Genomic DNA, 140,302 nt, shown 5'->3' with positions numbered 1-140,302 from the left:
ACTGTGTACGGCTGCCATTACTAGAAAGAGTCTTCTGCAAGAAACTAAAATTCTGCTGGACGCCAACCAAGGCCTCGGTGAGGGTTTTAGCCAGCTGATTGCATTCTGGAGAAACGAGGAAAAACTTGGGGTTGTTCAGGTATCCCTCATGGGAGATCACCACCATTCGCCCTTGCTCATATTGAGATGCAGCGATCAAGACTTGGTTTCTGGGGTTCACCAGCACTGGGAATGATTTATCTCCAGTCAGCAGCAGCTCACAAGGAACACAACTTCCACGGAAGTCCAACTCATCAATGCCTTCCACCAAAACTTTATATGCATCCAAGGATCTCATTTTACGTGCCTTTTTGCTCCTAGGGAAAGGTGAAAACACAGTTTCAGAACTCTATTTGCTATGATGCAAGTATATCATTTTTTTTAAAAATATCAAATGGGCTCCAAATTGAAGGCTGCATAAATTGGAGGACCTAACTCTAGACTGGACGAACTGGTGAAACTGGTCCTGGCATGGACGCATGCCCGGTGTAAAATTTACTCACTTGTACAGTTCACACCCAACTTTACGCAGTTGTGTGCAGACACTTGCAAAATCAGGAAAACGCCTACATGCCTTTTTGAAACTTACTGCCTCTAAATTGTTTTACACATGTAAATACACCTTACCAATGTAAATGAGCTTTTGAAAATTGCTGCAATAAATGCCATTGGGTTATTCATGTATAAGTGCACTTTACACAATTAAATGTCTTTTTAAAATTGCTACAATAGTATGTTAGATTTATACATGTAACTCCTTTTAAAATTACCTCCCATGAGAGAGGATATGCTAGAGAATCCTGAAAAATACATACATCAGAACTGAAAAAGTAGACCAACAAAATGCAGAATATATTAAGGCCATGGGTTTTCACCTATCATAATCTTACCAGTACTGAACAATCAGTAAACCATTAATCTTTAGCATCCCACCCAGATTATATATAAATGATCTTAATTAACAAGCTGAAATTGTCTCAGTCTCAGCATATTCCTTAACATACCCCTAGTACCATTTTTTTAATGATTATTTATTTATTTATTTAGCATTTTTTTTTTTTTTTTTTTTATATACCGAAGTTCTAGTAACAATGTTACTAATCACTTCGGTTTACATATAACATTGGAATGACTTAACAAGTGAGTCTTGATTAGACCTTCTTTCTTCTGATCTCAATGCAAGACTCCTCATTTCATCTACACTCCTTGATAGAACAGGTTTCCTGCTGAACCTAGAGAAGGCCTCCAATATCCCTGCACAGGCTGATTGGATCTTTCCCACTCACCCCTAGATTCATCAAAAACTGTTAATAACGCATGCCACACCACTTGGTAACTTACTGCTTTGCATCGGTAGTTTCACATGGTGCAGTAAACTTAGCGCACCCTGAGATAATCCCTATTTTTCAGAGAGAGAGAGAGAGAGAGAGAGAGAGAAGAAAGAGAGAGAGAGAGAGAGAGAAAGAGCGACACTATCCACTAGAGATGTGCATTTGTTTTTGCCGAACTGGAAAATTTCAATGAAATTGTCCTATTCGGCATGTTTCGAGGAGCCCGAAAAACAATGGGGATTCTTCCGTTTTTTCGCAAAAATTCATTTTTCGGATTAGTGCACTCTAACTCCCGTTAGTGCGCGCTAACAAAAAGTAACAAAATCTAACAGTTTTTGTTAGCGCGCACTAACGGGAGTTAGAGTGCACTAACTCAAAAAACCATTTTTCGAGAACAAAAACCGGATCCTCAAAAAACGACATTTCCCGCGGCAGCCAAAAAACAATGACACGAACACAAAAAGTGATTCACATCTCTACTATCCACAAGGCCCAGAGTAGGGAAGTATTTATATCACTATAGGAGGGCCATCTAATAGGTTGAGGTGAGTTGGTGGTAATGGTTTAGGGTTTAAGGGTCAGTTTCACATGTAGAGTGAGATGTACGAACAGCACGGTACACCTTGGTGAAGATATAACAGTGGAGTGAGGAAAGTCTCACAAAGATGACATTTTGAACTTTCAAGTTAACATAGTAGAAATGTCATCTTTGTGAGACTTTCCTCACCAAGGTGTACCGCGTAAATCCCCCAACAAAGGTAGGGGGGGGGTTTAGACAGGGCCGGGGGGGTGGGTTAGGTAGAGGAAGGGAGGGGAAGGTGAGGGGAGGGTGAAAGAGAGTTCCCTCCGATTTCGGAGCGGCCTCGGAGGGAATGGAGGTAGGCTGCGCGGAGGTAGGCTGCGCGTGCCAATCCAGGATTTTAGCGGATATGCGCGTATCTACTAAAATCCAGCGTACTTTTGTTTGCGCCTGATGCGCCTACAAAAGTATGCGAGGGCGCCCTATTTGAAAATCTACCCCTTATCTTATAAAATCCAGCGTACTTTTGTTTGCGACTGGTGCGCCAACAAAAGTACGCGAATGCGCATTTTTTAAAAATCTACCCCGCAAAGTCCATTTTAGAAGAAATGCCTGTGGATACTAAGGGGTAGATTTTGAAAAACTGTGCGATCGCAGGCGCAAACAAAAGTACGCGTAGCCGCGCGTATCTTCTAAAATCCTGGATCGGCACACGCAAGGCTGCCGATTTTGGGCAGCCAGCGCGCGCCGAGCCGCGCAGCCTGCCTCCATTCCCTCAGTTCGGAGCGGCCTCGGAGGGAACTCTCTTTCACCCTCCCCTCACCTTCCCCTCCCTTCCTCTCCCTAACCCCCCCCCCCCACCTTATCCATGGATTTACACCTCCCGGAGGAGACCCGACCCGGGGGCGGTTCCAGAGGGCGTGGCCACGCCCCCGGAACGCCCCCGAGCCGGCGCCACACCCAGGCCCGCCCCCAAACGCCATGCCACGCCCTCAAATGCGGCGTCACTCGGCGATGCCCCTGACACGCCCCTTTTCAGAAACCCCGGGACTTACGCGAGTCCCGGGGTTCTGCGCGCGCCGGCAGCCTATGGAAAATAGGCCGCCGGCGCGCAAGGCCCTGCTCGCGTAAATCCGGGCGGATTTACGCGAGCAGGGCTTTTAAAATCCGCCCGCTAGTGTATTACAGAAGGGGAGGTGCCGGATTTACACAGAGATTCACACACTCCAGACTTCACTCTCATAACCGTACTGAAGAACTGGCTGAATGAGGAGAGCAAAGAATTGTAATCCTAGTTTTACCGGGAAGATAAAACTGATCAGCTTTGCTTTTTTTGTTTTTCTTAAATAGATTAGAGTGAAGGGGTCTGAACGCTTCAACCTGACAAAGGACTTCATGTACCAGAATTCCCTGCTTCATGACGGGTTTACTTACAGTCTGCAATACAGCTGTAATTAGGACATTGAGAAACTCTCTGTCAGCACATTGCACATTTTCATTTTTTGGCTTCGCTGTTCTTATTCTCTGATAAGCTTTCACTGCTGTAACCTAGATTAGAACAATGGATGTATTATGTGATGGGCTGTATTACTGCAGACTCGCGAATTCCTTTCCAGAACTGCAAGTCCCAGCAGCCTCTCCTGCAGAACATGGGAGAAGTTTCACGAAAGTTCCAGGGTGTCTAGGGAGGGGGTCAGTAGCCCCTTCAGCCGGAATATGCTCGCTCAGCAATGCTTAGAACGCATGTGTAAAAGATAAGAACTGTAAAGTGCATAAGAGTCTGCTCCTGGAGGGGAGGGGCATGCAGTTGTACTGAGCCTTTGTCTTAGCTGCATCTTGCTGGCAATAAAAGTCTATCTTTACGGATCAGTTGTCTGGACCTCCTTACTGACTAAAAAGAGACGGTTACATTTGGCGAGCCTCAGCCAGGAGGTACCGGGGACGCTATTTTAGCCCCCCAGTTGGTCCAGGGGATTTTGTGGCGGAGTGATCCCCCAGACTTGCCTGGTGAGTGGCCACCGCTGAGTTCAGTGATCAGGTATCTGAGGGGGTCATTCCACGGAGATCCTCTGAGACCTTTGGGCTGGTGATCTGGGAAGAAGGCTTTCATGACGTTCGGAAGAACCCTGCAGGCGAGTATTATGGGAATGATGGGAAAAGTGAAGAATAGCTAAAAGAGTAGCAAATAACCGGTCCATCCGTGAGGGGACCGAGGGGGCTTTGATCACACCCCAAGCGGTGGTTTGGTAGGAATTGCATTCCGAAAGCCACGCGCATAAAAAGAGGAAAAAGAAGTAACGCATACGATAGTGGGAATAGGTTTCTTGTTGTGTGAAAGTGACCCTTTTGTGTCTGACGGATACGGACCCCTTACCTATCCGTCTTCCCTTCCCTCCTTTGTCTGTGAATTCTATCCTGATGGGAGGGGGCGGTTCGACTCCATTAAAAGTCATGACGGAACACTATAGTGAAGTGTTCGATAGACATAAATGTACTAAACCCGGAATGATTCAACGATGCACCCATAGGTGGCCCAGTTTGTGTGTAAATTGGCCTCCGGTAGGAACTTTCGATTTCCAAACGGCCACGAGGGTCCAGAAAATAGTTAGTGAAGAAGGGAATCCGGGTTGCCCTGAGGATATACCGTACATAACTGCTTGGATTGCAGTTATTGAGAATCCTCCGTCGTGGGCAAAGAAGTTAGTGGAGGGAGCCGCCCTCGTAATGGTGGCTCAGGCGCACAAAATGGGGAACTGGAAGTCCCCATTATTAATTAAGGATTGTAATGTATGTAACTGCTATCTGTGAATTGCAAGCACATGTACCAGGGATTTTTTGTTTTTAATTGTTTTAAACCCTAATAAGAAGAGATTTTGGTTTACAGATGCTGCACAAGACTACTATACAACAAATTAATGTACAGTGTTAAGTTAAAATACTGATTTGATTACTGAGAATGCATTTACTGGTGTTGAAGTTTAGAACTTGATGGCAGTTAAGGGTTAACGGCAGAGATAATTACAGGAGAGAGGAGGGAATCGAGCCAGAGGAAAAAAAAAAAAAAAGACGTTGAGCCAGTGCGTAGTGCATTCAATATGGCTGTGCGTTTCAATGCTTGTCTCCTATATATTATCTGTTATTTAAAAGTTACATTGGAACGCATGATAAAGTATGAACTCTCTTTTGCTGACACAGTTTATTTTGAAGCTGTCTCTGGGAAATTTAGAGAAATGATTAAGAATGGGTTCTTTGTTAAAGTTTTTCTTGTTGCTTCTTTGGCTAGCAGTAGTTAAATATGCAGAGCTACTCCCTGTTTTAAGGAACTGGCAAGATAAGACAGCCAAGCATGTGCAGTGCTGACTGTGAGAATTACAGGATGCCGTTTGTAAAAAAAAACAAAAAAAAAAAACGGAGAAAACAAAGACTTAATATTAAAAATTTTGATTCAGTGGCAGGCGCAAGATAAGGATTATTGGAAGTTGTGGGCAAGAGAAGGGGCCACTATGCAAGATTAGGAACAAGAGCAAATATGAGTCGGCCCAAATGATAAAGTAGTAGCCCCCCCACACACACATATATATATATATATATATTGCAATTATGTTCTTTGACCACTGGTGGGGGCTGGGCTCTGGCTATTACCATATGTTCTTAGTGTTTGCAATGTAATTGATACAAGGCTTCCAAGGGTTTGATCATCACTCCTGCACACCTAAAGCGCCCCCCCTGGATCCTTGCCTGCAGATCCAGGTTGACTTTATTGAATTAACCCAATGCCAAACTTACAAGTATGAAGGAAGCAATGTTTTGCAGCTTCTCAGCCTCGTCAGAACTGATTTGCCTCCAGGCGCAGGTCACCTATTCAATTTCCAGATGGACTGTGATCTTTTCATCGTATTTTGAGATGTATGGGAACAGGGATCAGGAAGAGAAGAAAAGGGCCCGTCCCTGCAACCAGGAACTTAATAATAGAGACCCGACATCCGAAAGAAGCTGCAGAAGGCCGAAGGCTTTGAGGGCATGAGCCTCAGCCAGTTAAAAGCTATAGCAGACCAGGTATGTGGAAATAGAGAAGTGGAAGAGAAAAGAGAGAAGCAAGTAGAGACATGAAGGAGAAAGTGACTGTTAGCCGCCGCTCTCGAGGACACGCGGACGGGAAGGAGCCAAGACAATGGCAGACCGCGAAGAGGAGGGGGAACAAGACCCCCCCTTTGGGAAAGAATCAGTGTGCGTACTGCAAAAATGAAGGCCATTGGAAGAGAGACTGTGAAGAATGGCAAAAGAAATACGGGAGCCCTGCAGTGAATACTAACGACAAAAATGGACCTGCACCGACACAAAAGGGCCGAGGAGGAAGGAGATCGGACAACCCCCATGGCAGATGGCGGGGGAGGCGACAAGGAGCATACAGCCTGAAGAGACCGGGAGGGAAGAATCCCCACTGACCCTCTGGTGGAGATCCACGAGGTAACACAACAAAAATCAGGGGCCTGTTGGACTCAGAGGCCAACGATCTGTCATGACTGCACCAATCGGCCCCCCCGACGAAAGAGACTGTTTCTATAGTGGGTGCCTCAGGTCAGGTACTCACTGCCCCTCTGCAGAAAGAATGAACTATACAAGTAGGCGGGACCATGGTATCCCTTATCGGATGGAACCTGCTGTGTAAGCCTCAGACCACATTGAGATTTCAACCAACAGGGGAAGTTAAAGCCTCCTTCGGGGACCATCCAGTGATACTCATCTGTCCCCTCCAAGAAGAATGGAGACTACATCTTCCCATAGTCGAACGAACCATCGAACATCGATATGAAAACAACACCCCCCTCAACAAAAACGAAGACAACTGATGGATAGTGTACCCCAAGTATGGTTCGAACAGAACCCGGGAGGAATAGCTATCGACGCTACCCCCATATGGATAGAGATGAAACAGAATGCACAGGTGATTAATCAACCTCAATACCCCATTCCATATATGGCCAGACAAGGAATCCAGATACACCTGCAAAGACTGTATGATTTGGGCATTCTTCGGCGAATCCGATCTGCTTGGAACACCCCTTTGTTGCCAGTAAAGAAGCCTGGATCTAATGACTATCGACCAGTACAAGACTTAAGAAAAGTGAATAGTCAAGTAGCAGATCTAGTAGCCCTCGTCCCAAATCCGTATTCAATCTTGGCTCAAGTCTCTCCTGCATCAAAGTGGTACAGTGTCATTGATCTCAAAGATGCCTTCTTCTCCGTCCCGGTGGCGGAGGAATGTCAGAAGATTTTTGCTTTCACATGGGAAGATGCAGATACTGGAGTAAAGCAGCAGTACACATGGACTCTGTTGCCTCAAGGGTTTAGGCACTCACCTACGCTGTTCGGTGAGCAACTGGCAAAAGACTTAAAGATGTATCAAGTAAAGTATGGGCCAGTCATACAATACGTGGATGACCTTCTGTTGTTTCGAGAGACGTACCTCGAATGTGCGGTATCCACTCTTCAGCTGCTAAAGACGTTGTACTCAAAAGGGTATCGTGCAAGTAAAAAGAAAGCGCAAATCTGTGAATTGGAAGTAGAGTATTTAGGCTTCCAAATACGTGGAGGAACCCGATGTCTGGGGATTTCTCGCACCAGTTCTATAAGAGATCAACCTGTACCCACTTGCAAGAAAGAGCTCCGGGTGTTCCTTGGAGCTGCAGGATACTGTAGGCTGTGGATTGCTAACTATGCAGTTATTGCCCAACCCCTGTACGACAAGCTGCGGGGTAAAGAGGCAGAATCTCAACCCTTCCAATGGGAAGGAAACGAACTGGCAAGCTTACGTCAATTAAAAGAAGCCTTAATTGAACCACCTGCCTTAGGATTGCCAGATGTGATGAAACCATTCCATCTATTCGTCGACGAGAAAAAAGGCATGGCCATAGGGGTATTGACTCAAACCTTAGGCTCATGGGAGCGACCTGTTGCATATCTCTCAAAAGGAATGGACAATGTTGCAAAAGGATGGCCTGGTTGCCTTCAAAGCATTGCGGCTGCATGCTTACTAATTCCAGAAGCAGTCAAATTAACTTTTGGTCAAACTCTGAACGTAACAACTCCCCACACCATTCAAGGACTGCTAGAGACCCATGGACCAAAATGGATGACTAATTCACGTCTCGTCAAGTATTAAGCCTTACTGTGTGAAACACCTGAAATTCAAATACAAGACAGCAAAAACTTGAACCCGGCCACTCTTATGCCGGCACCTGAACCAGTTGCCCATGATTGTGAAGAAGTCATGACTACAATACATTCCAGTAGACCAGACCTGAGGGATCAACCCTGGCAAGGAGCTTGGACTTTATTAACTGATGGGAGCAGCCAAATCATTCATGAGATACGTTCTGCTGGATATGCTGTTGTATCCGAAGATGAAATCGTTGAGGCTCAACCTCTTCCCCCAGGAACGTCTGCACAAAAAGCTGAACTAATTGCCCTTACTCGAGCACTGCAGTTGGCAGAAGGAAAACTGTAAATATCTATACAGACTCTTAATATGCCTTTCTTACAATTCAAGTGCATGGAGCATTATAGAGGGAAAACAATTGAACAATGCATCAGAAGTACGTGAATTACTAGACGCAGTTTGGCTACCTCGCAAGGTGGCTGTAATGCATTGCAAAGCACACACCAGGAAATCAAACCCTGTTGTCAAGGAAATCAGAGAGCAGATGAAGCAGCAAAAAGGGGCAACTCGGGAACCCTTCCAAGCAGTATTAATTGCATCGAATCATCAGGCTTCAGGCAGTCCTGGAGCTCATCACCAACGACTGCTTTCGCTCTTAAACTCTGGGCAAAACAAAATACCAAAATTATGACTGCAGTGTACCAGAATAGATTGGTTTTAGATTATCCTCTGGCCCAGGAAGGTTTGTGGAACATTTAACCTCTCCAATTGTTGTTTACAGGTAGATGACCAAAACAAGGTTATCCAAGACATCACTGATCGCATGGTCAAGATGGCACACGTCCCTGTCCAGCAATGGAATAGTGCTTGGGACTGGACCAATGGATTCCGTGGTTGGTTTTCCATGATCGGTGGATTTAAGAGCTTGTTTGTTATCCCAGCCAGTTTAATTCTGTTTTGTTTTTTAGGACCCTGAATTATTCCTTTCTTGCTCAAACCGCCTTCGTCAGGTGATGAAGGACATTGCTGAATGCAAAACCGCCACGCAGCTTCTGTCACTGTACATGTATTCCCCTGAGCCTATAGAACCTGTTTAACCATCCTCATGTTTTATCCTGGGCCATCTTCCCATACATGACAAGTTCGGGCTACAAAGGGGGGTGGAGCCATTAGGGCCCATCCGTCTCAAACCCGTGAAGAAACCATCGGACTGTTTGGGAAATTAGGGCCCCCTGAGAACTCAAATTGCTAATTTTTCTTGTTTCTGTTTCTTTCAGCTCCACAGTTGCGTTGTGATGGTGTGATACTTTTCATAAATAATGATAAGTATCAAAGGGGGAATGAAGGGGTCTGAACGCTTCAACCTGACAAAGGACTTCATGTACCAGAATTCCCTGCTTCATGACGGGTTTACTTACAGTCTGCAATACAGCTGTAATTAGGACATTGAGAAACTCTCTGTCAGCACATTGCACATTTTCATTTTTTGGCTTCGCTGTTCTTATTCTCTGATAAGCTTTCACTGCTGTAACCTAGATTAGAACAATGGATGTATTATGTGATGGGCTGTATTACTGCAGACTCGCGAATTCCTTTCCAGAACTGCAAGTCCCAGCAGCCTCTCCTGCAGAACATGGGAGAAGTTTCACGAAAGTTCCAGGGTGTCTAGGGAGGGGGTCAGTAGCCCCTTCAGCCGGAATATGCTCGCTCAGCAATGCTTAGAACGCATGTGTAAAAGATAAGAACTGTAAAGTGCATAAGAGTCTGCTCCTGGAGGGGAGGGGCATGCAGTTGTACTGAGCCTTTGTCTTAGCTGCATCTTGCTGGCAATAAAAGTCTATCTTTACGGATCAGTTGTCTGGACCTCCTTACTGACTAAAAAGAGATGGTTACAAGAGGGCCTTGGGGCTTTTTCTTATTGTCTTTTATGGTGGTTGGTGGAAAGGTCACTTTGTCTTGCCGCCCCACCCCCTCTATGCTTAGCTTGCCCCCGTCCAAATAATTCTGCCTCAGTGCCCCTGCCACTGCCAACCTACCTGAGGGCTTGCAGCACTCGGCTCTCTGAGAAGCTCCTGAAAGCAGGATCCTGGCTCCCAAGCCGTTCCTCCTCCGTCCTGCAGCTCCAGCTTTCACTTTCGGTTTCCCCCTGCTCACTTCCTATTAATCGGGCTGAGGGAGCCGAGTGCTGATGCAGGGAATAAATCCCAATAGCTGCAGCAAACGCTCCCTTGCAGAATCTCATGCAATGTTTGCTGTGGGAACTTTCTGCTGTTTCACCGGCGTTATATGTTTTACAGTTGCATGCACAATCTACCTTTAAAAGTGCTTAGAAAGGCAACTTAAAAAAAATCTCTGCCCCCTAATCGTTTCCTTTTTAAATTAAAAAAAATAGTTTCTTTTACCATGGGAAGTGAACTAAAGTAATCTTTTTTTCCATTTATTACCACCCACATTTCAGAGATATTTCTGGGTTCAGGATTATATTTTATTTAAAAAGAGAAAAAATAAAGTGAGAAGAATACATTTCACTTGATTTTAATAAAATGAGAATACAAATTCCGATTAATTACTTCAGCATTCTTGTTTTCTCCAGGCATGTCGCACATCTTGTTGTCTTTATGAAGCTGATATTTAAAAAATGTATCTGTAATTCCAGGGGTACAATATGTCCCCGTCCCCCCCCCTCAAAAAATATACAACACTATACTAGGATTGTTAAGCAGAGCCTGCCCATAAATGCAGTATTTTCTGCTGGGAGGCAGTAAGGCGCCCCCAGTCCTAGCCTGGTGGTTGGAATATTGCACTGGGAAGCAGGAGAGAGGGTTTCAGCTTCTGCCACCCACACTTACCGTGACTTTCAGCAGCGCCCTCTGTTTCTCATTCCTAGGTGCCTGCATTTTCAGTTTTTATTTTACCTGAAAATTTCAATGTTTTAATAAAACTTTATAAAATAGCAGGAAAATATTTTATTATAATGTACAGGAGAAAAATCAGTGGAAAATCCATTGCTCTGATGATATTTTGTTATAACATTGACATTCCCAGATAATAACAGAAAATAAAGGTCTACACCCATTGCCTTACATATCTATTTTGCTTTTTTTTTTGTTATACATAAATGAAAGGTTAATGGTGGGTGGTGTTCCAGGGGAGAATGACTCAAAGGTGAATTTTAAAAGCCCTGGGTAGCCCAAAGCCGGGAAATATGCAAATATCTCGGGCCAGCACGCGCTGCGTGGATTTTAAGAAATGCAGAGAAGGGAAAGGCAAAAACAGCGCCGCTCATAGGCAGGGGATGGGTGGAAGATGGGGACACGGATGTAACATTAAATGTGCGCGCAAGTATTTATGCACAGAAATGTGCGCCAGGGTCCCCTAATGCATAACTTTATGTAAATAATGAAACAAAAAAAGAAACCAGGCAAGATAGCAGGGTTTTAAGGGCTGGGGCTAAAAGGGAGGCAATGTAACAGGGTAATTAGGAAGTTCAATCCTTTATCTGGGCAACCTGGGAAGGGATGGGGGAAACTGGGAACCCCCCACTTACGCGCTGGAACCAGCAGTTGCACGCACACGCGCATGTCCATATAGAATTGCATGCACGTTAGGGCGCATGTCCATATAGAATTGCATGCACGCACACGCGCATGTCCATATAGAATTGCAAGCACGTTAGGGCGCATATCCATATAGAATTGCATGCACGCACACGTGCATGTCCATATAGAATTGCATGCACGCACACGCGCATGCCCATATAGAATTGCATGCACGCACACGCGCATGTCCATATAGAATTGCAAGCACGTTAGGGCGCATTTTCAAAGGCCCGGCCACGCACGTGTAAGTTCCGGGGCTGCGGGAAGGAGCGGGGGGGGGGGGGGGCCATGTCTAGAGGCCCCCGGCACAGCAGCCATTTGCTACTGTGCTGGGGGATCGGGTGCTGGCAGGGTGCTGGGGGAATCGGGTGCTGGGGGAATCGGGTGCTGGCAGGGTGCCAGAGGATCGGGTGCTGAGGGAATCGGGTGCTGGCAGGGTGCCGGGGGATCGGGTGCTGGCAGGGTGCCGGAGGATCGGGTGCTGAGGGAATCGGGTGCTGGCAGGGTGCTGGGGGATCGTGTGCTGGGGGATCGTGTGCTGGGGGAATCGGGTGCTGGCAGGGTGCCGGGGGATCGGGTGCTGGCAGGGTGCTGGGGGATCGCGCAATCTGTACCTGCCTTGGGTAAGATAAAGTTTAGGGGGGGGGGCTAGGTTAGAGGTAGGGGGGCGGGTAGCTTAGGGGAAATTGGAGCGGACTGGGAGGAAACTGTGGAAGGCTGCGGGCGTCAGTGTCCACAGAATACACGTGTGCACCCCCCTTGCACATGCCGACCCCGAATTTTATAACATGCACACACCTGCACGCACAGGTTATAAAATCGGGCATCCATGTGTGCGTGCAGGGTAGCACAGGCATTCTTGTATGCACTTACAGCCGATTTTATATCATACATGCACATACACACGTATGTTAGAAACTGGGCATGTCTCTGGGTGAAAGCCGGCATCTGCGCATACATGTACGCCCATGCGGCTGACAGTTACCGTCCCGGTCTGCAGATGCATTACCTACAAATTCTGAATTTTCAATAGAGCTGTTCACAGACTGAATATGTTGCTTGCAAATAAAAATGAAATAAAAATTAAAAATGAGAATAAGAAATTAAGGACAATGTTTAAAGGTCATCATTTTGACTATTGGGCTATGTGCCTTCGTTTGCAAATATCAAGGGTCTTTATAGTCTCTTTATTCTGTATTTGGTGATGGTCTGCGTGTGACTGAGATGAGGTATTCGGATATCTTTTTGGTCTGAATCCTTTAGAGGTGGGCCTGGACCGAATGGCCAGAGCCCCCCCATAACCGATGCACCGCCCCCACCCACCAGGGATGGCGTTCCCTCAAAGGGGGGAGGAGAGGTGCGCGCCGATGAGGCAGCACCGGCGCGCGATCGGGCCATCACCCGCTCCCCCTGCGCATGAAAAAGAGTGGGGCTAGGCCACGCCCCCGGGGCCGGCGCACAGGGGAAGATTAGACGGCGCGGGCTGATGACGTCAACGGCCCTTTAAAGGGCCGCGATGGAGGACAGGACCCCCCTTTCAGCCCCAGCGTGTACCCACCCACCCTAAGAAAATTATTTTGCTGAAATGGAGATTGTAAAGAGTGAGCATACGATGAAAAGAATAACACCGTAGCATGTTCAGCTTGCAATATTATAAGTGTACATTCTATAACTGTGTAACTATGGTCAGGCCCCCTTGCTGGCGGGGGGCCCAGGGAGCAGACTGTTAAATAAAAGCTGTGTTGTTAATGCTTGTGAAGAGAGAGAAGAAGCAGCACTGAAAAGTGGGAAGCTTTTGCTGAATATTTTAAAAGTGCACAGAGCATTGACTCTGTTTCAGCCAGCAGAAGTGCATTAGTAACGGAGTCTTCTGAAGTGGAAGAGATTCCCAGTTTAAAAAGGAAAATGAAATAGAACAATCTTCTACTGTGTTAGATAATTACTTTTAAGATTTATTAACTGAACAAATCCCTCACTTACCCCCCTGTGCACACTCAAACCTCTCACTCACCCCAGTTCACCCCTCCCCACACAAAACCCTGTTATCCAAACCGCCCCTCCCACAAACTCCTCACTTACCCAACTGCCCAACCCCAGTGTACTCCTCTCCACGCCCCATAAAATCCTCACTTACCCCAGCCACCCCCATGAAACCCTCACTCGCCCGTTCACTCCCTCCTCCACTCCACAAAGCCCCCACTTTCCACACTTCACTCACTATCCCCCCTCCCATGATCCTCATTCTGTGCATTCACTACCCCTCAACCCCCAACAATCCCAAAGTTGTCTCCTTCCCTGCCCCTCCCATATTCCCTTGCTCACTGGCTCTGACGAGAGTGGGGGATCCTTGTAGCACCTCTGGTGTGCCTGGCATTGCTCCAGGTGTCTGCTCAGTATCGGACATACAGATTAAACCTGACTAAAGTGAAAATGATATATATTGTTTTACTTAAGTAAATTATCAAAGGACAGAGAAACTATAATCTCCCTTGACAATATATTAGACATCTGCCATTGCTTGGAGATCCTAGCATATAATAATGTTTTATTTATTATGAGGTAACTACCTTGACAATATATTAGACATCTCTCATTGCTTGGAGATCCTAGCGTATACTAATGTTTTATTTATTATGAGGTAACTACCTTGACAATATATTAGACATCTGCCATTGCTTGGAGATCCTAGCGTATACTAATGTTTTATTTATTATGAGTTAACTACCTTGACAATATATTAGACATCTGCCATTGCTTGGAGATCCTAGCATATACTAATGTTTTATTTATTATGAGTTAACTACCTTGACAATATATTAGACATCTGCCATTTCTCGGAGATCCTAGCATATACTAATGTTTTATTTATTATGAGACAACTACCTTGACAATATATTAGACATCTGCCATTTCTCGGAGATCCTAGCATATACTGTTTTATTTATTATGAGACAACTACCTTGACAATATATTAGACATCTGCCATTTCTCGGAGATCCTAGCATATACTAATGTTCTATTTATTATGAGTTAACTACCTTGACAATATATTAGACATCTGCCATTGCTTGGAGATCCTAGCGTATACTAATGTTCTATTTATTATGAGTTAACTACCTTGACAATATATTAGACATCTGCCATTGCTTGGAGAGCCTAGCGTATAATAATGTTTTATTTATTATGAGTTAACTACCTTGACAATATATTAGACATCTGCCATTGCTTGGAGAGCCTAGCATATACTAATGTTTTATTTATTATGAGTTAACTACCTTGACAATATATTAGACATCTCTCATTGCTTGGAGATCCTAGCGTATAATAATGTTTTATTTATTATGAGTTAACTACCTTGACAATATATTAGACATCTGCCATTGCTTGGAGATCCTAGCATATACTAATGTTCTATTTATTATGAGTTAACTACCTTGACAATATATTAGACATCTGCCATTGCTTGGAGAGCCTAGCGTATACTAATGTTTTATTTATTATGAGTTAACTACCTTGACAATATATTAGACATCTCTCATTGCTTGGAGATCCTAGCGTATAATAATGTTTTATTTATTATGAGTTAACTACCTTGACAATATATTAGACATCTGCCATTGCTTGGAGATCCTAGTGTATACTAATGTTTTATTTATTATGAGTTAGGGGAGATTCTCTAGAGGGGTCTGCTTTATGACAGGTTTTATTGGATAATTTTTGTGTCATGTATCTTCTATAGGAGATATATAAAAGGCCTGTCACATTTTTCTGGCGCTTTGTGGCCACCTGGGAGCACTTGGAACATTTGAAGGTACAGTGTGGAAAGACGTCATGATTTGTATGCAAAAGCACAGGCGGGCAGATACACACGGGCACATCCACAGCCTCTAGAGAATCCCCCATCTAATATTCCCTAAACGTTTTTCTTTATGCATTCTTCATGCTGCAATTCTTGACAGGTTTCATAACAACTTTCTCAATGAATAAATTGTCAAAATATGAAAAATAGAAAGAGAAAAATGACTCATAGCACCATAAACAAAAATACCCCAAATCGTATGGCTTAGAACAGCAGTTTACAACCGCCCCCCCCCCCCCCTCTTTCTATCTGGTTATTGCTGTGAGTGTGTGGGTTTTTTTTGGGGGGGGTGGCTTTTTCCCCAACTGCTACCATCACTGCCTATGCTAATTGGCAGAAGAGACAATATAAAACAGACCTAACGCGTAATAAATAAAACATTAGTATATGCTAGGATCTCCAAGCCTGGATTACGACGAGTGAGGTTATCTAATTTGCGGATGTTACAAAATTATTCAGAGTAGTTAAATCACAAGCGGATTGTGATACATTACAGGAGGACCTTGCAAGACTGGAAGATTGGGCATCGAAATGGCAGATGAAATTTAATGTGGACAAGTGCAAGGTGTTGCATATAGGGAAAAATAACCCTTGCTGTAGTTACACGATGTTAGGTTCCATATTAGGAGCTACCACCCAGGAAAAAGATCTGGGCATCATCCTGGATAATACTTTAAAATCGTCGGTTCAGTGTGCTGCGGCAGTCAAAAAAGCAAATAGAATGTTAGGAATTATTAGGAAGGGAATGGTTAATAAAATGGAAAATGTCATAATGCCTCTGTTCGCTCCATGGTGAGACCACACCTTGAATACTGTATACAATTCTGGTCGCCGCATCTCAAAAAAGATATAGTTGCGATGGAGAAGGTACAGAGAAGGGCAACCAAAATGATAAAGGGGATGGAACAGCTCCCCTATGAGGAAAGACTAAAGAGGTTAGGACTGTTCAGCTTGGAGAAGAGACGGCTGAGGGGGGATATGATAGAGGTCTTTAAGATCATGAGAGGTCTTGAACGAGTAGATGTGAATCGGTTATTTACACTTTCAAATAACAGAAGGACTAGGGGGCATTCCATGAAGTTAGCAAGTAGCACATTTAAGACTAATGAGAGAAAATTCTTTTTCACTCAACGCACAATAAAGCTCTGGAATTTGTTGCCAGAGGATGTGGTTAGTGCAGTTAGTGTAGCTGGGTTCTAAAAAGGTTTGGATAAGTTCTTGGAGGAGAAGTCCATTAACGGCTATTAATCAAGTTTACTTAGGGAATAGCCACTGCTATTAATTGCATCAGTAGCATGGGATGTTCTTAGTGTTTGGGTAATTGTCAGGTTCTTATGGCCTGGTTTTTGGCCTCTGTTGGAAACAGGATGCTGGGCTTGATGGACCCTTGGTCTGACCCACCATGGCAATTTCTTATGTTCTTAGTCCATGCACAGGATTTAGTACCTCAGAGGTTGAAGGCCAGATCTGGTTAGGATCTGAATAGCCTAAAAGGAGAAAAACTACAAAAGGCAGCACTAGAGAAGTACATTTCCCACTAGCCCTTGCTCACTAGCTTTGAGAGTCTCAGCTGGGAGGAGTAGGCGTTGGGTGGAGTCACAGATCCCACATGGATTGGCTATTGGCTGTATGAAGGCCAAGGCTTTTAGCAGAGAGGAGGCAGGTTGTGATCAGCTCTGAAAAGGAGCAGATTGGAATAGTGAAGATGAGGCAGAACCAGAAACAGGGATTACTGGAGAACGCAAACATTGAGTTAAGTGGGGGGGTTTTTTGTTTATGATTGTGAAGGAACCCTGAAAGATTTCACTGCTAGCTTGAGAGAAAATTTATTTTTTTTTAATTGTGACTGCTCTGAGACACAGAAAGGAGGGCGTGGCATTGCAGCTGTGCTGCTGAATTACATAAACATAGTAGAAACCGTCAGTCTCACTCTGTCTTAGGCCTCCTTCCCTACCAAAAAAAGCCATGATCCCTCAGGCAATCTAAACTTTTAAAATTGATACCTCCCACCCGAACCTCAAAATTGGACAGGAGTCATCCAGTAACCGGTACATAAAAATGGTAGCGGCTGTTGTGCAGAAATGCATGCACTGCTATAGTGCCACTTAGTAAACCCATATGGTATTAGGCCTAGTGTAACACGTTGGCTGTGGGTTTGGTCCTCAGAAATCCTTGAGTAAAACAAATCACAATAATGATATAGTAAACTTCCCATTCTAAAACAGTACTGCCTGCCAGCACTCAAACAGGAAAAAACTATCTATGAAAAGGCACCAGGTTTTATACATCCAGGACATTACCTACACAGAATCCTGCAATAAGGGATTTTCATCTATTCAGGATTCCAATATGCCTCATACTATAATAATTCAGAAAAAATTATTCTGCTACCTTTTGGTTGATACGCCTGTCGGTCGCAGTCTGCTGCGACCGCTGTTGCTCACCTCATGCCTCACTGCTGTCTCTCCATGGGGTAGACTCGCGGCTACCGCCAACCATCTCCACCCCTTTCCCTCCATTCCTGGGCCTCCCAGGGCGGCGAGGACGCCGCTGACTGCCATGTTTTCCTCGGAGCTTCTTAGGCACGCGCGCATGCTCCCGGGTCAGTCTTAAGCACGTCAGGGCGGGAACCTTGGGGGCGTCCCCTCCAGATGACATCACTAACCCTGGACTCTTAAGCTGGCTGGCCCAGGCTCTCAACGACTTGGTAATGTGTTCCCTCCTTGCTGAATCCCACTACGCTTCAGACGCTGTTCTGGTTCCTGCTGCAGCAGATGCGAGACATCCTTGGGTTGCACAAAAGACTGACCTTCCTGAATGTGGTTTGCCTCTACCCACCTGTGGAATACAGTCTCTTGGCTAGCTCTTATCCTAGAGGGGTCTGCCATTCTGTATTAATATAGAATTTTTATTATAAGTAATATCACTTTTAAAAATTCCTATTTTTTATTTTTCCCTAGATATTACTTATCTTTCTAAAGGGGTCCCATCTGGGGTGCCATGTCAGTGAGAGTCAGGATATGCTCTGCTCCTTTCCTACCTTTTCATAAGACCCTCCAGCTCTAAGAACATAAGAACATAAGAAAATGCCATACTGGGTCAGACCAAGGCTCCATCAAGCCCAGCATCCTGTTTCCAACAGTGGCCAATCCAGGCCATAAGAACCTTGCAAGTACCCAAAAACTAAGTCTATTCCATGTAACCATTGCTAATGGCAGTGGCTATTCTCTAAGTGAACTTAATAGCAGGTAATGGACTTCTCCTCCAAGAACTTATCCAATCCTTTTTTAAACACAGCTACACTAACTGCACTAACCACATCCTCTGGTAACAAATTTCAGAGTTTAATTGTGCATTGAGTAAAAAAGAACTTTCTCTGATTAGTTTTAAATGTGCCCCTTGCTAACTTCATGGAGTGCCCCCTAGTCTTTCCACTATCCGAAAGAGTAAATAACCGATTCACATCTACCCGTTCTAGACCTCTCATGATTTTAAACATCTCTATCATATCCCCCCTCAGCCGTCTCTTCTCCAAGCTGAAAAGTCCTAACCTCTTTAGTCTTTCCTCATAGGGGAGTTGTTCCATTCCCCTTATCATTTTGGTAGCCCTTCTCTGTACCTTCTCCATCGCATTATATCTTTTTTGAGATGCGGCGACCAGAATTGTACACAGTATTCAAGGTGCGGTCTCACCATGGAGCGATACAGAGGCATTATGACATTCTCCGTTTTATTCACCATTCCTTTTCTAATAATTCCCAACATTCTGTTTGCTTTTTTGACTGCCGCAGCACACTGAACCGACGATTTCAATGTGTTATCCACTATGACACCTAGATCTCTTTCTTGGGTTGTAGCACCTAATATGGAACCCAACATTGTGTAATTATAGCATGGGTTATTTTTCCCTATATGCATCACCTTGCACTTATCCACATTAAATTTCATCTGCCATTTGGATGCCCAATTTTCCACTCACAAGGTCTTCCTGCAATTTATCACAATCTGCTTGTGATTTAACTACTCTGAACAATTTTGTGTCATCAGCAAATTTGATTATCTCACTCGTCGTATTTCTTTCCAGATCATTTATAAATATATTGAACAGTAAGGGTCCCAATACAGATCCCTGAGGCACTCCACTGTCCACTCCCTTCCACTGAGAAAATTGCCCATTCAATCCTACTCTCTGTTTCCTTTCTTTTAGCCAGTTTGCAATCCACGAAAGGACATCGCCACCTATCCTATGACTTTTTACTTTTCCTAGAAGCCTCTCATGAGGAACTTTGTCAAACGCCTTCTGAAAATCCAAGTATACTATATCTACCGGTTCACCTTTATCCACATGTTTATTAACTCCTTCAAAAAAGTGAAGCAGATTTGTGAGGCAAGACTTGCCCTGGGTAAAGCCATGCTGACTTTGTTCCATTAAACCACGTCTTTCTATATGTTCTGTGATTTTGATGTTTAGAACACTTTCCACTATTTTTCCTGGCACTGAAGTCAGGCTAACCGGTCTGTAGTTTCCCGGATTGGGGTTACATTTGCTATCCTCCAGTCTTCAGGTACAATGGATGATTTTAATGATAAGTTACAAATTTTTACTAATAGGTCTGAAATTTCATTTTTTAGTTCCTTCAGAACTCTTGGGTGTATACCATCCGGTCCAGGTGATTTACTACTCTTCAGTTTGTCAATCAGGCCTACCACATCTTCTAGGTTCACCGTGATTTGATTCAGTCCATCTGAATCATTACCCATGAAAACCTTCTCCATTACGGGTACCTCCCCAACATCCTCTTCAGTAAACACCGAAGCAAAGAAATCATTTAATCTTTCCGCGATGGCCTTATCTTCTCTAAGTGCCCCTTTAACCCCTCGATCATCTAACGGTCCAACTGACTCCCTCACAGGCTTTCTGCTTCGGATATATTTAAAAAAGTTTTTACTGTGAGTTTTTGCCTCTACAACCAACTTCTTTTCAAATTCTCTCTTAGCCTGTCTTATCAATGTCTTACTTTTAACTTGCCAATGTTTATGCTTTATCCTATTTTCTTCTGTTGGATCCTTCTTCCAATTTTTGAATGAAGATCTTTTGGCTAAAATAGCTTCTTTCACCTCCCCTTTTAACCATGCCGGTAATCGTTTTGCCTTCTTTCCACCTTTCTTAATGTGTGGAATACATCTGGACTGTGCTTCTAGAATGGTATTTTTTAACAATGACCACGCCTCTTGGACATTTTTTACTTTTGTAGCTGCTCCTTTCAGTTTTTTTCTAACAATTTTTCTCATTTTATCAAAGTTTCCCTTTTGAAAGTTTAGCACGAGAGCCTTGGATTTGCACACTGTTCCTTTTCCAGTCATTAAATCAAATTTGATCATATTATGATCACTATTGCCAAGCTGCCCCACCACCATTACCTCTCTCACCAAGTCCTGTGCTCCACTGAGAATTAGATCTAAAATTGCTCCCTCTCTCGTCGGTTCCTGAACCAATTGCTCCATAAAGCTATCATTTATTCCATCCAGGAACGTTATCTCTCTAGTGTGACCCGATGATACATTTACCCAGTCTATATTGGGGTAATTGAAGTCTCCCATTATTACTGCACTACCAATTTGGTTAGCTTCCCTAATTTCTCTTAGCATTTCACTGTCCATCTCACCGTCTTGACCAGGTCGACGGTAGTATACCCCTATCACTGTTGTCTTCCCTGACACACAAGGGATTTCTACCCATAAAGATTCAATTTTGTATTTAGTCTCATGCAGGATGGTTATCCTGTTGGACTCTATGCCATCCCGGACATAAAGCGCCACACCTCCTCCCGACTGCTCCTCTCTGTCATTGCGATATAATTTGTACCCTGGTATAGCACTGTCCCATTGGTTATCCTCTTTCCACCATGTCTCTGAGATGCCAATTAAGTCTATGTCATCATTTACTGCTATACATTCTAATTCTCCCATCTTACTTCTTAGACTTCTGGCATTAGCATACAAACATTTCAAAGTTTGTTTTTTGTTTGTATTTTTATTCTGTTTTTTAATTGATAGGGATAAATTAGAATTTTTTAGCTCAGGTGAGTTTTTAGTTACAGGCACTTGGACTACTTTTCTAATTATTGGAACCTCACTGTCGGGATGCCCTAATTCTAATGCATCATTAGTATCCTTTAAAGATACCTGTCTCCGAACCATGCGCTGCTGAGCGACTGTCGGCTTTCCCCTTTGTTCTAGTTTAAAAGCTGCTCTATCTCCTTTTTAAAGGTTAGCGCCAGCAGTCTGGTTCCACCCTGGTTAAGGTGGAGCCCATCCCTTCGGAAGAGACTCCCCCTTCCCCAAAAGGTTCCCCAGTTCCCCAGGAGTTTATTTATTTATTTATTTATTTATTTAGAGATGAAGATTCCCCAATGGAGTTGCTTAGAGAAGTAAACCAGTCTATATATATATATATGAAAATACCAGTTTCTTTATTCTGATAACAGTTATAATCTTTTGAGGCATGTGATTAGCTTATGAGGCATTATATTTTTTAAATCTTATCTTAATCAAACAAAACAGAGCTATAAGCATGAGTATGGTAATAATAGTGACTGCAACTATAGCAATTAGATAAATATCTACTAAAGACATTTTTCTTGTAAAAGTAAATTCTTTCTAGTACATGTTTAGCTAATACTAGCTAGGGTTCTCTTATGCAGAAAATAACTAATTAAGAAACTTACCAATATCATGAAGCAATTAGCCCATTTGCTGTCTCTCTCGTGCGGTCAGTCAGAGTTTATCTTGCTCCACTACCGCTCCTCTCCCCGTACTGTTCTTAACAGGGCTGTAAATAGAACAGCCTGGCCGGTGGGGGCTCAGATTTTGAAGCCCCCCCAAGGACAAAGATAAGAAAGTTGGAAGGGATCCCAATTGAGGAAAGTTAACTCCCCCCCCCCCCCCCGACAAGGGTAGCCAGGTGGGGGCTCTTATTTTCTAACTCCCCACGAACAAAAATATGAAGTAAAGTTTCTTATACTTTATTTTAAGCCTCCAAGGACACAGGTGTCTTAAGTTGGAAGGAATCTCAAAAGAGGCCCTCATCTAAGTAATAGTAAAAATTGCATTTCATATACTTCAATATAAACTTGATTTAACTGACTACACCGTACATGCATGATTACAAAGAAACACATTTTCAATTTTCTAACACATTTTCTGACAACTTGAATCTGCAGAACTGGAGAAGTTTAAGGAATTGGATAGAAGGAGGAATTTGGTGTAAATATACAGCTTCCAGTACAAGTGGAGACTTTACCAAGACATGGAGTCACAACTTTATTCTATCTGCTATTTATTATTTTTTGCTGCTAAACACATGAAGGAGAGAAGCGTTAATATTATTAACTCATCTGAACTATCAGTAAAGAAGTTGGAGACCCCGAGGTTTATTGGATTCTGAGAGTGAATAATTATTTATGCTGTGAAGTAAGGGATGGAAACAGATTGGAACTCGTGGCCTCCGCTAGGGAGAAGGAGTTGATGAATAGAGACTGTAGGGAGTTGTGCAGAAAGGGCATATCTCTCCATTTTCTGTCTACGTGCTCCTGGGTGCCAAGTAAAAGGATCCGTCCTGCCCAGGGGTTACATGCGCTCCCTGGGAGGGGAGGGGCTACACCAGGAATTCCTGCAAATTTTACTGTATCGGCTTATTAGTAATTGTCAGCTAAGTTTCATGGACAAGCAATGGAGGAAATCTGGGAGGGGCAGGACAGACTCTACCATTAGGTGAGCTAGCTGGTCAAAACTTGGGGAGGGGGGGGCAGAAAAATTGTTACAGAAAGGGTCACAGGAGCAGCTGGCAGGCCGAGCAGTGTCTGGCAGGGATCCCCAGGAGATTCCCCCACCAGCCAAAGCGCTGTGCAATGAAACTGCTCCACCAGGCAGAGAGATGAAGATCTGCCAATAGCTAGAATAACTAGAGCCTTTGCTGCTATTCCCTGCCGCTCTGTGCCACACTGCGAGAATATTTGTGCAACGCCAGATCAGCAGCAGGAATCGCCTGTAGAGAGCCCTGAGGAGCAGCAGCCAAGGCGTCCACCACTAAGCTGACCTGAGGCCGGAGGTGCACGGGGGCAAGTGCTCAGAGCAGGAGAGGTAGGAGGCAGATTCTGGGGAAGGGGGAGAGGATGGATACTGAGAAAGCGGGTGGAAGAAGGATAAATGATGGGAAAGAGAGCAGATACTGGGGAAGGGAGAGAAGGATGGCAGGTGCTGTGAAGTGGTGGAAGAAAGGGGGGTAATGCTGTGCAAAGGCCACGTCCACCAGAGGATGGAGCACTGTAAGAAAGCCACTGCTGGTAAGGTGGGATCAGGGTGGAGGGAGCCTGGGGAGGAGCAAGCAACACTGAAGGATTATTAGGGCTCTTACTTGAATATCTAAAAGCTCCATTATTAGTCTAGGATGCACCAAATCTGCTCCCCGCTGTCATATCCACAATAATCGTGCTGGAGCCCATTTCTTTTATGTTTATACTCCTATTATTTTATTTATTTATTACCATTTGTCTGCGATCTCTTTCTTCAGTAACTGCTATACTAATGTAGTTTAGTATTCTTTTTCCCAATCCCATTCCACAATATTAGAAAGTTGCTGTCTTCCACAGACAAGCATTCTTTTGATTAATCATTCTGCCATAACATTCCATGATGTCCATTATACTGAGAATTAATTCCTTGCACCATATAATTGTAAATTTTTTTATGGAATAGGAACATGTGTGCCTGTCTTAGTGCAAATGCACCAATGTGCCTCTGTGTGTGTGTGATCACGCGTTTGTGTGTCTGCATATGTTTTGGTGCATCTACATTTTCATGTGTGTGTGTGTGTGTGTGAGCACGCGTTTGTGTGTCTGCATATGTTTTGGTGCATCTACATTTTCGTGTGTGTGTGGGTGCGTGCATCTGCATATGTTTTGGTGCATCTACATTTTCATGTGTGAGTGTGTGTGTGAGCATGCGTTTGTGTGTCTGCATGCTTTGGTGCATCTACATTTTCATGTGTGAGTGTGTGTGCATGCGTCTGCATATGTTTTGGTGCATCTACATTTCCGTGTGTGTGTGTGCGTGTGCGTCTGCATATGTTTTGGTGCATCTACATTTTCGTGTGTGTGTGTGTGTGTATGTGTGTGAGCACGCGTTTGTGTGTCTCCATGTGTTTTGGTGCATCTACATTTTCATGTGTGAGTGCGTGTGTGTGTGTGTGTGTGAGTGTGTGTATGTGTGTGAGCACGCATTTGTGTGTCTGCATGTGTTTTAGTGCATTTACATTTTCATGTGTGAGTGCGTGTGTGTAGTTTTGTGCATGTGCAAGTGTATTCACTGTTGACAAATGTCCAGCAAGTTTCTCCATCCCTCATCTCCCAGTGTCACTTGATAGTTTGCTGGCACATGAACTGGGCAGAGATATATCCCTTCATTGGATCATCCTCCCACTCTGGGAGCGAGGAAAGATCTTGGGATACTTCTTCCTTGATTGGCCATCCCCATGCCTGAAAAAATGGAGCCAGGTTCCTCTTCACCTGCTGAGAAAACAGTCTAGCCCAGAGGTTCATCTTAGAACTTTTCTCGTTTTTGATGTTTGTCATTTTCTGGTAGTCCGAGAAGAGCTGAATGAAGGGCTTCCAGCCAAAACCTTCCTGCAGCTGGAGGAAGACCAACAGATTTATTTATTTTATTTATTTATTTGTAGACTTTTATATCCCGTTGTTTGGTACTTGCCTTCACAACGGTTTACAAAGATAAAAATAAACATAAGAAAATTACAATCTGTAAAACAATAAAAAACTCACTAATACAAAAATTATTTATACATTTATTATATGCAGGCTACACACCTTGCTCAAGGACAGTGTGAGCATGATAATTCACACAGTATCAAAGGCTTTTGCTTAAAACAATATTACTAAAGAACCTACAAAACCTCAGCTCATTGGAGAGAGTTATATCCAGACTACTTCTGGACTAGTGGTCATCCATGGCTGCAATTACTCCAACAAATTGTCACAGAATGCAGGAAGTTTTCAAAAGGCTTAGCTGTTTGACTTTATTAATGCATTATACCACCTTTCCAGTAAAATCAATGCGGTTTACAAAATAGGAGCCTAAATTAGGGATGTGCAGCCAAAACGTTTTCGTTGCATTCGTGATACGTATTCGTGGGGGGTCAATTCTGTTTCATGCGGAAGTATGGAGAATTCCATAAGTTGTCGATCTGTCAATAAGTTACTACGGCGAGTTAAATTCCTGTCCCAGCTAAAATTAAAATTAACTACAACCCCCCACCCTCCTGACCCCCCCAAGACTTACCAAAACTCCCTGGTGGTCCAGCGGGGGGGTCCGGGAACTCACTCACACCCTCGGTGCCTTACCAAAACTCCCTGGTGGTCCAGCAGGGGGGTCCGGGAACTCACTCACACCCTCGGTGCTGGTTTTTCAATTTGGCGCCGATAGCCTTTCTCACAGGGGCTACCGGTGCCATTGGTCAGCCCCTGTCACATGGTCACCAGCGCCATCTTGTGCTCCTACCATGTGACAGGGGCTGACCAATGGCACCGGTAGCCCCTGTGACATAGTATGGGCAAAGGCTATCGGCGCCATTTTGAGTCCTGGCATCGGACGGCAGGTCGCTCCGGGACCCCCGTTGGACCCACAGGAACTTTTGGCCAGCTTGGGGGGGCCTCCTGACCCCCACAAGACTTGCCAAAAGTCCAGTGGGGGTCCGGGAGCGACCTCGTGCATGCTGGCCGTCAGATGCCAATACTCAAAATGGCGCCGATCGCCTTTGCCCTCACTGTGACATAGTGAGGGCAAAGGCGATCGGCGCCATTTTGAGTATTAAAGGCAAAGGGCAAAGGCGATCGGCATCTCAAAATGGCGCCGATCGCCTTTGCCCTCACTATGTGTGACATAGTGAGGGCAAAGGCGATCGGCGCCATTTTGAGTATTGGCATCGGACAGACGGCGTGCACGAGGTCGCTCCCGGACCCCCACTGGATTTTTGGCAAGTCTTGTGGGGGTCAGGAGGCCCCCCCAAGCTGGCCAAAAGTCCCTGTGGGTCCAACGGGGGTCCCGGAGCGACCTGCCGTCCGATGCCAGGACTCAAAATGGCGCCGATAGCCTTTGCCCATACTATGTCACAGGGGCTACCGGTCCCATTGGTCAGCCCCTGTCACATGGTAGGAGCACAAGATGGCGCCGGTGACCATGTGACAGGGACTGACCAATGGCACCGGTAGCCCCTGTGACACAGGCTATCGGCCTCTTGATGAAACCAGCAAACGTGGGTGTGAGAATGCAGGGATGGCTTTTGGACTCACCGCTGGACCACCAAGGAGTTTTGGTAAGTCTTGGGGGGGTCAGGAGGGTGAGAGGTTTAAATTTTTATTTAGGAGGCCGAATAAAACAGAAATCTGTTTAATACGTGGGGAGTCGCGATGCGTTTCGCCTCCCCACGTATTTAAAAGATAGGACAAAATAAGTTGCGGTTTACAAATACGTGGAAAACAGATGCACACCTCTAGCCTAAATTGACTCCTTTGAAACCCGATTACAGCTGAGCACAGAATATGTTTTCTTAGGAGATCTTCTTTGCCAGAAATTCTCCTTTTAAATTAAATCTCTCTCTCTCTCTTGATACACACACACATATATATTATGTGTGTGTGGAAAGAAAGAGAGATTTAATTTAAATCAGAGCTGCCAATAGTTCATGTATATATAGACATAGGTATCAGGCTGGATAGATATGTAGTAAAGATACGTACTAATGGAGATTTAGCGCTACACTGCAATACAATTTTGGGCCACAAGTCAATCTGAATGTAGTATTCCCATCCCTCTATTCTAGGTTGTGCTTCCTCCCCACCCTCTACCCAAAGTTTCACATTAATCAATCAGTTCCCAGGTTACCTGCAGGTAAGTCTCCAGGCATGTCCACACTATCCACTCTTCCAACTTTGTACCATTTCTCACATACTGTTCAATCCTTTTGACTCTGTTGTTTGGCTGTAAGCTTTCGTGGGCCTTATGTCTGGGAATTCCCATCACCTCTTCATGGACATACACTGACCAGAGATTGCAGGTGGCCTCAGATGTGTGAGGAGGAAACTCCCATCCATGTCGCTGCTGATTGTGGCCTAATTCATGGACAAAGCCCCAGGTTCCCTTGGCTTCTATATATTTCAAGTCTATCATCTCTTTTACAGACTCCAAGTGACACATGATGGGGTAGCCTGAATGCATCCAGCCTACACATAGTAAACACAAAACCACAGGTTGAACAACAACATTAGTAAGCAGAAGATACATATTGTAAACCTAATATAGAACTTTTCCCAGAAAGATTATTAAATGCCCATTTTGGAGAGGGGAAGGACCTTTCTTTGGTTAACCAAGTCCCTTTTTTCTACATTGGAAATCTCCAAAAATGTATTTCTTGTGAGGTCAATATTCAAAGTCTTTGTGTGGGTAACTTTTCAAGTTACCGACACAAAGAACAAGTTTGAACATTTTCCCTGCTGACCAAATGAAATTTATGTACCCAAAACTGATCCGGACAAAAAGGGGCGTCAATGGAGGGGTTTTGGAAGCGATAGTAATCTTTATCTAGTGAGTGCACTTGTGGGTCGATTTTCAAAGGACCGCAAATACCGGCGGTTACGCACGTGGTCGGGCATGCGCGCGCCATGTGCATATTGTAAAGGCCCCGCCCCAAGCATAATCACTGATATGCGCACAAGTGCCGGGCCGAAAGAAAGGGGCGGGGCGGGGGCTGGATCTGAGTAGGGCGGGGCGGGGGCAGGATCTCAGTAGGGCGGGGCGGGGGCAGGATCTGAGTAGGGTGGGGCGGGGCAGGATCTCAGTAGGGCAGGATCTGAGTAGGGCGGGGCGGGGCAGGATCTGAGTAGGGCGGGGTGGGGGCAGGATCTGAGTAGGGCGGGGCGGGGGCTGGCCGGGACAGTGTCCATCAGGCACTGTCCTGGGGAACCGTGCGTCACCCGTTGTGCATAATTTACTTCTGGTCCAAAGGAGCAGGTAAGTTACGAAACAACCCCCCCCCCCCCCCCGTTATAGTTAGTATAGGGGTCGAGGAGGAGAGGGGAGAAGGGTGGAAGGGCTAAAGGAAAATTCCCTCCCAGTCTGCTCCTTAATTGGAGTGGATTGGAAGGGAAGTGGCCAGAGGCCCGATCGCATCGCTGCAATAAAGTGCAAAGTCCCCCCCCACACACACACGTGAGTTGCGGGGCCGCCCTCACATGCGCATGTGGATTTTAAAATCCGGCGTGCATGTGCCCATAGGATTTTATAACATGCGTGCGCCGGCACCCGCATGTTATAAAATCCTATGGGCACAGACATGCGCGCGCCGGCACCCGCATGTTATAAAATTGGCGCAGACGTGCACACGCCGGCACGTGCATGTTATAAAATCGGCACAGACGTGCGCGCATGCCGGCACGTGCATGTTATAAAATTGGCGCAGACGTGCGCGCGCCGGCACGTGCATGTTATAAAATCGGCGCAGACATGCGCGCGCCGGCCCGTGCATGTTATAAAATAGGCGCAGACGTGCGCGTGCCGGCACCCGCATGTTATAAAATCGGCACAGACGTGCGCGCGCCGGCACGTGCATGTTATAAAATCGGCGCAGACATGCGCGCGCCGGCCCGTGCATGTTATAAAATCGGCGCAGACGTGCGCGTGCCGGCACCCGCATGTTATAAAATCGGCACAGACGTGCGCGCGCCGGCACGTGCATGTTATAAAATCGGCGCAGACGTGCGCGCATGCCCGCACGTGCATGTTATAAAATTGGCGCAGACATGTGCGCGCGCCGGCACATGCATGTTATAAAATCGGCGCAGACATGTGCGCACGCATAGATGCACACACGCTCCTTTTAAAAATTGACCCCATACTGAGCGCTTTCCAGCTAACGTTATGTGCCCAAGTCTTATCAGAAAATTGCAGTCCTAACTTTACCCGGATAAATTTATGTGTGTAACTTTATGTGGATATATTCAGTGGGAGACTTATGCACTTAAGTCCCACTGAATATCTACGCACTTGACTTTACCCAGATAAATTTGTGTGTGTAACTTTATGTGGATATATTCAGTGGGAGACTTATGCGCTTAAGTCCCACTGAATATCTAGGCACTTGACTTTACCCGGATAAATTTATATGTGTAACTTTATGTGGATAATATTCAGTGGGAGACTTATGCGCTTAAGCCCCACTGAATATCTAGGCACTTGACTTTACCCGGATAAATTTATGTGTGTAACTTTATGTGGATATATTCAGTGGGAGACTTATGCGCTTAAGCCCCACTGAATATCTAGGCACTTGACTTTACCCGGATAAATTTGTGTGTGTAACTTTATGTGGATATATTCAGTGAGAGACTTATGCGCTTAAGTCCCACTGAATATCTACGCACTTGTCTTTACCCGGATAAATTTATGTGTGTAACTTTATGTGGATAATATTCAGTGGGAGACTTATGCCCTTTAGTCCCACTGAATATCTACGCAATTGTCTTTACCCGGATATTTTTGCTGCTTGCCAGTTTACTGAATATGAACCTCCGTGGCTCGGCAGCAGGACTATAAAAGATTTCAGCTTTGTATCATGGAATCGGAGAGAAGAGGTCCTGAGATTTGTATTCTATGTTCTATGGGCAGAAATATAGATTGCAGAGGAAGTGTTGTAGCAGTACATGTGGCAGATCTGAGCTGGAAATCACAGAATATCTAGGGACAAGCGTTACTAAAGGTTTCGATTATTTCAAAGTAACATTTAATACTAAAGAGACAATTTAGAAGACATTAGGAAGTTTGAATCCCTCGGTTTTGATAATTATTTTATCATATCTAAATAACCTCAAAGTATAAATTAACAGTGTTTTGGGGACACAATTGATTTTAAACTTTCCTTCACACAAGGAAGCACTTGGGGTCAGTTACACACATCTAGAAGGGAATCACAGATTTCATCATATTCACTGCAGCTCATGGTTCACAGTAGTTACTGAAAGGGTGATGTTGTCTGGAATATAGCAAACAAAACTGTGGATTAATTTAAGTTTGGGACCGACACGGAGGTACTGGTAAGAGCAGGTGGAGGAATAGCAGGTATTAAAAACATGGGGGGAGCAGTGAATGTTGTTCTAGTTTTAGGTCCCTATATGCAAAATCACCTGGAACATTAGAGGGTCAAAAGGGAATAAGAAAACAGAGTGACAGTACGGTACGGTTGTGTTGAGCTTCCAACATGAATCTGCAGCAAGGCTTTGATATATTCTTAGACAAGGGAACTCAGGCAGGTTGGATGGGCCAAATTGTCCTTTATGTGCTGACATCTACTATGATAAAGAAAATGATCTCTGAAACGATATGAAACCAATTCAGTATTCAGGATGTCAATTATGTCTCTTTCAAACATACTTGTTCTGAAAGATGCTCAAGGGTATCTCAAAAAATGTTGCAATAATGAAACAATATTTTATTTTTATTTATTATTTTTAATGTACAGTATACATAGGGTAGATTATAGTATCTGGAGAGTTAAATGGAAAAACAAGTTAGGATATTGTTTGGATAAAAGGTGCTACTCACATCTAAGTTATTACATAAGAACATAAGAAATTGCCATGCCGGGTCAGACCAAGGGTCCATCAAGCCCAGCATCCGGTTTCCAAAAGAGGCCAAACCAGGCCACAAGAACCTGGCAATTACCCAAACACTAAGAAGAACCCATGCTACGGATGCAATTAATAGCAGTGGCTATTCCCTAAGTAAACTTAATTAATAGCCGTTAATGGACCTCCTCCAAGAACTTACCCAAACCTTTTTTAAACACAGCTATACTAACTGCACTAACCACATTCTCTGGCAACAAATTCCAGAGTTTAATTGTGCGTTGAGTAAAAAAGAACTTTCTCCGATTAGTTTTAAATGTGCCCCATGCTAACTTCATGGAGTGCCCCCTAGTCTTTCGACTATCCGAAAGAGTAAATAACCGATTCACATCTACCTGTTCTAGACCTCTCATGATTTTAAACACCTCTATCATATCCCCCCTCAGTCGTCTCTTCTCCAAGCTGAAAAGTCCTAACCTCTTTAGTCTTTCCTCATAGGGGAGTTGTTCCATTCAACTTATCATTTTGGTAGCCCTTCTCTGTACCTTCTCCATCGCAATTATATCTTTTTTGAGATGCGGCGACCAGAATTGTACACAGTATTCAAGGTGCGGTCTCACCATGGAGCGATATAGAGGCATTATGACATTCTCCGTTTTATTCACCATTCCTTTTCTAATAATTCCCAACATTCTGTTTGCTTTTTTGACTGCCGCAGCACACTGCACCGACGATTTCAATGTGTTATCCACTATGACACCTAGATCTCTTTCTTGGGTTGTAGCACCTAATATGGAACCCAACATTGTGTAATTATAGCATGGGTTATTTTTCCCTATATGCATCACCTTGCACTTATCCACATTAAATTTCATCTGCCATTTGGATGCCCAATTTTCCAGTCTCACAAGGTCTTCCTGCAATTTATCACAATCTGCTTGTGATTTAACTACTCTGCACAATTTTGTGTCATCTGCAAATTTGATTATCTCACTCGTCGTATTTCTTTCCAGATCATTTATAAATATATTGAAAAGTAAGGGTCCCAATACAGATCCCTGAGGCACTCCACTGTCCACTCCCTTCCACTGAGAAAATTGCCCATTTAATCCTACTCTCTGTTTCCTGTCTTTTAGCCAGTTTGCAATCCACAAAAGGACATCGCCACCTATCCCATGACTTTTTACTTTTCCTAGAAGCCTCTCATGAGGAACTTTGTCAAACGCCTTCTGAAAATCCAAGTATACTATGTCTACCGGTTCACCTTTATCCACATGTTTATTAACCCCTTCAAAAAAGTGAAGCAGATTTGTGAGGCAAGACTTGCCCTGGGTAAAGCCATGCTGACTTTGTTCCATTAAACCAAGTCTTTCTATATGTTCTGTGATTTTGATGTTTAGAACACTTTCCACTATTTTTCCTGGCACTGAAGTCAGGCTAACCGATCTGTAGTTTCCCGGATCGCCCCTGGAGCCCTTTTTAAATATTGGGGTTACATTTGCTATCCTCCAGTCTTCAGGTACAATGGATGATTTTAATGATAATTTACAAATTTTTACTAATAGGTCTGAAATTTCATTTTTTAGTTCCTTCAGAACTCTGGGGTATATACCATCCGGTCCAGGTGATTTACTACTCTTCAGTTTGTCAATCAGGCCTACCACATCTTCTAGGTTCACCGTGATTTGATTCAGTCCATCTGAATCATTACCCATGAAAACCTTCTCCATTACGGGTACCTCCCCAACATCCTCTTCAGTAAACACCGAAGCAAAGAAATCATTTAATCTTTCCGCGATGGCCTTATCTTCTCTAAGTGCCCCTTTAACCCCTCGATCATCTAACGGTCCAACTGACTCCCTCACAGGCTTTCTGTGAGGGAGTCAGGGATGTAGGGATTTGCAGCCAAAAAGTTTTCGTTGCATTCGTGATACGTTTTCGTGGAGGGTCGATTCCGTTTTATACGGAAGTATGGAGAATTCCATAAGTTGTCGATCTGTCAATACGTTTCCCGGTTCCCATTAAAGTCAATGGGGGAAGGACTTCCAGGCTATTTTTGGCTGCAGAATGTTGGGATTACTACCTGATAATCCCCTTTTCCTTAGTGTAGAGAGATGGACTCAGTACAAATGGGATAGTATCCGCGTGCTAGCAGTTAGAGACGGATCTGATGTCAGCATGGGGGCGTATATATCCCCACAGGAAGCGTAGCTATTCAGTAATCTTCCTTGCAAAAGCTGTTATAGATGTGTGTACTGACGCTCAGTTAAAAAGTGAAACAGGATTCCCCTGACCGATTGATAGTAGCTGGAGACCGCCAGCATTCCCAACCGGAAGGCGTGGACACCTGGTAGAGTGTACGCTCTTATGGAAACAGATGACATGGCTTACCTTGAATCGGTGATACCCATGTACGCAGGCAGCTGGGCGGGATGCTGAGTCCATCTGTCTACACTAAGGAAAAGGGGATTATCAGGTAGTAATCCCAACATTTCCTGGCGTGTAGCCAGATGGACTCAGTTCAAATGGGATGTACAAAAGCTTTACTCCCCACCTGGGTGGGAGGCTGCCTGAGGCCCATGTAACACCGCCCTGGCAAATGCTGAGTCCTCCCTGGCCTGGACATCCAGACGGTAGAATCTGGAAAAGGTTTGGAGGGAGGACCATGTCGCCGCTTTACAGATTTCCGCAGGCGATAGCATCCTGGATTCCGCCCAGGATGCCGCTTGAGCTCTGGTAGAATGAGCCTTGACTTGTAGAGGCGGGGACTTTCCAGCCTCAACGTAAGCTGCTCGGATAACTTCTTTAATCCAGCGGGCGATGGTGGGCCGAAAGGCCGCTTCACCTTGTCTCTTCCCGCTGTGCAGGACGAACAGATGGTCCGTCTTTCGTAGGTCTTGTGTAAGTTCCAAATATCTGGGCAGCAATCCGCCAATGTCGAGATGGCGCAATAAACGCCCTTCTTCAGCCCCGCCGTGGTAGGCAGGGATATAGTCTGATTAAGATGAAACTGTGAAACTACCTTAGGTAGAAAGGAGGGAACCATACGAAGATGGATAGCCTCTGGAGTGATTCTGAGAAAGGGATCACGGCAGGACAGTGCCTGTAACTTGGAGATGCGGCGTGCCGAACACACCGCCAGCAAGAATACCATCTTCAAGGTGAGAGAACGAAGAGACAGGCCCCGAAGGGGTCTGAAGGTGGATCCTGCGAGGAAATCCAAAACAAGGTTGAGGTTCCACAAAGGTACAGGCCACTTCAGTGGCAGACGAATATGCTCGACTCCCTGCAGGAAGCGAGAAACATCCCGGTGCTTGGCGATGGTCTTGCCATCCCTCCTGGGACCATAGCAAGACAGCGCAGCCACCTGAACCTTGATGGAGCTGAGGGAGAGACCCTTCTGAAGTCCATCCTGCAGGAAATCCAACACAATAGGGATTGTGGTTGCATGTGGATTGGTGCCGTGAGTGTCGCACCATGCTTCAAATACTCTCCAGATCCGGATGTATGTGAGGGATGTGGAAACTTGCGAGCTCGGAGGAGGGTTTCAATCACGGGCTCCGAGTAACCCCTTTTCTTCAATCTAGCCCTCTCAAGGGCCATACCGTAAGAGAGAATTGAGCCGGATCCTCGTGAAGAATGGGACCTTGATGTAGAAGGTCCCGAAGAGGAGGCAGGGGAAGGGGCTCCCCTGCCAGAAGTCTTCTCATGTCCGCATACCAGGGTCTTCTTGGCCAGTCTGGCGCCACTAGAAGAACTAGGCCCCGGTGTCTCTGAATCCTGCGGATGACAGCGCCTAGCAGAGGCCACGGAGGAAAGGCGTACAGTAGAGTCCCTGGAAGCCATGGCTGAACCAGGGCATCGATTCCATGTGAGCACGGGTCGCGCTTGCGGCTGAAGTATCTGGGTACTTGAGCATTGGACTTGTCCGCCAGTAAATCCATGTCCGGACACCCCCAATGATCCACGATCATCTGGAAGGCCGTGGGTGAGAGCTGCCACTCTCCCGGATTTAGGCTTTCTCTGCTGAGGAAGTCTGCTGTGGCATTGTCCTTCCCGGCAATGTGGACGGCGGAGATGTCCTGAAGATTCGCCTCTGCCCAAGTCATCAGAGGGGCGATCTCCAGAGATACCTGTCGGCTTCTGGTTCCGCCCTGACGGTTGATGTAGGCCACCGTGGTGGCGTTGTCAGACATCACTCTGACTGCTCTGTTCTGCAGTCTGTGGGCAAATTGAAGGCATGCCAGGCGGACAGCCCGGGCCTCTAGACGGTTGATGTTCCACACCGACTCTTCTCTGTTCCACCACCCTTGTGCGGTGAGTTCTTCGCAGTGTGAGCCCCAGCCGCTCAGGCTGGCATCTGTGGTGAGCAAGATCCACGTGGGTGAGGACATCTTCGATCCCCTGTTCATGTGGTTGGACTGCAACCACCACCGTAACTGGGTCTGCACTCGGGCTGGTAGAGGTAGGTGCGTGGAGTAGGTCCGTAGACGGGGGCTCCAGCGAGAGAGCAGGGCGTGTTGTAGAGGTCTCATATGGGCCCTCGCCCAAGGCACCACTTCCAGGGTGGATGCCATGAGACCAAGAACCTGCAGATAATCCCAAGCTGTGGGTCGACTGGCTCCCATCAAATACTGGATACGCTGCTGAAGGTGCAACATTCTCTTGGTAGTGAGACTGACCGTGTCTGCCCGGGTGTCGAACTGTACTCCCAGGTATTCCAGTGACTGGGAAGGCTGTAGGCAGCTCTTGCTGAGGTTGATAACCCAGCCCAGGCTTTCCAGAAGGGCTATCACTCTGTCGGTGGTCCAAAGGCTCTCCTCTCGAGACTTCACCCTGATCAGCCAGTCGTCTAGGTAGGGATGGACCAGAATTCCTTCCCGCCTGAGCGCCGCCGCTACTACTACTACCACCTTGGTGAATGTCCTTGGCGACGTCGCCAACCCAAAGGGCAGAGCCCGAAACTGGAAGTGGCAGCCTAGAATCTGGAAGCGTAAGTAGCGCTGATGATCCGGATGGATCGGGATATGCAGGTATGCCTCTGACAGGTCTAATGCCGTGAGGAATTCTCCTGGCTGTACTGCGGCCTTGACGGAGCATAGAGTTTCCATGCGAAACCTCGGGACCCGTAAGTATTGATTGACGGACTTGAGGTCCAGGACAGGCCGAAAGGTACCCCCTTTCTTGGGTACCATGAAATAGATGGAATAATGTCCAGAATTCACTTCCCAGGCAGGTACTGGGATGATGGCTTTCAAGGACAGGAGCCTCGCCAGGGTAGCTTCCAATGCTGCCTTCTTGTGTATGGGACATGAAGATTCCACGAACTTGTCCGGAGGGAGATGATGAAAGTCCAGATAATATCCCTCCCGGATAACGGCGAGAACCCACTGGTCCGATGTAATCTCGACCCATCTGGGGTAGAAGAGGGTCAACCTGCCCCCTATGGCTCCGTCCCCCCAGATGAATCGGCGGATTCTCATTGGGAGGCGTGGCCGGGACCCGAGCCCGGGCCCACTCCCCTCTTGCGCTGCTTGGACCGAAAGGACTGATTCCTGGCCGGAGGACGTGGTCCTCGGTAGCGACCCCTGTAAGGAACGAAATGCTGGGAACTCCTGCCCCTGGAGGGCCTTGGAAAGGCACGCTGGCCCCTTCGGAACCGATCTTCCGGCAATCTGGGCACTGGAGAGGCGCCCCATGCACTGGCCAGTTTATCAAGGTCGCTGCCAAATAGAAAAGAGCCTTTAAAGGGTAATCTGGTGAGGCGTGTTTTAGAAGGCGCATCAGCCGACCATCTTCGGATCCAGTGCTGCCTCCTGGCGGCTACGGAGGATGAAATCCCTTTAGCTGTTGTCCGGACCAGGTCAGATGCCGCATCAGTAAGGAACGAAAGATCGGATTCCATGTCCGCCGCTGGAGCGTTGTTTCGAACCTGTGATAAACAGGCACGCGTCACCACCATGCAGCAGGTGGCGATCCGTAAAGATAAAGCTGCCACCTCAAAGGCCTGACGCAAAATGGCGTCCAGTCGCCGGTCATGCGGCTCCCTGAGGGCCGTCCCCCCTTCAACCGGAATGGTAGTGCGCTTGACCACAGCGCTAATCAAGGCGTCCACCTGAGGGCAAGCCAGCAGGTCCTGGGTAGCCGGTGCCAATGGGTACATGCCTTTCAGAGCCCGACCCCCTTTGAAGGCAGCAGCTGGTGCCTCTCATTCTAAATTGATCAGTTGTTGCGCCGCCTGTAAGAATGGAAAATGGCGGGCCGTAGGACGAAGACCTTCCAGCAGGGGGTTCTGCGCCGAGGGTACCGAAGCGCTGGGACCTGTAATATCCAATTCCGCCAGACACTGAGACACCAGGTCAGAGAGATCCTCCTTAGGGAAAAACCGCCTCATGGTTCAATATGGCTCAGTCCCTGGAGGGAGGTCCCCCTCGTCCGGGAGTTCGGACTCGTCCTGTGAGACCTCCTGGTCGGACTGATCCGGACTATCCATCGGAGGGGAGTCCCGTTCACGATAAGGTCGTGATGGTCCAGGAACTGGATCCGCAGGAGCTGCTACTGCAGCAGCTGCCGCAGGCGCAGCCACCGCAGGAACTACAGGAGCAGCAGGAACCGCAGGGCCTGGATGGGCAGCCGTTTGCATCTGTACAAAAGCATGAATTCCCTTAAAGAGATCCACCCAGGAAATGGAGGCAGCCTCTAATCGCCGGGGTACAAGCTCCTCCGGGAAGTCCGATTGGTCGAGACTGCCCCCTAACTCCGGGGTAGCCCCTGGGGAACTGTCCACAAATCGTGGTTGAGACTGGTCCTGGCCCGAGGGTCGCACGGCCCCCTCACATTGGGCACACCGAAAATCTGGCTCCTCCCTGCACGTGGCCCTAAGGTGGCATGCAGAGCAGAGGCCAAGGGCTGCAATGCCTGCTGAGGACTCCGCAGTGTTCTGATCCATTGAACAATAGGCGCTAAAGAATAATATGCGGCCGCAATAGGCGCTTAATACAACAGGCGCTCAATAATCATATGCGGCAGCAATAGGCGCTTAATACAACAGGCGCTCAATAATCATATGCGGCAGCAATAGGCGCTTAATACAACAGGCGCTCAATAATCATATGCGGCAGCAATAGGCGCTTTATACAACAGGCGCTCAATAATCATATGCGGCAGCAATAGGCGCTTTAATACAACAGGCGCTCAATAATAGTATGCGGCAGCAATAGGCGCTTAATACAACAGGCGCTCAATAATAATATGCGGCAGCAATAGGCGCTTAATACAACAGGCACTCAACGTGTGTACCGCAACAGGTGGCCCAAGCACCAAGAAGCGGTTAGTCATATACGCTCAATTTGCAGTCAGTAGGTATTCAGTAAGAAGCACTCAGCAATATGCTCTCAATGTGCATTCAATAAGCTTTCAGTAATAAGCGCCCAGCAATATGCTCTCAATGTGCATTCAATAAGCTTTCAGTAATACGCTCAGCAATATGCTCGCAATGTGCATTCAATAAGCTTTCAGCAATGAGTGGGCAGCAATATGCTCTCAATGAGCATTCATTAAGCATTCAGCAATGAGTGTCAACAAGATAAGAAAAAAAAAAAAATTAAAGTAGTCTTGGAAAAGCACGCTCAACTAGCGTGCAGGCACTCCAAACTGCTTTGGAGACGGAAATTACTGAATAGCTACACTTCCTGTGGGGATATATACGCCCCCGTGCTGACGTCAGATCCGTCTCCAACTGCTAGCACGCGGATACTATCCCATTTGTACTGAGTCCATCTGGCTACACGCCAGGAAATTGGGGTTTTCTTATCAATTTTCATGAAACTTCTGGGGAGCAATCATCACAACAACAAAGAGCTCCAAGGTACTTAGACTGTGGCAAAGTGGCACCAAAGTGGCATGAATAGCCTAAGGCACTGTAAAGGTGCAAAGGGGTACCAGAAGTGGCAAGAGTGCTTTAACAGAGGCACAAAGCAGCAGTGAGAATGTCAAAAACACACCACAGCTTCAAAACAGAGCACCAATAGCAGATGCATGAACCATCGAAGGCAGCACGACAGGCAAAGCGGCAAGACAAGTGGCATTGACATCCCAACAGCACAATGAAGGGGGAACATAGCAAGCAGATAGACTAGCACCAACACATGAGGAACCATGAGAGTGGCAAGAATACCACAAGGAGTTAAGTGAGTCATCTGGTGTATGGCAGCAAAGCAGAATGGCAGAAAGCTGATAGGGGCAAGACAGGCTGGCAGAGTGGAGGTAGTCTGGTCCCTGTGGTTTTGATAGGGGAAAGACAGGCTGGCCCAGTGCGAGAGGTTCCCTTTCCTTTGTGCAGGGAAGGACTCCCTGGAACGGGTTCACCTCTAGAGTTGGGTTTGTACCCGGTGTTTACATTGGCGTCTAGTGATATCCTTGGCGTCTAGTGAATTCCGACTGTACTTACGCACTTCAGCTGATGACAAAGGAACTGGAAGAGCTCTCAGAAATAAGAATACTGCTACTCAAGTCCAATCTGCAATATCAACCTATGTTGACTTTGTACCATAGAGGTCAAACACTTTTAGGAACACAATGCCTGGACTGACAGGCACAGCAATCGAGGTCAAACACTGGTAGGACACAAGGCCTGGATGAACAGGCACAGCTATTGAGGTCAAACACTGGTAGGAATACAGGCCTGGATGGACAGGGATAGTAATTTTTTTTTTTTTTAATTTATTTATTTTCTTATTTTAAATACGTTTCCAGCACCTTCATAGTTGATTACACTCAGGTACTGTAGGTATTTCCCTATCCCCAGAGGGCATGCAATCTAAGTGGAAACCCTTGTAGGACACAAGGCCTGGATGAACAGGCACAGCAATCGAGGTCAAACACTGGTAGGAACACAAGGCCTGGATGAACAGGCACAGCAATCGAGGTCAAAGACTTTTAGGAACACAATGCTTGGACTGACAGGCATAGCAATCGAGGTCAAACACTTTAGGAAACACAAGGCCTGGATGAAACAGGCACAGCAATCGAGGTCAAAGACTTTTAGGAACACAAGGCCTGGATGAACAGGCGCAGCAATCTAGGTCAAAGACTTTTAGGAACACAAGGCCTGGATGAACAGGCACAGCAAACGAGGTCAAACACTGGTAGGAACACAAGGCCTAGATGAACAGGCACAGCAATCGAGTTCAAACACTTTTAGGAACACAAGGCCTGGATGAACAGGCATAGCATTTGAGGTCAAACACCAGTAGGAACACAAGGCCTGGATGAACAGGCACAGCAATTGAGGTCAAACACCGGTAGGAACACAAGGTCTGGATGAACAGGCACAGCAATCGAGGTCAAACACTTTTAGGAACACAAGGCCTGGATGAACAGGCGCAGCAATCGAGGTCAAACACTTTTAGGAACACAAGGCCTGGATGAACAGGCACAGCAATCGAGGTCAAACACTGGTAGGAACACAAGGCCTGGATGAACAGGCACAGCAATCGAGTTCAAACACTTTTAGGAACACAAGGCCTGGATGAACAGGCATAGCATTTGAGGTCAAACACCAGTAGGAACACAAGGCCTGGATGAACAGGCACAGCAATTGAGGTCAAACACCGGTAGGAACACAAGGTCTGGATGAACAGGCACAGCAATCGAGGTCAAACACTTTTAGGAACACAAAGCCTGGATGAACAGGCGCAGCAGTCGAGGACAGAGGTCAATCCCACCTAGGGACACAAGGCCTGGACTGACAGGCATAGCAATTGAGGTCAAACACCGGTAGGAACACAAGGCCTGGATGAACAGGCACAGCTATCGAGGTCAAACACTGGTAGGAACACAAGGCCTGCACAATAGATGGTCAGGCACAGCGATTCATGTCAGGAACATGTGCTGCAGTGCTTACATTATCTGGAGCATAGGAGGCAATTGGAGCTGCTGCAAGACTTTGAATAGCTTTTATTCATCTTGCCATTCACAGGGAAATTTGGAAAGCCAAGCAAAGGCAGGTTTACTTTCAAAAACACTAGCATTTCCATCAACTCTGGTGTCAGCCTTGAGCGGTGAGGGCTCATGATATCCCCTGTCATTGAAAAGACGTGTTCACTGGGTACACTGGTTGGTGGACATGACAGATATTGCTGAGCCACTTTGGCTAGGTGTGGCCAGACAGTGGACTTGTGTGCCCAATATGCCAGCGGATCTGTCTGCATTTTCTCTATCGGCTCTGAGAGATACCGTGTCACTGACAGCTGTGCTGCTGTCTCCTCCTGTGCTTGGGAGGGCTCAGAGTCACTCAATCCAGCTACTTTCTCTGTCGCCCGGTGCACAACTCATGAATCTTTATGGCCAACATGCCTTGGCATTCTGACGTGGAGGAGGAGGTACTATCTGTCACTGACACAGGGCTGCTTCTGCCTGGGCTAGCAGCACAACTCTGACGTGCCTGCTGTTTTCCACCTCTGCTTCAAGCCTAATCTGTCTCCGCCTAGGGCGTTCCTGTTCACGGACCTTTGCTAACAGCAGCTCCTTCACAAATGACAGACAATTGGTCTGTAGGGCGAGTTTACCTTTCACACGGGGATCACAGACAGAGGCGAGCATGTATGTGCGGTCGTCTGTTAAAGGCCTTAATCTGTCTTTCACCTGCTGCTGCAAAACGTCCAGACACTGCAACACCTCAGCAGTCATTCCCTCTTCCCGTTTAAGGCCTCCAAATGTTCATCCAGGAATTTAACTATAGGGATGATGTCAGCCAAGGTGGCACTTCTGGAACTCAGCTCCTCCATGACATCCTTGAAGGGCTGCAGGATTTTTACCAGCTGACTCATGACTAACCAATCATGATGCCCTAGGGGATTCTGCACACCTATGTCTATTGTACCAGAAAGTTCATGAAGGGTTATCTGCATCTCCAGTAACCTCTCCAGCATCATAAAGGTGGAATTCCACTGGGTGGCAATGTCTTGAATGAGACGCTTGTGAGGCATCTCCAAATCAGTCTGCTTTTGTCGGAGAACCTGCCCCGCCTTGACACTTCTGTGGAAGTGTGCTGCTATGTTCCTGCACTTCTGTATTAACCTATGCAGATATTCATTCTCCTTGTCATTGGACTCCAAGCCCAGAGCTGACTTCACTACCAGGTGCAGAGTGTGTGCAAAACATCGGATGTTCTTAAACCACCCATCACTTATTGCCTTAACCATGTTTGCACCATTGTCTGTGACAAAGAACCCTGCCTGCGTTTTCCTGTCTCGCTGGTGTAGTTGCCAGCCCTCCAGCATCTTTCTGATGCATGCTAGAATATTGGCTGCAGTATGGGCCTGGTCCGTCAGGTGGGTGTGCAGTAAAGCCCACCTCCACCCTGATACTTCTTCAGTAATAGAGCTGCTGGCTGCCCCTTCCTCTGCCATGTCCCACCAGTGTGCTGTCAGAGAGAGGTAAGAGTGTGCAGCATTCATGGCTGTCCAATATCACAGGTGAAATGCACTCTTCCGTCTGCCTTACCTAGCAGTGCTTGCAAGCGACTGCGACACTGCTTGTACAGGCTGGGGATGACCTTTCTACTAAATGTGGTTCTGCACGGGATTTTGTAATTTGGTTGTACGACCTTCAAAAAAACGCTTGAAACCCGCATTCTGCACTAGCTGCAAGGGCTGGTCATCAAGGGCAATCATTTCCCCAATGCTCCTGGTTACAACTTTTGAAGCTGCCTGCCTCCTACCCCGGGATAGCGTTACCGCACTCCACCCCATTTCCTCCATGGTGGTTTGTCGCTTCTGCCACATGTCAGGGGGTTGATGGCGTGCCGCCTGACTGCTAGAAGGGTATGAGGGCGTGGGCAGACTCTGCTGCTTTCCTACCACTGCACACTGATTGGAAGGGGTTCCCCGACTAGAACTGCCACCATCCTCAGATGGCAGTAATCTTGTTGGGTGTTGCCTCTTCATATGATGGTTCATGCCAAAATTAGATAGATGTCCCATTTGCTTGCCTCTGCTAATATCCCTGGCACAGTAATTACACCGAGCATAACGCGGGTCTTCCGTCACTTTAAAGTGTTTCCAAATCGGAGATGTCTTTCGTGATCCTCCCCTCTCTAACACCTTGGGGGTGGATGCTAGCACTGGAGTTGAGGTAGTGGGTGTACCCTGAGAAGCAATGCCAGAGGGGGCACCAATCACCCTCTGTCCCCGTACTGACTGCTCTTCCTCCTCCTCGATATCACTGTCATCTCTCCCCTGCTGCACAATTCTGGAGGCTAAGACAGGACTAACTGATTCTACCGAAGATTCGTCAGCTATTACGTCTTCCATATCTGATGAGAATCCCACCCAAGAAGATCTTCATCTGAATCAGAAGCTAACAGTGACTGTGCTACCTTGTGAACAGCTAAGTGTTAGTCGAGACTTCTGCCCCCCTGCTGCTTTTGTGTGTCTACATTTTGTCTGGTATGACTCTGCCTCCCCTTCCCTCTCCTCCAAAATTACAGGGCCAGAAAACAAGTGGTGGCAATGGCGATGTATCATGGTCAGATTTCGTTTTTTTTGGCATGGAACTGCCATCTCCTACAAAGAGTTTAGATTGCGACAGTTGCCTTTTTAGCTGTACTGGTGGTGTTGCACTAGTGTCTTTTAGGGTGCTTCCTCTGCCAGTCCCAATAAGTCGATTGCATCTCTCTTTCCCTGACATTATGGATTTTATGTCACTGAGTGATAACACTGCCCACTGGCCCACAATAATAATGTTCAGTCTGTTTAAAATGCCCACTGCCCACTGTCACACTGCCTGCCTGGCTGTGCACTAATGTGTGTGGAGTGCACACAGAACTAGCTTGCTTTAAGCACAAAAGAGGCAGAGAACTCCCCGGGCACTTGACTGCACAGACCCACTCAATGACAATGTTCAGTCTGTTTAAAATGCCCACTGCACTGACAGACTAAGTAATTGGAATTTAATAAAGCAGGAATTTTTGTCACTCCAGAAAAATGGATGACATTGAAAATAATATCTTCTCCAAGCCAGCCCAACACCCTCAATGGTAAATGGTGGTCAGTGCTAGGTGACCTAGCACAGTCAACTTCTCTTCTCAGTCAGAGATGAGTATGACCAAAATAAACTGCTTGAAAGAAACAGGAATACTAGTGACTGTAGCTGACCCCTGGCACTACAGCAAGACAAGGAATATTTTTCTTTCCTTTGCTAGCCTGGTATCTCTTCTCTATCAGTTCTGCTTTCCTGCCTGCCTGCCTCTTCCACCCAGCCCAGCCCACCTCCCCACAGAATCGCTGGAAATAACTGCGTGCCTCCTCGTGCTGCTGTTTATATACTGCTGGCTCGTCACTAAAATCCACAGAGAGCACTGAATGACAGCGCGATTGGCTGCATTCAGTGCTGCTCAAAAATGTCAGCGCAGATACGCTGCGTTCCGGTATCCATGCCGACCTGTCCGACCCTTTCCTGTGAGTCACTGCAACTCACAGGAAAGGGTCAGACAGGTTGGCATGGTTACTGCAAGGGCACCGCCATTTTGTAATCCTGGGTACTAGCTCGCAGCTAATGGTGGTGAGGAAAAGTGCGCGCCTTGTGGCGCGCTGAATAAAACAGAAATCTGTTTTATACATGGGGAGTCGCGATGCGTTTCGCCTCCCCATGTATTTATTATTTTATTTTATTTAAATTCTTTTAATATACCGATGCTCAAGATCAGGTCTTATCGTACCGGTTTACAATAAACTAGGGGGAACCAGTTAACAATGAAAGCAAAAAAGTTACATTATAACAGGGAAGTGGAACTAGGCTTGTTAGCAAAAGGATAGGATAAACAATTTCTAACTGGAGAGAAGAGGGCATATAAGCAGGAGAAAGTGCTTACAAGGTAGGAATTATATACAAAGTGCAGCATTTGAATTATATACGAATTTACATTGTGTATACTATTAAGCATGTTTTATCAAAGTGCAATTTTGATAAACATTGATAAAGTATTTAACAGATAGCAAAAAATAAGTTGCAGATTACAAATTCGTGGAAAACAGATGCACACCTCTAATGGTAAACTGCTCACTATCTCAAGGAATCTTCCCGGACATACTCAAAATTGCCACCCTCAAACCCCTTCTTAAGAAAGCAAATCTGGATCCTAGAGAACCCAACAACTTCCGACCTATTTCCAATCTACCTTTTCTAGCAAAGATCATAGAAAAAATAGTCAACACCCAATTATTAGAATACCTGGAAGATCACAACATTCTCCAGTCATCGCAATATGGATTTCGCAAAGCGCTAAGCACCGAATCCCTCCTCATCTCCCTCACAGACCATCTCATCATGGGTATGGACTCCGGGCACTCCTTCCTTCTAATACTCCTAGACATCTCGGCAGCATTTGACACGGTGAATCATTCCACTCTCCTTAAACGAATTTCGGACATCGGGATAACAGGTACGGCTTTCAAATGGTTCGACTCCTTTCTCACGAGCAGAGGCTACAAAGTAAAGATCAACAACAAGGAATCTCTGCTCATCAACACCACAAGAGGTGTTCCACAGGGCTCCTCTGTCTCCTACTCTATTCAACCTATACCTTCTCCCCTTTTGCCAGCTGCTTACGAATCTTTAACTCAAACACTATCTCTACACCGACGATGTCCAAATCCTGATCCCTATAACCAAATCCCTCACAAAAACACTGAAATTCTGGGACAAATGCCTCCAAGTAATCAACAACCTCCTTACCACCTTAAACCTTGTGCTCAACACGTCCAAGACAGAAATGCTCCTAATATCTCTCAACCACAAAGATAGCCTACACTCAAGTCACACCAACACCCTGGTCAACCAAGCAAGAGACCTCGGAGTTATAATTGATAACCAGCTAAATCTAAAAAAGTTCATCACCACACAACCAAAGACAGCTTCTTCAAACTTCAGGTATTAAAAAGACTCAAACCGCTTGTATTTTCAAGACTTCAGATCGGTACTCCAGGCTATTATATTCTCCAAAGTAGATTACTGCAATCCCATTCTGCAAGGCCTTCCCACTTCCTCCACCAAACCGCTTCAGATGCTACAAAATTCGGCCGCCAGAATTTTAACAAACTCCAATAGAAGAGACCACATCTCACCTATCTTGAAAAACCTACATTGGCTCCCAGTAAACTTCAGAATTCTACACAAGTGTCTCACCATCATCCATAAAGCTATCTACAACAAAAAACCCATCGATCTACACACTCACTCACGCTACACTTCTCATCCAGACCCATCAGAGAAGCATACAAAGGTACGCTACACACACCATTACATCATTACATCATTACGTTCCAGTAATGATGTAAGGAAATAAATGCTAAATCATGTTACAAGTTACCACGAGGTTGGCTCCTTGCCCCTCACATATTCTCTTGTATATTGCACTTTATCTTCGTTTTCCCCTTTCTTGTTTCCTACTCCCAGTTTAAGGCATCCTTGTTATAATGTAACTTTATACTCCTTCAATTTGTCTCTTGTTGTTTGGTTTGGTTACAGTTACTGCATTGTTTGATGTAAACAGAGTTGATTTGATTTGTATCAAGAAAATCGGTATATAAAAGCCTTAAATAAATAAATTAATTAATCAATCAGTCCTAAGTTTTATGAACTAATACTATTTTAGTCAGGAACATTTGATAGTCTACAGCCCTAAGTATAGGAGACTAAGTACTAGAGATGTGAATCGTGTGATCGATCGTCTTAACGATCGATTTCGGCTGGGGGGGGGAGGGAATCTGATAGTCACGGTTTTGTTTTTTTAAATATCGTGTAAATCATAAATCGGGGGAGGGCGGGAAAACCGGCACACTAAAACATCCCTAAAACCCACCCCGACCCTTTAAAATAAATCCCCCACCCTCCCGAACCCCCCCAAAATGCCTTAAATTACCTGGGGTCCAGAGGGGGGGGTCCCGGTGTGATCTTTTACTCTCGGGCCTCCGGTGCGTTGTAGAAATGGCGCCGGCACCATTTTGTTTTTTGTCCCCCGACGTCAGGAGCGTAGGAGATCACTCCCGGACCCCCGCAGGACCCCCAGGGACTTTTGGCCAGCTTGGGGAGGCCTCCTGACCCCCCCAAGCTGGGGGGGTCAGGAGGCGTTGTAGAAATGGCGCCTCCGGCGCCATTTCTACAATGCACCGGAGGCCCGAGAGTAAAAGATCACACCGGGACCCCCCCCTGGACCCCAGGTAATTTAAGGCATTTGGGGGGGGTTCAGGAGGGTGGGGGATTTATTTTAAAGGGTCGGGGTGGGTTTTAGGGTTGTTTTAGTGTGCCGGTATTCCCGCCCTCCCCCTTCCCCTCCCCCCGATTTTTGATGATAAATCGGGGGAATTGCTATTACGTATCGCCTCTAATGATTTTTGATGATTTAAAATATATCGGACGATATTTTAAATAGTCAAAAAACGATTCACCTCCCTACTAAGTACACATTTGATAATATTCAGTCCTGAGTACAAGTGATTATTATAGTCCTATGTATGATTAGATATTATTTATTTCTGAGACTAGATATTATTTATTTCTATGGTAGCCATGACTTTGGCTTTTCCTCCTCCCAGTTCTAGTGCCCCTGTTTTATTGTAACTTTCATTCACTTTTTCTCTCTTCGCCTATTGTTCACGTTGATGTTAATGTTATTGCACAGATGTTTATTGTAAACCGACACGATATGATTGGTATCATGAGTGTCGGTATAAAAAAGCCCTAAATAAATAAATAAATAATGGAGTGATATAGAGGCATTATGACATTTTCCGTTTTATTAACCATTCCCTTCCTAATAATTCCTAACATTCTATTTGCTTTTTTGACTGCTGCAGCACACTGAGCCGACGATTTTAAAGTATTATCCACTATGAATCCTAGATCTTTTTCCTGGATGGTAGCTCCTAATATGGAACCTAACATCGTGTAACTACAGCAAGGGTTATTTTTCCCTATATGCAACACCTTGTACTTGTCCACATTAAATTTCATCTGCCATTTGGATGCCCAATCTTCCAGTCTTGCAAGGTCCTCCTGTAATGTATCACAGTCTGCTTGTGATTTAACTAGTCTGAATAATTTTGTATCATCCGCAAATTTGATAACCTCACTCATTGTATTCCTTTCCAGATCATTTATATATATATTGAAAAGCTCTGGTCCAAGTACAAATCCATGAGGCACTCTACTGTTTACCCTTTTCCACTGAGAAAATTGACCATTTAATCCTACTCTCTGTTTCCTGTCTTTTAACCAGTTTGTAATCCACGAAAGGACATCGCCTCCTATTCCATGAATTTTTAGTTTTCTTAGAAGCCTCTCATGAGGGACTTTGTCAAACGCCTTCTGAAAATCCAAATACACTACATCTACCGGTTCACCTTTATCATACTCACCAAGAGATATCTGAACATCAGCTATAATCCTCTCCTGGCGTTGGAAAGGCGCTGGAATAGCAGCCAGTTCACAAATGGCTCTCATGATTCTGTCCCAGAAGGCGAGCAAGTCCTCAGGGTTCTCAAGGGTGCGCACGCTCTCAGATGAAACAGTGAAAATGATGCTCTCGCTAGCGAGCTCTGCCCATGGAGCTGGGTAATGGCGGATGGTTTTTAGCCAGTTAGACAGATTGGTCTTTCCTGTAGCATTGTGGAAAAATAAATCAGAGCCTATAGTGTCATATAAATAGGTAAGTTAAGCAAGAAGACAGCAAAGATAGTTTCATAATGTGCATGCTTTTAAGTATGGGGAAAAGGGGGTGTGGTTACATAAGGAAATGAAAGGTACACCTAGCGGTTTCATGTCGAAATCACCAAGCATACTGTTTGGTGCATACCTTGTGGCTGTTACAATGCAGGCACAAAAGAAAATATGTGGTGTGTGTGTGTGAGAGAGAGAAAGAGAGTGTGAGTGTGAGTGTGTGTGTGTGTGTGTGAGGGTAAGAGAGTGTGTGAGAGCGAGTGTGTGTGTGTGTGTGAGAGAGTGTGTGTGTGTGTGTGGGTAAGAGAGTGTGTGAGAGAGTGTGTGTGTGTGAGAGGGTAAGAGAGTGTGTGAGAGCGAGTGTGTGTGTGTGTGTGAGAGAGTGTGTGTGTGTGTGTGTGGGTAAGAGAGTGTGTGAGAGCTAGTGTGTGTGTGTGTCAGCCAGATTCTCAAAGGGAAACAAAGTTCCCAAGGACCTTCAACCACTAGGGGGAGCCAGAAAATACACCCAGTGTATATTAGGTAATTTATGGAACTGTTCAGCATAAGAATTGGGATATATTGGGGAACACAAGAGAAGCAGTTTAAAGATGATTTTCAATTATTACAATTGACAAATACATATTATTTCACCTAACAAGTGACTAAGAGTAAATAAACTGAAGGTTAAGCCCCAGAAAACCGAGATATTATGGGTAAGACACCCTCTATTTCTTTTCTGCTCTTCTTTTATCTTTAGAAGGAATTAATTTGCCAGTGAAATCCAAGGTTTTCATCTTGGGGATTATGTTCAACTCTGAACTCACTTTTCAAGATCAGATCTCTAGAGTTGTGCGATCTTGCTTTGCTCATCTCCATGTTATTTATAATTTGTGTTCTTACCTTGTCAGAAAGTGTTATTTTTCTTTTCTTATGTGTTGTATATGTTTTATAAATAGTCTGTTATATGTATTGATGTTTTTATTGATTGTGCTTGCCCAAAGCTTCTTAAGAACATAAGAACATGCCATACTGGGTCAGACCAAGGGTCCATCAAGCCAAGTATCCTATTTCCAACAGTGGCCAATCCAAGTCACAAGAACCTGGCAAGTACCCAAACATTAAATAAATCTCAAGCTACTATTGCTTATTACTTAATAGCAATTTATGAATTACGACAAGTGAAGTAATCAAATTTGCAGATGATACAAAACGGTTCAGAGTAGTTACATCACAAGCAGATTGTGATAAATTGCAGGAAGACCTTGTGAGGCTGGAAAGTTGGGCATCAAAATGGCAGATGAAATTTGATGTGGATAAGTGCAAGGTGATGTATATAGGGAAAAATAACCCATGCTATAGTTACACAATTTTATTTATTTATTTATTTTTGGTTTTTATATACCAATCTTCCTGCATTAGATACAAATCAAACCGGTTTACAAAGAACGTAAAACTTGCCTGTAGGCTATACATTGAACCTTGAACATTAACCTTGAAAGAACCTGGAACAACAAATTGAATTATGAAACAATACAGTCACAATAAGCAATTGATTCCATTAAATTGGTCTTAGATATTATTAGGTTGAAGCAGAAGATATGAAGTGAAAAAGATAGGAGAAAAAAGGGAGGAGAAAGGCAGAATAATACCAAAGGGTAATAGGAGTGCTCTTCAAGGGAAATAAATTAGAGAAAAAAGAAAAGTAAAATATGAAAGCAGAAATAAAACAAGCCTATCTTGAGGTGAGGAAAGAACAGAGATATGTAGCGAAAAGAGGAGAAAAAATGTTAGGTTCCATATTAGGTGCCACAACCCAAGAAAGAGATCTAGGCGTCATAGTGATTAACACATTGAAATCATCGGTTCAGTGTGCTGCGGCAGTCAAAAAAGCAAACAGAATGTTGGGAATTATTAGAAAGGGAATGGTGAATAAAACGGAAAATGTCATAATGCCTCTGTATCGCTCCATGGTGAGACCGCACCTTGAATACTGTGTACAATTCTGGTCGCCGCATCTCAAAAAAGATATAATTGCAATGGAGAAGGTACAGAGAAGGGCTACCAAAATGATAAGGGGAATGGAACAACTCCCCTATGAGGAAAGACTAAAGAGGTTAGGACTTTTCAGCTTGGAGAAGAGACGGCTGAGGGGGGATATGATAGAGGTGTTTAAAATCATGAGAGGTCTAGAACGGGTAGATGTGAATTGGTTTTTTTTCTTTCGGATAGTAGAAAGACTAGGGGCACTCCATGAAGTTAGCATGGGGCACATTTAAAACTGATCGGAGAAAGTTCTTTTTCACTCAACACACAATTAACCTCTGGAATTTGTTGCCAGAAGATGTGGTTAGTGCAGTTAGTATAGCTGTGTTTAAAAAAGGATTGGATAAGTTCTTGGTGCTATTAATTAAGTTGACTTAGATAATAACCACCGCTTTTATTAGCAACTGTAACATGGAATAGACTTAGTTTTTGGGGTACTTGCCAGGTTCTTATGGCCTGGATTGGCCACTGTTGGAAACAGGATGCTGGGCTTGATGGACCCTTGGTCTGACCCAGCATGGCTTGTTCTTATGTTCTTATTGTCTAGGAAATTATCAAACTTTTTTAAACCCATTACCTAACTGCTGTAACCACATCCTCTGGCAATGAATTCCAGAGCTTAACTATTGGCTGAGTGAAAACGAATTTTCTTCAATTTGTTTTAAATGAGCTACTTTCTAACTTATTTCTAGAGAGTAAATAACTGATTCACATTAAATTGTTCAAGTCTTTTCATGATTTTCTAGACCTCTATCATAAGAACATAAGAATTGCCATACTGGGTCAGTCCAAATGTCCATCAAGTCAATATCCTGTTTCCAACAGTGGCCAATCCAGGCTACAAGTACCTGGTAAGTAGCCAAACACTAAGTAGATCACATACTCCACTGCCAGCAATAGCAGTGGCTTCTTCCCAATCAACCCGATCAATAGCGTTCAGTGGGCTTCTCTTCCAAGAACCTATCCAACCATGGAGGGATACAGAGGCTTCCCTTCCCAATAATTTCCAACATTCTGTTTGCTTTTTTGTCTGCTGCAGCACACTGAGCTGACAATTTTAAAGTATTATCCACTATGATGCCTAGATCTTTTTCCTGGGTGGTAGCTCCTAATAGGATCCTAACATCGTGTAACTACAGCATGGATTCTTTTTCCCTATATGCAACACCTTGCACTAGTCAATATTAAATTTCATCTGCCATTTGAATGCCCAATCTTCCAGTCTCACAAGGTCCTCCTGCAATTTATCACAATCTGTTATTTTAACTACATTGAATAATTTTGTATCTTCTGCAAATTTGATAACCTCACTCGTCGTATTCCTTTCCAGATCATTTATATAAATATATTGAAAAGCACCGGTCCAAGTACAAATCCCTGAGGGACTCTACTGTTTAAACCTTTTTCCACTGAGAAAATTGACCATTTAATCCTACTCTCTGTTTCCTGTATTTTTAACTACTCTGTAATCCACGAAAGGACATCGCCTCCTATCCTATGACTTTTTAGTTTTCTTAGAAGCCTCTTATGAGGGACTTTGTCAAACGCCTTCTGAAGATCCAAATACACTACATCTACCGGTTCACCTTTATCCACATGTTTTTAACCCCTTCAAAAAATGAAGCAGATTTGTGAGCAAGACTTCCCATAGGTAAATCCATGCTGACTGTATTCCATTAAACCATGTCTTTCTATATGTTCTGTGATTTTGATCTTTAAAATAGTTTCCACTATTTTTCCCAGATCTGAAGTCAGGTTCAGTGGTCTATAGTTTCCCAGATCGCCCCTGGAGCCCTTTTTAAATATTGGAGTTAAAGTGGCCACCCTCCAGTCTTCAGGTGCAATGATTTTAATGATAATTTACAATTTTTAACTAATAGATCAGAAATTTCATTTTTGAGTTCCTTTATTATCCTGGGATGCATACCATCTGGTCCAGGTAATTTGCTACTCCTTAATTTCTCAATCTGGCCTACTACATCTTCCAGGTTCACAGTGATTTCGTTCAGTTCATCTGACTCATCATCCTTGAAAACCACCTCCGGAACTGGTATCTCCCCAACATCCTCATTAGTAAACCCAGAAACAAGAATTAATTTAGTCTTTCTGCAATGGCCTTATCTTCCCTAAGAGCCCCTTTAACCCCTCAGTCATCTAATGGTCCAACCGACTCCCTCACAGGTTTCTTGCTTCGGATATATTTTTAAAAAATTGTATTATGAGTTTTTGCCTCTACGGCCAACTTCATTTCAAATTCTGTCTTCGCCTGCCTTACCAATGTTTTACACTTAATTTGACAATGCTTATGCTTTTCTTTTTCCTATTTTCTTCAGATGGATCCTTCTTCAAATTTTTGAAGAATTTTTTTTTGGCTAAAATAGCCTCTTTCACCTCACCTCATCTTTTAACCATGCCTTCCTTCCCCCTTTCTTAATGATTGGAATACATCTGGACTGCACTTCAAAGATTGTATTTTTAAACAAGGTCCATGTCTGTTGCACACATTTTACCTTTGTAGCTGCACCTTTCTTTTTTTTTTTTTTTTTTTAACTATTGTTGTCATTTTATCAAAGTTTGCCTTTTGAAAGTTTAGTGCTAGAGCTGTATATTTACATATTTTCCCCTTCCATTCATTAATTCAGATTTGATCATGTTATGATCACTACTGCTTAGCAGCCCTACCACCGTTACCTCTCTCATAAAATCCTTCGCACCACTGAGAATTAGATCTAAAATTGCTCCTTCTCTTGTCGGTTCCTGAACCAATTGCTCTATCAAATTGTCATTTATTCCATCCAGACACTTTTCTTGCATGTCTTGATGTTTCACTTACCCAGCCAATATTGGGGTAATTGAAGTCTCCCATTATTACTGCACTACCAATTTGGTTAGCTTCCCTGGTTTCTCTTAGCATTTCACTGTCCGTCTCACCATCTTGACCAGGTGGATGGTAGTATACTCCTATCACTATAGTCTTCCCCGACACACATGGGATTTCTACCCATAAAGATTTGATTGTGCATTTAATCTCATGCAGGAGGGGCAGTTTTATAAATGCAATAAATATAAAAATGCATACATATTGTATGTCATGGACATTTTTCTAATACTTTATACTAAACAGAAGGCACAACTTTCTCTGATGTTCTTCTACTATCTGGGAAGGTCAGTGGGTATTACACAATACATACCATGTTTAAAATAAGGAGCGTGCATTGCCCCTTCTACAGATATGGTGACTTTGCCAAGATGACAGCCAGAGGGTACTATGATGTAAAGGAGACCTCCCCACAGACTGGAGATGGACATCTTCTCTTGTTTCACAGGAAACCTCCGTATAATCACAGGGGCACGACAGAATTTTTTAGCATTGCTGAGGTTATCAGAATGACAGCCAATTTGTACCTGAAAAATAGACATCTTTTCTTAGCTGCCAAGTTGGGCAAGCACAGCTTTTTAAGATTTCATACACACAAAATAGTAACCCTGCAACAGAATTTTTTATTAGATCATCAAATATCTTGATGGAAAGCAGAAATAGCTATTACCCTCCATTGGGAAAATAATTTGCAACATAATGTCTTGTGTATAATAAATATAATACTGTATAATGCTCAGTATGTTTTTCTGTTTGGTTCATAATACCAAACAATATGGTGACCATTCCAGATTAACATCTCTTAATTGTCAGATGTCAAATACAGGAAAACACACACTGAGCATTGTAATCCATTTGCCACTGAGTGTGCAAAAAAGAGATATGGGCCATGATTGCATGGTGTGGAAGGAGCCCACAGTGTGGCCTCTGACTGAGGTTCACATGAGGTGGCCTCTGACTGAGGACTGACGTAATAACTAGGCTAAGTGAGTTGGAAGTGTTACAATCCCAGGTCCCAAAAGGCCCGTCCTCACCTCTCGACACCTGACTCAGGCCTTGGTCAGTCTTGTCCCGGCAGTGCCCACTGGACCCCGTTGCGGCCCTGTCACGTCCCGGCTCCCCAGCTCGGCTCAGGCCGGCCCCTCAGCTCCTCCGATGCGGAGGGATGCCGTTGTCTCAACCTCCGCGTGAGCTGCCTCCCAGCCACGGCAAGGGATGCCGCCATGCTGCCTCATCTGGTCCCAGTCCCTAGGCGCATGTGCACCACTGACCCAGGTTTAAAGGGCAGCAGCGGGAAACCTTCCCGCGGCCCCTAGTGATGACATTGCAAACCCCGAGTATTTAAGGCAAGCCCTGACACGCAGAGCTTGCCTTAGCAACGGGTCTCCTTGCTCGAGTTCCTGAAGTTGCTGTTCCAGTTCTCCTGTTCCTGCTGCCTGTTTCTCACTGGACTGGACCTGACCTCGCTTACCGCTGCCTGCCTCAGACCTTGGACCAGACCTGACCTCGCTCACCGCTGCCTGCCTCTGACCTCAGACTGGACCTGACCTCGCTTGCTGCTACTTGCCTCTGATCTCCTGGATCAATTCCGGCTACACTCTCTGACTAGCCTGGCCTACCGGACTGAAACAGTGCTGCTCATAGTATCAGGCCTCCTGCCTCTCTCTCTTCTGATTGCCACCGTGCTCTCTCACCTACTTCCTGGGATCATCCACGCAGCTGGCCTTGGTACCCAAGGGCTCAACCTGCAAGGAATTGGGCTGGTAGTGGCAAAGCTCCAGCTGGCCTCTGCTTCCCATCCAGCCTCACCACCCGATGGTGGGGACCCGAGGGGTCCACGGGGACCCCGTGGACCTTTTGGCGCCAACACCACCTTGGGCCAAAGGTCCACGGATGCAACAGGTTGCCAAGGCCATGGACTCGGCTGAGGCATCTGCCTTACAGGCTATTCCAGGCCTGGCACTCAAGATCCAGCAGCAACAGCAGTACCTTGAGGCTCTGGCATCTTCCACTGAGTGGCTCAATGCTCGTCTCGACGCCAGTCATGGTCCCGCTGCGCCACCCGCGGCTCCCAGCCTCCCGGCGCAGCCATCTCCTCCGAGGTCTCACCTCTTGCTGCAAGCCCTGCCTCGCTTCAGTGGTGACCCCTGCACAGTGCCGAAGGTTCATTAACCAATGTTACATGCACTTCATGCTCCAAGCCGCAGCTCTCCCAGAGGCAATGACAAAAGCTACCTTTATCCTCTCACGACTTGAGGGCAGGGCTCTATCTTGGGCCTCACTGCTCTGGGAGCGCTCTGACGCCCTCCTCCAAGACCTGCCTCTCTTCGTTGCTGATTTTATTTATTTATTTAAAAGTATTTATGTACCGTTTTTCAAATGTATGTTTTGTCAAAACGGTTTACAAAAAGTAGTATAAAATAAAAGAGAGGTTAGAAAATAAAAAAGAATAAAAATTACACAAAATTGGTATAATAAACAATAAAAGTGAAAAGTTTTATAAAATAAAGGGTCTTAATAGAGAAAGAAAACTTGTGCCATCATTTACCCTATAAAATAAGGGAGGGGGGGGAATGGGAGGGGGGGAGTGAATAAGTATCTGGAAAGGGAGGGAGGGGGAATAGGTTTTGTAGTGTTATAATAGCTCAAGGAGAAGGAAAAAATGCTAAAGAAGGGGGGGAGGAAGGATTGCGTAATTATTGTTGCGTATTTGATGAAGTATTGAATGCTAATTGAAACAGATGTGTTTTCAGAGATTTTTTTAAAGTGGAGTGGATTTGATAATAGACAGAGTGGATTCTGTAATGAGTTCCAGAGGGAGGGTCTTGCTACAGAGAACGCTCTCCTTCTGGTAATGTCTAGTCTTGCCAATCGTGGTGATGGAATGTCTAATAGATTTTGTGTTAGTGATCTTAAATGTCGAATGGGTTTGTAGATACGGAGCATAGAACAGAGCCAAGTAGAAGAAGAGTTATGTATTAAGCCGTGAATGATAGTAAGTACTTTATATTGTGTCCTGAATTTTATGGGTAGCCAATGAAGGGATTGCAAAGTTGGTGTGATGTGATTTCAAAGAGTGACGCCGGATAAGATGCAAGCTGCGCTGTTTTGGACTAGATGTAAAGAATGAATTGTGGAATCAGGTAAGCCTAGGTAAAGGGCATTGCAATAATCCAGACCAGAAAAAATTAGTGACTGTAGAATAGTTTCGGAAATCATGATGAAAAAGTAGAGGGCGGAGATGATTTAAGAGCTGTAATTTGTAAAATGATTTTCTAGTCCGTGAGGAAATGTGTGGTTCATTGATAAATCCGTGTTTATGATACTCCTAGATTTGTAGCTTAATGTGATATCGGGATCGACACACCATTTGTTACCAGATGTGAAGGTGGACCAATTGAGGAATCTGAAATAGAAGTTAAATGGAGGGATCTCAGTTTTTGACGGATTCAATTTTAAATGATTGTGTGAGAAGCCATGAATTAATAGTAGATAGATAAAGAGAGACCATAGATACCTTCAACGAACTGAGAAGGACCGTGAATGCCAGCTACGATCTTCTGCATCTCCGCCAGGGTTGATGACCTCTCCACGACTATGTGATAAATATCTGTACACTGCCTCCAATCTGGCTTGGCAAGAGGACTGCCTTCGCCCCATCTTTCTGGATGGGCTATCCGGCCCACTAAAAGACAAACTCGCCGTCGTGAGTGCCCGACTCCCTGGAGGGGCTAATCGACCTAGCTGGTCGAATTGATCATCAGGCCCAAGAACACAGGCCATGAGCTGTGGGCCCATCCGTCAGCCCCTTTCTGAAAACATCCCTGCTGGGCTTCACCAGGGAAGGGACCCCTGCCCAGGACTTCTAACATCGGACTACCAAAGAGCCCATGCAGCTGGGCAGAGGCAAATTATCCCTGAAGAGCACCTTCGCAGGAGACAGTTGAGGCTCTGTCTATATTGCAGGGCCGGGGGGTATCATCTGACCAAATGCCCAGTCTGTCCGGGAAACTCCCTGGCCTAGAGCCAGCAGGGGGCCCTGACCCTAGGCACAGCCAATCCGCCCTTGCAGGCTGTCACTTCCGGCCAAACTCTCTTGCTAGTCCTGGGTCAACTCTGGGGCTGGTGGGAACTTCTTGTGGGAAAAACCTGGTGCATCATCTACAAATCCCCATCAGGACATGTGAGGTACCACCCTGTCCCATCGCTTCCATACAAGGTACCCTCTCTGCAAGGGAGGATAACCTGGGTCATGGTACCCATCCAACTGCAGATCGGCGCCCTTCACCAGAAGAGAACAAGTTTTACATTCTGGAAAATACATCCACCCAGTGGTCCTGGGTCTGCCATGGCTCCAACGCCACTCTCCCCAATTCGACTGGGATGCTTGCAGCTTTCTGAGTGGGGTCCTCATTGCCAAGAATCCTGTTTGCAGCCTGTCGCTCCCATGGAAGGTTCTCTGTCCTCTCTCTCCCTTGCCACTGCAACCCCTGGGATACCTGCACCTCACTCCCAACAACACCAACGTCTTCTCTAAACAAAAGGCCAACATTCTATCACCCTTGCGGAAATTCGACTGCATCATCGAGCTCTTGCCTGGGATCTCGTAATGCCCTTCGGCCTTTGTAATGCCACGGCAGTCTTCCAATGAATGATGAATGAAATATTCTGGGACTTGCTCTACTCTAAAGTGCTAGTCTAGCTGGATGACATCCTGATCTACTCCCGGGACCTGCAGACACACTGCGGGGATGTACACCAGGTTCTTCAACATCTCCGGGACCATCACCTATATGCCAAACTGGACAAATGCATTTTGCATTTTTGAAAAGCCTAGCCTCCCCTTCCTCGGCTATATAGTGTTCAGGGACAACTTCGCAATGGATCCTGACAAGCTTTTAGTCCATCGAAGATTGGTCTCAGCCCTCTGGCCTGTGGCACTCCAATGCTTCCTGGGGTTCGCCAACTACTACCGCCAGTTCATTGCTCACTATTCGGTTACTGCGGCGCCCCTCACAGCCTTCACCAAGAAGGGTGCAGATCCAAAGACCTGGGACTCCAGAGGCCAACCTCGGCCTTTTCAGATACTGAAAGAGGCCTTTCTTAAAAGACCCTGTCTGCAACACCCAGACCCCAACTGAAAATCTTGTCAAAGTAGATGCCTCCTCGGTGGGAGTTGGCGCCATCTTCAGCTAGTGCTCTCCCCAAGAGCAAAACTCCATCCATGCTCATTTATTCCACAAGTTCTCTTCCACCGAAAGCAATTACGGAGTCGGTGATCGCAAGTTACTGGCCATCAAGCTGGCCCTGGAAGAATGCCGTCCCTGGTCGCGAGGGATTTGCAACACTGGTTTGTTGTTTATACCGACCACAAGAACCTCGAGCACTTGAAGCAGGCCCAGCACCTCAATGCCAGGCAAGCCCGCTGGTCACTCTTCTTCTCCCACTTCAACTTTGAGCTCAGATATTTGCCCTGGAGACCAAAAATCTACTAGCAGATGCCAGAAGATGCACCCAACACTCCTCAGCGTATCATCAACACCGCTCACATCCACTTACTTGCCTCCACTCCGGTTCCCGTAGGGGAAATGGTAGTTCCCTGCCAACTCTGCACAAAGGTACTCCAATGGGCCCACGATGCCCGACTCACCAGGCACCTCGGGCAGGGATCCAGTGGTATTATTGGTGGCTCAACATGATCCAGGATGCCCGTGCCTATGTGGACTCCTGCGCCACATGCGTCCAACAAAAGGTGCCCGTGGGCCATCCATGGGGGCTCCTTCAACCCTTATCGGTTCCAGAAGTTCCATGGGTTCTTGTGTCCATGGACTTCATGGTGACACAAACTGGCTCACCTTTTCTTCATCCACATCTTCAGGCTACATGGTCTGCCAAAGTACATCACCTCCAACCGCAGTCCCCAGTTCGTTAGCCCGGTACTGGCAAGTCCTGTGTAAAAATTCGGGGTCAAGTTGTGTCTCACCACTGCTTACCATCCTCAAGCAAATGGGCAGATGGAGCACACCAATCACTCCCCTGAAGACCTTCCTGAGGGCCTACTCCAACGAGCGACAGGACAATTGGGCACCACTGCTACCCTGGGCAGAATTTTCACAAAATTCCCATGTCAGCAAATCCACTGAAGCCTCCATCATTTACAGCTGCCAGCCACAGCCTCCACTGCCCATACGACTATGCATCTCCTCTCCTGCGGCCCAAGCCACCGCCCAAGCTCTACATGAGGTCTAGGTCTATATGACAAAGATGCTCCAGGAGGCTGCCAACTGTGCCAAGAAGACCAGTACCTGTCTTTCTCCCGGGAGATAAAGTGTGGCTGAGCACACGTCACATATGCCTGAAATTGGCGTCACAGCGCCTGGCCCCCAAATACATTGGACCATTCTCGGTCACTAGACACGTGGAACCAGTCACCTACCAGCTACTTCTTCCGCGCTCCTTACACATCCCATGTTTCTCTACTCAAACCGGTGATCCTTTCGTGGCCATCTCGCAAACCTCCGAACCTCCGCCGCTGTCCTCCAAACGGGATACTACCTACCAGGTGCGTGAAGTCCTCAACGTCAGGAAAAGGGCACAAAGGTGGGAGTACCCTCCTCTCCTGGGAAGGTTATGGCCCCGAAGAGAATTCATGGGAGCCAGTCTCCAACATTCTGGGCACAGATCTCTTGAGGCAATTCCACTTGCTTCACCCGGGAAGCCCTAACCCCCGGCTGTAAGGGTGGGATGTACTGCTACAATCCGGGTCCCAAAAAGCCCGTCCTCACCTCTCAGCCCCTCCTCACCTCACCTCCTGGCAGCGCCCGCTGGATCCCATTGCAGCCCTGCCACTTTCCGGCTTCCCTGGCTTGGCTCCGGCTGGCCCCTCAGCTCTTCCGCGGCGGAGGGATTGCCACCGCCTTCGACCTCCACGTGGGCTGCCTCCCAGCCGCAAGGGAGCGACTCCACGCCGCCTCATCTGGTCCCGGTCCCTAGGCGCGTGCATGCTCGCTGCTGACCCAGGTTTAAAGGGGTTGCAGAGGGAAACCTTCCCGCGGCCCCTAGGGATGACATCGCATACCCCAGGTATTTAAAGCAAGCCCTGACACTCAGAGCTTGCCTTGGCAATGGGTCTCCTTGCTCTCGCTTCCTTGAGTTCCTGAAGTTGCTGTTCCAGTTTTCCTGTTTCTGCTGCCTGTTTCTGACCTTGGACCGGACCAGACCTCGCTTGCTGCTGCCTACCTCTGATCTCATGGACCGATTCTGGCTACACTCTCCCGCCTTGCCTGGCTACTGGACTGGATCAGTGCCGCCCTTGGCGTCAGGCCTCCTGCCTCTCTCCTATTTGCCACTGCGCTCTCTCGCCTACTTCCTGGGATCATCCAGGCTGAGGCCCATCTAAGACCAGCTGGCCCCGGTACCCAAGGGCTCAACCTGTGGGGAATGCGGGCTGGTAGTGGCAAAGCTCCAACTGCTTCCCATTCAGCCTCGCCACCCGATGGTGGGGATCTGTGAGGGTTTCCCCTGCAGGTGGCGCCCACACCACCTCGGTCCAATGGTCCACGGATGCAACAGGAATGGGATATAAAATAGGGAAAAATATCTGAGTAGTTGCAAATAAAGGATTATGGGGCTGTAGCCCAGTAGAAATTGGTTCAGAATAAGCTGAAAGTCCAAAGGAACAGACAGAAACTGTCTGGTCAGAAAAAGAGGCAGGCATTGCCAGGAATGTATGTAACATATGCACAATCTTTGATTTTCAAAAAAGTATCCACATAAGCATACCATTAACGTGTTTAAATTTTAAATTTAAATTCTTTTTTTTATACTGAAGTTCATGGCACAAGTCATATTGCATCCGTTTACATAGAACGAAAGGTAAAACAAAAGGTTTACATCAAACTAGATTTAGATAGATAACAATGAACAGCAAGGATTATCTAAGGATTAAACGGGTGGGGGGGGAAGTAAAACGAAGAAAGGAGGAGGTACTAACTGGGAATTAGTAGTGCAGAACTTGGGAATATATCAACAATAATAATATACATAAAACACTGTAGTGACAGCAGGGTAGCCTAGCATAATACTGGGTCGGTAGTGTTGGTATTCGTCAAATCAAGAAAACACATATCAACAATATACAAATCGGAAATATACATTAGACACGGTGGCATCTAACGGTAGCAATGCATAGGATGGTGAGGTAACCGATGATCTTTCAGGGGAATCTGATTGGTTATGAAGAGATTGAGACTCGACAGCTGATTTGTGGTGTTAGGGGAAGGCTCGGGTGAACAGCCAGGTCTTGAGGTTTTTTTTTGAAGGTTAGTGAGCAGCTTTCCTGGCGGAGGTCGGGGGCATGTCGTTCCAGAGGGAAGGACCCACTAAGGAGAAGGCCCGTTTGTTAGTGGAGCATGGTGGATTTGATGGGGGGGGGGGGGGGCGGGGGTGGGGAGGGTTTGTTTTTAGGCCTCTCTAATTGGTCTATTTGAGGTGTGGAATTGTAGTGGGATTTTTAGTGTGAGTGGGAGTTGATTGTGGATGGTTTTGTGTATGATAGTAAGGGACTTATAGATGATTCTGGAGCTTATGGGGAGCCAATGTAAGTTCTTAAGTATGGGTGTGATGTGGTCGCCTCTTTTGGAGTTTGTTAAGATTCTAGCAGCTGCATTCTGGACTATCTGTAAGGGTTTAGTGGTGCTTGTGGGGAGGCCCAAGAGGAGGGAGTTACAATAGTCTATTTTTGAGAATACGGTGGCTTGGAGAACCGTCCAGAAGTCCCAGAAGTGCAGGAGAGGTCTGAGTTTTTTTTAGAATTTGAAGTTTATAGAAACATTCTTTGGTAGTGTTATTGACGAATTTCTTTAGGTTTAAGTGGTAATCAAGAGTGATGCCTAGGTCTCACATGGTCAACTGTGGCCTTGATGGGGCTGGTGGGAGGAGGATTATTGGGGTTGGGGGAGATGAACAGGAGTTCTGTCTTAGAGGTGTTGAGGACTAGGTTGAGGTTAGTAAGTAGGAGGTTGATGGAGTGTAGGCAGCTGTCCCAGAACTTGAGGGTTTTTGAGATGGATTCAGTTATGGGTATGAGTATCTGCACATCATCAGCGTAGATGAAGTGGGATAGCTTGAAGTTTGATAGTAGCTGGCAAAGGGGTAGAAGGTATATATTGAAGAGGGTGGGTGAGAGGGATGATCCTTAGGGTACTTCCAGGTTAGAGCTGATAGGGGGGATTCTTTATTCGGACCTGGTAGTGTCTGTTACTAAGGAAGGATTCAAACCATCTGTGGACTGTACCTGTGATACCTATGTCTGCAAGGCGGTTGAGGAGTATGGCATGGTTTACAGTGTCGAACGCCGAGGAGATATCAAGTAGAGCCAGTAGGGTAAGGTTGTATCTATGAGAAGGTTGTCTATGAGAGAAATCAAGAGTGATTCTGTGTTAAGTGCTTTGCGGAATCTGAATTGGGATGGAAAAAGTATCTTGTGGTTTTCAAGAAATTTGGAGAGTTGTGTGTTGACTATTCTCTCCATGAGTTTGGAGATGAATGGCAGATTGGAGATGGGGCAGAAATCCGATGGGTCTGGGTCGAGGTTGGGTTTCTTCAGCAGAGGTTTAAGTGAGGCTAGTTTTAATGTGTCTGGTACAATTCCTTGGGATAATGAACAGTTGATAATTTCTGCCAGTGCTTTGGAGATGGAGGTAGGGATGGTGAGTAGCAGTTTGGAGTGGCCGTGTCTAACTTTTGTTATTGTATAGAAATGGTAAATGGTACACAATATCACAATATTCAAACACAGCATATGTGGATTTCTTGTATTTACAAATCATCTGGTTTAGTGTGGACTTAAAAGCAGGCGCATACTTTCACAGCATCCTATTGAAAATGTATCTCAGTATGACCAGAGGCTACACTGAACATGACTACAACCAGCAAATTTTCCTTGTTACTGCCCTTTCTATAGTTAGTTTCTCGTTCTTTCCTTTTATTGTTGGTGAAACATAATGTACAGATGTGTCATGCTAATAAAAACTTTCCTCGCTCTGACAGTGCTCTAGAGAAGGCATTGGGGTGGCATGCACAGAGCAGTGATTACAACACTAAGCAGCAGGGCTATGACTGCATGAGGAGAGCAGGGCTAAAGAATTGCAATCAGCATGGGAAGGCTGCATTTCTTTGGACAACCACCTCGCTAATTTTGGTTGCTGTGGAGGATTGTTGCAGATCTGACATAGAAGAGGACTTGGGTGTTGGACTAAGTATTGGCCTTGTAAGAATCAGAGTTGAAGATGGCAAAATCTGAAATGGTTTACCAACACTTTGGGTATTCTTGCAACAGATATGGAGGGCAATGGTGGGAACAAGGTAATAGACAAGGAAGTCTGGGGGAGGGAGTTAGTGGTGGGTAGCATATGAGAATTTATATGCTCATTTATCTCAACTCCGTAGACTGGATGGATCAATCTGATTTTTATCTGCCATCATCTACAATCTTACTATGTTCAATAAAGATTTCTTCCATAAGCACAAAATGGGGAAAAGTTATTTTTGAATAAGGCCCTAAGAGCCTAATTTTCAAACTTATTCACGGTACAGTATTTGATGTATAAGTAGACACATGGACATTTATCCTAATTTTTATAAACTTTGCAGAAGGAGCTGCACAATTTATAAAAATACTGTGTAATTCTACTCTGAAAGTACAGAATTATGTTGCAGTATGTGCAAATATTTCCAATGCATTACTTTCTCTACCTATTTTATAAACAAATATTTTAGGCAGCAAAAAATAACAAAATGTATTTGTAATAATCCTGATTTATGCACAGGGTCAGGTATTTTATAAAGTATGCATGTATACCATTTTGAAAATACTTGTGTGCATGCTTGAAATCATTAGTTTGCTGATACCTCCGCCAGCCCATCTAGCACTCCCAACCAAAAACTACAGACAAGTCTGATTTTACTTGCTCCAGTAAATTAGCAGGTGTAAAAGTATACAAATAAGTTGAGTAATGTATACATTTATATCTAAATAGCTACTACTGTGTGTACTTCTGAACCCTGTCCCGGAATGTACCTAACCCACTCCTGTTGGTCTTTATATTGTGACTGAACTCATTTCATAACACAGTCAGCACAGTGCAACAGAAAAAAGTCCGTTCTCAGATAGTCACCTCGAGGCCTTTTCCAACTACAGATGGATGGAAAGTCACCATTCCAGTGGTCCTCGGTGAAAGGTAGAGTCCTGTGCTTCTCCAAGCTGTAGGGCCTGGAAGGAATCAAATAGGGTCATTACTAGGCCATCAATAAGAAATGAGACAATGTGCTCAAACCTTTTACTCAGTTACTGGAATGCCCAGGGTCGGAGGAACCATTAGGCGAGCTAGGCCTGTGCCTAGGGCGCCTCGATTCAGGGGGCGCCGCGGCAAGTGGCCGAATTTTGAAAGGGCAAAAAGAGCCCTTTCAAAATTCTGCCAGCCCCCACCTCACCGTGCCACCCTCCCGATGCCACCCTTGTGGTCCAGCGGAGGCTCGGGAGCCATCTGCCACTCCCAGGGCCTCGGCTTCCACTAAGCAAAATGGCGCCGGTGGCCTTTAGCCCCTACCATGTGACAGGGGCCAACCAATGGCACCGGCGCCATTTTTGTTAGAGGCAGCTGAGGCCCCGGGAGCGGCAGATCGCTCCCGGGCCTCCACCTGGACCAGCAGGTATTTTGTAAGTTTTCTTTTCAGGGGGGGGGGGGGGTGGAGTCGGGGCTGCGACTGGAGGCGGCGCAAGGCTGAAGGTGCCTAGGGCGCCCAAATCCCTTGCACCGGCCCTGGGAATGCCCGTCATGCCCATAAGATAATAACTCTGCATCAGTATGGTAGAAATATTTATTTATTTATTTAGAGCTTTTTTATACCGGCATTCATGATTTACAATCATATCATGCTGGTTTACATGGAACCGGGGTACAACAACCTTAAACATTAACAAAGAGGTAATAGTTACATTGAAACAGGGGCGATAGAACTGGGAAGAAGGAGAAGACAAAGCAGAAGGAAACTCAATGAGCAGAGCAATTATTTACAGTGTGCTGAATGTTCAGTCGTGACAGCTACCAAAAATATGTTTGTATATTAATGCAAGTCTATTTCTCTCACACATCACTTCCCTGTATATATTGTTACCGAGATGACACAGGCATAAGACAGGTACAACATCTATAACAGCAGTGGAAGTGGTAGTAACAGTCAGGTCCATATTCAGCAGGGAGGTTCATTTCTTTTAAACAAATGGGTAAAATGCAACAAGTATGGCCATTTTTGGTTCATACAAATTATACCGAAGAGAAAATTAGCCTCAGACAAAAATGCCCCCAAACTTTTGGGTATTTTGTATTCATGGGTTAAAAAAAAAAAAAAGGGCCTCCAAGAGGACCAGGCTTAGGTCCTGGGATTCAGCCCGAGGCCGGGTCCCATCACCTAGGCCTGAGCCCTCAACCCTGAGTCTGATCTCGGGGGCCCACCCAAGACCCAGGCCTAGATTTGGGTCTGATGCCAAGTCCCGATTCCTGAGGCCCAGGCCCAGGCCCAGACCTGAAGCTGAGGTCCAGTAGGGTCTCATCACCAGGGCCTAGGCCTGCAGGTCCAGGAGCAGGCCTCATGCCATCTTCTTTCTTCTTCCATCGACTAAAAATGATGTTGTCTCCATATAGAAACATACATGGAAACATAGAAGTGATGGCAGAAGACGACCATACGGCCCATCCAGTCTGCCCAGCAAGCTTTCACAGTTATTTTTCTCATACTTATCTGTTACTCTGACCACTGAGGTCAGGACCCTTATTGGTAACTTTTTGGTTCTAATTTCCTTCCAGCCCTGCCATTGATGTAGAGAGCAGTGCTAGAGCTGCATAAAAGTGAAGAATCAAGCCTAATGGGTTAGGGGTGGTAACTGCTGCAATAAGCAAGCTACTCCCACGCTTATTTGTTTACGCAGCCTGTGCAATTTAGTCCTTGTTGGTTGTTGTTTGAATATAAATCCTCTTTTCTTCATTCCCCCTGCCGTTGAAGCAGTAAGCTGCGCTGTATATGTATTCAAAGTGAAGCATTGGTTCGGGGTAGTAACCGCAACAAGCAGCAAGCTATTCACACGCTTATTTGTTTACCCAGCCTGTGCAATTTAGTCCTTGTTGGTTGTTGTCTGAATACAAATCCTCTTTTCTTCATCCCTCTGCCGTTGAAGCAGTGAGCTGTGCTGTATATGTATTCAAAGTAAAGTATCAGGTTTAATTGGTTCGGGGTAGTAACCGCTGCAACAAGCAAGCTACTCCCACTCTTATTTGTTTACCCAGACTGTGCAAGTCAGTTCTTGTTGGTAGTCTTACTCCATAACAAATGATGCCATGGGCCCCGGCCTCTTCTTATTTTACTTTGAAGTCAATGGGGCCTTCCCCCATTGCCTTCAATGTAAAACAAAAATCAAAAGAAACAATGACGAATAACTATAACTTACAAAACTAATTATTGGACAAAACTAATTTTTAGACCCTATACATCCCTAATATTCAGTGGCAGCAAAGCAGTGGCCTATTCTACTCAGCACCCAAATTTCTCTTTGAAGCATGAACGTTCCCATCCTCCTCCGCTACCTTCAGTAATATTAGCTGAAATCCCCTGCCTGGACAAACTCCTCTGAAAACTGACCTCATTGTTTCTTCTTTTCCTTATAAACTTTCATTCAGCCAAGTGACCAGACGCGTGCTGTTAGTCATTCACGTTGCAGATGGATGCACAGCTGCAGAATTATTTCTTAAGTGCACAGCTGCATTCCATGTGGGCAAATGATCATGATTCTGCTGGCTAAGGGGTCTATAGAATCGTGAGTGGAATAAATGGGGAAATGTAACTCATTTACTCAACATACAAAGACTAGGGAACATTCCATGAAGTTAATTAGCATATTCAAAATAAAACTGGAAGAATTCTTTTTCACGCAATGCACCATTGAGCTCTGGAATTCATTGCCAGAGGATGTGGTTGGGCAGTTGGAAGGGTTTGGACAGGTTCCTGGAGAGGAATTCTATAAACTGTTGCTAACCAAATAGATCTGGGAAATAGCCACTGCTTGCCTCTGGACGATAGCAGTGTGGGATCCTGCCAGGCACTTGTGACCTGGATTAGCCACCGTTGGAAGCAGGATACTGGGCTTGGTGGACCCAGTGTGGCAATTCTTATGTTTCTATGCACAGAAATATGAGTAAAATGATGCAGAAATTAATGCTTCTCCATTCACATCCCATGCTAATCAAGACATTAGCTATTACTCTCTGATGCAGAGAGGTATTTAGGCTTTACCCATGATTTCTTAATATTGGAAATTTAATTCCTGGGCAGAGGTGTTCGTTGTTAGTTGCATGGGAACATGGGTCTTGCCATACTGGGTCAGATCAAAGGTCCATGAAGCCTCTTTCCAGCAGTGGCCAGTCCAGGATCCCAGGGGGCAGACAGATTCCATGCTGCTCATACCAGAGATTTCTGCAACTCCACTTTAATGGTGGTTTGTGGGCTTTTCTTCCAGGAATTTTTCCAGGCCTTTTTGGGCCCAGCTATGCTAATAGCTTTTGTCACATCTTCTGGCGACTAATTCCGGTGCTTAATTATGCATTGAGCAAAGAGATATTTTCTCTTATTGGTTTTACATGCACCATTATGACTTCATTGTCTTTATACTCTTTAATCAGTTGTTTAGTCTTTCAAAGCTCACTTGTTTCACTCCATTCATTGTTTTGTAGATCTCTGTCATCAAGCTGAAGAGACGTAGCCTTTCTCCCTGGGGGAATTGTTCCATCCCCTTTTGATTTTGGTTGCCTCTCTCTGTAGCTTTTCTAATTCTACCGTATCATTTTTGGGATGTGGTGATCAGAACTGCGCCTGGTGCTCAGGATGGGGTCATCCCGTGGAGGGGTACAGAGGTATTATATGATATTCTCTGATTTTTTCTCCATTCTCTTCTAGTGGTTCCTAGCATTCTCTTTGCTTTCCTGAGTTCAACGCGTCGTCAGTGGCGCCTAGATCCTTTTTCTGGGTGGTGACTCCTAGTGTGCAACTTTGCCTTGTGTGGCGCTAGTTTGGGTTGCTCTTCCCTGGGTTCATCGCTTTGCACATGTCCACATTGAATCTCATTTGCATGCCCAGTCTCCTGGGGCTAAACCTGAACTTCATGGTAGGTCTTGTATTTGGAATTTATGTGCATAAAATACTGTGTACAAATCATTTAAATGCAAGCTTTCTATGTGCAGAAAAAACGATTTATGTTGATAAATCCTGCTATATGAGCTTAGTATATCTTTATGTGCACATTTTGTGGTTAGTGCACTTTTTTAAACCCTTGATGCGCTAGCATACCATTAGCTTACTCCATTGAAAACGGATGCTTTTCTAAGCATGAGAGTAAAGAAAAAGTGTGCCAAATCTGTGTGCCCAGTGTCTCTGAGATTGAGTGAGAAGAGCAAACTGGCAAAAGAGAAAAAGACCATGTTAAGAATGAATAGACTATATTTTGTCATAAATACTAATCATTTACAGGGTTTTATATCCTTTCCCCAAAAACAAAAAGATCATAACTTTTATGTTTAGATTTCACAATATACCACATTTGTACAATGTACCCTGATGTTCCTGAAGTTCAAATTCTACTTCTTCAAAGCCTGTACTGTGCCCTGTGAAACCTGCCCTGGTGACCTTCAGCCAGTTCGATTTTCAGGATATCCACAGTGAATATGCAGGAGACATATTTGCATATACTGGGTCTCCAGCATGTGCACATTTTGTTTTGTGCATATTTATTGTGGATATCCAGGTTTGGGAAGCCCTGATTTTACATCTATTAATCTTAACTCCAAAATGAGGGTGTATTTCACCAAAAACTACCAGGTAGCACTTGGGAGACCTTTATAGCTGTGGCAAGGTTTCAAAGCCTAGCATTGTTTAAATTAAACTTGCTTCTCCCCTTCTTACTTGTGAAAGAATGGCGAGTTCCCAGATTGTTTGGATGGGGCCCAAAAATATAAATGTAAAACAAAAGCAGCAGCTGAGTAATTTCTGCCTTGTGGCTGTGCCACCTAGTTTTTCCCCATTACGCTGCCTTTTACCACTTCTTTCCCTTACTGCTCTGACTGTCTAGGCAAGGGATGTCTTGATACAATAAGGTTGGTTGATACAATGAGGTTGGGTTGTTCAGTGCAAGTGCTGTATGATGCCGTACAGCAAAGTTTTCTTCTCTTATGGACTGCAGTTCCTGGGCCACATGTTGAAAACACATGGAGGAAGTTCTAGGTATTGCTATAAGAGCGATACCTGCCCAGTAGAGGAGGACCGGAAGGCTCATCTGCATACTGCTCCCAGCATCCCCCGGGAGAGGAGTCCAGAAGTCACCGCAAGTGATCCAGGGATTGGTGTCCATAACCCAGCTTCCAGAGGCCATGCATTCCTTTGCAGTAGAGGAGGACTGGAAGGCTCATCTGCATAGTGCTCCCAGCATCCCCCGGGAGAGGAGTCCAGAAGTCACCGCAAGTGATCCAGGGATTGGTGTCCATAACCCAGCTTCCAGAGGCCATGCATTCCTTTGCAGTAGAGGAGGACTGGAAGGCTCATCTGCATAGTGCTCCCAGCATCCCCCGGGAGAGGAGTCCAGAAGTCACCGCAAGTGATCCAGGGATTGGCGTCCATAGCCCAGCTTCCAGAGGCCCTGCATTCCTTTGCAGTAGAGGAGGACCGGAAGGCTCATCTGCATACTGCTCCCAGCATCCCCCGGGAGAGGAGTCCAGAAGTCACAGCAAGTGATCCAGGGATTGGCGTCCATAGCCCAGCTTCCAGAGGCCCTGCATTCCTTTGCAGCAGAGGAGGACCGGAAGCGCGCGCCTAACGGCGCTCGAATCTCAAACCCTTCCATTAACTGAGTGAAGATTTAACAGTGGTTAAAGAGGATTGGTAAGTATAGCTTTCAGAAATTTTGGGGCTTATAAAAGTTGGTGAAAGTTGAAATTAACGGATATATTCTTTAGAGTTTGTGTGTGTCTGAGGTAATAAGCAAACCTGAGATAGTTAATTCCAGTAATAAGCAAGCCAGAGATAGTTAATTCCAGTATCTGTCTTTCCCACCCACTCAACCCTTGATTTTTAGGCACAAGACAGTTTCACATCAAAAATCAATCAGGGTCTTATCTAAATCATACTATTGTACCAGCCCTTACTGAAAGTTTAATCATCCCCTTGTAGGACACTAGCTGATTAATTAGTAAATTCACCTGTAAATTTAAACTACTTTCATTCCAACTCCCTTAGTATCTTAAACTTAACTAGGAACTCAATAAAACTAAGATGAAGGCAGCAGTCCAGCAACAAGAGGGAGGCTTTCCAGTCTTTTGCATTGAGTGTCACATGTATGATTTTTTACCCGCCGGTGAGAGATTGTATGTGTGCACTTGGTGCAAAGAGCTCCTGGCATTCAGGTAATGAGTCCGATCTCTGGAGGCTAGAGTAGCAGACTTGGAGGAGCTGAGGGAGACAAAGAGGTACATTGATGAGACCTTCAGGGACATAGTAGCCAAGTCCCAAATCCAGTCTGGCAGCCCTAGTGCTGCCTTTGATCAGAAAGGTCTCCCAGTAGGGGAACATCACTCTGGTGTAGCAGGAAGTGATCCTGTAGCAAGGACCTGCTCTCCAGGTGATGTATTGTCCTCTCGCACCGAGGACAAGTCTCCCAGGGCTACTGCCCAGGAGGGAAGGGTAAGGCCGGCCATCATAGTTGGCGATTCAATTATTAGAAATGTAGATATCAGGGTGGCTGGTGGGCGTGAGGATCGCCTGGTAACTTGCCTGCCTGGTGCGAAGGTGGCAGACCTCACGCGCCACCTAGATAGGATTATAGACAGTGCTGGGGAGGAGCCTGCTGTCATGGTACATGTGGGCACCAACGACATAGGAAAGTATGGGAGAGAGGTTCTGGAAGCCAAATTTAGGATATTAGGTAGGAAGCTAAAATCCAGAAAATCCAGGGTGGCATTCTCTGAAATGCTTCCTGTTCCACGTGCAGGACCCCAGAGGCAGGCAGAGCTCCAGAGTTTCAATGCGTGGATGAGGCAATGGTGCAGGGAAGAGGGATTCAGCTTTGTAAGGAACTGGGGAAACTTTTGGGGAAAGGGGAGACTTTTCCGAAAGGATGGGCTCCACCTTAACCAGAGTGGAACCAAGCTGCTGGCACTAACTTTCAAAAAGGAGATAGAGCAGCTTTTAAACTAGAACAAGGGGGAAAGCCAACAGTCACTCAGCAGTGCATGGTTCGGAGAAATGTATCCTTGAAGGATACTAATGAAACAGGAGAGTTAGGGCATCCCAACAGAGAGGTTCCATTAAAAGCAAACATAGTCCATATGCCTATATGTAAAAAATCATCAAAACTAATGATTTCCGAATTATCCCAAACAACTGAAAAGCAGGTTGTTAAAACAAACAAAAAACACACTTTGAAATGTCTATATGCCAATGCCAGAAGTCTAAGAAGTAAGATGGGAGAGTTAGAGTGTATAGCAGCAAATGATGAGATTGACATAATTGGCATCACAGAAACTTGGTGGAAGGAGGATAACCAATGGGACAGTGCTATATCAGGGTACAAATTATATCGCAATGATAGGGAAGATCAACTTGGTGGGGGTGTGGCACTTTATGTCCGGGAGGGTATAGAGTCCAACAGGCTAAAGATCATACAAGAGACTAAATGCTCAGTAGAATCTATATGGGTAGAAATCCCATGTGTGTTGGGTAAGAGTTTAGTGATAGGAGTATTCTACCGTCCACCAGGACAAAATGGTCAGACAGATGATGAAATGCTAAGAAAAATCAGGGAAGCAAACCAATTTGGCAGTGCAATAATAATGGGAGATTTCAATTACCCCAATATTGACTGGGTAAACGTAATATCAGGACTTGCTAGAGATATAAAGTTCCTGGATGTAATAAATGATTGTTTCATGGAGTAATTGGTTCAGGAACCAACAAGAGAGGGAGCTATTTTAGATCTAATTCTTAGTGGAACACAGGATTTGGTGAGAGAGGTAACAGTGGTGGGGCCACTTGGCAACAGTGATCATAACATGATCAAATTTAAACTAATAACTGGAACGGGGACAATAAGTAAATCTGCAGCTCTAACACTAAACTTTCAAAAGGGAAACTTTGATAAAATGAGGAAAATAGTCAGAAAAAAACAAAGGTGCAGCTGCAAAGGTTAAAAGTGTTCAACAGGCTTGGACATTGTTTAAAAATACAATCCTAGAGGCACAGTCCATATGTATTCCACGCATTAAGAAAGGTGGAAGGAAGGCAAAACGATTACCGTCATGGTTAAAAGGTGAGGTGAAAGAGGCTATTTTAGCCAAAAAATCATCCTTCAAAATTGGAAGAAGGATCCATCTGAAGAAAATAGGATAAAACATAAGCATTGTCAAGTTAAGTGTAAAACATTGATAAAACAAGCGAAGAGAGAATTTGAAATGAAGTTGGCCATAGAGGCAAAAACTCATAATAAAAACTTTTTTAAAAATATCCAAAGCAAGAAACCTGTGAGGGAGTCGGTTGGACCATTAGATGACCGAGGGGTTAAAGGGGCTCTTAGGGAAGATAAGGCCATTGCAGAAAGACTAAATGAATTCTTTGCTTCCATGTTTACTAGTGAGGATGTTGGGGAGATACCAGTTCCGGAGTTGGTTTTCAGGGGTGATGAGTCAGACGAACTGAACGAAATCACTGTCAGCCTGGAAGATGTAGTAGGCCAGATTGACAAACTAAAGAGTAGCAAGTCACCTGGACCGGATGGTATGCATCCTAGGGTACTAAAGGAACTCAAAAATGAAATTTCTGACCTATTAGTTAAAATTTGTAACCTATCATTAAAATCATCCATTGTACCTGAAGACTGGAGGGTGGCCAATGTAACCCCAATATTTAAAAAAGGCTCCAGGGGTGATCCGGGTAACTATAGACCAGTGAGCCTGACGGGAAAAATAGTGGAAACTATCCTCAAGATCAAAATTGTAGAGCATATAGAAAGACATGATTTAATGGGACACAGTCAACATGGATTTATCTAAGGGAAGTCTTGCCTAACAAATCTGCTTCATTTTTTTGAAGGGGTTAATAAACATGTGGATAAAGGTGAACCGGTAGATGTAGTGTATTTGGATTTTCAGAAGGCATTTGACAAAGTCCCTCATGAGAGGCTTCTACGAAAACTAAAAAGTCATGGGATAGGAGGCGATGTCCTTTTGTGGATTACAAACTGGCTAAAAGACAGGAAACAGAGAGTAGGATTAAATGGTCAATTTTCTCAGTGGAAAAGGGTAAACAGTGGAGTGCCTCAGGGATCTGTACTTGGACCGGTGCTTTTCAATATATATATATAAATGATCTGGAAAGGAATACGATGAGTGAGGTTATCAAATTTGCGGATGATACAAAATTATTCAGAGTAATTAAATCACAAGCAGACTGTGATACATTACAGGAGGACCTTGCAAGACTGGAAGATTGGGCATCCAAATGGCAGATGAAATTTAATGTGGACAAGTGCAAGGTGTTGCAAATAGGGAAAAATAACCCTTGCTGTAGTTACACGATGTTAGGTTCCATATTAGGAGCTACCACCCAAGAAAGATCTAGGCGTCATAGTAGATAATACATTGAAATCATCGGCTCAGTGTGCTGCAGCAGTCAAAAAAGCAAATAGAATGTTAGGAATTATTAGGAAGGGAATGGTTAATAAAACGGAAAATGTCATAATGCCTCTGTATCGCTCCATGGTGAGACCACACCTTGAATACTGTATACAATTCTGGTCGCCGTATCTCAGAAAAGATATAGTTGCAATGGAGAAGGTACAGAGAAGGGCAACCAAAATGATAAAGGGGATGGAACAGCTCCCCTATGAGGAAAGGCTGAAGAGGTTAGGGCTTTTCAGCTTGGAGAAGAGACGGCTGAGGGGGGGTATAATAGAGGTCTTTAAGATCATGAGAGGTCTTGAACGAGTAGATGTGAGTCGGTTATTTACAATTTCGAATAATAGAAGGACAAGGGGGCATTCCATGAAGTTAGCAAGTAGCACATTTAAGACTAATCGGAGAAAATTCTTTCATATTCAACGCACAATAAATCTCTGGAATTTGTTGCCAGAGTATGTGGTTAGTGCAGTTAGTGTAGCTGGGTTCAAAAAAGATTTGGATAAGTTCTTGGAAGAGAAGTCCATTAACTGCTATTAATCAAGTTTACTTAGGGAATAGCCACTGCTATTAATTGCATCAGTGCATCAGTAGCATGGGATCTTCTAGGTGTTTGGGTAATTGCCAGGTTCTTGTGGCCTGGTTTGGCCTCTGTTGGAAACAGGATGCTGGGCTTGATGGACCCTTGGTCTGACCCAGCATGGCAATTTCTTATGTTCTTATGTTATGTTCACTCTCTTAAGAGGTATACACAGCACTTGAGCCAAAATGCTGGGTGATGAATCAGCTGATGTTGGCTAGGTGTCCCCCCCCCCCCAAAAAAAAAAAATATTGGAGAGAGAATTGCTAGAAAAGCAGCAGGAAAATACAGCTAACAAAATGTGCTCTTTGAGACTAGCTTATACAGTAATTGTGGGAGCAACTCTGTTCATTAACGACAAAGATGCAGACTGCTAGGGATGCAGTTACAGTAATCAATAAGCAATAGTAGCTTGTGATCTATCTAATGTTTGGGTTCTTGCCAGGTACTTGTGTCTTGGATTGATGCTGGGCTTAATGGACCCTTGGTCTGACTCAGTATGGCATGTTCTTATTGTCAATAAAAGTACACAGTCGTCTGATTCTATGATCCTTCTATGCAACATATTTACAAGTTACAAGGAAGACTTCTCACCTTTATTTGTGCAGTTGATCTGAATACTTATAGGATGGGGAGTATGCAGACCTGACCCATGTTTCATTGTCCCTTTCTGGGGTGCAAACTCTTCATCACATGGACAGTGGTTATAGATTTCTGTCCCCACGCTGAGGAGAAAGGCTTCTTTGGAATTCTGATGGATGGGACGTTCTTTAGCAACTGTTGGTATCTCATTGCTAGAGACCATCTCCACAAGCTGCTGGTGGATAGAAGATAAAGCAGGGAAATCTTGATCTGGCATTTTTACCAGCATTGCGCATTCCTTTCTCAGTGCTCCCATCCAGGAAGAAAGTTTGGATCCTAGTTCATTCTTATCTCTGATGTGTTTCTGAAGCTGAGAGAGTGCCTTTCGGAAGTGGTAATGGCTGGACTCATCACTATGACACAAAGTCTTGAAATTGGCTGTTCCTGCGGAATGCCCTAGAATGCTGATACCAAACTTATTAAGGATCTTGTTGCCAGGGTATTCAGTGATTGGATTTTTGCCTTGGTTCTGGGAGGCCCACCACCAAGCTTGACCACCAATAAGTAAGCCTCCTCCTTCTGCTACAAATGCGTGTATTTTAGCAGATTCTCGTTCACTGTATGACGTACAGCAATACACACTAAGATTTGGAACCAGCTCTGTTAGTTCACAATCAATGCTCTCCAAAAATAATAGATCATAGAGTTTCTTTAAGCTGGGCTCAACGCCGATCCGCCCTTGTTTTCCTTTGCCCAACCAGGACACTGCATTGAGAATAAACTTCTTTAACCGAGGATACTTAATCTGGCATTCATGGGATGCTACCACAACTCGTCCCTTGCCATAACGAGCTGCTGCTAGAAGTGACTGATGAGAATCATCCAGTCCAATGGAGAAAGCCAATGGTCCATGAACTAACAATGCCGATGGAATCCCATCTGTTGTTATATCCAGATCAGTCACTCCATCTAACAGAATCTTCAGATCCTTGGTGTGATCAATCCCATGCCTGAAAAAACAAGGAAAAAATGTAATATACTAAACAGAAGGAAGTCTATTTACTTCTATTTAATGGCTTGTGCTGAAGGCCTCAACTAATTAGGTGCAATCTTATTCACATCTATACACCAGCAAATGCCTTTTGGGGATAAATAAATCTTCAACCATTACTTTTAGTTTATCATGACTGCTGTTCACCTTCATGATAAGTGATTTTAAAAGGAACCTTTTTAAGCAGATTTCTTGAGTGCCAGCATCACACATGGTTTCAGTTCAGATATCACTTTAAAAAACTATTATCAGTTAGTAATAACTCACATCCTACTTAGCAGTTCAGTTAAGAAGATAAGGGGTTGTTAAAAGTGGTCAGTGAGGCAGTAAGCCCCTTTATAATGCTCTATGTACTAAACTACTGAGATGGAAATTAGACTAGCATTAAAGTAGCCACAAGAAAGTGAGCATAATCACTTGAACCCTGACCATGTGCTTCTCATTGTTCTCCTTATTTATAGACCCAAAGTGAAAGAGAAGGTTAGTGTGGGGAACAACTCTCCCACTGATCCCCACTAGAGGTGTTAACATAGGTTTCTCGGCCTTGGTGGACTATCTCCCACCCCTCCAATCCAAAAAACGTCTTTCGGTCACTCCTTTCCTTTATTTATTTAAACTTTCTTTATTCAAGAGACTGAACATACAAAATACAACATCAAAAAACAAGCAAATAACAATACAGAGATTATACAATAAACATCATCTACTGAAAATGCATGTCTCCTGTCTTTTATATATAATTTAACCCCAACTGACCCTAAGCAGACACCCCCCACACTTACCACTTAAACACATTCAGGTCAGTGCTCACTCACACAAGCTTAAGACAAATCAATTACACAAATGCCACAAATGCTGCAAAGGAAGTTTGAATTTTAGATGGCAAGATACTACAAAATCTGGTCCATAACTAGAGGGAACCTTTCTTCTTTGTAGAGTTTCTACTCTTTAAATATAAACAATCATTATAAAAATAATTTAACATTAATTTCGTCCACATTGGAAGGCTGAATGAAGCTTCCTGTGCCTAAAGTGCCAATATAGACTTCTTGCCCAACAATATCACCAGATACAGAAAATGTCCTTCGAGAGCACGTCTGTATGCAATCCTAATATAATCAATGGAGCAGAAAAGTCCATTAGCTTTTCTAAAGTCTTCACCAGTCTATTTTGAATTCCCTGCCAAAAAAAAAGCCTCAGTTTTCAACACTATACAAACATATGCAAGTATCAGTATTCTGTTGACATCTAGAGCATAAATCTGTATCAAACAAACCAAGTTTTAAACTTTCTGACTTTGTCAAGAAAAGCCCTGTGGAGTAACTTAAACTGTGTTTCTCTTGTATATACATCAGAGGTCAATTAATAAAGATAAGAAAAGTACCCACTTAAATATTCATTAGGTCAATTCTCAAGTCCTCTGACTTTTGGCAGCCAATCCTCACAAAATGTTACCTCTACATTATCTTGCAAGTGTTTATACCACCAGGCAATCTTGTTAAATTTTTTAGGGATATTCTTTATACATAAATCTAAATTCCCCACCAATGAGCCTATAACATTCCACTTCCAAATGGAAGCTTTAAAATGTCTTGCCTGCAGATATCTACAGAATTGTGAATTAGGAATATTCCATCTTTCTTGCAACTCTTGGAATGAAACCACATCTGTCGACCCAGGACACAGAAAATCCTAGACCATAGTCAAGCCTTTATCTTTCCATTAATGAAAAGACCAAATTCTTGATCTGGAAGAAAATGAGTGTATAAAGTGTGAAACAGAAGGTGAAGATTTGAAAAATAATTGTCAATCCATCTCCAAACTTTAGCTGAAGAAAAAAACAGATGAGATGCCTGAAATTGACAAGATTTATCAGCATTTTTAGAGTGCAAAAGCACTTTTCCAAAGAAATAGCCTCATCTCCAGCTTTAGCAGAGGAATAACATCATATTTATTACAGCTTAATAACAAATCATCAATTAGTTGCATCTGACATAAGAACATGCTATACTGGGTCAGACCAAGGGTCCATCAAGCCCAGCATCCTGTTTCCAACAGTAGCCAATCCAGGCCATAAGAACCTGGCAAGTACCCAAAAACTAAGTCTATTCCATGTTACTGTTGCTAGTAATAGCAGTGGCTATTTTCTAAGCCAACTTGATTAATAGCAGGTAATGGACTTCTCCTCCAAGAACGTATCCAATCCTTTTTTAAACACAGCTATACTAACTGCACTAACCACATCTTCTGGCAACAAATTCCAGAGTTTAATTTGCGTTGAGTAAAAAAGAATTTTCTCCGATTAGTTTTAAATGTGCCACACGCTAACTTCATGGAGTGCCCCCTAGTCTTTCTACTATCCGAAAGAGTAAAAAACTGATTCACATCTACCCGTTCTAGCCCTCTCATGATTTTAAACATCTCTATCATATCCCCTCAGTCGTCTCTTCTCCAAGCTGAAAAGTCCTAACCTCTTTAGTCTTTCCTCATAGGGGAGCTGTTCCATTCCCCTTATCATTTTGGTAGCCCTTCTCTGTACCTTCTCCATTGCAATTATATCTTTTTTGAGCTGCGGCGACCAGAATTGTACACAGTATTCAAGGTGCGGTCTCACCATGGAGCGATACAGAGGCATTATGACATTTTCCGTTTTATTCACCATTCCCTTTCTAATAATTCCCAACATTCTGTTTGCTTTTTTGACTGCCGCAGCACACTGAACCGACGATTTCAATGTGTTATCCACTATGACGCCTAGATCTCTTTCTTGGGTCGTAGCTCCTAATATGGAACCTAACATTGTGTAACTATAGCAAGGGTTAATTTTCTCTATATGCATCACCTTGCACTTATCCACATTAAATTTCATCTGCCATTTCGATGCCCAATTTTCCAGTCTCTCAAGGTCTTCCTGCAATTTATCACAATCTGCTTGTGATTTAACTACTCTGAATAATTTTGTATCATCTGCAAATTTGATTACCTCACTCGTCGTATTTCTTTCCAGATCATTTATAAATATATTGAAATGTACAGGTCTCAATACAGATCCCTGAGGCACTCCACTGTCCACTCCCTTCCACTGAGAAAATTGTCCATTTAATCCTACTCTCTGTTTCCTGTCTTTTAGCCAGTTTGTAATCCACGAAAGGACATCGCATCCTATCCCAGGACTTTTTACTTTTCCTAGAAGCCTCTCATGAGGAACTTTGTCAAACGCCTTCTGAAAATCCAAGTATACTATATCTATCGGTTCACATTTATCCAATGTTTATTAACTCCTTCAAAAAAGTGAAGCAGATTTGTGAGGCAAGACTTGCCTTGGGTAAAGCCATGCTGACTTTGTTCCATTAAACCATGTCTTTCTATATGTTCTGTGATTTTGATGTTTAGAACACTTTCCACTATTTTTCCTGGCACTGAAGTCAGGCTAACCGGTCTGTAGTTTCCTGGATCTCCCCTGGAGCCCTTTTTAAATATTGAGGTTACATTAGGCACCCTCCAGTCTTCAGGTACAATGGATGATTTTAATAGGTTACAAATTTTTACTAATAGGTCTGAAATTTCATTTTTTAGTTCCTTCAGAACTCTGGGGTGTATACCATCCAGTCCAGGTGATTTACTACTCTTCAGTTTGTCAATCAGGCCTACCACATCTTCTCGGTTCACCTTGATTTGGTTCAATCCATCTGAATCATTATACACCTCTCATCTGTCTATCATTTAGCAACTTAGCATAGCTTATCCTGGCTGGTTTCCCCTGCCAAATAAAGCCATAATTGCTGATTTAAAAATAGTAATTTCACTTCGTTAACCCAGCAAGGGACAATCTATAAAGGGTACAGCAGTTTTGGCAAAACAACCAATTTTATCAATGCGAAATGACCAAATGCATAAACTGGCAGTCTTGCCACTTAACTATTAGCATCTTTACATTAACAATGGTTTTTCGAATATTTAAATCATATATTTTCTTATAAGTTCTAGACGATTTTATTTCAAGGTAGACAAATTTTTCTGTCTCCCACACAAAAGTAAAGGCATTAGGCCACCTATTGGGTAAAGTTGTGTTGCTCCACAGACCACCACTCCTATCTCTGGGCATGGTCTTGCAATGCAGGGAAACTCACGGATGCCGCTGACACTCGGCGGATGCCACTGCTCTTGCATCTCCCCTGCCTCTGGGTTGGTTGCTCTTCTTTGCAGAAGGACACCGCTGGCGCACGGCAGACACCACTGCTCCTGCTCTTTGCCAGGCTCCTTAGGTGCCTGTGCACACAACATACAATGATTTAAAGGGACTACAGCGGGAAAAGAACTGTGGCCCCTGAGAATGACATCATTAGTCCTGGCCTATAATAGGCCCTTGTCTCACCAACAGGTCAGGCTGCTTCCAAGTAGTATGAGTTGCCAGCGTCTTCGGTTCCTGCATATCCCGTTCCAGTTCCTGTCTCTCTCGATTCCTGCATCTTCAGTTCCAGTTCCTCTTCCTGTCTTCGTCTTTGATTCCAGTTCCAGTTCCTGCCTTCATCTTCAATTCAGTGGCTCCTGTCTTCATTCTTCAATCCTTGTGATCAGTTCTTCAGTTCTCCAGATCCATGTCTCTTTGCCCACCTGTCTTGCTTTGCACCTCTTCCAGCCCTGCCGCTCCATCCTGCCTTCCCTATGGATGGATACCCAATATTGACATTGGCCTGACTCCTGGACACCCTTGAATGCCACCTGCCTCTGACCACTGCCTTACTCTTGGACTTCCTTTGTAAGCCATCTCCTAGTGATCCCAGCCTGTCTCAGGATCCCAGCCTGTCTCAGGATACGCACTGATCCAGCTACATTGTAGAATCTCCATCATCCGCAGAGGCTCCCTCCTGCCAGCCTTGGCATCCAAAGGCTCAACTCGAGGGGAACATGGGCTGGTAAAGGCAAAACTCCAATTGGGCCTCTGCCTCGCCCGGATCTGCCTGCCAACAGTAGGAACCTGCAGGAAGAAGTTCTTCAGGTGGTGTCAACTCCATTTTGGCCCAAGGGTTCATACTCGCAACAGATTGTCAAGGCCATGGACCCAGAGGATTTGTCCGCGTTATAGGCTATGCCTGGCTTAGTCCATAATATCCAGGAACTACAAGCAGCATTAGTGCTTTTGGCCTCAGACATGAATTGTTTCACCACACGGATAGACATCCTGACCACGTCCATTGCCACGCCTCCTCCAGTAGCGGCCCCAGCGCTGCCTCCAGTAACCAATCCGCCTATACCTCAGTTGCCCGTTCTACCCTGGTATGCCAGAGACCCAGAAATGGGACTTTTGAAACAGTGCCACATGCACTTCTTTTTACAAGCTCTGTTGTTCCTGGATGATTTGACTAAAACCACTTACATCCTCTCGCTATTGGATGGGAAGGCCCTAGCATGGGCCATCTGAGAGCATGCAGATCCATTGCTGCAGAACTTGCAACAATTTACTGATCTATTTAAAAGTCTTCTAGAGGGGGGTGCTGTTCGCCGCGAACGAAGATGGCTGCTCGTGCCTGAGGCTCTGCCTTGCCCGGTCACAATATATTTAATTTCCCCCGAAATTGCCCTCAAATCCGGCGACTCACAGTGGAGCCTGGTTCAGCCTATTGAGCGGATTGAAATCGCCCGCAAAAGAAGTCGAAGCGCAGTGGGTGGGCATTACAGGGCGGCAGAAAAGGTCTCAGCTATTTGTATTTACGTCCGTGGGAAACGGCCCGCCCGGGCGAACCGCAGCGCCAATAAAAGTCAAAAACCAAATTAAAAATAAATAAATAAATAAAACTAAAGGCATCGATGCTTGCTTGAAATTAAAGCATTTCCGGGCGCTATTCACCGCGAGCAGGAGCGGCTGCAGCCCGGCTTATAAAGAACACCATAGACCTGCCGCAAATGAAGCAAAAAACTGAACTTGCAGCATAACTGCAGGCAGAAAGCGCACATTATACATTGTGATTTTTGCAGCAGGTCGGGAGTATTTTACAAAGTAAGTGCAGCTTTGGGGCAGCTGATATCGAGGAGGGGCAGGCCGCATCAAGCTATTCAAACTTGCATAAAATTGGAATAAAATTAAAACACCCTCTCTGAAGAGCTGATGGCTGTGGGCTGAGCAGGCTGCTTTCCCTTCTTATCCACTGTCATCGGAGCCGCGGGAAAACTTTGGAAATTGTAGGGGGAGAAGGGGAAGGGAAGGAGAAGAGGGGGAAAAAAGGAAAAAGGAGTGTTGAACATGGGAGCGGGCAATTAGATGAGAGGCACTGCTTGCGGAGAAACGGGAGAGCTGCTGGGGAGTGCAGCTCGGGCTCTGCCTTGCCTTTTTTACTGCACGCGTAACAGCAGGGGAAAGGAAAAAGCAGTCAGAATCTGAATATCACCCTGAATCGGATGAGAGTTGCTCTTTAAGGGAGACATTACAAAAACTAAAATATAAAACAAAAACATACAATATAAACTGCTTAAGTCATTCCCCGACTATCACTTTCATCATCAGGCAATGTTAAAAGTTAAAACGGGGGGAATTGGTTGCCACGAGAAGAAGGAAGCTTTACAAGAAAGGAAAGTTTAGGTAGCAAAGAGGACAAATGTAGGTCCCAGCTCCCTGCTTTGCCCTCCTATCCAGCTCCAGCATCTGCAAAGTTTAGTCTTGGGAAACACAGGTAGTGCCTCGGGAGAAAGCCCTTTCCTTGCGGTTTGAGTCAAACGGGGCCATGGCGACGCGGCTCGTCCGCAGAGAGAAGGAGAAAGAAAAGGCGAAGAGTGCAGATCCGCCATCTTCTCCCGGCGAGGCCGCGCCAGCTTCGGCGCATACAGGGCCTGATATCGAGGCAATCAAAACTGCGCTTGCAGCGGCCCTAGGCCCGGAATTGAAAACAATGGCTGAAATAACTCAATCCTTCAGTGGCTATGAAACGCGATTTGAGGAGGTGGAAGGTAGGGTTTCGGAAACTCAAGATGAGGTGGCCACGGCGAAGAAGGCTATAGAGGCGCTCCAGGCCTCGATGGCGCAGCAACAACAGCGAGTCGAGGCCCTGGAGAATAGATCGCGAGGCGCTAATATTCGCTTAATGGCCTTTTACCAGAATCCTTCCTACAACCTGATCTCTCGCCGTGGCTGCAAGAACAGAGCTTCCGAACTCACATGGGGCCGTTAAGGATTGAAAGGGCGCATAGGCCCCCCTTTACCCCTCCCTCTCACCCCCTAGCAACCCCTCCCTCAAAGTACCCGTGCCTTACTGTACCCCTCTTCACTCTACCCCACCCGCCCCTCTCCCCCTGCTCCCTCCCTCCTTTCTCCCCCCCCCACTAGCTTTTAACTATACATATGTGCACTTGCCTCCTCATACTGTAAATAAGCCCTCATATGCTAATTTCTCAAGTATACATGCCTCGTTTAATTTGTTTATAAGTTCTTTTGCATATTTAACCCTAACTTGAATGCAAAAAAGTTGTAATTCTGCTGTTGACTCTCTTCCTTTGTATTTTGCATATTACCCAGTTAGCCCCTCCCTTGTTCATTGTAATTTCCCTTCTCAGTTACTTGTAAACAGACATGATGTGTCCTACGAATGCCGGTATAAAAAAAAGTGTTAAATAAAAAAAAAAGTGTTAAATAAATAAATAAATAAATAGGCTAGGGCCCAAGCAGGGGAGTGCAGGGCGGCCTCGACCGCCGATTGCTAAATTACATAATTATAAATTACATAATTATAAATTACATAATTATAAATTACATAATGATGCCCATAAGTTGGACATTCTGAAGGCGATGCCTGGGGGACGCGGGGCAGGGAACCCTGTTCTTTCAAGATTTCTCAGCGGAGAGCCATGGCCCCTTATTGCTCTCAATTAATCAATCAAGGGCTGCGAGCAATGTTAATTTACCCGGCCCGCATTCGGGTTACCACGAGTACAGGAGTGAAATGGCTGGAAACTCCGGCGGCAGCTCAAGTGTTTGTGCGCGAGCGGGCGAGCAAGGAGTCGGCAGCAACACCATAATTGTCCCCAACTTGGTTGGAAGCCACGAGGACATTCACTGAGCCCATCGGGCTACTACGATCTCGGCAATAACTAAGCTTTGATGGGCCCGCAACCTCTGGAGAGCCTTTATTTTGTTTTTGTTTTTCTCTTGGTTTTTTTTTAAGGATTGCTCTTACGGTATCGGCAGTTTGCTCTGTTCTCACGCAGAATGGCTGGACTATTTTTTATTCTTAGTTATTTCTTTGATTCTGTTTTTTTGTATTTTTTTTTTCTCTTTCGTTCCTTCCTTCCCGGTTGGAGGCTAGAGCACTCAGCAACATCAATGGGGGACATCATTCGAGGAGATCACCCGCGAGGAACTGGCCCTTTTGGAGGACAAATTGTTATTTGGGCTGGGGGGAAGCTAGGATTATCTAGTAGAGTCTCCAAAGCCTTCTTAGTTTGTACTGGCTAAATAATCATTGGGGACTCGAGAGATTTTTTTTTTCCTTTGCCTTCTCTTTAGTTCCTTTTTCAGCGATATGGGAGGCACGTTGGCCTGCTTGTGCACGTTGGCCTGCTTGTGCACGTTGGCCTGCTTGTGCACGTGCTCTTGTGGGGGGGGGGGTTCTTACTGTTCGGATGTGTTCTTGTTTTTCTTTGGTGTTCTTTTCAGGGGCGGGAGGAGGCTACAGACTCACGTTATTATTTTTTTTCGGGGGGTCTGTGAGCTGCTCAGGGCGTGCAGGGCAGGCAGATGCATTTAGCAGCTCTGCGGTATGTGGGCGGTCTATTGGGGCTGCTGAGCTGTGTCCCGGGGGGGTGGGTCTCGTTCGGGACTTTATAACCTGCCATGTGGCTGCTCACAGAGCGTGGTTCATACTGCCTGTAGTTCCGCTCTCCGTTGTTCTGTTGTAATGTTTCATAAGTGTGGGTTAGTAAAGTTTCTTGGACCGGATTGTTTGTTACTGTTACTGAGTTCCTGTTTCTGGGTACATTCAATGTCAGGCGGATGGGGGGGCGGGGGTGGGAGGAGTTTTTGTGGATTTAGTTCCCACAAGAAATTCGGGAGAGTGATCTCTGGAATTAAAATACGGGGGTCAGGGGAAGTGATAAACGAATAAAAGATGGGGGAGGGAGGGAGTGGGAAGGGAGTAAGAGAGGATAGCGGGGATGGGGTGGGGGAAGGTCTGGGGCTACTGTAGGGACAGAGAACATTTGCAACGGGGAGATCTTGGACTTAAGGTGGGTCTCGCTGCCATGGTATTTTCTTATTCGAGTGTGGGCTTCGGCTGGGAGGGCCCAGACTCAGTCGGACATGAAACATCTGCTTTATTTACCCATAGCACCCGATGTAACTTAGTCAGCACACTCGGATTGTGTCCTGGAATGTCTGTGGTATACATTCTCCTATTAAGCGTTCTAAGATCCTAAATCACTTGAAGCGGTTACATACTGATATTGGTTTTCTCCAAGAAACTCATTTGTCTGATCAAGAGCATGCTAAATTGAATAAATATTGGATGGGGAAATCACATTATGCGTCCACTACTTCCCGCTCAGCAGGAGTGGCGATCCTTCTTCAGAAATCCTTACCGATACAGGTCCACAAAGAAATCAAAGACCCGGAGGGTCGGTTCCTCATCCTAGTTACGGAACTTTATCATCAGACAGTGGTGCTTTGCAATATATACGCCCCAAACATTTATTCCGCTTCCTTCTTTCAACTTCTGTATCAACACTTGCTCCCCTATATTGATGATACGATTATAGTTGGTGGTGATTTCAACACTGTTAGGGACCCTCAGTTAGATGCATCCAAAAATCAGCGTCGGGAGCGGGGGATGGGGCAAGGTCCTTCTTTTTTGGAGACTGCTCTACATCTGGTGGAAACCTGGAGGGTTTTAAATCCAGGGGTGAGGGAATTCACACATCTTTCTCGTGCACACTCCACATATTCCCATATTGATTTTTTTCTAACAAGTAGCCAGGCCTTTACAAAAGTGGCGGAGGCTGGTATTGAAAATATTGTAATCTCAGATCATGCTCCGGTATGGATTAATATGGCCTTTCGCTCCCCAACCCAGGGGGTTCGGATGTGGCGTTTTCCCTATTTCTTAAGTGAAGATAGGAAATTTCAGCAATATCTTGAAGAGAAGTGGACGGAATTTGAGGAGTTTAATCAGGCCCATCACACGCAACCAATTCTGTTTTGGTATCCGGCTAAAGCAGTTTTGCACGGGGATATCATCTCGTATATGGCACAACGCCAGGTAACCCTCAATCACAGAATTTTACAACTTTCTAAACAGCTTAAAAAGGCCAAAGCAGCACTGATCCACAATGATGTAGGGCCGGCGATAGATAACTATCTATCCCTTCAATGTACCTTAAATACGTTGCTTCATCAAAGGGAAAAAAAGAGCTTGCTATACTATAAGTTTCGGCTATATCAATATTAGGGATGTGAATCGTTTTAGGACGATTAAAATTATCGTCCGATAATTTTAATATCGTCTTAAACCGTTATGGAACACAATACAATACAGATTCTAACGATTTATCGTTATAAATCGTTAGAATCGTGAGCCGGCACACTAAAACCCCCTAAAACCCACCCCCGACCCTTTAAATTAAATCCCCCACCCTCCCGAACCCCCCCCAAATAACTTAAATAACCTGCGGGTCCAGCGGCGGTCCGGAACGGCAGCGGTCCGGAACGGGCTCCTGCTCCTGCATCTTGTCGTCTTCGGCCGGCGCCATTTTCCAAAATGGCGCCGAAAAATGGCGGCGGCCATAGACGAAAAAGATTGGACGGCAGGAGGTCCTTCCGGACCCCCGCTGGACTTTTGGCAAGTCTCGTGGGGGTCAGGAGGCCCCCCACAAGCTGGCCAAAAGTTCCTGGAGGTCCAGCGGGGGTCAGGGAGCGATTTCCCGCCGCGAATTTCCCGAAAATGGCGCCGGCAGGAGATCGACTGCAGGAGGTCGTTCAACGAGGGTTCCGGCGCCTCGCTGAACAACCTCCTGCAGTCGATCTCCTGCTGGCGTCATTTTCCGTACGGAAAACGATTCGCGGCGGGAAATCGCTCCCTGACCCCCGCTGGACCTCCAGGAACTTTTGGCCAGCTTGGGGGGGCCTCCTGACCCCCACAAGACTTGCCAAAAGTCCAGCGGGGGTCCGGAAGGACCTCCTGCCGTGGAATCGTGTTGCTCTATGGCTGCCGCCATTTTTCGGCGCCATTTTGGAAAATGGCGCCGGCTGAAGACAACAAGATTCAATAGCAGGAGCCCGTTCCGGACCGCTGCCGTTCCGGACCGCCGCTGGACACCCAGGTTATTTAAGTCATTGGGGGGGGGGGTTCGGGAGGGGGGGGATTTAATTTAAAGGGTCTGGGGTGGGTTTTAGGGGGTTTTAATGTGCCGGCTCACGATTTTACGATTTTTCACGATATTTTACCCCCCCAAACGGCAACAATACGATTCCCTCCCCCTCCCAGCCGAAATCGATCGTTAAGACGATCGAGGACACGATTCACATCTCTAATATTTACTGACCACAAGAATCTAGAACACCTAAAGGAGGCCCAGTTACTTAACCCTAGACAAGCCCGCTGGGCCCTGTTATTTGAACACTTCAACTTCGAGCTCCACTATCGCCTGACAGCAAAGAACCTCCGTGCAGATGCACTCTCTCTCTCCGTCGAGCCAGAAGACACGCCCGAGACTCCTAGGCACATCATCGATCTAGCTTGCATATCAATTGTAGTCACCACCATGGTACCAGCTGGGAAAACGGTGGTCCCCCACCATCTCCGTGAGCATGTTCTCCATTGGGCTCACAACTCTAAGCTGGCCGGTCATCCCAGTTGGGCCCGGACTCTTGAGATGCTTTGATGGCACTATTGGTGGCCTAGTATGATAAAGGAGTCACACGAATACGTGGACTCATGTCCAGTTTGCGTGCAGCAAAAACCTCCAACTGGCCATCCATGGGGGCTCCTCCAACCTCCTCCTGCCCCACCAAACTCTGGTCAAGTCTTTCCACTGATTTTATCGTGGATCTGCCTCCTTCGAAAGGAAATACTGTAATCTGGGTCATCATTGATCGTGGGCCTCAATTTGCTGCTAAATATTGGAGGACGCTTTGTAAAAAGTTCAATATTACACTAAATTTGACATCGGCCTATCATCCGCAAGCAAATGGCCAAGCAGAAAGGACAAATCGCTATTTGAAAACATTCCTGCGATCATATGTCAACGACCAGCAAGATAACTGGGCTGACCTTGTGCCATGGGCAGAGCAGTCACATAATACCCATATTGCCTCTACCACTGATGTCTCGCCCTATGCGGTAGTCTTTGGCCGCCAACCACACCTACTGGTTCCACTCAGTGTACCCTCACCTGCAGCCCAGTCTACAGCACAAACTATACGCATGCTCTGGAACCAAGTAAAGGAAAAACCTTGCCAAGCAGCCAAACGGGCCAAACATTTCACAGACATCCTTCGTCGCGCCGCACTGCTGTTCCAGTTTGGCCAGAAAGTCTGGCTCAGTACGAAGCACATTCGACTATGACTGCCGTTTCAACGGCTAGCCCCCAGATTCATTGGTCAGTTTCCCATCCTTCGACGCATAGGAGCAGTCACCTACCAGCCACAACTCTCTGCCTCCATAGGAATCCACAACACGTTCCCACTTGTCATTACTTAAGCCTTTAGTCCTGTCCTGGCCTTCCCGAAGGCCTCCTTCTCCTACACAACATACGGCAGAACCTGAAAACACCCTGCAGGTCAAGGAGTTCCTAGATGTCCGACGCCAACATGGTCATTGGGAGTACCTCCTGTCATGGGAGGGTTTTAGGCCTGGAAGAAAACTCTTGGGAACCCTCTCACAATATCTATGATAAAACCCTTTCTTCAAGACTTCCACAGAGATTACTCAGAGAAGCCTAGATCAGAAAGGGGGAGGCCTATAAGGGGGGGTACTGTTGTGCATCCCGGCCGCTTGAGTGCCACGACCGGGCCTGCTCACCTTGCGGTGCCCTCCAGAAGCACTGGTCTGGCTGCTGACACTAACCCCAGGCGTCCCCGTTACTCACCACGGCCTTCCTCGGCGTCATCTTCCCTGCAGGCCTCGCAGCGGAGCTCCCGTCAGGGCTCCATGTCTTCGGCTGGATCAGCCCCGCCCCTAGGCGCACGCGGGGCCAACGCCCATGCTTTTGAAGGGAGTAGTGCAAGAAACCCGAGGGAGGCGCATTCCGATGACATCACCAGAGCCTGTATATAAGGCAGGGCTCAAACCCCTGAACCCTGCCTTGGCAATCGGGTCGACACTGTTGTGTGCTAGTTTGCCTCCATGGGTTCCAGCGTCTCCTTGTTCCAGAGTCTCTCCATTCCCAGTGGCTCCTTGTGCTCCTGTATCCTTCTCAGGTAGTACCTCTTTCAACTGACCTCTGGTACTGACCTCTGCCTGCCTGACCATTCTCTTGCCTGCCACCTGGAACTGACCACTGCCTGCCTGACCATGCTCCTGCCTGCCACCTGGAACCAACCCTCGCTAGCCTTGACTACGCTCGGACTGACTCTGGTATTGGCCCCTACTTTGGCTGACTTCTCCTGGACTGATAACTCTGGCACTAACCCTTGCACTTCACTCGGACACTTTCTTCTCGCCTCGGTCTCCTTGTGTGCTCCGCCTCCTGGTGGCAAGCGCTCTCTGGGTCCAACCAGAGGGCCGTACCAATCGTGCACTAGGCCAAGGGTTCGCCTCCAGCGCAACACTACCCCTCAGAGATTCTCTGTGCTTGCCCCATATTTACAACCCTAAACAGAAGGCACAAGGGTTACCTGCACGGAGCAGTAGTTACAGCCCTAAATTTCTTGCTGGGTAGATTGGATGGGCTACCTTGGTCCTTATCTGTCATTTACTATTTTGCTGTGTTGCTATGAATATTCTTTCCCGTTCTCTACTACTAGAGGTGTTACCCTTTTACTGGTAGGATACACAATCAAAATGTTATGGATGATTTGAATTATCCTGCTTTTCCAGCTTTGGGAAAGGCTTTTCTTTGAATTGACCCACATTCTGGACTCTTCTGAACCCTCCTAAGTGTGGTGTACATAATTAAGTACAAGGGTTTAGGCTATGATACTTATCTTATCTTTTAGGAAAATATTTTGGAATCCTGCCACACCACTTTATACATTTATTTTATATGTGCTGTTCTCTATATCATGTGTTTTGTATTGCTTAAACTTCCTCCTGTAAGGTGCTGTGCACCATGGTGAGACTTCCCTGCTTTTGTGGTTTGCATCACAACTGTGTAGAAGATAATATGATCATTGAACATTTTTGCTTTTATGCTGATGCCATGAACATCTCATTGATATGACAAGGGTGCCCAAACATGACTGGCTCCAGTGAGGAATGGTCAAGCATATTTGAGAATCCACACTGCAGAGGAAAACAGAAATACTTAATGGACTGCAGAAATTAAGTGGAATGGCATTTTTTGAATGAGCCTATACAGGAAAAAGGAAAAAGAAAGATCATGGGCAGCTCATGTTGTTGGTATGGATAGGAGGTGCTAACCATAATTGACAACTATTTGTTGCATGGGTCCACCTGCCGATGGTGAGAACCTGCACAGAGGCAGAGATTGGACAGGACCTTCACCTATACAGCCCACGTTCCCCTATTGGTGCTGGGGCCAGCAGGACTTAGGTACGGTCTCTGCTGATGACAGGAGAGGTGGTCTATGGTCAGGCTAAAGTCATAGGCAGGTAGCAGTCCGATAGGTCATGGGTCCAGGCACAGGTCAGAGACAGGAAGCAGTCATGCATATCCAGAGTCCAGGCAAAGGTCAAACTGGTTATCCATCCAAGGAAGAGAAAGAGGGACGGACAGGGCTGAGATAAAGATGGGAACAGACTGAGACAAGACTGGAACGAGCTGAGATGAAGACTGGAACAAACAGAGAAGCAGCACACACTACTCTCGTAGCTGGACCTGTTGCTGAGGCAAAGTGCATCAGGAGAGCTACCCTTATATAGGGTAAAAGAAATGATGTCATCAGTATGGGCTGCGGAGACTTTCCCACCCGGTCCCTTTAACAGTGCAGATGAGGGCCGTGTGCACGGCTAAGGGGCGCAGCAGAGAGAGGAGCTGGCGGCAACCTGCTGTGAGAGGGATCGGCGGCATCCCGCCATGTTGGGGACAGTGGTAGCCGGCTGGAGCGTGCAACCATGAAGGTAAGAGCAATGGCTTGTGTGGACCGTCCACAAGCCATCAAATGCAACAACCACAAAATCTGAGCAAACCCTGTGGGGCCAGAGAACCCTCAGCCCTAGGAAGCCGAGTTGCAGTCTCCAGGAGAGGGGCTGGGAGGCATGCTTATCTGAAGAAAGCTCCAAAGGGGGGGGGGGGTCCTTCAGGCTGAGACCTGCTTGTGATTGGTCTGGCGCTAAATCTCAGGTATTCGTGGCGAGACCTCCCCTCCAAGTGCTCTAAAAGAGTGGAGGCCCCATGCTTCCCATGATCGATGGCCAAGGGTTGCGGTAGCAGGAAGAACAGAAGGGTCAGCAAGGCTTGGCAAGCATTTATTTTATAAACCATGTGTTTTCTATTGTTTAAACTTCCTCCTGTAAGGTGCTGTGCATGATTTCACATGCACCATGGTGGGACTTCCCTGCTCCGCAACGAAACTTGCGCTCAGCAGGTAAAGGTCTTCTTACAATTCCCTCTATTGCCACTGCCAAACTTACCTCTGTTAGGGAAAGAGCTGTTTCATTAGCTGGTCCAGGTCTTTGGAATACGTTACCCATGGAATTAAGGCTCTAGAAAGATTTGAAAGCATTTAAGAAAGCCCTAAAAACGTGGCTTTTTGCACAAGCGTTCCAATTAGACGTCAGCCAGTAATTTTTGTATTTTTATATTTTTATGCTTTCTTTTAATTGTTTTTATGCTTTAAATGATTATGTTTTAATGTGATTATTTATTACTCTAGTTTTCTAACATTAATTTTATGATTTGATTCTTTTATATAATTTCATGAGTTTTTTTAATAATATTTACTTGTTTAATTTGTTTAAAGTTTTTATTGTATTTTTTATTGTTTTAGTTACAAAAACACTGTAACCGTTGTGAAGGTAAATACCAACATCGGTATAGAAAATCAAGTAAATAAATAAATACATACATTTGGTGCCATAGGCTGTGTATCTGTGGCCCTGCATGCTATCTTTTTTTTTTTTTTGGTCATTCGCATCGCATGTGAGTTATCTCAGGTTATCTCAGCTCCTCCCTGTGTCTCTTTCCCAGAGCAATCAAAAACTTACCACCTCCGGGGAGATAATGTGGGACTACCATTAGCTGCTTGACTGCTGTGCAGTTCCACTTGCTCTTTTTTTTTTTTTTTAATCGAAAAGCACAAAATAAAAGGAGGAAAGAGAAAGAGAAGAGAAAGAGGGAAGGCAGGATAGTGGGAGAGGAGGATAATATCCTCCTCTCCCACTCCTCTCCAACAGCCCTTTTCTGGTCTCAGAGGGTGCTCTACCCTCTGAGACCAGAAAAGGGCTGTTCTGAGTGGGTCTCTAAGGCTCAAACACCTACGGACTTCCTTCTAGGGCCGATCAATCTGGCTCTGGAGGACACAGGGATCAAGACCCCTGGGAATGCTCAATCAGGTTTGTTTTTAAATCTGGGATTCATGCTTCTACTGGAGAAATCAGCTCCACAGAGCTGTTGCTCCAGGAACACAAATAGCTCAACCAGGCTAGGGCCCCCCATGGATTGCCCCAAAGTTTAGTTGGTCTTTCAGGGCTCACCAGCAAGACTCCAGCCTATCAGGGTTAAACAGTGAGACTCTGCCCAGTCATGGCCTGACAGTAAAGCATTAACCAATCCTCAGTGTCTAACACCACCCACATGCTCAACTGGGACAGCCCTATCTTGGAACTTCAAAATATGGATACCAGGACTCTGTAGCTCAGTTTGTTGTAACAAACAGGACATACAAAGAACAAAAGAGGGACAGCACCAGAGCCTCCCTGCTGAGGAGTCTAACAGGCCACCGGAGTCCTTAGCAGTCCAAGATTTTGGGTGAAATCGACCTTGCATTAGGTAACTAAACTAAAGTTTAATTAGGTAACTACAGATTAGCAGCACTCAGAAGAGCAAAACAGGTTGCAGCTTCTATAGTAAACTTTAGTGAATTCCTATATCTGCTTCATTATTTGTTGAAGTGTGACTTGGGCTATTAGCTTTATGATTCTTCCATCTCCTTTTCCACAACTTCATTCTATTGTATCTCTTACCTCACTTTTTGGGGGAATTTTTAAAGGAAATGGGGAACCTTTTGGGGAAGGGGGAGTCTCTTCCGAAGGGATGGGCTCCACCTTAACCAGGGTGGAACCAGACTGCTGGCGCTAACCTTTAAAAAGGAGATAGAGCAGCTTTTAAACTAGAACAAAGGGGAAAGCTGACGGTCGCTCAGCAGCGCATGGTTCGGAGAGAGGTATCTTCAAAGGATACTAATGATGCATTAGAATTAGGGCATCCCGACAGTGAGGTTCCAATAATAAGAAAAGTAGTCCAAGTGCCTGTAACTAAAAACTCACCTGAGCTAAAAAATTCTAACTTATCCCTATCAATTAAAAAGCAGAATGAAAATACAAACAAAAAACAAACTTTGAAATGTCTGTATGCTAATGCCAGAAGTCTAAGAAGTAAGATGGGAGAATTAGAATGTATAGCAGTAAATGATTCACATTCAAAAAACCCCCTTTTTTTAATTTTTTTACTAAGATGTTAAATCATTTAATAGCTCACAGTCTGTGAATCTTGTCAATAAACCTTGTTGAAGCAGGAGGTCAGCGGATCTATTGTCTGACCCGAACCAACCTCCCTGCTAAAAACTAAAAGAAAATTTTCTTTTAGTTTTTAGCAGGGAGGTTGGTTCGGGTCAGACAATAGATCCGCTGACCTCCTGCTTCAACAAGGTTTATTGACAAGATTCACAGACTGTGAGCTATTAAATGATTTAACATCTTAGTAAAAAAATTAAAAAAAGGGGGTTTTTTGAATGTGAATCAGATTACATAGTGTGATTCCCCCAAAAATTGTTTTGGGTGCTTTTTCATATTTAGCAGTAAATGATGACATAGACTTAATTGGCATCTCAGAGACATGGTGGAAAGAGGATAACCAATGGGACAGTTCTATACCGGGGTACAAATTATATCGCAATGACAGAGAGGAGCACCCGGGAGGTGGTGTGGTGCTTTATGTCCGGGATGGCATAGAGTCCAACAGGATAAACATCCTGCATGAGACTAAATACAAAACTGAATCTTTATGGGTAGAAATCCCTTGTGTGTCAGGGAAGACTATAGTGATAGGGGTATACTACCGTCCACCTGGTCAAGATGGTGAGACTGACAGTGAAATGCTAAGTGAAATTAGGGAAGCTAACCAAATTGGTAGTGCAGTAATAATGGGAGACTTCAATTACCAAATGTAAACAATATCTCTTAATTCAAAAAACCATGATCAATGTAACATCAAAACAAACGACGTGATTCAAAATATTTTTCTTATTTGAAATGCTGCGATGCTATATATTGCTGATATTATTTCAAAGAGAATTTTTTTAAAGAATTAGGGACCATCATACCACCCGCTGTGCTTCCAAGTTAGAACTTGTGTCTTTTGCATTTTATCGGTTCATCTTTAATCATCGGTCCAAATGAGTCCAACATCCAAACATGCAAATTTTGACTTTGTTTTTTAACTTTTTTTAACTTTTTATAAAAGATATGAAAGATATAACTTCCCTTCGGAGTCAGTAGTCCGACGCGCACGTTTCGCAACTCTGCTGCTTCAGAGACATACGCTTTTTGACTCTCCAATCCCGCACTCTCATGCGTGTTACACAAGGGACGGTAGATAATACTTTTTCAATAGTACTTCTAATAGAATCGCCAAAAGTTACTATAACGGCTTGCTGGAAGGTCCACTTATTTCGGACCCGACGCCATTCCTCCGCGCAAAAGTTTATCTGGCCAAATAAGCATTTGCGCAGAGGAATGGCGTCGGGTCCGAAACAGTGGACCTTCCAGCAAGCCGTTATAGTAACTTTTGGCGATTCTATTAGAAGTACTATTGAATAAGTATTATCTACCGTCCCGTGTGTAACACGCATGAGACTGCGGGATTGGAGAGTCAAAAAGCGTATGTCTCTGAAGCAGCAGAGTTGCGAAACGTGCGCGTCGGACTACTGACTCCGAAGGGAAGTTATATCTTTCATATCTTTTATAAAAAGTTAAAAAAAGTTAAAAAACAAAGTCAAAATTTGCATGTTTGGATGTTGGACTCATTTGGACCGATGATTAAAGATGAACCGATAAAGTGCAAAAGATACAAGTTCTAACTTGGAAGCACAGCGGGTGGTATGATGGTCCCTAATTCTTTATAAAAAATTCTCTTTGAAATAATATCAGGAATATATAGCATCGCCACATTTCAAATAAGAAAAATAGACTTCAATTACCCCAATATTGACTGGGTAAATGTGTCATCGGGACATGCTAGAGAGATACCGTTCCTGGATGGAATAAATGATAGCTTTATGGAGCAATTAGTTCAGGAACCAATGAGAGAGGGAGCAATTTTAGATCCAATTCTCAGTGGAGCACAAGACTTACTTACTTACTTATTTATTTATTTATTTAAAGCCTTTTCTATACCGTCGTTGAGCGGTGCCATCACAACGGTTTACAATAGGGCACAAAAACTATGTGTTAGATCCAGTATCTGGAATTCTAAACTCTTAAACAGGTGCCGTTAATTTACTGTAACAGTTTCATAAAAAATATAATGTGGTGAGTGTTATTAGTGAGAGAGAGGTAACGATGGTGGGGCCGCTTGGCAATAGTGATCATAATATGATCAAATTTGAATTAATGACTGGAAGAGGAACAGTGTGCAAATCCAAGGCTCTCGTGCTAAACTTTCAAAAGGGAAACTTTGATAAAATGAGAAAAATAGAAAAAAACTGAAAGGAGCAGCTACAAAAGTAAAAAATGTGCAAGAGGCTTGGTCATTGTTAAAAAATACCATCCTAGAAGCACAGTCCAGATGTATTCCACACATTAAGAAAGGTGGAAAGAAGGCAAAACGATTACCGGCATGGTTAAAAGGGGAGGTGAAAGAAGCTATTTTAGCCAAAAGATCTTCATTCAAAAATTGGAAGAAGGATCCAACAGAAGAAAATAGGATAAAGCATAAACATTGGCAAGTTAAATGTAAGACATTGATAAGACAGGCTAAGAGAGAATTTGAAAAGAAGTTGGCAGTAGAGGCAAAAACTCACAGTAAAAACATTTTAAAATATATCTGAAGCAGAAAGCCTGTGAGGGAGTCAGTTGGACCGTTAGATGATTGAGTGGTTAAAGGGGCACTTAGAGAACATAAGGCCATCGCAGAAAGATTAAATGATTTCTTTGCTTTGGTGTTTACTGAAGAGGATGTTGGGGAGGAACCCGTAATGGAGAAGGTTTTCATGGGTAATGATTCAGATGGACTGAATCAAATCACGGTGAACCTAGAAGATGTGGCAGACCTGATTGACAAACTGAAGAGTAGTAAATCACCTGGACCGGATGGTATACACCCCAGAGTTCTGAAGGAACTAAAAAATGGAATTTCAGACCTATTAGTAAAAATGTGTAACCTATCATTAAAATCATCCATTGTACCTGAAGACTGGAGGATGAATCAAAATTGTTCAGAGTAGTTAAATCACAAGCAGATTGTGATAAATTACAGGAAGACCTTGTGAGACTGGAAAATTTGGCATCAAAATGGCAGATGAAATTTAATGTGGATAAGTGCAAGGTGATGCATATAGGGAAAAATAACCCATGCTATAGTTACACAATGTTAGGTTCCATATTAGGTGCTACAACCCAAGAAAGAGATCTAGGCGTCATAGTGGATAACACATTGAAATCGTCGGTTCAGTGTGCTGCGGCAGTCAAAAAAGCAAACAGAATGTTGGGAATTATTAGAAAGGGAATGGTGAATAAAACTGAAAATGTCATAATGCCTCTGTATCGCTCCATGGTGAGACCGCACCTTGAATACTGTATACAATTCTGGTCGCCGCATCTCAAAAAAGATATAGTTGCGATGGAGAAGGTACAGAGAAGGGCAACCAAAATGAGAAGGGGAATGGAACAGCTCCCCTATGAGGAAAGACTAAAGAGGTTAGGACTTTTCAGCTTGGAGAAGAGACGACTGAGGGGGGATATGATAGAGGTATTTAAAATCATGAGAGGTCTAGAACGGGTAGATGTGAATCGGTTATTTACTCTTTCGGATAATAGAAGTACTAGGGGGCACTCCATGAAGTTAGCGTGTGGCACATTTAAAACTAATCGGAGAAACCTCATTTTTACTCAACGCACAATTAAACTCTGGAACTTGTTGCCAGAGGATGTGGTTAGTGCAGTTAGTGTAGCTGTGTTTAAAAAAGGATTGGATAAGTTCTTGGAGGAGAAGTCCATTACCTGCTATTAAGTTCACTTAGAGAATAGCCACTGCCATTAGCAATGGTTACATGGAATAGACTTAGTGTTTGGGTACTTGCCAGGTTCTTATGGCCTGGATTGGCCTCTGTTGGAAACAGGATGCTGGGCTTGATGGACCCTTGGTCTGACCCAGTATGGCAATTTCTTATGTTCTTACAAGCTGTCTGCATCTCCACCCCCCACCCCCCTCCAGTCTCACACGCACACTAGTTGGCTGCATCCCCTCACACACATAAAATACAAGCTGGCTACATCCCCCACCCCCCAAATTAGCTGATACACACACACACAAACTAGCCTGAGAGAAATGCACACAAAAGTACGCATGGAACAAGATTTTGTGCATACATTTATGCAAATGTTAAATAGGCATTCGGGAGGGGGGGGATAGAGCTGGAGCAGAATCAAGATTTCTGTGCATACTTTACATTTTTGCAAGTGTGCATATAAATAAATCCACATGCACAAAGTTACAGCTGCTTGAGAGCAGGTGTGAATCTGTGTGTGCACGCTGTGGGGGGGAGAGGGGATCTGCAGACCTCCACTAATTTTCAAAGTGGATTTATGTGCAGAAAATTCTGAATAAAAGTTGAGGGTAAAAAGCACCCACAGATTTTAGCCTACATGGGATGTTTGAGAATTACTCTCCCTGTCTTTGCCCCTCCTCTTCCCTAAAACTGGCAGGAAACCATGTCCTATTATATTTAGTATCATTGGGAAGTTTGAAAGCAAATTGCTTAGTGACACAAAGCTTTGCAAATCTTTAACTAGACATGGGCATGGATATAAATGCCGACTTCCTTTTTCTGTACCTTCCAAAATAAAATGCAACATTTGAGGGAATAGCTGATAAATACTCACTTCACCATCAGTGGAATTGGAGGCATTTTTTTGGAAACATGAAAAACCCCAGTCTCCGCACAATTGGATGTGAAATGGATTCCTGCAACAGATGTCATCTTATTTCCAGGAAACGATAGAATAGTTTTCATGGATCTATTCTCCTGGGCCCAGCTCCAGGCCTGGCCCCCTATAAGAAGCCCCCCACCTCTCTTCACGAACATCACCAACTCCTCTGCCTGAAGGTCATGGTGCGCATCCATGCAGTACACATCGAAGGTGTTCAAGAACTTGGCATCTGACTGTGTACGGCTGCCATTACTAGAAAGAGTCTTCTGCAAGAAACTAAAATTCTGCTGGACGCCAACCAAGGCCTCCGGTGAGGGTTTTAGCCAGCTGATTGCATTCTGGAGAAACGAGAAAAACTTGGGGTTGTTCAGGTATCCCTCATGGGAGATCACCACCATTCGCCCTTGCTCATATTGAGAGGCAGCGATCAAGACTTGGTTTCTGGGGTTCACCAGCACTGGGAATGATTTATCTCCAGTCAGCAGCAGCTCACAAGGAACACAACTTCCACGGAAGTCCAACTCATGAATGCCTTTCACCAAAACTTTATATGCATCCAAGGCTTTCATTTTAAATGCCTTTTTGCTCCTAGGGAAAGGTGAAAACACAATTTCAGAACTCTATTTGATATAATGCAAACTTTACATAATTTTTTAAAATGTAACATTCCAGGCACTGAAATGTTAGAAATCAAACAAAATGAAAGCTGCATGAATTGTAAATGCCAGAAACTCAAATTAAGAATGTGAGAGAAGTGTCAGAGAATCTCAGAAAATTCATACACCAGAACTGAAAAAGCAGACTTCAGCAAAATGCAGAATATATTAAGTCTCCGGGTTTGCAGCTGTCAAAATCTCACCAGTACCGAGCAATCAATAACATTAATCTTTAGCATCCCACCCAGATTATATATCTAAGAGTTTAATTAACAAGTTGGAACTGTCTCAGTTCCTGCATGTCCCACAACGTACCCTACATATTATATAACAATTTTCTTTGAATGAATTTCAACCTTCTTTCTTCCTTAATAGAACAGGTGTGCTGATGAATTCAGGGAAGGCATTTGATATCCATGCAAGGGCGATTGGATCTTCCCTTTTGCAAAGTGAACAATACCAGTTGAATTAATTTATCTTTATTGTTTAAACCAGAGGTCCCCAAACTACGTCATGTGGCCAAATCTTATCTGGGCTTTGGTGGCAGCAGGAGGTGCAGCAGGAGTGTATTCCACCATTTCTACCCATTCTGATACTAACTACGAGCACCACAAGCATCTTCAAAACGCAAGGGTTGCCACTTCCTCCCTGCTGATGTCTGCTAAGTTCTGAAGGACACCTCTATCATGAGAGCAGCAAGCAGGAAGTGCTTGTGGTGCCGGTAATCCACATCAGCGTGAGAAAGTGCTCCCATCCCTCCTCTTCCTATTGCCACTTCCTCCCTGCTGATGTCTGCTAAGTTCTGAAGGACACCTCTATCATGAGAGCAGCAAGCAGGAAGTGCTTGTGGTGCCGGTAATCCACATCAGCGTGAGAAAGTGCTCCCATCCCTCCTCTTCCTATTGCCACTTCCTCCCTGCTGATGTCTGCTAAGTTCTGAAGGACACCTCTATCATGAGAGCAGCAAGCAGGAAGTGCTTGTGGTGCCGGTAATCCACATCAGCGTGAGAAAGTGCTCCCATCCCTCCTCTTCCTATTGCCACTTCCTCCCTGCTGATGTCTGCTAAGTTCTGAAGGACACCTCTATCATGAGAGCAGCAAGCAGGAAGTGCTTGTGGTGCCGGTAATCCACATCAGCGTGAGAAAGTGCTCCCATCCCTCCTCTTCCTATTGCCACTTCCTCCCTGCTGATGTCTGCTAAGTTCTGAAGGACACCTCTATCATGAGAGCAGCAAGCAGGAAGTGCTTGTGGTGCCGGTAATCCACATCAGCGTGAGAAAGTGCTCCCATCCCTCCTCTTCCTATTGCCACTTCCTCCCTGCTGATGTCTGCTAAGTTCTGAAGGACACCTCTATCATGAGAGCAGCAAGCAGGAAGTGCTTGTGGTGCCAGTAATCCACATCAGCGTGAGAAAGTGCTCCCATCCCTCCTCTTCCTATTGCCACTTCCTCCCTGCTGATGTCTGCTAAGTTCTGAAGGACACCTCTATCATGAGAGCAGCAAGCAGGAAGTGCTTGTGGTGCCAGTAATCCACATCAGAGTGAGAAAGTGCTCCCATCCCTCCTCTTCCTATTGCCACTTCCTCCCTGCTGATGTCTGCTAAGTTCTGAAGGACACCTCTATCATGAGAGCAGCAAGCAGGAAGTGCTTGTGGTGCCGGTAATCCACATCAGAGTGAGAAAGTGCTCCCATCCCTCCTCTTCCTATTGCCACTTCCTCCCTGCTGATGTCTGCTAAGTTCTGAAGGACACCTCTATCATGAGAGCAGCAAGCAGGAAGTGCTTGTGGTGCCAGTAATCCACATCAGCGTGAGAAAGTGCTCCCATCCCTCCTCTTCCTATTGCCACTTCCTCCCTGCTGATGTCTGCTAAGTTCTGAAGGACACCTCTATCATGAGAGCAGCAAGCAGGAAGTGCTTGTGGTGCCAGTAATCCACATCAGAGTGAGAAAGTGCTCCCATCCCTCCTCTTCCTATTGCCACTTCCTCCCTGCTGATGTCTGCTAAGTTCTGAAGGACACCTCTATCATGAGAGCAGCAAGCAGGAAGTGCTTGTGGTGCCGGTAATCCACATCAGAGTGAGAAAGTGCTCCCATCCCTCCTCTTCCTATTGCCACTTCCTCCCTGCTGATGTCTGCTAAGTTCTGAAGGACACCTCTATCATGAGAGCAGCAAGCAGGAAGTGCTTGTGGTGCCAGTAATCCACATCAGCGTGAGAAAGTGCTCCCATCCCTCCTCTTCCTATTGCCACTTCCTCCCTGCTGATGTCTGCTAAGTTCTGAAGGACACCTCTATCATGAGAGCAGCAAGCAGGAAGTGCTTGTGGTGCCAGTAATCCACATCAGCGTGTGAAAGTGCTCCCATCCCTCCTCTTCCTATTGCCACTTCCTCCCTGCTGATGTCTGCTAAGTTCTGAAGGACACCTCTATCATGAGAGCAGCAAGCAGGAAGTGCTTGTGGTGCCAGTAATCCACATCAGCATGAGAAAGTGCTCCCATCCCTCCTCTTCCTATTGCCACTTCCTCCCTGCTGATGTCTGCTAAGTTCTGAAGGACACCTCTATCATGAGAGCAGCAAGCAGGAAGTGCTTGTGGTGCCAGTAATCCACATCAGCGTGAGAAAGTGCTCCCATCCCTCCTCTTCCTATTGCCACTTCCTCCCTGCTGATGTCTGCTAAGTTCTGAAGGACACCTCTATCATGAGAGCAGCAAGCAGGAAGTGCTTGTGGTGCCAGTAATCCACATCAGCGTGAGAAAGTGCTCCCATCCCTCCTCTTCCTATTGCTGGCGCATATGCTGGAGAAGGCAGGGAGCAGGTCTCAAATGCTGGGGAAAGGAGAAACAGGGGGAAGAGGCAGGGGAAAGGGGAAACAGCTGGCAGGGATCCCTGGGGCTGGAGCAGGATTGCCAACTTCCAACCCCTGCCTCTGTCCTTCACCGGCATCTGCTCCCTACCTCTTGCCCTTCCTCAGCAATTCATATCACCTCTCCCCCAGCTCACAAATTCTCCGAGTGACACCTCAGCCCCCTCCACCCCCTACCATGACCACCACCTCAACCTTCATAGTGATCTGAACGGTTAAATAAAGCTCTTTTTTTTCAAAAGTTTAGGGACCCCTGGTTCAAACCCTCAGTGTCTTTCATTAATAAGACAGCCTCTCCATGCAAACTAAACTATCTGTAAGTGCTTTCCCTCAATTCCTCCGATTTATTTAAATCAGATAACGAGCATCTCAAGCGCATGTAAAGTGAGCAGAATGCCCCTACCTTTTACAGGTAGATACGAGTTTATTCTAGCAGCATAAAATATACAATAGTTTTATATATGGCAGATATTGTTTTTAAGTTTCTGGTTTAACAAAGTAACCCACTCTTGTTACAAACGTTATGAAAACCCCTACATTGGGAAAAGTTAACTCGCACATTGCTTATCATCACTGCCAAAACGAATAAAGCACATACTGTAAGTACAAAATAACTACTATTGATGAATATACTCAACAAGGTCATGTGATAAAAGTAGTTATGCATGAATAAAAATGAGAGTGAATATATTTCACTTACACGTGGCTGTGTGAAAAATCAAAATAAAATGTGCTTGGCATGAGCTAAGTGTATTATATCATACGAGCAAGCTCACATACTTCAGGTAACAAGACTAAGAATGCATAAGGCATATATGTATTTTTTGTTTTAAGAAACTGTAATGTATACTTTACAGTATACAATGTAATTTATCTAATGATTTGTAAATCACTTTGAGTGAGTTTATCTCTCTGGAAAGTGATTAATAAATATTATTAAATAAATTAATCATATAAAATGACAACTAAAGCAGCTTAGCATCCACTAAATCCTGCAAATGCAGTGTTACAGAAGCAGAATGGTTCTGCCCAGGGGGAGTCCTGACCCTAAACTTTCTATTCAGAAAGAACAAAATAACGTACTGTGTAAACAGAAGAATACAAAAATAATCAATCTGTAAAATGTCCAGATCATGGGAATCATGATGGTAATCTTTGATCTACATAGCAAAGCTCAATAGCGTGGAAGTCTTCAAAGTCTAACAAATAACCTAACTCTTCATTAAAGTCGATTTTATGTGTAGTGGGGATTAAAGCCCGCACAAGTATTTTTCCCAATGGTCATCTTGGGATATTTTTTTATGCGGGCTTTTTGCGTATTCTGAGCCCACCCTGGTTTTTGGGCCAGTCTCTTTATGGGATGGTTTTTTGTCCCTGTATAGTGGCTGAGCATGCTCAAGGGAGATCAATCTGGGATCTCACAGTACAGGGGAGTGTTGTGAAGAGGAGCGTTATAAGTAGGTCCTCAAGGACTAGTCATTTAAGGAGATTTTTGGAATCAAAAGTATTGAGAAGATTTGAGAAGTCTAAAGAATTTTTTTTTGCTATTCTGGATCAGTTCCTGACTTAGAGGGAAGACGCCCTAGAAGGAAGGGCTGGAAGCCTGTTTTTTGTACTTGCACTCAGTTAACAGAAAGGTGGAAGACAGATTAAGAACATAAGAACATAAGAATAGGGAGGAAGCCGAAACCTGCAGCAGGGAGGAGGAGGATCCCAGAGGCAAAAGCCATCTTGCCGTGCCGACGACAGGAGAGAGAGAGGGAGAGAAATGCCCCCCTCATGAGCCCTGACGTCCTGGGAGGAGCCCGGAAGAACTTTAAGATTGGGGCTCAGTGGCACACAGCCGCAGGCGTGTAGCCGCGCACCAAAGGGGTGTGCCCCTGGGAGAAAAAATGGGGAAGAAAAGAAAATCTAAGACCTGGACCTCATCTCCTATACTCTCCACATCAATGAAGTATGGGCCGATGGTCGACCATGTTCTACATTTGGGTGAGCCATCCATGAAGGACTCCATGGGGGATGGGTCACCCTCAGGGATATCTTTGAGTCCCGGCCCTTCGCAACCACCCCTATAGCAGTTTTGCAAATGGACAGCGGGACACTTCCTGGGGCAACTGTTGATACCCTTAATGCTAACCTCCATTCTTTTTCTGAGGAGGGAGGCTTGGGAGGGGGGGGGGGGGGAGAAAATTATGGGAACTTCCCAAAATGAGCCAGTTGTAAAATATTCATCCTCTGTACCTTTGCCATCTATAATACCCGCTATGACTGAGCCAGCGGAGGGAGGCAGAGAGCCAGAAAATGTCTCGTTGTTAGATTTATGACTAATCTCCCAGGTAGATAAGAAGGTGACCAGCACTATATCTCAAATTCACAATTTTTCATCTCAAACAAGAGATAAATTAGTGGAACAAGATACCAGGTTAAATAATTTTGTGACCTCTATTTCTACACTTAACGCTCAGTCTGGCTCTTTACAAACAGTATGTACATCCTTTATTAAGGACAATTTATTTCTCCATAGCCAGATTGAGCAGTTAGAGAATGAAATAAGAGTGAATAATTTACGTTTTCTTAATTTTCCTATAACCTGGCTACTACTTTCCTCTAAGGAATTATTTAAGAAATACATATGTGACATTTTAACTTTTGAGGAAGATAAATTGCCTGTTTTATCGAAAATCTATTATATCCCAAACAGGAAAGAGACTATAGTGCAAGAAGGGGGAATGGATGTCCTGGAGAGTCCAGGCACCACATTCCTTGAAGATTCAACTGACAATATTGTTTCTAGAGCCACTTTGGTGGTTTCATTTTCTTTAAAAAATGAGAGAGATTTGGTCTTTTATAAATATTTCCAAAACAAACATTTAATATTTTGTGGACAAAAAGTCCAAATCTTTCCAGATGTTTTCAAGGCCACGCAGGCACGTCAGAAGCTATTTCTTTCCTATAAGCAAAAGGCTATAGATATAGGCGCTAGTTTTTTTCTAAAATATCCTTGTAAGTGCTTAGTAACTTATCAGAATAAAAAATTTGTGTTCATAGATCCTATGCACTTGGATCAATTTCTTAGGGATAAGAATGAAGCTCGGGTAAATGTAGTTTAAAGGGGGGAAAATAGGTTGTAATAAGAAAGTTGAAATACTGCTATCAGGTTTTTTTTCTTCCAATCTCTAGATGTGGGCTAAAAAAAGTTATAATTGCATGATTTATACATGTTTCATGTATATGGTATATGATTATTTTATTTTCCTAAAATTATGTCATTGTTAAAATGTTATAATTTCAATAAAGAGTAAATAAAAAAAAAAAAAAGCACATAAGAACATAAGAACATGCCATACTGGATCAGACCAAGGGTCCATCAAGCCCAGCATCCTGTTTCCAATAGAGGCCAATCCAGGCCATAAGAACCTGGTAATTACCCAAACACTAAGAAGATCCCATGCTACTGATGCAATTAATAGCAGTGGCTATTCCCTAAGTAAACTTGATTAATAGCCATTAATGGACTTCTCCTCCAAGAACTTATCCAAACCTTTTTTGAACCCAGCTACACTAACTGCACTAACCACATCCTCTGGCAACAAATTCCAGAGCTTTATTGTGCATTGAGTGAAAAAGAATTTTCTCCGATTAGTCTTAAATGTGCTACTTGCTAACTTCATGGAATGCCCCCTAGTCCTTCTATTATTTGAAAGTCTAAATAACCGAGTCACATCTACTCGTTCAAGACCTCTCATGATCTTAAAGACCTCTATCATATCCCCCCTCAGCCGTCTCTTCTCCAAGCTGAACAGTCTTAACCTCTTCAGCCTTTCCTCATAGCTGTTCCATCCCCTCCATCGCAACTATATCTTTTTTGAGATGCAGTGACCAGATTTGTACACAGTATTCAAGGTGCGGTCTCACCATGTAGTGATATAGAGGCATTATGACATTTTCTGTTATATTAACCATTCCCTTCTTAATAATTCCTAACATTCTGTTTGCTTTTTTGACTGCTGCAGCACACTGAGCCAACGATTTCAATGTGTTATCCACTATGATGCCTAGATCTTTTTCCTGGGTGGTAGCTCCTAATATGGAACCTAACATCGTGTAACTACAGCATGGGTTATTTTTTCCTATGTGCAACACCTTGCACTTGTCCACATTAAATTTCATCTGCTATTTGGATGCCCAATCTTCCAGTCTTCCAAGGTCCTCCTGTAACTTATCACAATCTGCTTGTGATTTAACTACTCTGAATAATTTTGTATTGCCCGCAAATTTGATTATCTCACTCGTCGTATTCCTTTCCAGATCATTTATATATATATTGAAAAGCACCGGTCCAAGTACAGATCCCTGAGGCACTCCACTGATTGGACTTTTGAGAGTTTGAAAAGTGTTTTATTGAAACCATTCAGTTTCTCTCTAAGAGCCTGATTCACGAAGGCTTTTTCCCATAGACTCAGAATGGAAGAAATGCCTTCGTGAATCAGGCCCTAATTTTGAAGCTAGCAAATTTTCTTCCATCATCCCTGGCAGTGGAGGAAAACTTTCCTACCCTTACTGGGGAGAGCATTTTGGACCAGGATACAGTTGAGAGAAGGAGGATTAACAAAAGAGGCACCATTGTATTTTTCTAAGATTATATTTTTGGAATCTTAGCTCAGATATTACTTTTTAAGTTAAAGTAAACCTTTTTATGAGTTGAACACCACTCTTGGACTGTGAATCGTCATTCAAGTGTGCTCTTTTGGATCAACCACCCCTCTGCAGTGAGTAACTGTGAGCAGTGAGCAAAGAGTGACTGTGCAGCCTGGTTACTCCACTATAACGCCCCAGGGCCCCAGAGGCTCAGACCTCCTTCCTGCCAGAGAAGCCTGGCCCCCAGAGTTAAGGTTTAGTGCTTGACTGTGATAGTGGTTTGGGAGCGTGAGACAGCCCTGGGACTTTGCTGTGGGCCCCCCTGCATCAGGGATTGAGAGGGGATTATACATATCCCCAAAACACATCCAGAATTTCTATCTCAGAGGGTACAGGATCTGGTTCCAGCTAGTTCGAGGTTACGTTTTGTAACTATATACGATTGTGTAATTAGGAATCTAGGGATGTTCTGCATTACAATTCCTAAGGAAGGCAAGCTTGGATTCCATCATAGCAGCATCAGGAAAAGTCCTTCATGGTTAATTCTCCAAGTAACTGTAAGCATGTATTTGTCACCTCAGGAGGATCAGATTACAGGGCCAATCCAATCTGACTATCAGACCAAGGCATTCTTATTCCTTTACTGCATAAAGGTACTTTGGGGCAGATTTTAAATACTTGCGCGAGCGCGAACAAAAGTACGCTGGATTTTATAAGATATGTGTGTAGCCGCGCGTATCTTATAAAATCCGGGGTTGGCGCGCGCAAGGGGTGCACATTTGTGCAACCTGTGCGCGCCGAGCCCAGCGCGCGCTGCCTGTTCCCTCCGAGGCCGCTCCGATTTCAGAGCGGCCTCGGAGGGAACTTTCCTTCACCCTCCCCCCACCTTCCCCTCCCTTCCCCTACCTAACCTACCCCCCCGGCCCCATCTAAACCCCCCCCCCCTTACCTTTGTCGGCAAAATTACGCCTGTCGGCCGGCTGCCCCGCTCCGTGGTCCAGTCCCGGGGGCTGTTCCTGAGGCCGTGGCCATGCCCCCAGAACACCCCCGGGCCGAAACCACGCCCACGTCGCCGCCCCGAAACACCGCGTCATCCCACCACGCCCCCCGCCACACCCGCAACAGGAAGCCCCGGGACTTACGCGCATCCCGGGGCTCTGCGCGCGCTGGCGGCCTATGCAAAATAGGCGCGCCGGCGCGCAGGGGTTTTAAAATCCGCCCCTTTGTGTAATAGACAGGCTGGAATCTCTAACAGGTCAAGCAACCATGCATGTATGCTTTTACATCCTGATGCATGTGTTTGGGTAATTGCCAGGTTCTTGTGGCCTGGTTTTGGCCTCTGTTGGAAACAGGATGCTGGACTTGTGGACCCTTGGTCTGACCCAGCATGGCAATTTCTTAGGTTCTTATGTTCAAAGGCCTCAAATGATTTTGTCATCTCTGTCGCCTGCACAAGATTCATTATGTTATGGCATGATTCCTCTCTAAGACTGGGATACTACCTACTGTATTTCCACTCTTCATTTTTTAGATCACTATGTGAAGAAAGAATAATCTGGGGTCTAACCACAACTACTAGATCCTGCTTGGAAAAATACCCTGTCTCATTCTTTTTATTTACCCTTCCTGCCAATAAGCAAAAACTATTTTTATTCAGAGATAGGAGTTCTTTTCTTTAGAATTATACATCAGTGATTAATTTAACACAGCATGCAGAGAAATAAACCAGATGGTATGTAGTAAAATATCTTCTTTCATTCTCGATAAAAGAAAAATATCAAATCTTAAAACCTCTAAATAATTCCATGAAACATTTCCATGTTTAAATCTTAATCTAATCAAGCAATACATCACTATTAATGTAAAGACATTACTACCGTAACAGATAAGATCGAAATTAAATAAATGTCTACTAGGGACATGTTCTTTATAAATGCATTTCTAATACATATACCAAGAAACAATAGCATTTCCCATATGCCAGAGATAAATACTTATTCAGCTAAGTGGCGGTCACTGAAGGTTGTCATATATTCAGCAGTTGCAACTTAGCTGGATATGTTGCTAAATATCACATTATTTGATTTGAAGTTAGCTACAACTGAAGAGTCCCCCACGAGCATTGGGATTCTATGTTAAAACGTTTTGGGTTTTTTTTTTAGAATAATAACAAATCAAAGGGAGAACGGTGTGGTTCTTAACCACTCCCCCACAGCCAAAAACACAGGCAATTTAACAAACTCTGTCCCCCCTGTTGTCCCTGTCCCCCACCAACTCCCCACCCAGGAAATCCCAGTCCACTTGCAAAGTCCAGTGTCCACTGATGATAGCAAATTCAGCCACCAGGTAAAGCTAGTAGATATCCCCAGACAGAGGATGACCACCCGGGATCACTCATTGAGGACAGAGCTGCGAGCACACTGTGGACGAAACTGTAAGTATACATCCAATACATCCAGGAAACACTTCTTGTGATGCAGAGAAAGCCGCATTGCTGCTGCATCCAGGAGCATCATACGATGAAAGCAGTTGCGCCAGGTCCAATATGAGGGAGGCAACAAGTCCCTCCAGTGCAGTAAAATGACCTTCTTCCCCACTAAACATGCTTTGCAAATAAGCAATCAAGGTCCCAAACCACGAATTTGTAGGGGAGAAATGCAACCAAAAAGTAACCACAGGGGTGAAACAGGGATGTGAACCCCTAGCAGAGATTCAAGATATTGAACCATCTTAACCCAGAGACTATGTATAGTAGGGCATTCCCAAAAGGCATGGGACAATGTGCCCAGAGTGTTTCCACATTGTATACACGCAGGGGAGGAGGAAATTTTAAGATGAAAGGCCCCTTGTGCCGAAATATAACTCCTACATAGGAATTTGTATTGCATTTCTCTAAAATAAGAATTTAACCGAGATTTGGGAAACTCGCTTAAAGGAAGCTTTAATTATATATGCAGTGACCGTGAAGTCCCCATCTCCATTCCATCTATCTACCAAAACGGAACACGTGTCCACCACTGTCAACTGTTTAAGAAGCTTATAATAGTGCGATAGCGAAGGCACCTTCTCTTTTTCAAAGGAGAAAATGGCATCGAGAGATTGGAAATGAGAGGCCTGTCTAATAGAGGAAGGGAGGGAGCCCACATAATGTTGCAACTGTAAATAAGGGAAGACCTCAGTAGCAGAAAGGCCATAGATCTCCCGAAGTTCAGCAAATGGCAAGATCGTACCCCCGGGAGTCAAGACATGTCCCAGCAAATGAATGCCCCAGGCACGCCATCATTGATAGACTGCTGTTTGGGAGCCCGGTGTAAAGTCAGGGTTTCCCTGGATGGGGAGAAAATAGGCGCAGACACGCGGGATCCCCAACAGGCGTGTAAGCCTGAACCAAGTAGGACCGAATGGGTCTGGTAAGGACATTCTGCACCAAAAACGTGGGTAAGGTGGCGGCTGGGGTCTGCAATACAAATTTGAGAGAAAAGGAGGTGGTTAATTCCCCATCCGCAGAGAGATTAATAACAGTGGATCTATCTAACAGCCAATCTCTCATCACCCAGAGATTACAAGCCAAGTTATCAGGGCTAAATCAAGGACTCCCAATCCCCCCTACCCCAGCGCTCCCGCATCCAAACCAGAGGAATGCAAGACCCCCCTGCCAATAAAATTTATGCTGAGCCTTATCTAGCTGTCTGAGCTCTGCGGTGCATAACTGTAAAGGTAAATTCTGAAATAGGTATAGCCATTTCGGCAAAATGTTCATTTTGAAAAGGTGAACTCGGCCACCTAGGGAGAGGGGTAGATGTGCCCAGGATAGCAATTTATCCTGGGTATGTTGTAATAAATGAAGCACATTTAATTTGTATAAGTGCAAAAGCACACGGGGTATAGTGATTCTAAGGTATGTAAATAAGAGTCCCGCCCACTGGAGGGGAAATTCCTCAACCCAAGTGGCCTGCAAAGAATCTGGGAACGCCAAGGCCACAGATTTATTTAGATTTAAGCGAAGGTCTGAAAAAATCCCAAAGGCCCAAAAAATGTGGAGTAGAGGTTGAAGAGACTTCCAGGGGTCTATAAGGAATACTAAAATATCGTCCACGAACGCGGCATATTTAAAAGTAGAGGATTGGAAACGCATATCTTTAACTGTTTTTGCCATTTGTATTTTTTGCAACAACGGCTCCAGCTGGAGAACAAATAGAAGGGGAAAGAGGGTGCAACCCTGTCTAGTACCCCGAGTTATTGTGAAGGCTCCGAGTTGGAGCCAATCGCTATGACAGTAGCTTCAGGAGCCTGATAGAGAAGCCAGACCACATTTAGGAACAAGCCCTCGAATCCCATCCGCTGCAGTACCCAAAAGAGATAGTTCCATTCCACCCTATCAAATGCTTTTTCAGCATCAAAACTGACAGCGAGGAAGGGCGCACTCATCTGCTGACACATTGTCATAGCTGCCAGGACCTTTCTAACGTTAGTCAAGGCATATCTCTTTTGGACAAAACCCACCTGATCCTGGCCCACAAGGGACGGAAGTATATCAGATAACTGGTCTGCCATAATTTTGTAAACACCAAAAGTGCACATAAACTTCACTTGGTCAAGAATTTTCATATAAGAGTTTTTTTATTTCAATGCGGTGACTCCTGACAGTTAATTGTGATATTTAACAACAACAGCAGATTTGTGAGGCAAGACTTGCCCTGGGTAAAGTTTAACAACAACAGGGGACTGTTGTTGTTAAATATCACAATTAACTGTCAGGAGTCACCGCATTGAAATAAAAAAAACTCTTACCCAGGGCAAGTCTTGCCTCACAAATCTGCTTCACTTTTTTGAAGGAGTTAATAAACATGTGGATAAAGGTGAACCGGTAGATATAGTAGGGATGTGAATCGTTTTCCATATCGTCTTAATGATAGAAATCGTGTGGCAGGGCAAGAAAATCGTCTTAGGCACGATTTTTTAGTTAAAAAATCGTTAAAAATCGTTTTTTCCGATTAGTGCGCACTAACTCGAGTTAGTGCGCACTAACGGGAGTTAGTGCGCACTAACTGGGAGTTAGTGCGCACTAACTGAAAATGATACAATTTGACACTTTTCAGGTCAGTTAAGGTCAGTTTAGGAATGAATATGTATTCCTATTGGCTGCCCTCTTATTTATTCATGTTACCAAGTTTCCTACTGACAGTATATGGGGGATGGGAAATGGAAACAGTTGGTAGCTTGACAAAACAAGTAATGTGATCAGTCAATGTGACTAGAAACTTGTGCCCTAACCCTGATACCAGGGGTATTGTGATCTTCCTGCACACAGTGCCCTATCCCTATTAATACCAGGAGTGTTGTGATCTTCCTGCACACAGTGCCCTATCCCTAATACCAGGGGTGTTGTGATCTTCCTGCACACAGTGCCCTATTCCTGATACTGGGGGTGTTGTGATCTTCCTGCACACAGTGCCCTATTCCTGATACCGGGGGTGTTGTGATCTTCTTGCACACATCCCGGTATCAGGGATAGGGCACTGCATGCAGGAAGATCACAACACTCCTGGTATTAATAGGGATAGGGCACTGCATGCAGGAAGATCACAACACTCCTGGTATTAATAGGGATAGGGCACTGCATGCAGGAAGACCACAACACCCCTGGTATCAGGGATAGGGCACTGTGTGCAGGAAGATCACAATACCCCGGAGGAGTGAGGGTCAGGCAGCTCCCCCCTGTCTGTGAAGCCAGCCTCTCACTAGTAATGCAGGGAGGGAGCTGTCTCAGACTTCACCATCCTCCCCCCCCCCTTACCCACACACCATTCACTAGCTGGGACATGGGGGAAGTCAGGAGTGAGGGTCAGGCAGTTCCCCCCTGTCTGTGAAGCCAGCCTCTCACTAGTAATGCAGGGAGGGAGCTGTCTCAGACTTCACCATCCACCCCCCCCCTCACCCACACACCATTCACTAGCTGGGACATGGGGGAAGTCAGGAGTGAGGGTCAGGCAGCTCCCCCCTGTCTGCGAAGCCAGCCTCTCACTAGTAATGCAGGGAGGGAGCTGTCTCAGACTTCACCATCCTCCCCCCCCCCTCACCCACACACCATTCACTAGCTGGGACATGGGGGAAGTCAGGAGTGAGGGTCAGGCAGCTCCCCCTGTCTGTGAAGCCAGCCTCTCACTAGTAATGCAGGGAGGGAGCTGTCTCAGACTTCACCATCCTCCCCCCCCCCCCCTCACCCACACACCATTCACTAGCTGGGACATGGGGGAAGTCAGGAGTGAGGGTCAGGCAGCCCCCCCCTGTCTGTGAAGCCAGCCTCTCACTAGTAATGCAGGGAGGGAGCTGTCTCAGACTTCACCATCCTCCCCCCCCCCCTCACCCTCACACCATTCACTAGCTGGGACATGGGGGAAGTCAGGAGTGAGGGTCAGGCAGCTCCCCCCTGTCTGTGAAGCCAGCCTCTCACTAGTAATGCAGGGAGGGAGCTGTCTCAGACTTCACCATCCTCCCCCCCCCCCCTCACCCACACACCATTCACTAGCTGGGACATGGGGGAAGTCAGGAGTGAGGGTCAGGCAGCTCCCCCCTGTCTGTGAAGCCAGCCTCTCACTAGTAATGCAGGGAGGGAGCTGTCTCAGACTGGTATCAGGGTTAGGGCACTGTGTGCAGGAAGATCACAACACTCCTGGTATTAATAGGGATAGGGCACTGTAAGAGATGACTGTAGTAGATTGAATAAAGATCTGATGTTTCTGCTCTCCTCACACCAAACAAAAACAACACACAAGCAGAGAAGCCCTTCTTACAAAGCTGAGCTAGTGAGTTAAGTAGGAGGAAAAGTAAACATACTGGTGCCAGTGTGGCTACTTAAAAAATACACTTACCAACAATCAATTACATATATTTGAACTGTGTACAGTTCCAGCCAGGACCACCTTTCTAAAATGCACAGTGATTGGCAAATTCAACATGCACTAGCATTTCAGGTGCCTGCTAACAAAAATAATAAACAAACAAGTTCTAGTCAGGTGAGTGCTGATCATTACATTACTTTTTTTGTCAAGCTTCCAACTGTTTCCATTTCACATCCCCCCAACCATATTGGTAACATCAATAGATAAGAGCACAGCCAGCCAATAGGAATACATACATACATATTCATTCCTAAGTGACCTTTACTGACCTGGGAAGTGTGAACACTTTGTTTCATTTTCTGTTGGTGTTTGTTAGTTTCCAGTTCCATTTCCCATCCCCCCAACCATCACCTCAGTGGTAACATCAATAGATAAGAGGGCAGCCAGCCAATAGGAACACATATTCATTCCTAACTGACCTTCAGTGACCTGGAAAGTGTTTATTTGTATCATTTTCAGTTAGTGCGCACTAAATCGAGTTAGTGCGCACTAACGGGAGTTAGTGCGCACTAACTCGAGTTAGTGCGCACTAACACGATTTAACGATTTTTAACGATAAATCGTTAGAATTTCTATTGTATCGTGTTCTATAACGATTTAAGACGATATAAACATTATCGGATGATAATTTTAATCGTTGAAAAACGATTCACATCCCTAAGATATAGTATACTTGGATTTTCAGAAGGCGTTTGACAAAGTTCCTCATGAGAGGCTTCTAGGAAAAGTAAAAAGTCATGGGATAGGTGGCGATGTCCTTTCGTGGATTGCAAACTGGCTAAAAGACAGGAAACAGAGAGTAGGATTAAATGGGCAATTTTCTCAGTGGAAGGGAGTGGACAGTGGAGTGCCGCAGGGATCTGTATTGGGACCCTTACTTTTCAATATATTTATAAATGATCTGGAAAGAAATATGACGAGTGAGATAATCAGATTTGGAGATGACACAAAATTGTTCAGAGTAGTTAAATCACAAGCAGATTGTGATAAATTGCAGGAAGACCTTGTGAGACTGGAAAATTGGGCATCCAAATGGCAGATGAAATTTAAGTGCAAGGTGATGCATATAGGGAAAAATAACCCATGCTATAATTATTTATTTATTTATTTACGGGTTTTTTATATACCGGGGCACGTAAGTAACATCACCTCGGTTTACATTCAAACATTAATTCAGCATAGAGCTTTACAATATAACATTATAACTGAAAGAATACAAATCCATATAAAACTTTGTATAATGAAGATAAATATCAGAATATGAGTGTCTGTGGGACTAACTAGAATGCAAAGCAAAGGACTCAGTTCAAAAATAGTAGGCTTTTTTGTATAACCAGGTTTTTAAGTTTTGTTTAAATTTTTTGTAGCAAAATTATTGGCGTAATTCTGATGGCATAGTGTTCCATATTCTGGATCCAGCAATGATGAATGAACGTTCTTTTGTAGTGGAAAGATTAGTCAGGTTGGGTGCAGGGATCTTCAGTTTAGCTAAATGCTGGAATCTGGTTGGGCGGATTGATGTTTTGAATTGTAGGTGATCAGTGAACCAATTCATATCTCTGTTGTGGATGGCTTTATGAATCAGCGTCAAGGATTTATATATTATTCTGGATGCCACGGGTAGCCAGTGTAATGATTGAAGTGCTGGAGTGATGTGCTCATGGCGGCTTGTGTCAGTGATGATGCGGGCAGCTGCGTTTTGTAAAATTTGCAAGGGTTGAATTGTAGTTTTAGGAAGACCTAGAAGCAATGCATTGCAGTAATCAATCTTTGATAAAATAGTCGCCTGTAAAACAGTGCGAAAGTCGTATTGGTATAAAAGAGGTTTGATACGTTTTAGTGTATGTAGCTGTTGGGTTCCATATTAGGTGCTACAACCCAAGAAAGAGATCTAGGTGTCATAGTGGATAACACATTGAAATCGTTGGTACAGTGTGCTGCGGCAGTCAAAAAAGCAAACAGAATGTTGGGAATTATTAGAAAGGGAATGGTGAATAAAACGGAAAATGTCATAATGCCTCTGTATCGCTCCATGGTAAGAACGCATCTTGAATACCGTGTACAATTCTGGTCGCCGCATCTCAAAAAAGATATAATTGCGATGGAGAAGGTACAGAGAAGGGCTACCAAAATGATAAGGGGAATGGAACAACTCCCTTATGAGGAAAGACTAAAGAGGTTAGGACTTTTCAGCTTGGAGAAGAGACGACTGAGGGGGGATATGATAGAGGTGTTTAAAATCATGAGAGGTCTAGAACGGGTAGATGTGAATCGGTTATTTACTCTTTCGGATAGTAGAAAGACTAGGGGGCACTCCATGAAGTTAGCATGGGGCCCATTTAAAACTAATCGGAGAAAGTTCTTTTTTACTCAACGCACAATTAAACTCTGGAATTTGTTGCCAGAGGATGTGGTTAGTGCAGTTAGTATAGCTGTGTTTAAAAAAGGATTGGATAAATTCTTGGAGGAGAAGACCATTACCTGCTATTAAGTTCACTTAGAGAATAGCCACTGCCATTAGCAATGGTAACATGGAATAGACTTAGTTTTTGGGTACTTGCCAGGTTCTTATGGCCTGGATTGGCCACTGTTGGAAACAGGATGCTGGGCTTGATGGACCCTTGGTCTGACCCAGTATGGCATTTTCTTATGTTCTTATGTTCTTACCCACTCCTCTTCAGCAAAGAGTTCGGCAAGACATCCATGGCAGCAAAGGTTTAGTGGTGGAAGGAGACTGTACAGCAATCAGCACTTTGGAGGTGTCCCACAAATACTGCAAGAAGAGATACCGGGCTGGCAAGGGAGTATTCTGGGAGAAGGAAGCAAAAATCCAGGCTCACAAATGGAAGACTATAAGCGAGAAGCCATGCTCCCAACATGCTGAGTGCCCTCGAGGAGAGACTAAATGCTATCCTGGGGAACGAACAGATAAAAGGCATCTTGCTGCAACTCCAGCTGAAGAGTAAGCATAGAAACATAGAAATGACGGCAGAAGACGACCAAATGGCCCATCCAGTCTGCCCAGCAAGCTTCATACTTTTTTTTTTCTCTCTCTCTCTCTCACTTATCTGTTACTCTTGGCCTTTAGTAACCTTTTGGTTCTATTTCCCTTCCAGCCCCATCATTAATGTAACCTTTTGGTTCTATTTCCCTTCCACCCCCGCCGTTAATGTAACCTTTTGGTTCTATTTCCCTTCCACCCCCGCCGTTAATGTAACCTTTTGGTTCTATTTCCCTTCCACCCCCGCCGTTAATGTAACCTTTTGGTTCTATTTCCCTTCCACCCCCGCCGTTAATGTAACCTTTTGGTTCTATTTCCCTTCCACCCCCGCCGTTAATGTAACCTTTTGGTTCTATTTCCCTTCCACCCCTGCCGTTAATGTAACCTTTTGGTTCTATTTCCCTTCCACCCCCACCGTTAATGTAACCTTTTGGTTCTATTTCCCTTCCACCCCCGCCGTTAATGTAACCTTTTGGTTCTATTTCCCTTCCACCCCCGCCATTATTGTAACCTTTTGGTTCTATTTCCCTTCCACCCCCGCCATTGATGTAGAGAGCAGTGCTGGAACTGCTTCTAAGTGAAGTATCTAGCTTAGCTGGTTAGGGGGGTAGTAACCGCTGCAATAATCAAGCTACTCCCACGCTTATTTGTTTACCCAGCCTGTGCAATTCCTTGATGGTTGTTATCTGAATATAAATTCACTTTTCTTCATTTCCCCCTGCTGTTGAAGCAGAGAGCTTCTCTGGATATGTATTGAAAGTGAAGTATCAGGCTTAATTGATTCGGGGTAGTAATCGCCAAGGCAAGCAAGCTACTCCCACACTTGTTTGTTTACCCAGACTGTGTAATTCAGTCCTTTTTGGTTGTTGTCTGAATATAAAAATGATCTTTTCTTCATTCCCCCTGCCGTTGAAGCAGAGAGCAACACTGGATATGTACTGAAAGTGAAGCATCAGGCCACCACATCCATAGGATGAGGGGGTTAGGAGTATCTAATGCTACAGGAGTGCTGTAGGGAAACTCATCCATCTCGGGCACCATCAGGCATATAAGCTCTCAGATGTTACAATACCACCAAGCTATTTTCTCCTCTTTTCCTTTGCTACAGCAGTTAGAGGCTGCATGTTGCAAAACTCATTTTCCTGTCAGGTATGGGTTTTTCAGTGTCATGCAATTTGAACTTAAAACCACCCTCTGGTGGTGAAGGGGTTGGGGTTTTTTTGTTTTAAATTTAAATATCATCACATGATACATCCCACACCACTTATCACACTGTGGCAGATCCTGTACAGCCATCCCAAGCCGATACAGTCCTAGAGATCCCAGAGGCGAGTGACTTTAGTTCTATAAAGAATTTCGCTTCTAATCAGCTGGTAATAAATTCACTATCTTTTTTTTTTTTTTTTTAAATTAATGATATATCAGCTTTTCTCTCTCTCAATCCTAGAAGCACCCTTAACTCCTTCCTCTCTCAAATCCAGCTCGGCATTTCCACTTGGAGTCCTCCCACAATCCCCTACTCACAGATTTTTACAGTGAATCAAAACTAATTTAGAAAACAGCTCATGATACATAGGGCATGACCGAGATATAGTTTTAGTAAGACCCAAAGGGATCTTACAGAAGTAACAAAGAAGTTGCAAAGAGAAAGCTTTGAGAAAGCGAAACTTACCTAGACTAATCGTTTTGAGAAAGACCGGCTGCTCAGAGAGTACAGTTAGAAGCAAAAATGTTGAAAGCAACTTTGGTTTTAAACCCTGTTGCTGCTGTCCATGGGGAGTTCAAGGGATGCCGCAAAACCTCTGACACAAAACGAGAAGGGAGAACAAAAGAAAAACAAGGGAGACCAAGTCACTGGGAGGCCTGAGCTGAAGAAAGCTCCTGAGAGGGGAGAGCAGGAGTTACTGAGTGCTGAGCGAGCCCTACCTCTCCTCTCTCTCTCTCACTCAGGCTTTATGGCATGCAAAGCACACACAGGGCTGCAGGCATTTCTCTGTGCAAGGGGCTGTAGCACCCTAGGCAAAGCAATGGAACACCGGCCCCACCCAGCCCAGCCCACCCTGAGTTGGAAGTGCCCCTCTTACAATGGTAGATATAAATATATATATATATATATATATATATATATATATAGTCATGTTTTTCTCTCTCTCGTCATCACCCACACCTAAGAAATAGCAGCCCTGTGCCACCCAGAGTATTTTATGGTCCTGCCAGAGACCCGGTAATTTGTCTAAATTTCCAGTCTCCGCACTAAATCCGGAGATTTCCCAGGAAGGTCAATAGGAAGTGTAACAGATTTCAGAGAACAGGAAAAACAAACAGTACTGGTAGATCCAGGGGAGTGAGATAAGCATGAAAATAGAGGAACATGGCTTTGAAAGAGGAAAAACTGAACAGGTAGTGCCACGCACCTTTCCTCAGGGGTTAAATTAAGCGCCCTGCCTATTCTAACTTGCCCCCTCTCTTTTCTGCTTCTCCTTTTTTTCGCTCCTCTTATTTTGGAGAATGTGGCGCAGACTCTTTCTATCACTTGTGCTCAGGCTGGGAGGCTGATACTGGCAGGACTCTATAGATCCCCCTCTGAATCTGCTCCTTACCTGCATTCCCTCAGGAAAACAATTAAAGGCGAGAAACTATTACTCAAGGAGACAGAATGCAATGAAACAGAAGTCTTGAAAAGTTTGATCAATTAATTAGAACGAAGGCTTCATGTGACTTTCAGGGTAAAGATTCATGTTTAAACGTGTTTTGTGATTTGTGAGCAGCAAAAGAGCACGTTAAAGGGAATTCATACGAGTGCTGATTCTCTGGGAGAGACAGAGTGAGAGGCAGGGAGAGAGAGAGCAAGAGACAAAATATGCAGCTAGGGTGAGCGGGTGAAAGACCAGAGAGCCTGGAACGTGCACAAATTACAGTTCTAATAACGTTCCTTAAAGCGAGGGAGAGAAAAGGTACAGACAAAGAGGAAAAAAGGAACCTAATAAAACAGACAAAAAATAGGATTAATATTAGACTAAAGAGAGAAAGTGAACAAAACAGACGCAGAGCATGGAAAGGAGAGCACGAATGCAGAGGGACAGGAAATGAGGAAGAATTAAGAAGAAGAGTGAAAGAAAGGAGAAAACAACAAAGGAAGATAGAGTAGGAAAGTGAGAAGCATTTGTAGGATTTGTAGTCGGGCTGACGCGGTACTTACCTTCATGTAGCGTTGTCTGCCAGTGAAATCTGCCAGATGAGTGGCACTGCCGTTCTTCCACGCACGGGAAGGAGCAGTATATGAAGCAATGCTTAATAAGCAGAGAAAGGAAGAAAGACCTATCTGTCTGCTATGAGTCATAAATATACAAACCCCACAGGCTAATACTGAGTAAATATTTGTTCACATCAAACAATGCTCCTAAGTAAGGCAGCTTTTCTTAGCCGGGTGAGACCTATATGCACATACTGCATGCAGCCCTTCTTCTGGGAGTATCCGGGAATTCCCTTCCCAAAATGCTTGAGGTCCAGGGGGTACTTAAAAAAAAAAAATGCAACTCTCTCCTCTTTTCCTCAGTTAAGACTCCAGTAGCATCACCAGATACAAGCAGCAACTCCTGCTCACAGGTCTCCTTTCTAGATAGGCTGGGAGAAGAGGGAGGACTCGCCCAGCCAACCCTGCCCGAGAGAGTGGGGTTTGTGGACTAGGAGTTAAATTTCCCATGGCAGACTCCTTGCACTGCAGGGTAATAGCTAATAAGGCTCACTACCCTACAATTAGCATGAGGCACGCTAATCTTGCCGTGGGTTTTAACTCATGTTTTCCCCAGGGAGCTCATGTCTTCTGAGCTGGCCTGCAGGTGCTGTTTGACCCTCAAGCTGAGGCCTGGGATGCTGGCTTGACTCAGGAGGCGGCCTGTACACATCTCACTCTCCAGTCTCGGCTGGGAGCACAGAAGGAGCAGATCTCTGTGCTGAGGCCCTGCTCCAGCGCATTTCCTGAAACTCCAGGCACCGATAGGCAGTTAACATTTACTGTTATTTTAATTCTTCTTATTCTTTTTCCATTCACTCTTCCCACTTTTTGGTAATAAACTCAACAGTTTGTTAGCTCTCCCTGGCTGATTAATGATCCTGGTATTTCCTGCATTTGGTCTGTGGGTGCATTTCTAGGAACCGCATCCTTGCATGTGGGCAGGGGCAAGCAGAACCTATTTGGCAGGGGAGGAGTTGCACCAGTGTAGAAGCACGTGAACAGGTACAGATAGGCCCGGTCAGTGCTTGGCAGGACCCTCCGAGTGGCCACAGGGTTAAACTGGAGTGGGTGTTAGGGGTAGTACTAAGGCGTTATGTGACACGAACCAAAACAAGACAGAAATCTCCGGAAAAACACTCAGCCACTGAAACAGAATCACCATCGTCCATCCACTAGGGGTGAAATGGAACAGAGATCTTCTCTCTTTGTATCCTGGATAGCCAGAGGTGTAAGGCCTAGCTCTCTAGGTATAGGGAATCCAGGAAACAAAAATAGTTCCTTCGCCTTTCTTCAACTAAAAATGCCTCTCAGGACCGAGTCTGAGCAGGATGGAGCCTTCCACTATAGCCGCTACATAGGGTTGTTGTAGCAAGTGGTTCACACCACACCTACACTCTCTGACTCAGGGCTGGTGGAAGCAATAGGTGATCTGGGTGGCCGCCTAGAGTGCCACAGGTTTGGGGACAACAGCTTGGTCCTTCCACCAGCCCTCTTCAAAATATAGAAGCTACAGTCTGGACGTTTCTGGTGGCAGGACCACTGTGGTTGGACCTCCTTCTTCCCATCCACAGGCCAGAAGGGGAAGTGTGTCATGGACCTGCACAGGTGGGAAGGAGAAGATCTAAATCTGTGGCTGGAGGAAGGTGCCCTGAAGGGTCAGGACTTGGAGTCCATGTTAGATCAGCTTCCGACCAAAGAGAAAAAATGGATTAGTAGCAGCCAGGCCCGCACAGAAGAGAGGACCTGGAGCAGCAGCAGGAGGGTCCATGTGGCTGAAGAGAGGAACGGCCTCTACCACACAAACAGGAGAGAGAGGAAGCTTCCAGATGCTGCACAAACCCAAGAAGGTGGCTTCTGCTGCTTGCACTATCCAGAAAGAGAAAGTGTATATGGTTGTGCTGGAGGGAGGTGGGGGACAGAGCATGTGTGTGTGTGTGGGGGGGGGGGGCGAGAAGAGTATGTCTGTGTGGGGAGCTGGAGAACACAGTACGTGTGTTTGGGAGAACTTTATGTGTGTGTGGGTGACACAAGCTCTTTCTGTGTAAGGCAAAAGGGCTGGGGGACAGGGAACATATATATATGTGTGTGGGAGGACAGAGTATATATGTATGTGAGAGCATGGGTGTGTGGGGAGCTGGAGAACACAGTACGTGTGTTTGGGAGAACTTTATGTGTGTGTGGGTGACACAAGCTCTTTGTGTGTAAGGCAAAAGGGCTGGGGGACAGGGAACATATATATATGTGTGTGGGAGGACAGAGTATATATGTATGTGAGAGCATGGGTGTGTGGGGAGCTGGAGAACACAGTACGTGTGTTTGGGAGAACTTTATGTGTGTGTGGGTGACACAAGCTCTTTGTGTGTAAGGCAAAAGGGCTGGGGGGACAGGGAACATATATATATATGGGTGTGTGGGAGGACAGAGTATATATGTATGTGAGAGCATGGGTGTGTGTATGTGAAAGTATAACATTTGTGTGCCCTCACTCTGCCTCCCCCCAACTAATCCAGGACAATCTCAGGGTGACTGGAAATCAAAGGTTCCCAGTTATGGAGAATGTGGGATTTTTTTATCCTTATGAGTTTTAATTATTGTTATTTGCTGTTTTGGATTATTTTATTGGTGTTAGGGAAATTTGTAAAAATGTGTAAATTATTGAATGTTATTCTATTCATCAGCTGTTTTGAAATATTTATTTTTTATTGGTATAGTTTTACTATTATGATTGATGCTTTTTGAGGCATGATGATGATTCTATTTTTCCATTAGTTGCACTGCATACAGACTCTGGCTTGTTGTGGTTTCTATTTATACTTTATGGTCACTTTGTTCAGTACTTGGTAAGGGTCTGATGTGTTCTGCATGCATGACTGAAGTGAGATATTCTGCTAGTGTGTAGTTTCTGTAGCAGCCTGGCTTGGTCTGCTTTCCTAATAGCTGATTAGGGCCTGGTGTAATATTTACAATATTTCTTTTCATAGGTAGGGTTGTTATTGATTGAGTATGGGCAGCTGATGCTGTTTTGGTATGGGAGGTTTACTATAATGTACTTATATTTCAGTTTCTCATGGCTTTCTGAGGGCGCACACCCAACATGTTACAAAAGACCTAATTTCCATGAGCTACGAGGTTTTCTGGTTGGCACCACAGTAGTACATGTAAATATAATATATATGCTGTAAGTGATATTTTTACCTCAATGACTTTCTCATGTAAAAAGGAGGCCATGGCACACACCAGACGCGGAGAAGAAATTAAAAAAAGAGATTATGGGTCACCGATGCCAGCAGTGGCTGAAAAACCAGAAAAGGCACAATGTGTTTGTGTGTGAGAGGCAGGTAATTTGGGGGATGGGGGGGGGGATGTAGCCAGCTTGTGTTTTATGTGTGTGAGGGGATTCAGCCAACTTGTGTGTGTGTGTGTGAGACTGGGGGGATGGGGGGGAGATGCAGACAGCTTATAAGAACATAAGAACATGCCATACTGGATCAGACCAAGGGTCCATCAAGCCCAGCATCCTGTTTCCAACAGTGGCCAATCCAGGCCATAAGAACCTGGCAAGTACCCAAAAACTAAGTCTATTCCATGTAACCATTGCTAATGGCAGTGGCTATTCTCTAAGTGAACTTAATAGCAGGTAATGGACTTCTCCTCCAAGAACTTATCCAATCCTTTTTTAAACACAGCTATACTAACTGCACTAACCACATCCTCTGGCAACAAATTCCAGAGTTTAATTGTGCGTTGAGTAAAAAGAACTTTCTCCGATTAGTTTTTAAATGTGCCCCATGCTAACTTCATGGAGTGTCCCCTAGTCTTTCTACTATCCGAAAGAGTAAATAACCGATTCACATCTACCCGTTCTAGACCTCTCATGATTTTAAACACCTCCATCATATCCCCCCTCAGCCGTCTCTTCTCCAAGCTGAAAAGTCCTAACCTCTTCAGCCTTTCCTCATAGGGGAGCTGTTCCATCCCCTTTATCATTTTGGTAGCCCTTCTCTGTACCTTCTCCATCGCAATTATATCTTTTTTGAGATGCGGCGACCAGAATTGTACACAGTATTCAAGGTGCGGTCTCACCATGGAGCGATACAGAGGCATTATGACATTTTCCGTTTTATTCATCATTCCTTTTCTAATAATTCCCAACATTCTGTTTGCTTTTTTGACTGCCGCAGCACACTGAACCGACGATTTCAATGTGTTATCCACTATGATACCTAGATCTCTTTCTTGGGTTGTAGCACCTAATATGGAACCCAACATTGTGTAATTATAGCATGGGTTATTTTTCCTTATATGCATCACCTTGCACTTATCCACATTAAATTTCATCTGCCATTTGGATGCCCAATTTTCCAGCCTCACAAGGTCTTCCTGCAATTTATCACAATCTGCTTGTGATTTAACTACTCTGAACAATTTTGTGTCATCTGCAAATTTGATTATCTCACTCGTCGTATTTCTTTCCAGATCATTTATAAATATATTGAAAAGTAAGGGTCCCAATACAGATCCCTGAGGCACTCCACTGCCCACTCCCCTCCACTGAGAAAATTGTCCATTTAATCCTACTCTCTGTTTCCTGTCTTTTAGCCAGTTTGCAATCCACGAGGGAATATGCAACCAGCTTGATTTGCATGTAGGGGTGTAGGGGGGGCAGCCAGCATGTGTGTGTGTGTATGTATGTATGTATGTATGATTGTATGTATGTGGGAAGCCAGCTCGTGTGTATGTATGTATGTATGTATGTATGTGGGAAGCCAGCTCGTGTGTATGTATGTATGTATGTATGACTGTATGTATGTATGTATGTGGGAAGCCAGCTCATGTGTATGTATGTATGTATGATTGTATGTATGTATGTATGTGGGAAGCCAGCTCATGTGTATGTATGTATGTATGATTGTATGTATGTATGTATGTATGATTGTATGTATGTATGTGGGAAGCCAGCTCGTGTGTATGTATGTATGATTGTATGTATGTATGATTGTATGTATGTATGTATGTGGGAAGCCAACTTGTGTGTGTGTGTATGTATGTATGTATGTATGTATGTGGGAAGCCAACTTGTGTGTATGTATGTATGTATGATTGTATGTATGTATGTATGTGGGAAGCCAGCTTGTGTATGAGTGGGGAGGTGGCTTGCTTGTGTGTGTGTGGGACAGCTTATATGCATGAGGTGGGGAGGCAGCCTATGTGTGTGTGTGTGTGTGTGTGTGTGTGTGTGTGTACATAAGAACATGCCATACTGGGTCAGACCAAGGGTCCATCAAGCCCAGCATCCTGTTTCCAACAGAGGCCAAACCAGGCCACAAGTACCTGGCAAGTACCCGCAAATACCCAAACATTAAATAGATCTCAAGCTACTTTTGCTTATTAATTAATAGCAGTTTATGGATTTTTCCTCTAGAAATTTATCCAAATGTTTTTTAAACCCATTTATACTAACTGCTGTAACCACTTCCTCTGGCAATAAATTCCAGAGTTTAACTAAGCACTGGGTGAAAAAGAATTTTCTTTGATTTGTTATAAATGAGCTACTTGCTTCCTAGTCCTTCTATTATTTGAGAGAGTAAATAACCGATCTATATTAACCTGTTCAAGTCCTTTCATGATTTTGTAAACCTCTATCATATCCCCCATCAATCGGCAGCTTGCTTGTGTGTGTCAGGGGCAGCTCAAAGCAATGTTCTGCCTGAAGCGAGGGATGAGATGGTGCCCTCTCTCGCCCTACCCCCCTCTCCCTGGCCTCTAATGGTGGCCCACAGCAGCGTCTCTCCTCTCTTTGGCCGCTGCCGGCCTGGCCTCTGCAACGGCCTGCAGCAACATCCCTTCTCTCTTCGGCAGCTGTGATAAGGGTAGCAATGTAAGATGGACACCACAGCAGCGTTCTGAGAGAGACATTTTTTGCCGCCTCAAAATTCTGCCACCTGATGTGGCTGCCTCGCCCTGCCTCATTATAGAACCACCCCGGGTGTGTATGTGTGAGAGACCGAGAGAGGCAGCCTGTTTGTATGTATGTGTGTGTGTGTGTGTGTGTGTGTGTATGTATGAGAGAGAGGCAGCCTGTTTGTATATGTGTGTGTGTGTGTGTGTGTATGTATGAGAGAGAGGCAGCCTGTTTGTATGTGTGTGTGTGTGTGTGTATGTATGAGAGAGAGGCAGCCTGTTTGTATGTGTATGTATATGTATGAGAGAGAGGCAGCCTGTTTGTATGTGTGTGTGTGTGTATGTATATGTATGAGAGAGAGGCAGCCTGTTTGTATGTGTGTGTGTGTATATGTATGAGAGAGAGGCAGCCTGTTTGTATGTGTGTGTGTATGCATATGTATGAGAGAGAGGCAGCCTGTTTGTATGTGTGTACGTATATGTATATGTATGAGAGAGAGGCAGCCTGTTTGTATGTGTGTACGTATATGTATGAGAGAGAGGCAGCCTGTTTGTGTGTGTGTATATGTATATGTATGAGAGAGAGGCAGCCTGTTTGTATGTGTGTGTGTATATGCATATGTAAACGATAAAAAAACTTAGACCCCTTCTACACTTCTCGGATTTTCGTACTGTGCTCCAGTCTATACTGTGCTCCAGTCTATACTGTGCTCCAGTCTATTATACTGTCAAAAATAGACTACTGTAATGCACTCCTCCTTGGCATCCCCACATCACACATCAAGCCGTTACAGCTGCTACAAAACGCCGCCGCCCGGATACTGTCAAAGTCCAAAAAAAGAGACCATATTACTCCCACCCTCATCCAATTACACTGGCTCCCAATTCGCTCAAGAATACTTTATAAAGTACTCTCCCTCATACACAAAAGTCTGCTACACTCCAATCTCAGTTGGATCAACCCCCCCCTCCTCCCACGTACCTCCAACAGACCCACCCGCCCTGCCCTGCAAGGAACCTTACGCACACAACCCATCAAATCTCTCAAACTATCCTCCACCATAAGCAGAGCCTTCTCCCTTGCCGGACCCTCAATATGGAACTCATTGCCCTATGACATACGCATGGAGTCCTACACCCCCAAGTTAAAAAAAAATTGAAAACCTGGCTTTTCCAGCAAGCCTACCCCCTGACACCATCCAACTCATAATTATTCAGCAACCTACGATTAAGTATGCTCCACGACCTCGACCAAGAATGCCCACGACCACCGATTTATGCCTTGACGTTTTTGACGACGACTGATGCTTTGTATATAGTTTTATGTATGTTATATTTATAGTTTCTCCCTATTTATTGACCTATTAAGTTGCATTGCCTCCTTCCCTGGTTATTTGTATTGTTATCTGTTATTTGTAAGGGCGCTGCCCATAAGTTTTTTGTTCTTTGTGAACCGATACGATGTGCGAACGGCTATCGGTATATAAGAGACGTTAAATAAATAAATAAATAAATGTATGAGAGAGAGGCAGCCTGTTTGTATGTGTGTGTGTATATGCATATGTATGAGAGAGAGGCAGCCTGTTTGTATGTGTGTGTGTATATGCATATGTATGAGAGAGAGGCAGCCTGTTTGTATGTGTGTGTGTATATGCATATGTATGAGAGAGAGGCAGCCTGTTTGTATGTGTGTGTGTGAGCGTGTGTCTGTGTATGGATGAGAACAAGAGAGGCAGCCTGCTTATGTATATGTGAGAGAGAGAAGGAGTTTGTATGTAAGTAGGAGGAAGGAGAAAATTTGTGCACCCCCTCTCTCCAGAACTAAGATTATTCATATTATAAACCAACATGCAAAAAATTATATATAATATATATATAATATATATATATATATAATATATATATATATATATTATATATCTGTAAAGCCTGTTGCTATTAATTGTTTTACTGTTTATTTTATACTGTTACATGTAAAGCCTGTTGCTAAATTAATGTTTCACTGTAAACAGAGGTGATGTATTGCTATACGTACCGCGGTATAGAAGAACCAATAAATAAATAAATAAATAAATAAATAAATAAATAAATAAATATTCAGATTCTGGTGTCACCTCAGTAACAACAAAACAAACTCCTTTCACTGCAAAGTACTTTGTGAAGTAACACAAACCCCTACAAAAATATAATAAAAAACCATCTAGAACCTTGCCATACTACTAACACCAAATGACGTCTGGTCAATACTACAAGCATTAATTTTTTCATGCACTGATTACTGTAATGCCCTTCTACTAGGATTACCCCACACCACAATAAGACCATTACAGGTATTACAAAACGCAGCCGCAAGAATTTTAACTGGTAAAAGTAAAAGAGACCATATCACCAAAACCCTAATTGAACTACACTGGTTACCTGTTGAACAAAGAATTCAATACAAGACTCTTTGCACCATACATAAATTAATACACGACGAAAAGGCAGAATGGCTGAACACAGCCCTTCACGTACACGTCCCTAATAGAAACTTGAGATCAGCAAACAAAGCCCTACTAACTATTCCCTCAGTAAAACAGCCAGACTAACTCAAGTGAGGGATAGGGCCCTATCCCTGGCTGGACCCATAATATGGAACACCATGCCTTTAGAAATCAGAACACAAAGAGACATCAAAGCATTCAAAAAAATTTTAAAAACATGGCTATTTAAGCAAGCATACCACAAAGGGAATGAAGAGTAGAATCCAGGGAATTGTATGAAGTGGTCCGAAGAACTCACACACACACATCAGCTTACTCGAATGGTGAATGTGTATATTTTATCTTACTTTACCTCTATTAGATTGCAACAACAGAGGACCATACTTGTGTTAATTTATCTTATAGCCGATATACTTAAAGTTGACATGACTTATCACAACCACTAAGTAATATTTAATATGAAACTATGTTACAGTATTTGATGGCACCGGTTTAATATAATTCAACACATTTAAGTTTGAAATTATGTGCCTTATTGTGAACTGTTGTGACGGCAACCAGCTTAACGACGGTATAGAAAAGATTTTAAATAAATAAAATAAAATAAATACTATAACATAACAGCAGGACTCAAGCAGCAGCAACATTGTGAACAAGAGGCAAGGCAAAAGTTACACTGGCACCTAAAACACTATTCACCACCTACTGGGCAAACAAGCCCGACTACTACAAATCAGAGGCATTGCCGCAGGTGAGCCTGAGTGATTCGAGCCCATCCAATCAGCATCGCCCGGCACTGAAAAGAGGAGGCCTCTCTCAGCGCTATCACAGAGTTCATCCCGAGAGGCCCGACAAAGGGACATCACGTAACTCATCCTGCGCAGCCAGAGAACAGGAGGCCCATTGCATCAAGGAGGCCCAGAAGAAAGGAAAAGCCCTGATAGTGTGGGAGTGAGAAGCCTGTATGCATGGGAGAGAACGTAGGAGTGCGAAGCCTGTGTGTATGTGTGAGAGAGTGCATGGGAGTGGTGAAGCCTGTGTGTGTGTCTGTGTGTGTGAGAGAGTGCATGAGAATGAGAAGCCTGTGTGTATGTGTGAGAGAGTGCATGGGAGTGCGAAGCCTGTGTGTATGCATGGGAGAGAACGTAGGAGTGCAAAGCCTGTGTGTGTGCATGGGAGAGAAGGTAGGAGTACAAAGCCTGTGTGTATGTGTGAGAGAGTGCATGAGATTGAGAAGCCTGTATGTATGCATGGGAGAGAGTGCATGGGATTGAGAAGCCTGTAAGTATGCATGGGAGAGAGTGCATGGGATTGAGAAGCCTGTGAGTATGCATGGGAGAGAGTGCATGGGAGTGTGAAGCCTGTGTGTGTGCATGGGAGAGAACCTAGGAGTACAAAGCCTGTGTGTATGTGTGAGAGAGTGCATGAGATTGAGAAGCCTGTGTGTTGTATTTGTGAGAGAGAGAAAGGGAGAGCATGTGGAGTAGAGAGCCTGAGGATGTGAGAGCGAGCAAGCATTTAGGAGTGAGAACCTGCATGTGAGAGAGAGTACATGAGAGTGAGAGCCTACTTGTAAGAGTGGAAGCCTGGGTAATAGAGCGTGTGTGGGACTGGCAACCTGTATGAGAGAGGAAGGAAAGAAGATAGGAGAAGAGAGGAAAAACAAAAAGAATAAAAGAGACCTTGAAAAAGCAATTAGCAAAAGACAGGCAAGGGGAGAAAAAGAGACTGTGACCAACCAATTAGAAAAATATGATCAGACACCAAAGGTAAAAAAATTATTTTGGCTTTCAGTGATTGAAATATGCCATCACTCCCAAACACTCTCTATTACCTAGGTTCCCATTCTCACATGCAGGCTCTCACTCTCATATTCTCTCTCTCACATGCAGGTTCACACTCCCATACCCACATTCTTACATGCTCTCTCTCTCACATGCAGGCTTCTACTCCTACATGCTTGCTCTCATTTACATCTACAGGATCTCTTCCCTACACGCTCTCTCTCACACACACACACCCACCCATACATGCTCTCCACGCCCACATGATCTCTCTCTCTTTCACGCATATACAGTCTCTTTACTCCACATGCTTTCTCTCTGAAAAACACATACAGGTTCACTACTACATGCTCTCGCACACACATGACACAGCTTTCTTACTCCCATGCTCTCTCACATATACACACAGGCTTCTCACTCCCATGCTCTCTCACACATGCTCACAGGCTTCTCACTCCTATGCTCTCTCTCTCATATATACATATTACACACAGGCTTCTCACTCCTATGCTCTCTCTCACACATACAGGCCCTCTCACTCCCACATACTCTATCAGGGCTCTCCCTCTCTTGGCCTCCTTGATGTGATGGGCTTCCTCTTCTTGGGCTGTGCGGGATGAGCTCCGCATTGCCTTGCATTGGACCTCCTCTTTCCGGATCTCTCAGGATGAGCTCTGTGATGGCCTTGTGAAGGGGCTTCCTCTTATCAGTGCCAGGCTATGCTGATTGGGTGGGCCTGAGCTCAAAGTGATGGGCCATGGCCTACCCAGGCCCACCCATGGGTACGCCATGTTTGGGAGCTATTAAAGTATTGCCACACAGCGCACAAGGTCACAGATATCCCATGGGCTGATTTTGGAAAAAAAATCCCCCGGGCTGATATTTTCCTGCAATCTGCCCTTGGGTCTATGCATGTCATATCAATTAAAATAAAATGTCCCATGACTGAAATGAGACAGGATCCAGGAAACCTTGCTCAAATATCAGCAACTTCTCTCTTTTTTAACTAGTGTTTGGATAGTCAAATGTTAATTTAAAAACAAAGTAAAAACAAACAGAAGTATATAGCGTCAGGAAAAAAATAAATTACTGCGTACTTAACTTTCATCCAACATGACCCCATTTAGCACTTAAAGTCACAAGAACCCAGCAATAACCAAGCAAAAATAGCAGAATTTCACTCCCTGTCTCTCTCCCTCCCTCCATTCATGCAATGCAGGGAAGCAGCAGTAATGGTCACTCAGCACAGATTCTGCACTCACAGGGTCCAGGAGGGAGTGACATCTACATAAGAACATAAGAAATTGCCATGCTGGGTCAGACCAAGGGTCCATCAAGCCCAGCATCCTGTTTCCAACAGAGGCCAAAACCAGGCCACAAGAACCTGGCAATTACCCAAACACCTAGAAGATCCCATGCTACTGATGCAATTAATAGCAGTAGCTATTCCCTAATTATAATTGATTAATAGCCATTAATGGACTTCTCCTCCAAGAACTTATCCAAACCTTTTTTGAACCCAGCTACACTGACTGCACTAACCACATCCTCTGGCAACAAATTCCAGAGCTTTATTGTGCATTGAGTGAAAAAGAATTTTCTCCGATTAGTCTTAAATGTGCTACTTGCTAACTTCATGGAATGCCCCCTAGTCCTTTTATTATTCAAAAGTGTAAAAAACCGATTCACATCTACTTGTTCAAGACCTCTCATGATCTTAAAGACCTCTATCATATCCCCCCTCAGCTGTCTCTTCTCCAAGCTGAACAGCCCTAACCTCTTCAGCCTTTCCTCATAGGGGAGCTGTTCCATCCCCTTTATCATTTGGTTGCCCTTCTCTGTAACTTCTCCATCGCAATTATATCTTTTTTGAGATGCGGTGACCAGAATTGTACACAGTATTCAAGGTGCGGTCTCACCATGGAGCGATACAGAGGCATTATGACATTTTCTGTTTTATTCACCATTCCCTTCCTAATAATTCCTAACATTCTATTTGCTTTTTTGACTGCTGCAGCACACTGAGCCGACGATTTTAAAGTATTATCCACTATGATGCCTAGATCTTTTTCCTGGGTGGTAGCTCCTAATATGGAACCTAACATCGTGTAACTACAGCAAGGGTTATTTTTCCCTATGTGCAACACCTTGCACTTGTCCACATTAAATTTCATCTGCCATTTGGATGCCCAATCTTCCAGTCTTGCAAGGTCCTCCTGCAATGTATCACAATCTGCTTGTGATTTAACTACTCTGAATAATTTTATATCATCCGCAAATTTGATTACCTCACTTGTCGTATTCCTTTCCAGATCATTTATATATATAATGAAAAGCACCGGTCCAAGTTCAGATCCCTGAGGCACTCCACTGTTTACCCTTTTCCACTGAGAAAATTGACCATTTAATCCTACTCTCTGTTTCCTGTCTTTTAACCAGTTTGTAATCCACGAAAGGACATCACCACCTATCCCATGACTTTTTAGTTTTCGTAGAAGCCTCTCATGAGGGACTTTGTCAAACGCCTTCTGAAAATCCAAATATACTACATCTACCGGTTCACCTTTATCCACATGTTTATTAACCCCTTCAAAAAAATGAAGCAGATTTGTTAGGCAAGACTTCCCTTGGGTAAATCCATGTTGACTGTGTTCCATTACATCATGTCTTTCTATATGCTCTACGATTTTGATCTTGAGAATAGTTTCCACTATTTTTCCTGGCACTGAAGTCAGGCTCACTGGTCTATAGTTACCTGGATCGCCCCTGGAGCCTTTTTCAAATATTGGGGTTACATTGGCCACCCTCAAGTCTTCAGGTACAATGGATGATTTTAATGAAAGGTTACACATTTTAACTAATAGATCAGAAATTTCATTTTTTAGTTCCTTCAGAACCCTAGGATGCATACCATCTGGTCCAGGTGATTTGCTACTCTATGAGTGCGCACTTAACTCACAGGCCCCACACTGATTCACTCCCTGTCTCTCTCCCTCCCTCCATTCATGCAATGTAGGGAAGCAGCAGTAGTGATCACTCAGCAGAGATTCTGCACTCACAGGATCCAGGAGGGCGTGGCATCTATGAGTGCACACTTACGGTAACTCACAGGCCCCACACTGATTGCCAGTCCCAGATAGAGGGGAGGGTTCTTGGGAGGGCAGCTTAGGTTCACAACCTAGAGTTTGAAAACTGCTCCTGCAACCACATTAAATATTTTGCAATGAAGCAAAGCTAGTCGGGGAGAAGGAAAAATGTTCTTAAAAACTGGAAACATCCTGGAAAGTAAGACTCTCAGAAAACAGCAGAAATGTCCCTACAAAAGGCAATGTTTTATTTAAAAGAGCATAAATAGTTGAAAACACAAAAGTAACAGCCACAAGGCAAGCTTTGAAAATCCCCATAAGGAAAGGGCATTTTGGGGGCTTTCCGGGTCAGGGATGAGAGAGCAGAATAACTTATATATGCAGTTAACCGAATAACTTATTTGGCTATATTCTAGATGTGGTTGAGATTAGATCTAAAGTTATCCAGCCGTATAACTTTAATCTTAACTGGCTACATTCAAAAGAATATTGCTGGTTAAATAGTACTGGCCTGTGTGAAATGCTCCACAGACTGAGTGACTGGAATTCATGTCCCTCACGTAATATAAAAATAACTCATCTGCCAGTCTGAGACCCCACATCTCCTAAACCCTTCCAGGTAGTAATAAAACATAAAAGTATTTTGTGTTGGTTCCAGCTCCCTTCTCACCCCCGACCAGCATCTTCCACAATGAAAGGCCCCATCCTCTCCCACCAACCTGGTATCTGAGAAAGCCCCTTTGCAGGATTGGGCTTCCAATACTCTGCGATCCTGGTGGCTTCCAATGCTGCTCTGATATGAAGAGGAAAAGAACAAGGGGCCTATATATTAACCTTCCAAATTTATACACACATCTTAGAATGACTAAGAACATAAGAAAACTGCCATACTGAGTCAGACCAAGGGTCTATCAAGTCCAGCAACCTATTTCCAATAGGAGCCAATCCAGGCTAGAAGTACCTGGCAAATACCCCAACACTAAGCAGATCCCATGCTACTGATGCTGTAACAGCAGTGCCTAATCTCTAACTCAACTTGATTAATAGCAGATAATGGACTTCTCCTCCAAGAACTTATCCAATCCTTTTTTAAACACAGCTATACTAACTGCACTAACCACATCCTCTGGCAACAAATTCCAGAGCTTTATTGTGCATTGAGTGAAAACAAATTTTCTCCGATTAGTCTTAAATGTGCCACATGCTAACTTCATGGAGTGCCCCCTAGTCCTTCTATTATCTGAAAGAGTAAATAACCGATTCACATTTACCCATTCTAGATGTCTCATGATTTTAAACACCTCTATCATATCCCCCCTCAGCTGTCTCTTCTCCAAGCTGAAAAGTCCTAAACTCTTTAGTCTTTCCTCATAGGGGAGCTGTTCCATCCCCTCTATCATTTTGGTTGCCCTTCCCTGTAACTTCTCCAGTGAAAATATATCTTTTTTGAGATGCAGCAACCATAATTGTACTCCGTACTCAAGATTCAGTCTCACCATGGACCGAAGCATTATGATATTTTCCGTTCTATTAACCATTCTCTTCCTAATAATTCCTAACGTTCTGTTTGCTTTTTTGTTTGCTGCAGCACACTGAGTTGACGATTTCAATGTATTATCTACTATGATGCCTAGATCTTTTTCCTGGGTGGTAGCTCCTAATATGGAACCCAGGCTAATATCATGTAACTACAGCATGGGTTATTTGTCCCTATATGCAACACCTTGCATTTGTATACATTAAATTTCACCTACCATTTATATACCCAATCTTCCAGTCTTGCAAGGCCCTCCCTCAATTTATCACAATCCGCTTGCTACAGGATCACTTCCTGGTACACCAGGGTGATGATCTCCAACCGGGAGACCTTTCTGATCCAAGGCAGTACTGGGGCTGCCAGACTGGATTTGGGACTTAGCTACTATGTCCCTGAAGGTCTCATCAATGTATCTCTCTGTCTGCCTCAGCTCCTCCAGGTCTGCCACTCTAGCCTCCAGAGGTCAGACTTGTTCTCTGAGAACCAGAAGCTCTTTGCACCAGGTGCACACATACAATCTCTCACCAGCGGGTAGAAAATCATACATGTGACACTCGATGCAAAAGACTAGAAAGCCCCCATCTTTCTGCTGGACTGTGGCCTTCATCTTAATTTTGTTGAGTTCCTAGTTACGTTTAGGTTGCTAAGGGAGTTGGAATTAGAGTAGTTTAAATGTATAGGTGTATTCAATAATTAATCTGCTAGTGACCTACAGTGGGATATTTAAACTCTCAATAAGGGCTGGTACAATAGTATGATTTAGATAAGAGCATGATTGATTTTTAATGAGAAAGTGTGTCTTGCCTAAAAATCAAGGGTTGAGCTGGGGTGGGCGGGAAAGAAAGACAAACACTAGAATTATCTCCCTCTGGCTTGCTTATTATTTTAGACACACACAAACTAAAGAATATATCCCACTATTTCACCTCTTTCCATACTTTAAGTTCTAAGATTTCCCAAAGCTATACTTACCAATCCTTTTCAATCACCATTAAGTTGATCATCACTCAAAGAATTGAGAGGTTTGAGTCCTCTCCCGGGGATGCTGGCAACAGTATGCAGATGAGTCTTCCAGTCGTCTACTGTAAAGGGTGTGGGGCCTCTGGAAGCTGTGGCGTTCGAAGCCTGGATTGCTCGCTGTGAGCTCTGGAGTCCTCTCCCAGGGGATGCTGGGAACATCAGCAAATGTATTAAGTTAATTATATATACAAAATGGCTGGTGGTAATAGCCATTTTGGTTTCTGGTAATAACCACAGTAATTTATTACTGCTGTATGTAACCCCCCCCCCCCCCCCCTTTCAGAGCACCGTATGTGCTGCAGGTTTGGGAAAAACTGACTACAGGCCCAGATTAGGATTCATCCAGTGGGGCATATCTGATGCTATAAGGTCCAAAGGGAAATCATGCAATTCAAGTTAACAGTCTACACCCAGAAATTTATGTTACAAAACAAGAAAAAGGAATTTACTTTAGTCCAAAGGTCAACAAAATGGCAGAGAAAAATCAGCAAAACAATCCACAGTTCAGGAAAATTAAGGCACAGTTTCACAGATGGTCCATCAGTTCAAAATAGTTATTCATTTTCTCACATCACTTGAGTGCAGACACACTGAACATTTTTCCCTCTCAAGTCCATGCCAAGGCCTTTTTCCTTCCGGTAGGCCCCATTGAAAAATGGAAACTTTCTTCTCCTTTACACACACACCACTGGCTTTAAGACTTCCCTGGATTGGATTAGGAGTTCCACTCCTTCCAGTTGGTTTTTAGCCCTTGTGCCATTTCCAATCTCCCTAGAGGATCAGGTATCTTCACCATACCAGCTCAGAACCTGGTCCTGGGGAGTCCAAACACTTCAGAAACCCTCTCAGTAACTTCAGTGCTCCTCTTAACAACTCTTCGCAGGGCCCGGTGGAAGCATCCTATATACCCCTTTCAAACCCATTCCCTCTGGGAAAAATACCTTCTTATATATCGCTCCTTAACGCATACATCCTTGCTAGAAAGTTCTCAATAATAAAACATAGTACATCTTTTAGTGAAACCTGTCAGGAGTCACACGTAGACCTCCAAAACCACAGTTAATTGACCATGGCTCAACAGTGGCAACATAACTTGCTCTGGGCAAATCTAACCATTCTGGACTAGGAGAGAGGAAAAAGGGTAGACACTTGTATAAAGGAAGGAAATCATCAACATCCTTCCTTCCAAATCCTCTCATTTCTCCACTCATTAAATCTTTGAAAACTGAACCCCACCACATCTCTATTAAACTAAAACCTGTAACTTGGTTCTATGTTCAGGCATTCACCTAAGGGGGAAAAGCCCTCAAAAGTTAGTCACAAACATTTAGTACAATGAGAAAGGTATTACCTATAATATATTTGTTGTCCTCTAACTCTATGAATCAAAGTGGTCTACAGGGCAGCCACACAACTTTATTTAATAAGACCTTTGACACAGATAAGACTGGCAAGCAAGCTTCTCAGTCTGGAAATGGGAAGAAAACCTATAAAGGGAGTAAGAGGTTGAAGATATCAACAGATAAGGACCATTTGGCCCACTCAGCCTGCCTATGTCTACCTGCCTATGCCACAGGTCTTAATCCTTGTCCTCTCCCCCTCTCTGCCCAAATCATTAAGGTCCATTTGCATTTGTCCCATGCATGCTTAAAGTTTGCCAATATTTCGACATCTATCACCTCCACTGGATGTCTGTTCCAGGCATCTACCATCCTTCTCAGTAAAATATTTTTACACATTTCTTTTGAGCCTTCCTTCCTTTAGTTTCATGTGACCAACCCTATCCTTGCATTTTCCATTCTATGGAAAAGCTACCTCCTTGAATCATATTAAAGCTTGCTAGAGATCTGATTGTTTCTATCATATCTTCCTTTTCTCCTCTTTCTTATAAAAAGCAGTCTCTATATATGAGTGCAGGCCATTTGCCATTGTAGTGGTCCTCCTCTGAACTGCCTCCCTTTGCTCAATGTATTTATTAATTGAGGTCTCTAGAATTCCACACACTAGTCAACGTGGAGTTTAACTAGAGACCTGTACAGAAGTAATATTACTTCTTTTAATTAGTGATACCTTCTTTTATGTACCCAACTTTTCCATAATAACATTTCCTAATGTTGCTTCTGAACCTCGTTTGAACTCAGATCATGTACCTTTTGTTCTAGAACTTCTTTTCCACTGAAAAAAAAAAGGTTTTCTTTTTGTGTGCTATTAATACCTTTTAAATATTTGAATGTCTTTATCACATCTCCTCTGTCTCACCTTTCTTTTAGGGTAAATAGATTTAGATCCCTAAGTCTCATCTCATAGGTTTTCTGGTACAGATCCATCATCATTTTGGTAGCTCTTCTCTGGACTGCCTCCACACAGTGTATAACTTTCGGGGGATTATGGCCTCCAGAATTAGACACAATGTTACAAATGTGTCCTGCGGGTCCTGAGGAGGGATGCAGAGGCAGGATCGCCTGCTCCTGGGAGAAAGTGAGCCCTTGGCTCACGGGGCGACTCAGGGGGGAGCCCAAGACACACCCCGAGAGAGGTGAGCGAGTACAGGCACGGGTGAAGCAGGAACACAGGAACTGGAACGAGGCAGGGTCAGCCATCCACTGAACCAACAAGCACCAATGAGACTTAGCAATGCAATGCTGGTCTCAGGAGTAGCCCTCTGGCCACTTGGTAGCCCTTCCAGACCCGCCACTAGGGAGTGAAGAGTGAGGTCAAATGGAGGCAGAGGGCTGGAAATGAAGAGACAAGGAACTGGAACAGGAGACTCTGGACACTTGGAAGACACAAAAAGAGTCAGTGTACTTAGAGGATTCAGACTGAGGACTCAGACGAAGACTTGAAGACTCAGGATAATTGGAGGACATGAAGAAGGGTCAGAGTGCTTGAACGAGAAGAGAACTCCTGGAACTAGGACGAGACTCTAGGAACTTGGACGAGACGAGAATTCCTGGAACTTGGACGAGATGAGACTTCTGGGAACTTGGAAGAAACGAGACTCTTGGGACTTGGAAGAAACGAGACTCTGGGAACTTGGAAGAAACGAGACTCTGGGAACTTGGAAGGCACTGTCCCTCAGGGCACCCTACACAGCCCACTGAGGTTTGCTCACGGACCACCCTGTCCTGCTGCACACCCTACACAACCTGAGAGGCTGGTCGTGAACCACAAGGAGAGCAGGACATGCATAGGATGAAGAGGGGGATCCAGACAGTGCTTGAAGAAAGATCCAGCTGGAAGGGGACTCCAGTCACCTAAAGGATACCAAATGTGACGGATTTACTCCCAGGAAGGTCGGCTGGAGACTAAGTCTGGCGGATGGAAAGGCTGCTCGCGGATTCATCAGGAACTAGACTGGAACGAAGAACATTGGGTACACAGGAAACTAGTACCTCTGGACACGAGGACATTGGGACATCTGGATACAGATGAGGAACACCAGGGCTTCTGGAAGGAGGACCTGAGGACTGGAACCATTCCACGAAGAAAGACCAATGAGGGAAGAGACCTGGAACATCAGACGGAGAACGTCAGGAACAAGAAGAACATGGAACACGAAGCTATTTGGACAGGAGCAGACCACAGAGGACCTTGACCGGAGAAGAGGAGACATGGACGACCATGGAATCCAATTCAAAGGCCCTGAGGAACTGAAGCAGGGCCTTTATATAGGACTGAACCAGGAAGTCCTGAGATGCCATCATAAGAACATAAGAAATTGCCATACTGGGTCAGACCAAGGGTCCATCAAGCCCAACATCCTGATTCCAACAGTGGCCAATCCAGGCTACAAATATCTGGCAAGTACCCAAACACTAAGAAGATCCCAATAATAGAAGTGGCTATTCCCTTAGTCAATTTCATTAATAGCAGTTATTGGACTTCTCCAAGAACTTATCCAAACCTTTTTTAAACCCAGCTACACTAACTGCAC

The 140,302-nt window shown here is 44.7% G+C and overlaps 1 protein-coding gene and 1 pseudogene across 2 annotated transcripts; both read right to left on the bottom strand.

Annotated features, from left to right (window-relative positions):
- LOC115088677 overlaps positions 1 to 10,173 on the bottom strand; it is a 70,808-nt pseudogene extending 60,635 nt beyond the window's left edge.
- Positions 10,174 to 21,966: 11,793 nt separating this feature from the next.
- On the bottom strand, positions 21,967 to 120,650 carry LOC115088446 (TRPM8 channel-associated factor homolog). Of its 2 annotated transcripts, XM_029596727.1 has the most exons (9): positions 120,522 to 120,623; positions 118,995 to 119,124; positions 99,217 to 99,852; positions 75,758 to 76,755; positions 64,996 to 65,090; positions 54,132 to 54,345; positions 48,615 to 48,854; positions 27,464 to 27,801; positions 21,967 to 25,197 (listed from the first exon to the last, which is right to left on the bottom strand). In XM_029596727.1, exons 3-9 carry the CDS (start codon positions 99,831 to 99,833, stop codon positions 24,922 to 24,924), a joined length of 2,778 nt encoding a protein of 925 aa, XP_029452587.1. In that variant the 5' UTR covers positions 99,834 to 99,852; positions 118,995 to 119,124; positions 120,522 to 120,623; the 3' UTR covers positions 21,967 to 24,921. The 2 variants fall into 2 exon arrangements, with proteins under 2 accessions (XP_029452587.1, XP_029452588.1); XM_029596728.1 differs by lacking the exon at positions 118,995 to 119,124 and having other exon boundaries at positions 120,522 to 120,650.
- Between the last annotated feature and the right edge of the window lie 19,652 nt (positions 120,651 to 140,302).

Source organism: Rhinatrema bivittatum, chromosome 3 (genome assembly GCF_901001135.1).
Source record: "Rhinatrema bivittatum chromosome 3, aRhiBiv1.1, whole genome shotgun sequence".
NCBI classification, from domain to species: Eukaryota; Metazoa; Chordata; class Amphibia; order Gymnophiona; family Rhinatrematidae; genus Rhinatrema; species Rhinatrema bivittatum.
Note: the sequence above shows the minus strand (reverse complement) of the source record. Positions and strands in the feature narration are given on the sequence as shown.

Bases quoted from the DNA above. Each gene is read 5' to 3' on its own strand.
- LOC115088446 (XM_029596728.1), bottom strand. From the start codon at position 99,833: ATGAAAGCCTTGGATGCATATAAAGTTTTGGTGAAAGGCATTCATGAG. The intron at 65,091-75,757 runs GTGAGAAGTCTT...GATTCCTTCCAG, and splicing joins GATCAACTGCACAAATAAAG to GCCCTACAGCTTGGAGAAGC. The intron at 48,855-54,131 runs GTATGTATTGTG...ACAATGCTACAG, and splicing joins CGCTCCTTATTTTAAACATG to GAAAGACCAATCTGTCTAAC.